The sequence below is a fragment of the Stenella coeruleoalba genome (assembly GCF_951394435.1).
Source record: "Stenella coeruleoalba genome assembly, chromosome: 17".
Classification (NCBI taxonomy): domain Eukaryota; kingdom Metazoa; phylum Chordata; class Mammalia; order Artiodactyla; family Delphinidae; genus Stenella; species Stenella coeruleoalba.
The window spans coordinates 58632633-58741391 of record NC_137163.1 but is presented as its reverse complement, the minus strand read 5'-3'; the positions used below and the strand labels follow the sequence as shown (position 1 = coordinate 58741391).

General features: G+C 36.1%; 1 protein-coding gene across 1 annotated transcript; it reads right to left on the bottom strand.

The window, feature by feature from the left end:
• Positions 1-2100: 2100 nt before the first annotated feature.
• Positions 2101-55801, bottom strand: IL7 (interleukin 7; the record flags this gene model as incomplete). The annotated part of the gene is made up of 6 exons (XM_079901700.1): positions 55650-55801; positions 47057-47190; positions 8132-8212; positions 6924-7055; positions 4252-4305; positions 2101-2220 (listed from the first exon to the last, which is right to left on the bottom strand). Exons 1-6 carry the CDS (start codon positions 55657-55659, stop codon positions 2101-2103), a joined length of 531 nt encoding a protein of 176 aa, XP_079757826.1. The 5' UTR covers positions 55660-55801.
• Positions 55802-108759: the final 52958 nt, after the last annotated feature.

Here is a 108759-nt window from a genome sequence, read left to right as displayed (position 1 = left end):
CCATGCTGAATAAAAAGTTTTGAGTGCAAATTTTCTGTAAAATTCAATTCTATCATAAACAAATGATAAAAATCAAGGTCAAAGGTTAAAATAAAATGGAAGAAAATTTTGATAATTTGTAATAAAGCACTTTAAAATATTGTTCCTTATTTTGCCACAATCACAGAATTTTTTCAACACTGTTGGGAACGTTATAAACAGCCTTCAAGGAAACATCTTAAAGAACAGTTTTAAGTTTCCCTTTAGAAATTTAAAATTTCACCATTTCATAGCTGATGGTTTACCAATAGCACCAGTTCATCAGGGTGGAAATGTACCACATAGTTGACCTGTTTAGTGGTGTAAGGAAGAATAGCCTACTTTGAAAAGTCCATCTGAAGAAAAAGCTTGCTGAAGAATCATTTGCTCCTACAAAGTGTTAGTAAACTCCCTTTTCTGGAGTTAATAATGAAGACCAAATAGAAAACATAGCTGAGTCAACACCTCATTAATGGGGTAATCAGTGAATTCTATACAACAGTCTGTACAATTCTATACAGCTACTTGCAGCAGTGAGGAAGAAACTCCATATAGGTTGGGGAGAGTGAGAAAGAGATGCAGAGAGACAGACACGAACTGAGAGGAAGGTCTTACCTCCACACATTGAGGGTGGCACCTGAGCATCGTCAGTAGATCAAATAAAGCCAGTCAGCTCTTAACCAGGTGGTGATGAGGCCGTGGTGGCTGTTTTAGAACTCTTGGCTTGCCTAGAATAGTGTTTTCAGTTCCCTTTATAAGTAAGTGAAGACTGTTGGCAAACCTTTCTAAGCTGCATCTGGTATATACAAAAGTTTCTTTAAAAAGACCAAAATTTAACATGGGAGGTAAAGCAGTGTTCCTGTTCTTGTATAGTTTGGCGGTCCAGGTCTCATGTACATTCTCAATAATAAGAGAATAAAGGTTATATTTCAGTGAAAGTGAGAAATCAAATAGTGGTGCAGTATTAAAAATCTTGATCTTAAAAAATTCTGTTGGGGGAATTCCTGGGCGGACCAGTGGTTAGGACTCTGCACTTCCACTGCAGGGGGCCCAGGTTCGATCCCTACTTGGGGACCTAAGATCCTGCAAGCCGCATGGTACAGCCAAAAAACAAACAAAACTCCTATTGGGATTCATTAAGTGAATCTGACAGTGTTAATACATAGGTCATTTATTATCAAAGGAGAAATGTTATCCAAAGTAAGCAATTGTAATACTGTATGAAAATATTTTTATATACAAATAGAGTGTCAAAATTAAATATATACATTCCATTAATTAAAAGGCCAACATATATTATTCTCTTAAAAATATAGTTCCCAAATTGCAAACTCATTTAGACAAATTTTATTACACATAAATGACAAAAGTAACTTAGTACTATGGTTTAGCATTCTTAGAACAGATGACTTTCTATTTTGTGAAATTATTCTTTATCTTCATTTTAAAACATCTGTTATATCATTTATTAAAGGCACTGTGTTATACATTCATGTTTAATTACATCTCTCAATTATCTTGGATTCCTTTATGCTACTGCTTCTTTAAGCTGTATGACTCTTGTTCTCATGGGCCTTATGCATATCTCACTGTAACTCTGAAACATTTCCAGCACAGATGACAATTTCCACTCTCATTGCAGTATGCTGATGCATAGTGGGCCATACAATTGGTAATAATGAAATGTTAATTTTTAATCCTTGTAAACTTTATACATTTCACAGAATTTATATGTCTTCTGAAAATTTTAAACAGGTTTAAAAAGTATTATTGCAACTAATATCTTACATAGATTATCTTACAAAAATCAGTTCAGAATTAATACCGATTGATATATGTCCTCATGCATGTGAAATAGTTTGTTGATTGCAGCGTTTCCACTGTTGGTTGCAGTGGTTTCCACTGTTTATGTCCATCTTCTAGCACTACAGTAAGGATTTCTCAATTGCCATAATCCGTTTTTACCAGGATGCATTCAGTAACTTCCAGAAGGCATTTTACCCTGGAAAATTGCATAAGCAGATAGATTCTTGGAGGATACAAATAAAGCTCTTAAGTTTTTATATTGCCACTCCGTATTTTTCAATGTTCTTTAGCGCCCCTCAAAATTTTATTCCAACAAGTTTTTATCTTTTGTAGTAGTATCTTTAGGAAACACAGGTCATTCTGTTTTTTCTGTTCCTTTAAAGACTTATTCTCTTCCTAGAGAAATACATAAAAAAAGTTTGTAAGTTCATATTTTTATAAAAATACACATTTTAAAATATTTAATCTTTAATATCCATTATGCTAGCTTATACTAAAAATTTGGTTTAATTAAAAAGAATCTTGAATGATATTTTTTAAAATATGGTTTCTAACTATAATTGTGATCATTGATGTGTAGGAAAGTCAAGGTTGTTGTGGTTTAAGATTTAGGATTAATTAAAGAGCTATGTTAGGTGGATGTCATTTTCACCACTGCAACAGTGGACATAAAGAATGCTATTTAAACTTTTGTGAGAAAGATTTGTACATTATTCAATTGAGTTTTTTACAATGGAAAAAATGTTTTTATGGAAGGAATAATTAATACTGAAAATATTCAGTTTATTTTGTCAAAGATGATTAATAAGGACATACCTGATAAAGCTTGTTCCCTAGTCTTCCCTAGAGTATGGAAGATGCCTGCCTCATAAGCTAGTTTTCAGTCCCTGACAAAAATCTAATAAGGGCTACCTGTACAACCTACAGAAAGTGGAGAAAGAGATACCTCACACGGAAAAGACATATAAGAGAGTAGCTGTGCATATATACTCAGTTATATTTCTGTGAGTCTCTGGGAAGTGGATTAGTACGGGGTTGAGTAATTTCTTCATTTAAATAACAACCAATTATTGGGAGTTTGCTAGGTCAGGTATTGTGATCAGTGCTATACATACATTATTTCATTTTATCTATTTAGTAATTATGAAATTGATGATTTCACCTTTCACGTTTGAGGAAACTGAGATGTAAAGAGGATAAATAAGCCGCCATTGTCACACATCAAGTAAATATAATGACTGGGTCTTAAGCTTGTTTGTCCTATTTTTAGTTTAGTCACATTCAGATCTCTTTTAGCTATATATTTAATAACAGTAACACATACCCTTTAAATAATGCATTTAAAAGATTAGAGGACAGATTTCAAAGATAAATATGAAGGAGAATTTCTCATATTCTTCTCTTTAATGAGGGTCCCAGGACATCTTTAAAAAGTACAAATTGAAGTTTATGTGACTAAGCAGGTTTGAAATACATAGATGTGAATATTTCATGACTTTTCTCAAAGATCAAGATTGAACATTCATTAAAAAGACAAAAAAACAAAGAACTGTGATTTTGCCTCTGTAATCCTGGGAACACAGATGTTATCTCCTTTTTCTAAACTTTCTTTCTAAATTCCCTTAGCCAGAGGCCCTCAATGTATTTATTTATATTGCTCAGTTATTCATTTCAACTATTCCACTTCAGGTGGAATTCCTAGAGTTTCCTGAGTCCCAGGGTGTGCAGACTCACACTGCTTCTCTAAGAGGAATAAGGAATTTCCGTATATATATATAGTGGTCAAATAACGGAAGTGTGAAAAAGGAATCTATCACTCTCATGAACCAGGTGTGTTCATTTTTCTGTCTCATCCTAGTTAATATTTATATCATTGTAATGTATAATCAGATTTAATTAAATATTCTGACTTTTTCATTCATATTTTCTACATTGGTATATAATTTTGTGTAATAATCTAATAGAATGTGTGCAAGTATATATAAATATAGAATATTCAAATACTATTATACATATACAGTATATACTGTACAGTCTATACTAATAAAATAGGTATAAAATGGGTTCTCATTTTTAGTATGTATTTCTGTACTAGAGTAACGTTTTTTCATTGTGTCTTGTTGTTTAGTTTATTTTCTCCTATATTGTTCATGTCCTTTGCTATTACCTACTGAGGTTTTAATTTTGTTTCTTTTTAAAAAATCAATGCTCTGACATTTTCCCTAGCTTCTTTAATTTTAAAATAGTGGTTTTTAAAAATTCAGTTTAAAGGGATCCAATTTCTAAGGGGTACCTCCCTTCTCCTTTTACCAACATTATAATGAATATTTTCAAAATCGAGCATATAAAAGGAAACAATTCAAAGAGAAATATTAAGGAATTAAGTTGAGTAAAAAGCTGATAAGAAAACTATACAATCACTCTTACCAAATTCTTAGTGGGTTGGGCTTCACCCAGGGAAGTTGATTTTCTTCCTTTACCCTTAAAAACCAAGTCATATTTATAATATTGATTATTAATCCTTTATTACTCCTTCCATTAATATAATTGCTAATTTTCATATTACTCTCAGCCCATCTAATCTATTTGAATATCTACTTTAAATTATTTATTGTTAGTGTGGCAGAATACTAATTTCATTTAGAAATTGAATAACAGGGAGAAGGGAGAAACAAGAGAGGTTAGTCTTCCGAATAACCTGGATGCATAATTTTGCAAATATGCCCAGCATTGTGTTAATTGCTGTGAGGTATGAAAAGCTAATATAGAAGGGTATACTAACAGAGACAAAAAATTAGAATTTTAATCAACATGAAAATAACATTAGCATTAAGTTGTTAAATCCTTATCATAAATTTTATTAAGCTTTACCCATCAGAAGCAAAATGAAATAACTATAAAAAGCTTGTAGCATGCCTAACTCACGAAGAAAATTCAATATAGCTGACCATCTTTAACATCTTGCCTTCTCATTTCAAGAAAAATTTGGATTGTAGCAGGTTAATTTTGTAACATAATTTTATTTAATTTCAAAATTTAAATTATTTGTGTATTTTCTTTTTCTACAATTAGTTGATTTTGGAATATGGTAATCAATGCAAAGCTCAACACATGAGAGAAAGAATTGCAAATATACAGCATACCTATAACCTTTAACCCTTTGATATCGCTAGTTTGCTCTGCATTCTTTTCAGTTAAGCCCTGACTTGAAGCTTATGCACAACATAAGCCATTACTAAGTAACTGGATGTGTAAGCAACATGAAACGAACTTGCTATTCCTGCATTAGATAGTACAGTAGTCTCTCTGTATTTGTGGGGGATTGGTTACAGGACCCCAGTGGGTACCAAAATCCAAGGATGGATGCTCAGGTCCCTTATATAAAATAGCGCTGAATTTGCATATAACCAGGCACATGCTCCTGTATACTTTAAATCATCTGTAGATTACTTACAATACTCAATACAATGTAAATGCTATGTAAATAGTTGTAAACACAAAATAAATGCTGTGTAAATAGTTGTTAATGTGTCTTGACAAATTCGAGTTTTGCTTTTTGGAACTTTCTAGAGATTTTTTTCTGAATATTTTTGATCCACGGTTGAATCTGAGGATGCAGAACCATGGATATGAAAGGCTGACTGTACTTTAAATCACTATAAATAAGGATTAAGAGATGGTAGGCTAGAATGTAAAGTCTTCATGATTCTTAAGCTTGGCCTTAAAGGATGCATAGAACAAGAGAGATCAGATTTCCAGAAAAGAGAACAGTAGAAATTCCATATAAGGGACTAACATTATAAGGGGACAAGATTGGAAATAAGCTTGGCAAATCCACAACACCAAGAGGAGACTGGCTTGCATCAAGTAGATAATGTAATGATAAATGAAGTGGTCCAGCTTATACGGTCCAATATGTATTTTCATCACTGTCAGTAGGGCTCAAGGACAATCTTACCATTTTACCTTCTATGGGCAACTACTAGTATTAAAAATTAAAAACACACACAATCCTTTTTCTATCATAAAAATGTTAAAATTTTCTTTTAAAAATTATAAGAAATATTTTTGGCTTTATGTGGCAGCTGGTAACATTCCTGAAGAGGGAGTAAAAATAACAATAGTAATTATAAAACATTTATTGAAACTTTTTAGTACTAAGCACTCTATATTATGTCATTTTCACATCCTATAATGTAGGTACTATATTTTTCTCCACTTTGCAGATGAAGAAACTGTTGTCTAGTCTCAAGATAATGTCTTCCAAATTTTGTTTTATTGTTTATATTTCATGACCACTAGCAGAGAAGTAGGAAAAAATTAGCGCTATACTTATCAAAATTATTGAGGCAAAAAACTTGAAAATTGTTGGACATAAATATGCCCAATTTTTATATACAAATATATTTGTTAAATACATTTGATTACCCGTTTTATTTGCTATGAGTTCTTATAAGTGTGTACATATATGGATTAAAATTATTAAGACATTTTAGAAATAAAAATTTACCATTCCTCACCCAACTTATAACACTAGCCTCCTTGACAGTTATTATGACAATAAAATTTATTATTTTCTTTATTTACTTTCCTTTTTTCTTTTCTTTTTTTTTCTTTTTTTTTTTTTTTTTTTTTTTTGCGGTATGCAGGCCTCTCACTGCTGTGGCCTCTCCCGTTGCGGAGCACAGGCTCTGGACGCACAGGCTCAGCGGCCATGGCTCATGGGCCTAACCGCTCCGCAGCACGTGGGATCTTCCCGGACCGGGGCACGAACCCGTGTCCCCTGCATCGGCAGACAGACTCTCAACCGCTGCGCCACCAGAGAAGCCCTATTTTCCTTTTTTAACTGAAGTGTAGTTGACTTACAATGTTGCTTTCATTTATTTTTAGTACCTTTTTAAAAACAATTTCTTTGCCCTAGCCAAGAGATGAATAGGTACTTTACAAGTTGAGGCTTTCCTCTTCTAGAATTGAGTAAATGTATTTCAATTTTCTTATAAGCACTTAGATTTCTATGCTAACGGATTTGATCATCAGAGAATGATAGTATCTTATCACTGGAGTTGTTTACATTTTTGTACAAACAGTCCTCAGCTTACCTTGTTGGTGCAGTTCAACAGTGTTAATGTGCCCTGTGAAACTGTTGATAGGTGAAGATTGAAATCGTCACTGATATTCATTTTAAGGAATTGCTTCAACTTTCGAGCAGCACGATATAAAAACGAAGCTTCCTATTACAGAAAAAACATCAGAAGGGCTGTTTCAAATAAAATATTAAGAAGTGATAAGCTTTCCTAAGGAGCCTAAGGCCAGAACTGTATTGCTAAATAACACCCCACCTCCACCCCAGTTTTCTTCTATTCCAGTTAATCGCATGACTGAAGAGCAACTAGACTGAAACTGTTTAGCTCCCAGGTGACAGCCTAAAGTGCCTAGAACCCAGTTTAATGATTATCTGACTTTTTAAAGTCTCTTTTCTTTGCTATGTGTGATCTTATCGCTTATGAGTGAACATATAACAAGTTTATTCAATTTTAAACAAGATAACTAAAGGAGAGGTCTTCTGGAAGCAATAATAGTAAAAGGTATGTGTGACTTTTCTTGTTGTTATTATTTTTGCCCTTTTTGAGCTATGGGCGAATAGCTGGCAATAAGAAAATAAAGGGCCTATTCACCTAAAACAAGTTTTTCAAATATTTAATGTAAGAAATTTAAAAAAAAACAGAATTTATGGATATACTCTTAAATGCCATGAAGTTAACTCAGCTATTGTGAGTTTTAAAAAAGTCTATTGAATAGCACACTAGTTTCTGCAGAAAGAGATGACACAAATTTTTGTTGGAAGTTCTGTAGATTGTAATATTGTACCAAATAGAAGTGGTAGTGGTTTGAAGATAAGCAAATATTGAAAGAAAAAATTTCAAAATGCCTACAACTAAATTACACCCATTACTTGTGTGTGTGTGTGTGTGTGTGTCTGTGCGTGTGTGTGACAAGCATTTTCCTGCATAAAAATTTTAGAAATAAGAGATATGTGTCTTTGAATTCAGCAGTTCTTCTAGTATTTTCAAGGTGAAAATGAAATGCTAAAATTAAAAGGACTATTTATCAAATAAGCAGAGGGCTATTTGTAAAATAAAAGTATAAAAGACCATAGTATAACTTAACATATCAATGGGAATTGTCGGGTTAGAGCCAAAAGACTGTGTTATTAATATAATCAATATAATTAACAGAGATATAAAAAATATAAGCTTCTATGAAATCAAGCTTGAATGACATATAAACTCCAAATAATTGTCATTACCTTATTATCATCACATGAATGTTTTTTAAAAAAGTTAGGTTCGTTATTCAGGCAATTGCTATCAAAGTCTATCATGCTGTCCTGTAATAAATAATATAAAATAATATGGTTAAACTGGGGACCTTTCTATCATGTAGTAATTATAAAAATAACAATGTTATAATACTTGGTATTTATATGTGCATTTTAAGGAAAATAACTTTAGTCTGACTTAGCTGACTAGGCAGGAAGAATAGTTATCTATAGTTGAAGAATAAACAAGTATATACACAAACCCTCACGTATTTAGAGCTTCCCCCAGACTCCATAGGTTAATCTCAGAAATCATTGAGAGAAACTGGCTTTTCTGGGGAAATAAAAGTACCTATTTTAGAAGTTATACTATATAGACAACGTACTATAAATTTTGAAATCATGAAGTTGAGATGCATTTAAGAGGTTATTTGGTCCAATTTCCTGCCACTATCAAACAGCAACAAAGGGAATTTACTTTAGAATGAAGGCAAAGCCTCTTGACAGTGAGTAAAGTTGAAATTCATTCTGCAGCATTTTAAATAATCCAGTTGGGGATGTTTGAGGTAGAATTTAGCTGAGAAAAAAGTGAGATTGAATATGTGCATTGTCATTGTCATGTAAGAGGCGGGGAAGGCAGACTGGCACATTCTCATTTTTCTTTCTAAGGAATGTAGTATTAGAAGGTGGGGATTAGCTGAATCAAGAATGTACTTGAGGGCTTCCCTGGTGGCGCAGTGGTTGAGAGTCCGCCTGCCGATGCAGGGGACATGGGTTCGTGCCCCAGTCCAGGAAGATCCCACATGCCGTGGAGCGGCTGGGCCCGTGAGCCATGGCTGCTGAGCCTGCACGTCCGGAGCCTGTGCTCCGCAACGGGAGAGGCCACAACAGTGAGAGGCCCACGTACCACAAAAAAAAAAAAAAAAAAAAGAATGTACTTGACATATTAGGAAGAATTTCCTAAGGATTCAGATTCTTTATGCACAGGATTGGACTAGCTCTGTCCAGCAAACTAGCCATTCCATGCTATCAGAGCTTCTAGAAGGACTTCAAGCAATTTTAGCCTATGTGTTGTCATCTAAGGAACAGATAAAAAGTGGAATAATGGCAGGATGTAATCATGGGCTTCTAATCTTCATCTGCCTCTCAGAAAAATATGCATTACTCTTCTCACCACTGAAAAACGTAAATGGTCTCTGGATTCATCCTGACTTTAAATGTATCTGTTTTATCTATAGGAATTACAGCCTGAACACGTAATCATTTATTTAACCATTCAACACTTACTACAGGCCAAAGTCCTCTGCCAAGCTTGATAGGGGAACAAAGACAAGAAAACACAGTCCCATTTTCTTATGCCATTTGATGTAAAGGGCAGATGCTGCATCCTTGGACACTTGTACATCACTTCTTATATTTGTAAAAGTATGCTTATGTAAACAGAAGATTTGTTAGTGCCAAACATCCCAGTCATACTGCAAATATCTCAAGTGCAAATAGATATATTTTTCTATAACTATCCTCATGTTGCCATTATACATATTCCTGAAAAGATAGTGGAAAATTAATGTTTGCCTGTTAAATCATTTTCCTATTGACTTGCATTTAACCCTAAGAAGGATAATAAATCATATATACATTTCTCTCTGATAAAACCTGCTTTTCATTTTTGCCATGCCATCCATCAAATAAAGAAGATAAACAAATGTGCAGCTAATCTGTATGATGTTTTCCAATTTACCAAAAATATTATATGAACGAGTACCTATTTCTTGGAGCATTTTAACCAATTGCATGACACACGAATATTTGAAAAGCCATATTGGTTAAGCCATTTCATTGCTCCAGGTATTTAACAAAACTCATTTTTGGCAGATACAGAAAGGGTGTTTTTATACCACGTAATTTGTTTGCCAGATGTGTACAGCAGTAGATAAAAGTCTCACTTAAAAGTTTGACTTAAAAGGTTGACTCCTATAAAAGTCACAATTATAGTTGACTAGTTGACTTTAGTGCATTTTATGAATAGATTTAACATAAGCATACATGAGTGCCAACTACAGTTGCTTTCTGAAATTGTTTCCATTTAAGCCCTGTGAGAAGGGTGGCTCAGACTAAGATATGTAGAATCGTGGAGTTGGAAAGAACCTTATATATCTATCTTTTGATTTAACAAATAGTAGAATTACTTTATCAGTAACAGTTTCTTACAGGCATCTTGACATATTTGAATATTTCTTCATATTTATTATGAATATGAAAGAAACAAGAGACAAGCCAAGATCACATTGACTGTGAACTCAGTATTTTCCAGTGTAAAACATTATGTTACATAAGTTGTTCCTAAAATATCTAATGTTCTTTCGATTTGTAGAATTGCATTTTCTTTCATTTTAGCATAGTTTTCTTCTATCTTTGAATTTTTTTCTAAGGCATGCACAGTAGCCCCTTCCCCAGAAACACTAATTACATACACAGTTGATTTTCTATTTCACTTTTTTCTTTTATATATTTATATTTGATTTTTTTAAGATTCAATTTTGTGTGGTTTTCTCCAACATGTCTTCCATATGCCTGTTCTAATGGGGAACTCATGGTTACATGTGTTCTAAGTGAACTAATGTCTATTTACTGCCCATAAATGATTCTCATTGGCAGCTACATAACTGATAGGTGTCTCCTTTCTATTCTCCTTCTATTTTGTAGGTCTGGGCCTGAGGATTGGGGTTTTGATATGAAGAAGAAAGATTCAGTCTCGTGTCTTACTATTCTTTGAAAATGAACTTGGTCCCTACAGAAATCTTTTTCATTTCTGATTATCACTATCACAGCACACTCACGGCCCAAAGTCTTATGGCATATAAAGACTCATTTGGAGGACCTTTTGAAAAGTGAAACTTATTTTTTTATTTTTTTTTTAATTTTTATTTATTTATTTATTGCGGTACGTGGGCCTCTCACTGTTGTGACCTCTCCCGTTGCGGAGCACAGGTTCCGGATGCGCAGGCTCAGCGGCCATGGCTCACGGGCCCAGCCGCTCCACGGCATGTGGGATCTTCCCGGACCGGGGCACAAACCCGTGTCCCCTGCACTGGCAGGCGGACTCTCAACCACTGCGCCACCAGGGAAGCCCCAGTGAAACTTATTTTTAATGAAATCTGTAGCCTGTATGAAAATTGAAAAAGTCTGTATTGTTCTTGGAATCCTATTTCAAATGTTACAAATTTTACCATTAGGTAGCTTACCAGATTATTGTAAGAATTGGTAGTTAATTCCTTGCTTAAATTAAAAGTCATTCATTTATTCTTCAATCAAATACTTGTCGAACATCTACCATGTGCCATATAGTAGTGAAGAGAGAATTGTGATCAAAATCACAGAGGGTTCCTTCCTTCAAGAAATTTACTGTCTGGTGGTAAAGACAGACATCAATCCAATAATCACAATCAAATCTCAAATTAATAATTGTTATGAATAAAAAGTATATGCTACCATAAAGCCTATAAAGAAGGATTTTACTTAGGAACCTCAGTAAAGCCTTCCCTAAGAAAGGAACACTTCAACTGAGATCTGAAGCATGAGTAAACTAGAGAAAAAGAAAATAGAGGAAGAGTAAAGATGTAGAAAACAGCATGTATGGCTTCAGTTAAGTGGGAGGGAATAATGGCAGATAGGCTGCTGGATGAAAGAGAGCAAGGGAAAACCGGTATATAGCTGAGAAAGCAAGAGAAATCACCGGTTTCATACGAAAGAGATCCGGAGGAAACTAAATTATGCTGGGGCTTAAGGACATGTTAAGGAGCTTTGTCTTGATCCTAAAATCAATAATTAATGACTAAATACCTTTTTCAAAGATCATATTAATAGCAGCATGGTAAATGGTTTGGAAAGGTTCAAGAAAGTATGTGTGTGAATCTTTAGGAGACAATTACATAGTGCTTGAAATAATGGTTTATTGGACTTGGTGGTGGGAAAGAATGTAGAGATAGGTGAAAAGACTTGAGAAATATTTAGAAAGCCAATATAACACTATTTGAGAATTAAAGTTATGGAAGATTGACAGACCAGGGCTGATCCCTGGGTTTCTGGTATGTGCAGCAGGATATACTGTGTTGCCATTCACTGAGATAGGGAATAGTAGTAGAGATGGTGTGAGTAAAATATGTTTGGTTTTAAACAGATGAAGCTTGAGTTTACATTCAGAGATCCAAGAACATACATAAAGAAGCCAGAAAGCTAGAAAACCTGGGGAATAGACTGTTTTAAGAAGGTGGTGATCCAAAATATACAATGCCAACTGAAAGGTCAAGTTGTCTTGTACAAAATCTATTCACATAAAGAAAGCGAGTCTAAATTAGAAAAACAGCTGATAATAGATGGTAAAATGAAGTATTAAGCAGATATGATATTTGTTTTGAGATAATATTTATAAGCAAGAACATATGCTTATAATAAAACATGCTTATAATAAAAATCTTTCAAAAGAAAAAGGTGTTCTATATAAGCATATATTCAAATGTATATGCATATGCACAAACATGAACATATGTCTAAGAATTGACTAATTAATCTTCATTTAACTTGCTGGGATAATCAATATTCTACTCCTTCTGTAAAATATATTGACTAATGCTCACAGTACACCAAAGACTCCCAACTCCAGTTTCTGATATACTCATGTGTTTTTGCATTCACAATTGGAGTTGCATATTTACTAAGTCAATTCCTTAACACTAAGTTATACTTCTTATTTAATTAGATCACTTAATTAAATACTATGTAAGTCAAAGAATATTAGAATGAAAATACAGTTGTGTGTAGGACTTCCAGTTTCCAGTCTGGGAGGTAAGGAGCTTAGAAGTCGCCATTCCATCATAACAACAAGTAAAATGCTGAACAAACTGAAGAATCAGCAACTCTTCTTATATCTGTCAGAGAAGTGAGGTCACAGGGTAAACTGCCTCCCCAAATATTGGAGAAACAGACAGCTGATGCAATAATTACAATTTAGAGAACCAGAAACCCAGGAGCGGAAACCTCCATGTGAACCAATGCTGGGATAGAAAAACCTGAACTGTAATTGATGAATTACTGGAAGCTCAGAATGGACAAGTCTTAGAGATAAAATTCCAAGGGGACCTACCACTGGAGGTCCCCCCTTTGCTCACACTTTTTCTGAGCTTTACTTACAGGAGTTCTATGAGGTCCTCACAGTGAATATGAGAAAAATCCCCATGTGCTTCTGGCAGAGAGAGGAAAAAAGCATTGATTTTGAAATATGCCAGAGTGTTATGTTATTCTTAACAAGGCCTCCCCTTACGAGAACCTAACCTGCTGGAATTTTATCAGAGCCTAACCTATCTGGGGTAAGGGAAATACCCAGCTCCAGTCCTTGCTAGACATCCTTTGTCACCTAAGTGGATAGGTATTGAGAAGCACTGGTAAAGTTTACAATCCAGGGGCACAGACTCATCAAAAGACTGAGACCTAATCAAAGGACTATAGAAAGCTTCCCGTCTCCCCACACCTTATCACTGTATTACTAAAAGCTCATTTACCACAGGTTTATTTATGCAGAACATCATGTCCACCTTCCAACAAAAAATTACAAAGCATACTAAAAGGCAAAAAACACAATTTGAAGAGACAGAACAAGCATCAGAACTAGAGATAGATATGGCAGTGATGTTGAAATTATCTGACTGGGAATTTTTTTTTTTTTTTTTTTTTTGCGGTACGCTGGCCTCTCACTGCCACGGCCCCTCCTGTTGCGGAGCACAGGCTCCAGACGCGCAGGCCTAGCGGCCATGGCTCACGGGCCCAGCCGCTCCGCGGCACGTGGGATCCTCCCGGACCGGGGCACGAACCCGTGTCCCCTGCATCGGCAGGCGGACTCCCAACCACTGCGCCACCAGGGAAGCCCCTGACTGGGAATTTTTTAAAAAAATTATTATTATGCTATGACCTTTAATGGGAAAATATGCAGAAAAAATGGATAATGTAAACAGAGAGACGGAAATTCTAAGAAAGAATCAAAAAGAAATGCTAGAGATAGAAAGCACTGTAATGGAATTATGGGCTCTTTATTAAATTAGACATGGCTGAAGAAAGAATCTCTGAGCTTGAGCATATGACAATAGAACTTCCAAAACTGAAAAGAAAAAATAAAAAAATACCAGGGGAAAAAATGGAACAGAATATCTAAGACTGTGGACAAGTACAAAATGTGTAACATATGCATAGCAAGAATATCAGAAGAAAGAGAGAAAGGAACAGAAGCAATATTTGAAGCAATACTGGCTGAGAATTTTTCCCAAGTCAATGCCAGACATCAAACCACACATCCAGAAAGCTCACAGAACACCAAGCAGGATAAATGCCCCAAGTCATATACCTAGGCATATCATATTCAAACTTTAGAAAATCAAAGATAAAGAAAACATCTTGAAAGAAGCCATGGGGGTCAGCGGGGGAAAATTACTTACAAAAAAGCAAAGATAAAAATTGCGTCCAATTTATCTTCTGAAATCATTCAAACAAGAAAAAAGTGAAGTGAAATATTTAAAATATTGAGAGAAAAACCCACCGACCTAGAGTTCTGTACTCTGAGAAATTAGCCTTCAAAGGGAAAAAAGAAATAAAGACTTTCTCAAACAAAAATTGAGGTAATTTGTTGCCAGTAGAACTGCCTTGAACAGAACGTTAAAAGTTCTTTAGAGAGAAGAAAAATGATACAGATCAGAAACTCAGAGCTACATAGAAAAAGAAAGAGCATCAGAGAATGAATAAATGAAGAAAAAAATAAAAACTTTTATCTTCTTATTCTGAATTGCTCTAACACTTTGATTAAAATAATAATGGCAACAGTGCATTTAACTATATATAATTTGATTACATATATACATATATATACACATATATATAAAATACATGCTTATATATAAGTGAAATCAATGAAGCAGTGATATGAGGGACAGGAGGAAAGAAAAGAATTATTAGCAATATTTTGTTATTTTAAGGTACTTGTACTACTTGTGAAGTGGCACAGAGTTATTTCAAAGTGGACTTGGATTAGTTGCAAATATATATACCAAACTCTAGGGCAACCAGTAATGAAAGTTTAAAAAGAAGTATAATTGTTATGCTAAGAAAGGACAGAAATGGAATCATAAAATGTCACAATCATAAAAGACAAATAAAGTGTGAAGACAAAAATAGTAACAAAGAATAAGAGCAAAAAATAGAAAACAGTAAAAAACATACGGTAGATATTGGTCCAACTATATCAATAATCACTTTAAAATGTCAACAGTCTAAATACACCAATTAAAAGACAGAGTTTGTCAGAGTGGGTCAAAAAAACACAACCTAATTATATACTGTCTATAAAAAACCTACTTTTAATATAAAGACACATATAGATTAAAAGTAAAATGAAGAAATATATACTATGCTAACATTAATGAAATGAAAGCAGGGTAGCTATGTTCATTTTAAACAAAGCCAACTTCAGAGCAAGGGAAGTTATCAGGATGAAATGGACCTAACATAATGATAATGGAGACAATTGTCCAAGAAGATATGATAATTCTTAATGTGTACGCGGCTAACAACAAAGAGTCTAAATACATGAGGGAAAACTGATAGAATACTAAGAGAAGTAGATGAATCCACTATTATAGTTGAAAACTTTAATATCTTTCTATCATAAATGGACAGATCCAGCAGGCAGAAAATCAGTAAGGACATAGTTGAACTTGACAGCACAATCAATTAACTCTATATAGTTGGCATGCATAGACAACTTCATACTTCATCCAACAGCAGCAGATTACATAGTTTTCTCAAGAACACATTGAATATTCTCCAAAGAGAGCAAATTATGGGCCATAAATTGAATCTTAACAAATTTAAAAGAATAGAAATCATATAATGTCTGCTATTAGATCACAATAGAATCAAACTAGAAATCAATAACAGAAAGACAACTGGGACATCCCAAAGTATTTGGAGATTAAACAATACACTTTGAAGTTATATGTGGATTGAAGAAGAAATTTCAAGAGAAATTTTAAAATATTTGAAATAAATAAAAATATAACATTGAAATCTGTAGGATGCAGTGAAAGCAGTGCTTAGAGGGAAATTTATAGTATTGACTGCATGTGTTAAATAAGGAAAGTATCTAAAATCAATAATCTAAACTTCCACTTTAGGAAACTACAAAAGGAGAGAAAATTAAATCCAAAGTAAGCAAAAGACAAAAAAAAAAAAAAAAGTAATAATAAAAGTTAAAGCAGAGATCAATTAAATTGAAAACAGGAAATCAATAAACTCAACAAAACAAAAAACTTCTCCTTTGGAAATATAAATAAAATTGATAAGCCTTAGCCAGATTAACTAAGAAAAAAAAAGACACAAATTTCCTAATATCAAAAATGAAAGAGGGGACATCATTACAGATCCCATGAACATTAACAGGGATAATAGATACTCTAGATGATAATTGATAATCTAGATGAAATTGACCAATTCCTTAAAAGACACAATCTGCCAAAATTTACCAAGAAATAGGCAATCTGAATAGGCCTATATCTATAAAAGCAGTTCAATCAATTGTCAATAAGCTTACAAAACAGAAGCACCAGGCCCAGATGGGTTCACTGATTACTTCTATCAAACTCTTAAGGAAGAAATCATAGCTATTGTCTATAATCTCTTCCAGAAGAAAGAAGCAGAGGGAATATTTCCTATCTTGTTATATGAGGCCGGGCTTACACTAATACTAAAACCAAATGAAGACAGTACAAGAAAAGAAAACCACAGATCAATATATCTTGTGAAAATAGATGCAAAAATCCTCAACAAAATATAAGAAATTGAATCCAACAATGTATAAAATAATTATACACCATAACCAAGTGATATTTACCCATATATGTAAGACTGGTTCAACATTCAAAAAAATCAAAGAATGTAATCTATCACTGTAAGAGGGTAAAGAAGAAAAATCACATGATCAAATTAATAGATGCAGAAAAAGCAGTTGACAAAATCCAACATCCATTCATTAAAAACAAAACAAACAAACCCCCCCCCAAAAAAAAACCTCTCTGTAAACAAGGACTAGAGGGGAACTTCCCCAGCTTGATAAAGAGCATCTTCAAAATCCTATAGCTAATAGCATACTTAATGGTGAGAAACTCAGAACTTTCCTATGATCAGAACAAGGCAAAGATGTCCCTCTCACCATTGCTTATCAACATTGTATTTTGAAAAAACCTAGGTGATTCAATATGACAAGAAAAGGAAAAAAAAGATATAAAAATTAGGAAGGATGAAATATAACTGTCTTTTTTACTAGATGACATTGTAATTTATGCAGACAATCCTAAAGAATAAACAGGAAAAAAAAAAAAAACCAAACCTCCTGGAACTAATAAATGATTATGCAAGGTTGCAGTATACAAAGTTAGACAAAAGTTAATAGTTTTCTCCTATACTAGCAATGAACAAATGGAATTTGAAATTAAAAACACAACACATTTAGAGTACTTAGGTATAAATGTAACAAAATATGTACACGATCTTTATGAGGAAAACTACACAACTCTGGTGAAAGATCAAAGGAGACCTAAATAAATGGGAAGATAGTCCATGTTCATGGATTGATGGATTGGAAGACTCAACGTTGTTAAGATGTTTGTTATCCCAGCTTGACCTATAGATTTATCATAATCTCAAAAATATCAGCAAGTTATTTTGTGATATCAAACAACCTGATTCTAAAACTTATATGGAGAGGCAAGGAGAGGACTTGTTTACTAAGGTTGTTCATACAGACAGGTGGGGAATCAACAGATTAACACTCTGTCATTTAATGACTGCATTTGTGATTAGCCTTACATCCACAGTGACTGATTTCTTAAGAACTTAAATGTTTTTAAATATCATTTAATATCAGCATTCTAGCCAGAGGTGATTTTACCTAGACAAGGTGAATACCGAGATAGAAGTGTAACATTCTCTTGCCACCTAGGGTCCCATAAAAGTGGCCCAGCGTATATTGAAACCATAGATTCCTGCCTTAGCTATATCAAACCTCAGACATTTTTAAAATTGAGACATAATTGACATATAAGCTTTGTTTCAGGTGTTCAACAATAATTTGATATTTTTATACATTGCAAAATGATCACCACAATCAGTCTAGTTCTATAAGTTTAGTTAACATCCATCACTACACATAGTTACAATTTTTATCTTGTGATGAGAACTTTTGAGGTTTACTCTATTAGCAATTTTCAAAGTATACAATACAGTATTATTAGCTGTAGTCACTGTGCTGTACATTACATCCCCAAGACATAATTCCCAGTTTTCTCGGATCATTCTGGATTATACCAGAATTACAACCTGTTTGGTTAGCTCCCCCTTGCATTCTTAAAAGTGTTTCAGTTTGGGCAATAACATATTTTCTCACCCTATTTGTACTATGGTGTTTTGATTTTGGTTTGCATGATATGGTTTTCCTATCTTTTAACTTTTTAAATTATTTTGAACATAAAAATATTTTAATGTCATATATATTACTTGCTTATCATTATTCGAACAATACTGAGATATATAATGAAAACCTTAAAATTTTTCTCCACTGCACCCACTAGAATCACCTACCTGAGGTGATTCATATTAGCAGTTTGATAAGAATACCCTTCTTGCTCAAAAAACCTATGCATATGTGTAATGTACATACATGCATACAAAAGTCACACATATACATGCATATATAGGGATTATGAAGGCACTTTCCTTTACCATTTAAAAATATAGGATCGTAATATATACATTACTCTTCGACTTGTTTTGTATTATTTTCACTTTATATTATAATCATCATTCTAAGTCAAACATATCTAGAACAGCTTTTTTAAAATAGCTACATAATATTCTACATTAAGTGTATTCCAATGTTTATTCAACACTTCTCTTATTGATGAAAAAAGTCAATATTTGCTCCAACAAACAATACTACAATAGACATCTTTGTATGTGTATGTGTGTTTATATATTTGTATGTGTATATTATCTCCTTTTATATTAATGTTTGCATTTTTGTAGAATTGGTTCCCATAACTGAGACTTGCTAAAGGAAATGGTATATTCATTTAAAAATCATTGTGTTCAGTAAAAATGATTCATGCTTCTACCAGCAAATAAGGGAGCCCGTTTTGTCACATCCTTGTCAGCACCAGATGTCATAAGCCTTTCACAATTTTACCAACCCTGATATGTGAAAATTTGTGCCTCATTATAGCTTAAATTTTCACTTCCATGACTACTAGAGAATGAGCATCATTTCATGTTAATTGACAGTTTGCATTTCCTTTTCTATGAATAGCCTGTTCTTAACAATTTTCTTAGGTTGTCTGTCTTTTACTGATCAGTTTCTACATTTTATATAAGGATTTTTTTTAAACTTTCTATGTTTTGTTTCAGGTGTATTTCTTACATAATGCATATTTTTTATACAATTGGTTTTAAGTTCAGAGATTAAAATAATTCATATTTATTATCAGATATTCTTTACTATTTCTTTATGCTCCTTTTCATTTGTTTTTTAATTTTGGTATATTGTTGGCTTTAGCATTTATTCTTTGTTATGAGTAACTATGCTCTGATATTCAAGAACTGGGGGAGATATTTAATAGCTAAAATGTTTCCTACTAAATTTTATGCTAAAATTCTAAGGTGAATATACAGTAGTATTAATTAACAACTATAAGTTAATTAATCAAAGCTCTGAGGCTACCAAAGTGTGATTATGTTATTTCCAGTCCTTCCTATGACCAAGAGTAGCCAAAGTAAAGCAATTCTAATGAAATTTATTGTCATTTTGCTTCTCATTTAACTTACATTCATAAAATAGTATGTTTTATATTGCGTGTCTCCATAGTACATAAACAATAGTGGAAATAGGAAGTTAAGTGATTTAACAATTAATATTGATGGTCATTCTGTAGAGAACAGGCCAGGAATAAAAGCAAAAAACACCAGTCCAAAAATAACATTGAAAATGACTCTATTATCAAATATAGTGTAACAAAATAATATAATAAAGGTACCCTCAATATGCTTTTTATGCAGAAAAGTTAGGAAAGAAAATTTGTTAATGTGAATTTCAACTTGTGAAAATACCTCTATAGAATTTCTTTGATGAGGCACAATTATAAAAAAGTCAATCATACAAAATGCTATATATAAAATAGATAACAAGATCCTACTATATAGCACAGAGAATATATTCAATATCTTGTAATAACCTGTAGTGAAAAAGAATATGAAAAAAATATATATATATGTATAATGGAATCACTTTGCTGTACACCAGAAACTAACACAACACTGTAAATCAACTGTCCTTCAATAAAAAAAAATTAAAAGTCAATCAGCCAGCAAAATTCATTAGAAACTCTTACAGTGTTATGAATACGAAACAAAGGGGGATACCACGAAAGGGTAATAAGTAAATCTTAGTTTTATTATTTATTTATTTATTTATTTTTTGCGGTACACGGGCCTCTCACTGTTGTGTCCTCTCCCGTTGCGGAGCACAGGTCCCGGACGCGCAGGCTCAGCGGCCATGGCTCACGAGCCCAGCCGCTCCGCGGCATGTGGGATCTTCCCGGACCGGGGCACGAACCCGTGTCCCCTGCATCGGCAGGCGGACTCTCAACCACTGCGCCACCAGGGAAGCCCTACATCTTAGTCTTAAACCCATTTTTTATCTTGTGTAAAATTGTATATGCCTTGCATGTCTTTTCTGGAAGTGAATATATTTGCTCTATTTATGGGATGCCTTTCCAGTGTTAGCAACACCCCTTAGATACATAACTTGATATTTTATTCCTTTGTGTTAATCAAGGTGTGGATAGGTAAGCTTGGGGATAAGAAACAGTGTTCCAGAACTGGTATTATTCAGCAATTGGCAGATTTCCCTAGATATCAATGTTCATGTCAAATAGAAACACGAAATAATTACTGAAACCTGGCAGCATATTCACCTATAGCTGGTGTAGTGCCACAGATCAAGAAGTTGTGCATATCTACTCTGGATGTGTAGGAATGTTATTATGAGACATATATAAAAGTTTCATACAGGGCATCCATTCTCTGTTTCTTCTAAATAGACTGTAGTCCTACATCAGTGCAAAGGGAAGAACACTGAAACTGAGGTGTGGATAACTGCATCTTAACATTTCCACTATTTGCATTAAATAATTTTTCAGCAGTAATGGACTTCAGAGATTATGCAAGCCAAATTTCTAATCTTATGAATTAGAAAAGTAAGGCACAACAGCAGTTAACTGACTTGTTCAAAGTCTCAAAGACAAAGTGGCAAAGCTGGGACTCTGACCCAAACATTTTCATTCCAGAACAGTAGACCTATAACACCATGCTGACATATGGTAGCCTCTCCTTGAATTTCTTCATCTGTAAAACTGAGTTCATTGAACTTGAGAAGTAGTTTTCATACAGGATTACCCCAGGTAATCCTGGGGTTCCACAGGATGACTTGGGGGGCCCTTATAAATAGGCATGAGATGATGCATAATAGTCAAGGTTCAGGGCCTCACTGGAGTTCTATGTAGGGGTCATTTGAAAAAAAAATTTCATGGATTAATAAATATTGAAATCACAGTTATTAATGATTTACTTCCAAGTTCTATAGATGCAAAATCATCATGCATAAGTTTGAAGTTCAATAGAATTTCACCCTGATAAATCAAGCAATTTATAGTCTCCTCTTTTTCTCTCCAGCTGCTGGGGGATATTTCAGTCCCACTACTCCTTTTGGGAAATTTGCTCTAAGAACTCCATCTACTCACTACTTTTTATTTACTTGTTTCTGGTGCAAGAACTACATTTCATCAGTTTTTAAGTTTTCCATTGTATCTTCATAAAATCAAAGAGTTACTGCTTGATTGACAGTATCAATAGTCACACATTCCCAAACTTTCAGAGGACATCCACTGTCATATGTAAACTCTGAATACTGAAATAACCATCTTTCTGAATGTTTTTCATCTCTAATTTATTTTATATGAGCCATATGAATTATCTTTCTAAATCCCAGATCTAATTCTATGAAGTTTATGAAGTTTAAAAAGCCATCAATGGCTCCCTATTACATAGTCCTAGAAAATCAAGTTCACATTCCTCAGGTTGCCACACAAGGTCTTCCAAGATCTGATCACAGCCTAACTTCCAAACTTTATACACTCACATCTCAACCAAAGCTCAAGCCACATAGGCCATTGACTGTTAAAGGCAACTCCCCAACTCCCATACCTTATAAGTTTCTGTCTCTAAATATTTTTATCTTTAATATCAGCATTATCCCATTGTGTTATAATTCTTTATTTAAAAGTTTGTCTCTCCTTCAAAACTGTGATCTTACAGGACTGGGACTTTGTCTCATAGACTGGTTTTCTTTTTTATACTCATGTTCAATATCTAACAGCTTACCAACAAGGGATTAATTTCCAAAATATACAAACAGCTCATATAGCTTAACATCAAAAAACAAACAACCCAATCAAAAAATGGGCAGAAGATCTAAAAAGAAATTTTTCTAAAGAAGACATACAGGTGGCCAACAGGCACATGAAAAGATGCTCAATTTCACTAATTATTAGAGAAATGCAAATCGAAACCACAATGAGGTATCACCTCACACCAGTCAGAATGGCCACCATTAAAAAGTCCACAAATAATAAATGCTGAAGAGAGTGTGGAGAAAAGGCAACCCTCCTATACTGTTGGTGGAAATGTAAATTGGTGTAGCCACTGAGGAGAACAGTATGGAGGCTTCTGAAAAAACTAAAAATAGAACTACCATACGATCCAGCCACTCCTGGGCATGTATCTGGAGAAAACTCTTAATTCGAAAAGTTACATGCACCCCAGTGTCCATAGTAGCACTATTTACAATAGCCAAGACATGGAAGCAACCTAAATGCCCATCAACAGATGAATGGATAAAGAAGATGTATATATATATATATATATATATATATATATATATAATGGAATATCATTCAGCCATAAAAGAGAATGAAATAATTCCACCTACAGCAACAGGGATGGACCTAGAGATTACCATATTAAGTGACTTCAGACAAGACAAATATCACATGATATCACTTATACGTGGAATCTTTAAAAATGATACAAATGAACTTATTTACAAAACAGAAATATACTCACAGATATAGAAAACAAACATGGTTACCAAAGGGGTTGGGGGGAGGGGAGGAGAGATAAATTAGGAGTTTGGTATTAACATATACACACTACTATATATAAAATAGATAACCAACAAGGACCTATTATATAACACCGGGAACTATTCTCAATATCTTGTAATAACCTATAATGGAAAAGAATCTGAAAAAGAATGTATATAGAGATATATATCCATATCTCTATCTATATATGTATAACTGAAAAAAATTAACAACTTGCAGGTAATGACTAGCAGACATTTTGTAGATGCATACAAAATTGCATTAAAACCTGGACTCCAATCTTACTTCCTTAAGACCTACCCATTTTTCAAAGTCCTATTAAAATTGTAATTCTCCAGTCACGAGAGTTCTTAGAGAGAGTGCATATCATACATCTTTGAATTGGCAGATTATAATCGGCAGATGCTTAATAAATGCTAAACTGAACTATTAAGGAACAGAAGTTAAGATTTTACAGAGATCTAGAAAAACTCATTGCAAGTCTGCCAACGTATGCACAATGATCATTTTAGGAGATTTTAATCACTCATCAATCTTAAGGTTAATATGCAGTAATGGTTACATATTATGTCATAAGCATGGCAATCAGCAATTAACAAATGTGCCAAATATAAAATTCTAATCACCGGTGCTTGTATACTCTATTCTCTAACTGCCTTACTACTTGCCTGAACTTTATATATCACTGTCCAACTATAGGACTCATAGGATTTTATGAATGAGAGAAAATGAGCGGCCAAGAACCAGACTGAATCTATTTAAAGATTCTGCTGAGCTGAGGTGCGATGGTCACGGGTAGAACAAAGATAGAGATTTACTGAAGAAAAATGTCAAGGAAAGCAATATAACCAAGCATGGTAGACCAAACTATCATGCAGAATCACAAGGGAGCGCTTTATTCTGAAAGCAAAACTGTAAACAATGCCTGGTCCAGCAACAATAAGCAAGACATTAGGTAAATTACATGTGCGTGTATTGGTAGCACATAAACCAAGCGTGGTAAGAAGTCATGAGTATAGCTAGTATGGTAAAACCTGTAAGTCATGTAATAAATTTTACAATGTCACACATGTACATTAACATCTTTATACTATAATTTAAAAATGACATTTCAAGTTTTTTATATAAATATAGTAAAGTGTGTGCATTCATTCATTCAGTCAATAACTGTTTTTGAGGGGTCTACTCTGTGCTAGGTAATATTCTAGATGCTGGGGGATAGTGATTAACAAGAGAGCCTCTGCCCTCACAAATAAGAAAATTTCAGATAGTAGAAAGAGGTATGAGGAAAATGAAAGAATATAAGACATTGCAGGGAGAGGAGAGGCCACTCTAATTCTAGAAGGAAGTGAATTTTATGCTCATCAATTCACTTTTCACCACAGAGTCTGCATTTTTCTTTTAGTTGGTTGGATTTTGTGGCTACTGTAGCAGATTTTTTCTTCTTCTTTAAGAAAAGGCTCATGAGTGCTCTGTCCCCTACATTTTGACATGGATGCATAATTTTCTACCCATGAACTTTATACTTAAACAATAACTTGGCTAGGTATAAAATTCTTCAAGTCACATTTTATTTCCCTTGGAATTTTGTGGTTATTATTCCATTATCTTTTGTATTTAGGTGTGGAAAATCTGAAGCCACTTTGATCACTGCCCCCTCCCGCCCCAGGATGATGTACCGTTCTACCTGAACGTTTAAATTATTCTTCTTTTATCTTGAAGTTCAGTCATGCTACCATGATATAATGTACTGGCAATCATTTTATATTAATTTTTAAATAGTATATGATATTCCCCTTTGTTAATTCCATTGTTTCAGTCATTTGGAGGAAAATTTTCCCCTGTCACAAATTATTTTACTTTTCCATTTGAGGGTTATCTTTTGTAGGAACATTTATCTATAAATTGCCTTATTACTGTCCCTGGTATTTCTATATAGTTGCCCTGTTATTTTCGTCTGAAATTTACTGTGGCCAACTCTGTTCTAATATTTATTCTCTACTCCTTATCCCATGACACTTTTATCACCTACCAGACAACATTGTCTTTTCTCAGCACTTCTAAATGAGGACATGGTATTGTCTCTTCTATCTGCTCTTATGAAGTCTGGGAACACAGGGTGGATGGATAGGGGTGTGTGAGGGTGGTAGTAAAGCAGGGGAATGCAAGAAGGCAAAGTTATGGTCAGTTGTATTGGTGAGCAAGGATGTGCTCCTTTTTTAACAATTTATTTTTTTAAGTTCATTGTGGGGTTGGATGAGCTGCCTTTCTTGGTGAGAGAGTGGTCACTTGGTCTTCAAGATTTCCTTCCAATTAAGAGTGAAGTGTTTTGCTTTTGACAGAGACTATGATATTCAGGGGTCATTTGCCCACTTCACTTGCCTTTCTCCAGCAGACATGTCCACTGCCTCTCTCCAAGGTGGAGTACTACTGAGATCTGTTTCAGAATTTTACCCACTTTTGTTACCATCTATATAAGTTTTCTATGACTGCCATAACAAATGTCCACAATCTGGGTGGCTTAAAACAATAGAAATTTATTCTCTCACAGCTCTGGAAGCCAAAGTTTGAAATCAGAGTGTTGACAGAATTCCATGCCGCTCTCCTAGCTTTAGGAGGCTGCTGGTGTTCCTTAGCTTGTAACTGCCTAACTCTGATTTCTGCCTCTGTCTTCACATGGCTTTTTCCTTTTTGTCTCTTTTCCCCCATTCTTCATTTGCAAGGATGCTTGTTATTGGATTTAGGACCCACCTAATCCAGGACTATCTCATCTGGAGATTCTTAAATTAATTATATCTGAACAGACACTTTTTCCACATCAGGTCACATCCACAGGTTCTAGGTGCACATATCATTTGGGGTGCCACCACTCAATTCACTACACTATCTATATTATTATTTTTGGAGGGGTGTCATTTTAGGAGATGCTGTTAGTCATGTGGGTTCTTGAAAGATTTTTCTCATTCTCGGGCTGCCAGCTTTCAATGACTTTTTTGCATAAAGTGTCTTTTACTTAGTTTGATTCTCTATTTTATACTTTCGTAAGGTTTTAGGTACCCAATTTTAGCTCATTTTAATGTGCTTCTATCTGTCATCTTACCTCACCAGTACATTTTACTTTATGAATGACAGGGATACATATACCTTTAGACTCTATTGTGTAATCATTAGATTAGTATGTTAAGTCCATCATGAAGGTCAGAATCTATGTTATATCATTTCTTTGCTGTAATGAGTAGTTTTAGAAAGAGTATGATATGCCATCAAAATAGGTATGACATACTTCAGCAGATTGAGAGTACTCATGATGTCATATCTTTTCAATTTTTCCAATTAAACTAGTTCTATCTCCACTTGCTAAATTTGTAGAAATCTCAAAATTTTGAGATTTCTTTTTGGTCTCCTGAATTGTCCAAGAATACAGAGTTTGTCCAGTGACAACAAACTAGGTTTCTTTCCAAATGCCATCTAGAGAAAACAAGATTATCTGATCCATTCACAGATTTTGGTTTATGCTTTTCCTGTTTTTTTTTTTTTTTTTTTTTTTTCAAATTTTTGTTGCAGCTAAAAGGTATCAACACAGAAAACCAGTGCAACATAGTTTGATGTTCTTGCTGGTCCAGATACCTGTACAAGCTCCAACGGTGCACAGGTCTGAGTCCCAAATTTATAATTATCTAATTCATACTTATATGCCCAGCATTGTCTCCAAAGAGATCTGCAATGTCAGGGTTCTTGGATCTGAAAGTGATGCCAATCCTTACACTCTTTTCCAGAGTAAACTTTTCTCAACAGATATCTTGAACCTGGCGTTGAGTCCAGGTGACCAGTCAGTATTCTTTTCTCTCATGATGAATTCACCCTGTCAGTGAATATCAGTCAGGAACAATTCACTCTTTCGTAAAGACTATCATGGGACCTCAAAAAAATAAGAGGTTGGGTTCTTAATCTCATTCTGCCCAGGAAACTACCTATGGAAATGTAATTATTTCCTCCTTAGCACCCAGTTGTGCATATTGGACCTGTAGAATTTAAGTCACCATAAAATAAGTATTACTAGTCTTCATTTATTTTTAATTAATTATTTTATTTTGCATCTTTTGGTAAAAAGAATATACTTTCTTTTTAAATTGAAGTATAGTTGATTTTCAATGCTGTGTTAGTTTCTGGTGTACAGTAAAGTGACACACACACACATATATATACCTTATACCTTTTCATACTCTTTTCCATTATAGTTTATTACAGGATATTGAATATAGTTCCCTGTGCTATGCAAAGGACCTTGTTTACCTAAAAAAAGGACAAAGTTCACATATATCCCCTCCCCTCCATCCACAGTTTCCTTTATTATTGATGTCTTGCATTAGTGGCGGCTTTGTTACAATTCATGAATCAATATTGTTACATTATTATTAAGTTCATTGTTTACATTTGGGTTCACTCTTTGTGCTGTAAAGTTCTGTGGGTGTTGACAGATGTATACCATGTGTCCACCATGAAAGTGTCATATTGAACAGTTTCACTGCTCTAAAATTCTCCTGTGCAGCACCTATTCTTTCCTCCCTCCCACCCTTCTCAATCCCTGGAACTGTTAATCTTTTTACTGTCTCCATATTTTTGTCATTTCTAGAATGTCATATAGTTGGAATCACACAACAGGTAGCCCTTTAACACTGGCTTCTTTTGTACAATATGCATTTGAGATACCTCCATGTCCTTCTGTGGCTTGATAGTTCATTTCTTTTTATCACTGATTATATTCCACTGAATGGATATACCACATTTGTTTATCCATTTACCTGTTGAAGGACATCTTGGTTGTTTCCATTTTTGACAATTATAAGTAAATAAAACCTCTATGAACATTGGCATGACAGTTGGGAAGAATTGACATCTTAACAATAGTGAGTTTTCCTATTGATAAATATGGAATATCTATTTACTTAGTTCTTTTTTATTTCTTTCATCAGAGTTTTATTGTTTTACTCATATATATATAGTACTTATTTTATTATTGTACTTATTTTTACCTGATTACTTCATTTTCATGCTAATGTAAATGGTGTTGTGCTTTTAATTTCAAATGACAATTGTTCATTACTGGTATATAGAAATCAATAGTCTTCTGTAATTAACCTTGTATCTTATAACTGTACCTTTCTATAATTGCTTATTAGTTCCAGGAGTTCTTTTGTTGATTCTTTTGGGGTTTTTTTATCAAGACAATCATGTCATCTAGAAACAGAACACTTTTTTATTTCTTCTGTATGTATTTTACTTCTTTTTCTCATTTAATTAGATTAGCTATATTTCTCAAATGATGTTGATACGAGTGGTGAGAGGATTACATCATCAACTTGTTCTTGGTCTTAAAGGAAAGCATCTAGTTTCTTACAATTAAGTATGGTGTTGGCTGTAGGTGTTTTGTAAATAAATTTTACCAGATTGTGTAAATTACTCTCTATTCCTAGTTTGCTGCAAGTGTTTATAATGAATCCCTGTTGGATTTTGTAAAATCCTTTTCTGCATTTATTGATATGATTTTTCTTTTTAGCCTGTTGATGTTATTGATTAATTGATTAAATTAACTGATTTTCAGTTATGGAACCAACCTTGCATACCTGGAATAAATTCCAGTTAGTCATGATGCATAATTAATACACTATTGGAATTAATTTGCTAATATTTTGTTGAATTTTTTTCCCACCTACGTTCATGGAAATATTCATCTGGAGGTTTCCTATCATGTAATGCCATCATCAGGTTTTGGTATTAGGGTGATGCTGGCCTCATAGAATGAGTGAGTAAATATTCTCTCTGTTTTTACTTCTACAAGAGTTTGTAGAGAGTTGGTATACTTTCTTCCCTAAATGTTTGGTAGAATTCACCGGTGAAACCATCTGAACCTGGAATTTTGTGTTTTGGAAAGTTATTAATTGTTGATTCAATTTCTTTAGTAAAGAAAATAGACCTATCCAGATCATCTATTTCTTCATGTGTGAGTTTTGGTCACTGTTTCTTTTAAGGAATTGGTTCTTTTATCTAAATTATCAAATTTGTGGGCATAGAATTGTTCATAATTCATTAGGCAAGGTTCTCCAGAAAAACAGAACCAATAGGGGGTATATACATATACATATACATATATATATATATATATATATATATATATATATATTTAAGTAATTAGCTCATGTGATTTTGGGGACTGGGAAGTTCAAAATTCGCAGGATACTCAGTAGGCTGGAGGTTCAGGGAAGTTGATGTTGGAATCTTGTATCTGAAGGCAATCTGGAGGCAGAATTCCTTCTTCCTTGGGAGAACACAGTCTTTACTCTTACAGTTTTCAAGAGACTGAATGATGTCTTAGTCTGCTCAGGTTGCTATAACAAAATACCACAGACTAGGTGGCTGAAACAACAGATATTTATTTCTCACAGTTCTGGAGGCTGGAGAGTCCAAGATCAAGGTGCCAGTCAAGTTGGTTCCTGGTGAGAATCTTCCTGGCTTTCAGAGGACCATCTTCTCACTATGTCCTCACATGATGGAGAGAGGAAGCTCTGGTGTCTCTTCCACTTCTTATAAGGGCACTAATCCCACCATGAGTACCCTACTTTCATGACTTCATCTAAAATTACCTCCTGAAGTCCCAACCTAATACCATCACAGTTGAATTTAGGGCTTCAATATATGAATTTTGGGAATAATACAGGCATTTAGTCCATAACAAACAAGGATCATCCACATCATGAAGGTAACTTAACCTGTTTTCTTCATAGCCTATAGATTTAAATGTTAATATCATCTAAAATATACCTTCACAGCAACATATGGACTGGTGTTTGACCAAGCAACTGATTACCATAGCCAAGCCAAGTTGACCCATAAAATTAAACATCACAGTAATATTCCTTTATTATTCTTTTAATATCTATGGAACTAGTAGTAATGACCCGTCTTATTTCTAACATTAGTAATTTGTCTTCTTTCTTATTTTCTTGGTGAGCCTGGCTGGAGAGCGGTTTACCAATTTTATTCATCTTTCAAAGAACCAGATATCAGTTTCAATGAGTTTCTCTATTAATTTTTTGTTTTCAATTTGTTCTCTAAATTTTGTTAATTCTTTTCTTCTGATTAATTTAGGGTTTTTTTTTAACATCTTTATTGGAGTATAATTGCCTTACAATGGTGTGTTAGTTTCTGCTTTATAACAAAGTGAATCAGGTATACTTATACATATATCCCCATATCTCTTCCCTCTTACATCTCCCTCCCTCCCACCCTCCCTACCCCACCCCTCTAGGTGGTCAAAAAGCACTGAGCTGATGTCCCTGTGCTATGCAGCTGCTTCCCACTAGCTATCTATTTTAAATTTGGTAGTCTATATATGTTCATGCCACTCTCTCACTTCGTCCCAGCTTACCCTTCCCCCTCCCCATATCCTCAAGTCCATTCTCTACATCTGTGTCTTTATTCCTGTCCTGTTCCTAGGTTCTTCAGAACCACTTTTTTTTTTTTTTTAGATTCCATATATATGTGTTAGCATATGGTGTTTGTTTTACTCTTTCTGACTTACTTCACTCTGTATGACAGACTCTAGGTCCATCCACCTCGCTATAAATAACTCAATTTCGTTTCTTTTTATGGCTGGGTAATATTCTATTGTATATATGTGCCACATCTTCTTTATCCATTCATCTGTCAATGGACACTTAGGTCGCTTCCATGTCCTGGCTATTGTAAATAGAGCTGCAATGAACATTGTGGTACATGACTCTTTTTGAATTATGGTTTTCTCAGGGTAGAAATTATGGTTTTCTCAGCATTTATTGTTTCTAGATTTTTTGATGATGCCCATTCTGACTGGTGTGAGGTGATACCTCATTGTAGTTTTGATTTGCATTTCTCTAATGATTAGTGATGTTGAGCATCCTTTCTTGTGTTTGTTGGCAATCTTCTTTGGAGAAATAGCTATTTAGGTCTTCTGCCCATTTTTGGATTGCATTGTTTGCTTTTTTTGATATTGAGCTGCATGAGCTGCTTGTAAATTTTGGAGATTAATCCTTTGTCAGTTGCTTCATTTGCAAATATTTTCTCCCATTTTGAGGGTTGCCTTTTTGTCTTGTTTATGGTTTCCTTTGCTGTGCAAAAGCTTTGAAGTTTCATTAGGTCCCATTTGTTTCTTTTTATTTCCATTTCTCTAGGAGGTGGGTCAAAAAGGATCTTGCTGTGATTTATGTCATAGAGTGTTCTTCCTATGTTTTCCTCTAAGAATTTTATAGTATCTGCCATTACATTTACGTCTTTAATCCATTTTGAGCTTATTTTTGTGTATGGTGTTAGGGAGTGTTCTAATTTCATTCTTTCACATGTAGCTGTACAGTTTTCCCAGCACCACTTATTGAAGCGGCTGTCTTTTCTTCATTGTATATTCTTGCCTCCTTTATCAAAAATAAGGTGATCATATGTGCGTAGGTTTATCTCTGGACTTTCTACCCTGTTCCATTGATCTATATTTCTGTTTCTGTGCCAGTACCATACTGTCTTGATTACTGTAGCTTTGTAGTATCGTCTGAAGTCAGGGAGACTGATTTCTGCAGCTCCGTTTTTCATTCTCAAGATTGCTTTGGCTATTCGGGGTCTTTTGTGTTTCCATACAAATTGTGAAAGTTTTTGTTCTAGTTCTGTAAAAATTGCCATTGGTAGTTTGATAGGGATTGCATTGAATCTGTAGATTGCTTTGGGTAGTAGAGTCATTTTCACAATGTTGATTCTTCTGATCCGAGAACATGGTATATCTCTCCATCTGTTTGTATCATCTTTAATTACTTTCATCAGTGTCGTATAGTTTTCTGCATACAGGTCTTTTGTCTCCCTTGATAAGTTTATTCCTAGGTATTTTATTCTTTTTGTTGCAGTGGTAAATGGGAGTGTTTCCTTAATTTCTCTTTCAGATTTTTCATCATTAGTGTATAGGAAAGCATGTGATTTCTGTGCATTTATTTTGTATCCTGCTACTTTACCAAATTCATTGATTAGCTCTAGTAGTTTTCTGGTAGCATCTTTAGGATTCTTTATGTATAGTATCATGCCATCTGCATGATTAATTTAGTTTTAATTTGTTCTCTTTTTTCTATTTTCCTAATATGGAATCTTAGAGAATTAACTTACCTCTTTCTTCTTTTTTAATATATGCATTCAATGTTCTAGGTACTGCTTTTACTGTGTTACACACATTTTGTTAATATGTATTTTATTTTCATTTAGTTCAAAATATTTTAAAATTTCTCTTGAGACTTCTTCTTTGATCCATATGTTATCTAAAAGTGTGTTTTTTAATCTCCAAATATTTTGGTATTTTCCATCTATTTTTCTGTTGTTGATTTCTAGTTTAATTACATTTTGGTTTGAGAGCATAGTTTGCATGACTTCTATTTTTTAAAAACTTGTTAAGGTATATTTCGTGACTCAGAATGTGTTCAACCCTATTGAAAATTCCATGTTAACTTGCACAAAGTGTGTATCGTGTAGTTGTTGGATTAATTATTTTACAAATGTCAATTAGGTCTAGTTAATTTACAGTGCTTTTTAGTTCAATTATATCCTTACTGATTTTCTGTCTGCTGAATCTGTCAATTACTGCTAGAGGAGTGTTGAAATCTCCAGTTATAACAGTGGTTTTATCTATTTCTTCTTGCATTTTATCAGTTTTTGCTCCCAAGGTTTCAATGCAGTTGTTAGGCACAATCACATTAAGAATTGTTATGTGGGCTTCCCTGGTGGCGCAGTGGTTGAGAGTCCACCTGCCGATGCAGGGGACACGGGTTCGTGCCCTGGTCTGGGAGGATCCCACATGCCGCGGAGCGGCTGGGCCAGTGAGCCATGGCCACTGAGCCTGCGCGTCCGGAGCCTGTGCTCCACAACGGGAGAGGCCACAGTGAGAGGCCCATGTACCACAAAAAAAAAAAATAATAAAAAAAGAATTTTTATGTTTTCTTAGAGAATTGACCCCTTTATTATTATGTAATTCCACTGTTTATTCCTGAGAGTTTTCCTTGCTCTGAAGTCAGCTTTGTCTGAAATGAATATAGCTACTTCAGCTTTCTTTTGATTAAGGTTAACATGACATATCATTCTCCATCTTTTCACTTTTAACCTTTATGTGTCTTTATATTTAAATTGGGTTTCGTGTAGACAACATAAAATTGGGTCTCATTTTTTTTTATCCACTCAGAGAGTCTCTGTCTTTTAACTGGTGTATTTTTATTTCATTTTTACAACTTTACAAAGTCATTAATTTTTAGTTTTTTAAGGAACCGCCATACTGTTCTCCATAGTGGCTGTATCAATTTACATTCCCATCAACAGTACAAGTGGGTTCCCTTTTCTCCACACCCTCTCCAGCATTCACTGTTTGTAGATTTTTTTTCTTTCAGATAAAAGGAGCATTTTTATTTATTTATTTATTTATTTCATGCAGTTTTTTTTTCTGAGAAGTTGATTAAGATATAATTCACATACCATACAAATCAGCCATGTAAAAGTGTACATTTTAATGACTTTTAATATAGTCACAGAGGTGTGCATCCTTCCCCATAAAATGTCAATGCTACTCTCTCACTTCATCCTACCTTCCCCTTCCCATGCCCCATGCTCTCAAGTCTGCTTTCTACGTCTGCATCTTTATTCCTGCCCTGCCACTAGATTCATCAGTACTGCTTTTTAAATCGCATATATATGCATTATGATACAGTATTTATTCTTCTCTTTCTGACTTACTTCACTCTGTCTGACAGACTCTAGGTCCATCCACGTCTCTACAAATAACTCAATTTTGTTTCTTTTTATGGCTGAGTAATATTCCATTGTATATATGTACCACATCTTCTTTATCCATTCATCTGTTGGTGGACACTTAGGTTGCTTCCATGTCCTGGCTATTGTAAATATTGCTGCCATGAACATTGTAGTATGTGACTCTATCTAAATTATGGTTTTTTCAGGGTATAGGCCCAGTAGTGGTATTGCTGGGTCATATGGTAGTTCTATTTTTAGTTTTTTAAAGAACCTCCATACTGTTCTCCATAGTGGCTGTATCAATTTACACTCCCACCAACAGTGCAAGAGGGTTCCTTTTTCTCCACACTCTCTTCAGCATTTATTGTTTGTAGATTTTTTTTTACATCTTTATTGGAGTATAATTGCTTTACAATGGTGTGTTAGTTTCTGCTTTATAACAAAGTGAATCAGTTATACATATACATATGTTCCCATATCTCTTCCCTCTTGCATCTCCCTCCCTCCCACCCTCCCTATCCCACCCCTCCAGGAGGTCACAAAGCACCGAGCTGATATCCCTGTGCTATATGGCTGCTTCCCACTGGCTATCTACCTTACGTTTGGTAGTGTATATATGTCCATGCCTCTCTCTCGCTTTGTCACAGCTTACCCTTCCCACTCCCCATATCCTCTAGTTTTTTGATGATGGCCATTCTGACCAGTGTGAGGTGATACCTCATTGTAGTTTTGATTTGCATTTCTCTAATGATTAGTGATGTTGAGCATCTTTTCATGTGTTTGTTGGCAATCTTTACATCTTCTCTGGAGAAATGTCTATTTAGGTCTTCTCCCCATTTTTGGATTGGGTTGTTTGTTTTTTTGGTATTGAGCTCCATGAGCTGCTTGTATATTTTGGAGATTAATCCTTTGTCAGTTGCTTCATTTGCCATTATTTTCTCCCATTCTGAGGGTTGTCTTTTCGTCTTGTTTATGGTTTCCTTTGCTGTGCAAATGCTTTTAAGTTACATTAGGTCCCATTTGTTTATTTTTGTTTTTATTTCCATTTCTCTAGGAGGTGGGTCAAAAAGGATCTTGCTGTGATTTATGTCATAGAGTGTTCTGCCTATGTTTTCCTTTAAGAGTTTTATAGTGTCTTGTCTTACATTTAGGTCTTTAATCCATTTTGAGTTTATTTTTTTGTATGGTATTAGGAAGTATTCTAATTTCATTCTTTTACATGTAGCTGTCCAGTTTTCCCAGTACCACTTATTGAAGATGCTGTCTTTTCTCCATTGTATATTCTTGCTTCCTTTATCAAAGATAGAACTACCATATGACCCAGCAATCCCACTACTGGGCATATACCCTGAGAAAACCATAATTCAAAAAGAGTCATGTACCACAATGTTCATTGCAGCTCTATTTACAGTAGCCAGGACATGGAAGCAACCTAAGTGTTCACCAACAGATGAATGGATAAAGAAGATGTGGTACATATATACAATGGAATATTAGCCATAAAAAGAAATTAATTTGAGTTATTTGTAGTGAGGTGGATGGACCTGGCATCTGTCATACAGAGTGAAGTAAGTCAGAAAGAGTAAAACAAACACCATATGCTAACACGTATATATGGAATCTAAAAAAAAAAAAAAAGGTTTTGAAGAACCTAGGGGCAGGACAGGAATAAAGACGCAGACATAGAGAATGGACTTGAGAACATTGGGAGGGGGAAGGGTAAGCTGAGACAAAATGAGAGGGTAACACTGACATATATACACTACCAAATTTAAAATAGATAGCTAATGGGAAGCAGCTGCATAGCACAGGGACATCAGCTTAGTGCTTTGTGACCACCTAGAAGGGTGGGATAGAGAGGGTGGTAGGGAGAAGCGAGAAGGAGGGGATATGGGGATATATGTATACATGTAGTTGATTCACTTTGTTATACAGAAGAAACTGACACACCATTGTAAAGCAATTATACTTCAATAAAGATGTTAAATAAATAAATAAATAGAATAGTTCCAAGAATTTCCAATATCATAAAAAGAAAAAAATCATTAATAGAATGAAAAGACTTACCTCCCCTGTTAGATTGTAACTGATTCAGTCATGCTGCTAAATTATATACACAGGAAATTTGGTTTATCTTCTAGCATAACTTGATTAATAGAGAACTAATTTAGTCTTTATTTAGTCAATTTAAATCTTTTCTCAGTTAATTACAGTTATTTAAACATAATATACTTAGACATATTTCTAAAGTAATATGCGACTAGAATTTGATCATTTATTTTCTTAGCTGCCTCTGTTAACATACCAATCAAATGCAAGATCAACAGATATTGGGGGAGAGAGACTTTAAAGAATTAAAAAGTTTTTGAAAAGGAGAGAGAAAGAGTATTAGATTTGATTTTGGAAAGATAACTCAAGTGCCAGTAAAGAGGACAGATGCACTCAGGTGACAGGGAGATCAGCTGGGGCTTACTGAAGGGTATAGAAGTGGTTCCAGTGAAATTTTTATGATTGCCTGAACTAAGACTAATCTAGTGGAAGTCAACAGAGTGAATGACTTATACAGATGTTAAGGAAATATACTACTCTGTAGGATTTGGTGATGGATGAGATGAAGGAGCAAATGTATTAAGAGGGAGTCCAGGCTTTGATGACTAAATGATTGGGCAAATGTTGCTCCCTAAGACAGAGAATGTAGAAGGAGGAACAGGCTAAAAGTGATGATAATCAGTCTTCCATTGTGCCACATACCTCTGGGTAGAGATTTCTAATTGATATTTGACTTGAATGGTTTTAAAGTTCACAAAAGAGGTATAGACTTGAGGGTATTTGAGAGCTATCTATGGAATTTAAATCTGTGAGGGCCCCTGGAATAGAGACAGAGACAGAATTAAAGATATTAGAAATGATAAAAACCAATTATAAACTATTAATCATTAGATTTTATAATTTAAAGGGCAGCCCTTTATATGCCTGCAATTAGACTGAGTCATTCCCAGAAAGTATTTGGCCATATTTATCAGTCTTTATTATTTTTACCAGACTCTGTTTTGGTGGCTAAGAATTACATCATTCAATCATATGAGTCATATTTAGACAAAACGATTTTTATGGATAAAATAATGTTGTATAACATCTAAAACTAGCTCATATTGGATATCAGAAAAGTACTTGACATTTGATTCATAACAAATTTCTAAACAAACAGATGTTCAACAAAAAGAGACTTCTTAGCCTATTTGAAACAAGTTCTGGATTTCCATCAAATTATGGTGTCAATTTACAATTCATAAGTTATTTATTATACATTATCACAATTCATATTATTATTTACATGAAAAACTACAATGTGCATCATATTGTGCTGAGCATTCTGTGGGATACAAAGATGAATCAGATGTAAACTGTCCTTAAGATACTTATAGACTTGTACGGGGAACTAAGACACAGACTTAGGTAAGTATACAAGGAGTACAGAGTTAAGAATCAGACAATTTTAAAATGAAATTAAGAGAACAATCCTATTTGCAATAGCATCAGAGCCACATAAAATATTTAGGAATAAATTTAACAAAATAAGTTCAAAGCTTACAGTCTGGAAACTACAAAACATTGTTGAAAGAAATTAAAGAAGATCTAAATAAATGGGAAAACATCCTATATTCATGGATAAGAAGCATTGTTATGCATTGTTAAAAAGGCAATACCCATCAAATTGATCTGTATGGGCAACAAAATCCTTAGCAGAATCCCAGCTGACTACTTCTGAGAAATTAAAGAGATGATTCTAAAAGTCTTATGGAATTGCAAGGGACTGAAACAGCCAAAACAATCTTGAAAAGAACAAACCAGAAGGATTCACACTTTCTGCTTTCAAAATTTAATCCAAAGCAATGGTAATAAAACTCTGGTAGTGGCACAGGATAAATATGTATATGAATGGAATAGAATTGAAGAGTCTAGAAGTAAACCCATACATCTACAGTTAACTGATTGATTTTTGACAAGGTGCTAGGACTAATCAATGGGGAAAAGAATAGTCTTTTCTTCTACAAATATGGTTTATTTGTTGCTTTATAAGATAATTATTTTTGAATAAATTTCACTCCAGTCCTTGATTATATATCTTTTGGCAACAGATAGCTTATTATTAATTATTATTATTATTAACTTAGAGGCATAATGTTTGACACAGAGCATTCCACATAGTAGAAGATTGATAAATATTTATAAAAGGAGGAAAATAATCAATTTAAGGCCAGTAATGAAGGAAGGGAGGAAGAGGAAGAAGAAAATAAAACATGATTTCTTTTCCCTGTCTCAAAAAATTTGAGCACTATGATAGACGCCAGAGATAATTCAATTTTCACATTTCATAGGGAATTTAAAAGTACTAAAGAGGTTAAGTGAGCTATCCAAGATCACAGTGCTTGCTAATAACAAAGCTAGTAACAAATTAGGTCTTCTGATCCTTCACTCAGTGTCCTTTACACTGCACTGCAATGCTTATTTCACTGAAAAGAAATCTAATCAAGGCTATCAATGAAAATATATTTTTCCATGCTGCAAAATATTGCTTTATTTATCCTTAAAATAGATGTTTAATCATGGATTCTAAAATAAAATACATAACTTTAAAATAATGGCTAATTGAATTTATTGTGTAGCTTTTCTTACTGTGGTTGAGCTAAATACTGAAAAAAAACAAAGAAGCCTCATAGCAGCTGATACCTGCAGAGTGTAATATATGGCTTTGCAGATTTGATGCAATAGAATTTAGGTATCAGATTAAAATAAGGGTACTATTCTAATTTTTCCTTTAACTTTATGAATTCTTTCCATACGCATCAAGGACATACGTGAAGTTATCCAGTGGAATTCCCAGATCGCCAAAATTCCTCAAAAATAGGAGCCTCTGGGAGTAGGGCCCAGAAATTTGTGTTTTAACAAGGCTTTCAGTTCATCTGAAAGATGCTAAAATTATGAATCACTGCCTTAGTCTACAACCATCAATGATTTACACCTAAATCACTGAAGTTGTTTCCCACTGTCTCCTTGCTTTCCATCCTAACACACAAGTTATCTACATGGTTGTCAGAAAACAGTTATAAGATAAAAATCTGATGATGTTATTTCATTCTTCACTCATTCATCAAATATTTATTGAGACGTCTAACCCTTCAGGGTACAGCAGTGAACACAAAGAACAAAGATTTCTATTCTTGTGGTGGTTATATTCAATGCCTTTTATTCCCCTCCAAATTCCTCAGTGACTTCCTAGTGCTTAGATAAAAAAATTCAAACTCCTTTGTATAATAGGCCCAGCACTCAGTGGTCCAGGCTTCCTCTGAGGATTTGGTTCTCTTCTTGTATCTTATAACCCAACCACACCATGCAGTTGCTTTCTTACCTACATTCATTTGCAAGGTGATCTATCCCCTTCCCGGGGGAGACCCCCAACCCTGTTCTGCTCCATTTTGCAAAACCTACATGCATTTTAAGATTCAAGAATTATTTGTGACCAAAATTCACAAGAAGAAATAGATGATCTGAATAGGCCTATATCTGTTGAAGAAATTGAATCAGTAATTAATAACCTTCCAAAACAGAAAGCACCAGGTCCAGATGGATTCACTGGTGAATTCTAACAAATATTTAAGAAAGAAATTAGACGAAATTTCTACAATCTCTTTCAGAGCATAGAAGTAGAGGGAACACTTTCTAACTCACTCTATGAGGCTACCATTACTTTAATAGCAAAATGAGATGAAGACATGACAAGAAAAGAAAACTACAGGCCAATATCTCTCATCAACATAGATGTAAAAATCCTCAATAAAATATTAGCATATCCAATCCAGTAAAATACAAACAAGAATTATACACCAAAACCAAGGGGGATTTATTCCCAGCATGCAAGGCTGATTCAACATTGGAAAATCAATTAATTTAATCCACCACATCAACATATATATTTTTTAAAATCACATGATCTTATCGTTTGATGCAGAAAAAGCATTTGACAAAATCTAACACCCATTCATGAAAAAAACTCTCAACAAACTAGGAAAATAGGGAACTTCCTCACCTTGATAAAGACTATGCAAAAAAACTACAGCTAATGTCTTACTTAATGGTGAGGAACTCGAAGTTTTCCCACTAAGATCAGGTAGAAAACAAGGATTTCCCCTCACACCACTCCTTTTCAAAACTGTACTGGAAGTACTTGCTAATGCAATAAGTCCTTGTTAATGCAATAAGTCAAGGAAATAAAAGGTATACAGATTGGAAAAGGAGGCATAAAGCTGGAAAAGGCAAAACAATGAGACAATATAAAGATCAGTGGTTGCCAGAGGTTGGGGGGAATGGAAAGATAAATAGGCAGAGCATAAAAGGACTTTTAGAGAAGTGAAAATACTCTGTATGCTAATACAATACAATGATGGATATATGCCATTATACTTTCTCCAAATCCACAGAATGTACAATACAAGAGTGAACCCTAAGGGAAAACTGTGGACTTTGGGTGATTATGATAAGTCAATGTAGGTGCATCCTTCATAAAAAATGTACTTCATAAAAAAGCGAGTGATGTTGATAATAGGGGTGGTTATGCATGCGTGGGAGCATGGGTACATAAGAAATATGTACCATTCTCTCAATTTTGTTGTAAACCTAAAACTGCTCTAAAAAGTTGTCTTTGAAAATAAGTCAAGACAAAAAAAATTCATGTGTTCTATGAAGTCTTGACTGACCTCCTCCCTAAAGAGGGAAATGGCAGCTCCCATTTTGATGCCTACATTGTGCCCTATTTTATATGTAAATCTATTTTATAGATGTGACTACATAAAATAAAATCTGTATATCAAAAAAAAAACAAGATAAAAAGTAAATGATAAACTGGAAAATGTTTTCATCAAATATGACGGTCATAAAGTTATCATACTTAATATATAATGAGCTCTGACCAAGTGATGGGAATATCAATAAAAGCCAATAGGAGAATGGCAAAGGATCTTGAGGGCTATAAGGGAGAAGATATCCTTAAGCTGGTCTCCGCCTTGTCCACTGTTATTGCCTCTGTCCATGCCACTGACTCGGCCATGATTACAGGTGTGTGGAGTTATGTGGTATAATTATTGCACAGAGGAATGGCATCACCAGAGTTTTGTACTGCATTTAAATTCTAAAGCTTTTAAACGACAGAATCCCTAAGTAGAATAAATATCAACAATTGATTTAATATAAGTGATGAGGAACCATAAGAGCCAAAACAATCTTAAAAAAAACATAGTTGGAAGACTCACACTTCCAATCTTAAAACTAACTACTGAGCTACAGTGATCAAGACTGTGTGGTACTGACAAAAGGATGGGTATATAGACAATGGAATGGAATTGGAAATCTAAAAATATACTCATACATTTTGGTACAATTTATTTTCAATAAAGGCACCAAGACAATTCAATGGGGGGAAATAGTCTGTTCAACAAAAGGTGCAGGAACAACTGGAAAAGAATGAACTTGGACCCCTATCTCATATCACGTACAAAGATTAACTAAAAATAGATCAAAGACCTAAATATGAACTAAAGCTATAAAACTCTTAGAAAAAATGTAAGTGTAAATCTTTGTGACCTTGGAATAGGCAATAGTTTCTTAAATATGACACCAAAAGCATTACCAAAAAAAGGAAGAATAAATAAATTGGACTTTATCAAAATCAACTTTTGTGCTTTAGAGGACACCATAAAGAAAGTGAAAAGAAACACAGAGAATGGGAAAAAATATTTGCAAATTGTACATCTGATAAAGGTCTAGTATCCAGAATACATAAAATGCTCTCACAACCAAACAATAAAAAGACAACCCAATTTAAAAGTGAGCAATGTATTTGAAAAAAAAAATCTTCAAAGAAGATACACAAATGGCCAGTAAGAATGGTCAATATTGAAAAGATGCTTGACATCATCAGTCATCAGGGAAATGTAAATCAAAGGAAAAGTGAGATACCACTTCACACCCACTAGGATGACTAGAGTAAAAAAGTCAGACAACAAGTTTCGGTGAGGATACGGGGGAATTGGAACCCTCCTCATACACTGATGGTGTGAGTGTAAAATGGTACAGTCACTTTGGGAATAGTTTGACATTTCCTCAAAAGTTAAAAATAGAGTTACCATATGACCCAGCAATTCCACTTGAAGGTGTATATCAAAGAATATTCCACAAAAACTTGTACAACTAACATTTGAAGAAGCATTACTTGTAATAACTAAAGAGTGGAAACAACTTATCCATTCAACAGATGAATGGATAAACAGAAATGTGGTATATACATTCAACAGATTATTGTTTTATAAGAAGAAATGAGGTACTGATTCATGCTATAATATGGGTGAATCTTGAAAACATTACGCTCAGTGAAAGAAGTCCAGTACAAAAGGCTGTGTATGGTATGATTCCATTTGTATGAATCACCTAGAAAAAGCAGATCCATAGAAACAGAAAGTAGATTAGTAGCTACCAGGGTCTGCTAATGAGGAATGGAAAACTAGAGCAAATGGTTTTATCAATCTTTGAGGTGATGCAAATGTTCTGGAAGTAGACAATGATGATGATTGCACAGCTTGTGAATACACTAAAAGCCACTAAATTGTACACTTTAGAGAGTACATTGAATTTTATCTCAATGCAAAATAAACACAGAAAACATAAACGATGGATACATGTTAAAAAAAAAACAGTCAATGTCACTAGCAGTCAAAGAAATGTAAATCAAAACAGAAGGTTATTTTTCCACTACCCTGGCAGATATTATCAAAAATAAAAATGCTGACAAAAATGATGATCTCATATATTGTTGTAAGAACTGTAAACTGATGGGTCCTTTCTGGAAAATAATTTGGTAATATGTATTAAGAAGCTTAAAGTGCTGATTCTATTTAACTTAGTCATCCCAGTTCTAGGAATCTGAATTCCTTATTTAGTAGACCATATAGAAGAAGGACCTTTGTTATTTATTATGAACCTCCCATTCCCTCTGAGCTAGGTGGAAAAATGTGTCTCACTCTTACCCTGGGCCCTATTTGGACTCTATGTAATAGTTCCCATCATTCTTATTTTCTTACTTCTACAACTCAATTCTACCTTATTGACCTGCTCTGGATGATTTTAACAGTATTCAGAATATCTGTGCAGCTCCCCGTCACCTTTCCCTACAATTCAACTGGTTCAGTCACCATCTAGTGTCCCTGATACTCTTCTTTCATTATGTTCTCATCATAACTATCTTGTGTTTTCCCTCAAAAAACAAAAAAAGAAACAAACAAAAAAACCAGGGCTATTATCTGCTTTGCCTCATAATAATGAGGGCTTTTTCTGGAACCAGATTGCTTGGGTTTAAATTCCAGCCTTGCCACTTGCCAGCTATGTGGTCCAGGTCTCAGTTTTCTCATTACCTGGAATTATCATAAGAATTATATAATTATTACATGGAAAGTAGTCAGAGCAGTTCTGGCACATAGTAAACCCTGAATTTGTGTTAGTTGTTATTATTATTATCACCTCATAGAGATATTATGGAGCTCAAATAAAGCAATGTGTATGAAACTGTTTTTTAATGCACTGCTATTATCATTTTGTATTATAGTGACATGTGTATACCTTATCCTCATAAATTATAGAAGAGCAAGGACTATCTTATTTTTAATGGCTCACATTGCACATAGTAAATGCTCAAAATTTGCATTGTAATTCAATGTTACTTTTATGATCAAATCACTATTGACTTTTGGTTGTCTAAATACCATCACATCAAGACCACTGACAATCTTGTTATAACATATATCCACTTGTGTCTTCCACTATCTCAGCAGTCTTTTCAAAGTGGAATCCACAATGAACAATCCACTGCAAGTATGGGAGGAAAATTTTTAGGAACTCTATCTACATTTTTTCCTCATCTTTTGTAAATTTTCATTATTTGGTATTTATCATTACTAATGTGTGCAAAATTACTATGAAAATGCTATGACATATAAATAAATGCTAATGTATATTGGAAGTGCAGGCTCAAGATAGTTTTACTAAAGGGTGTACCGTCTAAAAAGTCTGGAGATCAACACACTATCCCACAATATGGTTTCTCTCCTAGGATCAAGCTGATCTATTCAACTCCTCCTAGAACACAGTTTATATCTCTTTGTTTCCAAATCTGACTCACAACCAGTCTGTCTGAAATGAGAGTATGACAGCCACTCCTTTTCAAGCTGCAACTTGCATTCTTCACACCAAGACTTAACCATCACCAAACAAAAGCTTCTTAAAAGAAGGGTCTGTATCTGGTCCACCTTTGTGTCTACTGCCACAGCTCCACCACCCCACCACAAAAAAAGGGTTTCCATAATGACTGGCACATAATAGGCTCCACATAAATGTTTGCTGAATGAATAAACTGGCAGAGAGATTGTTATTGGAAGGCAGGAGAGTGTGCTGGTTAATAGCAGAGGCTCAGATCCTGGCTCTGCCACTTAACTGGGTGGCCCTGGGTCTCAGATTTTTCCTCTGTGAAATGAAGGTAATAAGAGTAAGTAACAAGTAAAAAACATTATCTTAACTCAAAATGATTAATTTAGTAGCATAATTTAATGCAAAAAAATGCCCCAATTAATGAAATATAAAATGGGGCAATTACCATGTAGTGAGCACTTTTTTTTTTGTCAGTGGACAAAAATCAGCATTTCTCTGTGATACAGTGTTCAATACATATCATCTTGAGTTTCCCATATCCCTCCAAGAGGTATAACACTGAATTTCCCAAGGTGTCATGCCACTTCTCTATGAGTATGCGGAAAAGACAGTAGAGTGGAAGGAGGGGAAAGGTTAGACAATTTCCTCCCATCTTATGAACATCTGAGATGGTTTTCCTTTGTCATTTGGGGTTTCAAGTACTGGTCACTGTTAAAACAACACATCCCATTATTTTAATACAGCTCTTAAACTGTAAAAAAATTAATTTTGGTAGATGACTTATTTGTCTATGTTGAAAACCCCAAAGAACCAATAACAACAACAACAACACCTCCTGGAACTAAAAAGCAATTATAGAAAGGTTTCAGGATACAAGGTTAATATACAAAAGTCAGTTGCTGTCCTATATACCTGCAATAAATAATTGGAATTTAAAATTCAAAACAGAACACCATTTACAAAAGTACCAAAAATACAAAATACTTAGATATAACTCTAACAAAATACTAACAAGATCAACACAAGGAAAAGTGCAAAATTCTGATGAAAGAAATTAAAAAATTAAATAAATAGAAAGATTTCCATGATCATGGATAGTAAGATTCAATATTGTTAAGATAGATAAGGTGTGAGTTCAGATACCTCACCAAAGAAGATATATAGATGGCAATAGTATATGAAAAGATGTTCAACATCATATGACGTTAGGGAATTGCTAATTAAGACTACAATTAGGTACCAAGGCACACCTATTAGAATGGCTAGAACTGAAAACACTGACAACACCAAATGTCAGGAGTTCTCATTCATTGCTGGTGAGAATGCAAAATGGTACACTTTGGAAGACAGTATGGCAGTTTAATACAAAGCTAAACATAGTCTTACCATATGATCCAGCAATCATTCTCCTAGGAATTTATCCAAATGAGTTGAAAATGTATGTCCACACAAAACCCTGCACATGAATGTTTATAGAAGCTTTATTCGTGACTGCCAAAAATTAGGAGCCACCAAGACATATCCTTTAATCAGTGAATGGATAAACAAACTGTAGTACATCCATTCAATGGAATTTTATTTAAAAATAAAAAGGAATGAGCCATCGAGCCACAAAAAGTCATGGAAGAACCTTAAATACACGTTGCTAAGTGAAAGAATCCAGTCTAAAAAAGCTACATACTGCATGACTCCAACTATATGACATTGTAGAAAGGCTAACCACAGAGACCATAACAGATCAGTGGTTGCCATGGGTTCAGAGGCAGGGAGGGAGGGAGGAATCAGTGGAGCACAGGTAAGTTTTAATGGCAGTGAAACTATTCTGTATTATACTGTAATGGTGGATCCACAACCTGATGCATTTGTCAAAACCCATAGAACTGTGCAGCACAAAAAGTAAACCCTAATGTCAACTACGGAATGTAGTTAATAACAATGTATCAATATTGGTTCATCAATTGTAACTAATGTAGCACACAAATGCCAGATGTTAATAACAGGGGAAATTGTGTAGAGGGAAAGTGGGTATATGGGAATTCTCTACTTTCTCCTCAACTTTTCTGTAAACCTAAAACTACTCTAAAGAATAATAGCTATTATTTTAAAAGTCCATAGTAAGTAAAAAAAAACAGCAAATTTTATATATATACACATATGTATAAAAATACCTAAGGATATTCATGTACACACTTTCAGATAAAATAAAATAACTATACAACTTTTTCACGATAATTTTTAAACATTATATTCCGGTATTTTCCTTCTCCTAATATAATATGTTTTTACAGGGACCATCAATGGGAGGTGAGGAAATGCAGATAATTATGCTAAGTTATGTTCAGAAAAATTTTGGTAGTGAAGGACAGCTGTGGGAGTCTGAGGTCTAGGAAAGAATTCTTTTTACAGGATATAATAATGCCAACTTAAAAAGAAATATTGTTAGCAGCCTATTTCAAGGAATATAAATAAATATTAGAACATAAAACTGCATACCAACAGTATATTTCAAATTTTCCCAGTGAGTTAAAACGTGAGGAAAACAAACACATACCAAATCATTGATGTTGACCATTAGAACATTCTGATAGGCTCCGCCGTCTTTACCTTCAATATCACAATCAGATGATGCTACTGGCAACAGAACAAGGATCAGGGGAGGAATTCCAAAGATATACCTAAAAGAAACTAAATTCAACAATAAGTAAGAATAAGCTAAATGTCATAAGTCATATTATATCATTTGATGGTGGTATTTCAATTGGCCTGACCACTTATTTCTAATAATTTTTAAAATATATCTTGGTTTTACATAGTGTAGGAAGAACTCTAAATTTCAATATTATGTAACTACCAAAGAAAGACAATATTTTAGAGTCTAGGTTTCTTTCAGTTTTTATTCAGATAAAACTCTTTGGGAATATGCAGAACAAGTGTGAAGACAGCAAAATCTCTTTGCCTCATCAACAGAAAAACAGGTAAACTACAGGTTAACAATTATACATTTTTGAAATTTTGTGATCTAAGGCACGTGATTGTATATTTATGTAAAACTTGATGGTTGTTCAAGTGTCCAGCTGCTTCCTGGAAACAACATTGCAGGAAGTTTATCTGCATGGTACTGCACGGTGATTATATTCTTTCTTTTTAATGATGGATCCTAGAAGGCTTACCCTCCTCAGAACTGTGACAAAGTTGATATTTATATTATGAGACTCCTTATCTTTTCAGTATCTTCTTTTTCTAAATGCCCAGAGACCGACATTCTCTTCAAACACAGCCCTGTTTAGCTTCTTGACATGTTAGGAAAACCCAACAAATAAATTCATACCCTGTAAACTAATGATTTATATCTATTTTTAAATAAGTCTTCTCATTTAGGGGCAACTGTTAATCAAAAGGAATGAAATTATAAATGGTATCATTTTGGGCAGTAGTAATACACTGCTAGAAAGCCAGTGATTCCCTGAGGCATTAAAATCTGGTTTTATAGGGACTGATTTTATTTCTTCATAAGCCTGCTGGAGTGTCTTGTTTGCATCTTTCTGTAAACCGTCAAGTATTGTTGACAATATATTTCCTGTGATTTTCCCCAGTGAACTTTAACTGTTCTTGTTGAGTGCAAGATATTTCACATGTATGCCTTCTCCTGATTAAGATTACAAACAATACTCCTTGGAATCCAAGGAACTAATATTGTGAAAACAACCTAAAGGCTGTCCAATATATCATAAATTTCCCATAACATTCTCATCTATTACATCATTCCCTGTCATATAAAAATTAGTAGCTCTCCCCAGTAAGTTATGTGCCATTAGTGACCTATATTTTTACAATAGAGAATGTAGGCTGGGCAGCAGATAGGGGAACAAACATGAATCCTACATCTAATCTTAATATGTCACTGACACCTAACAAGGTAAGAGAAACAAGATGAGATGTGGAGTCTATTCATAGCTCTGCCACTAAATTTCTATATGCATGATGAGCAAGAATTCGCTTTGGAGATTAATAATGATGATGAGGCTAGTTACCTTTAATTGAGTACCTGTCATGTACCAAGCACTGTTCAGTGCCTTATACTTACTATCTAAGGAGCAAAAGGGTCCTACATGCTAGTTAATCTTTTTATAAAACATAAATAGTAAGGTGCCAGGTCTGGATTCTAACCTGAGCTGGTTACTTCACCAGGATTTGATCAGAAATGCCCATTATCTTCTGATAACATGTCATCACTTTGGTCTTCTGAATGAAAACCACTTCCATGTACTATTATACAGCCCTACCTCTCTTTCTTCTACCACAGTCCCTTCATCCTGAATATTCTCAAACAATGATCAATTGCTAATTATTTACTGAGTCCTAGCTTTGTATAGATTGCACAGAGCCAAACTTTTTACTTTCTCTGTCATCATACAGATGTCCAGCAGGGATACTTTGCGAGAAGTAGATGGTAAGGAAAATTTATACAGCATATAACTTGAAATGAGCTTTAAAAAAAATATAACAAAATAATTAAATACTAGAATGCAAAAGAGGCATTTTTACTATTTACTATACATAAACGTCATTTCAAAGGTCCACATTTTATGTTTTAATAAAGGAGGTGGTTTTATTTTCTATGAGCACTAGTTGTGCCCTCTTCACTCCAAATTTCAGTAATTAGTGCTCCCAAAATTCACATCGACCCATTTACTCATTGGATGGCATTTTGTCAATGCTTTCAAATGATGGCTTAGTGGAAAATTCAGTCTTTTTTGAGTAACTAGTTTCTCAATTCTAAAACAATATTTGCCTTATCTGGAAAGCAAGTCTTTGGTTGCCATCTTTGTTGTTAAATAGGCTAGCCCCAGATAGACTAGGGCAATGCAAAGTACAGAGGGAGACGCAGGGTTTTGTGTTGGTATGCCAATGAGTTGTGTGACTGACTGAAGGACAGAGTCTCATAAAAACTTCACTTTAGACTAAATGATCTCTTAATGTGGCTTTCAACTCTCAAGCACCTTAATTCTAAGAATCTACCCAGCCATCCAAATACAATAACTCTTTAGATTTGAAATCGCCTGACCAACAAGTTGCAAACACACCCAGGGCTTCAAATCCACATCTCAGAGGTTCCCAGGTTTCTCATTAATGACTTACAGTTTGGTCTGCAACTGAAGTCTTTTCTCCACACCACATAGACAGTAACATATTAATATTGCCTAGTTTGAGCCCCCTTTTGACATTGTTGTCACAATAGAAAAGGACTCTGCTTTTATTTTTGTTTTAGATTATACATAGATACCCATTCCTTCCCTCCACCTTGAACTTTCCCTTAGGTTACAAAAAAGACAAACCATAAAGAATAATGCAAGGCAATCTTGGGCTTGTGGAATTTTCTTTAGATTTCCGGAAGGGATTGAAACTGGAGAATTTGTTTTCAGTAGGGAATTTGGTTAAACCAGAATGATGGCTGTCTAAAAAAATCTTGTTGGTTTTTAAATTAAGCCAAATAATACATTTAATCCTCAGATGCTTAAGTTATGGGGTCAAAGTGAACATGAACAAATTAGTTTCAACAGTCCTTCAAATCCAATCTTTCCTTAGTGTTTAAGACCAATCATTGTTTATTGATTGTCTATTATAGACATTATATAGACCTATTTTCACTGGGATTTTAAAGAAATGGTCAAAAGACATTTAAGATGGAATTAAAGACATTATCTGAATATATAAGACTTGGCTTTAATATGAACAATTGGCACAAGTGAGTAAAAAAGAAAACGTTAATAAACAGTAGGCAATAACCATATGTTATATGAAAATCAGCTTTTTAAGATTACAAAAATGAATGTGATTATGCTCACATAAAGAATTCTAATACATTCCACAAACATATTAAGATTGGATTATAAATTCTATCCACAAGTCCCATGATAAACAACAGTTAAAGACATTTCTGAAGCTATCCTAGAATACTGCATACAATATTTCATTTAATCCCATAACCATTTCTTGAGGTAAGTACTACCAATCACTAACATTTTTGCTGATGGAGAATCTGGGACCCAAACATTTTTCCCCATATAAAATATGTCTTGTAAGAGGCATGATTCAAATCCAAGAGTCTAGAAACTAAGCTGTTAGCCGCTGAGCTGCACTGCTTCCTATAAAAATAACTGCATGTGTGTAGTCAAGGGAAATGTACAAAAGTCCATCTTCCTCCAGAAGAATCTCACTACAGCGTTTCCTTGGCCAATTCCTGAAACACAGCATCACGTACTCCTATTTCAGGAAAAAAGACACTGATTATTTGCTTTATTGCATTAGGTTATGTGTCAGAGATGAGGCCAGAAAAGCAATCTCACATCACATGTGTGACATCAACATGTAAGCTGGTCCTACAAAATAACATTTTCCATTTTTGTTTAAGGTATTGCAACACTGATGTGGTACCCTGTGTAACCCTCCTTTATACTTGTTCAGGCTTTTTAATCTTTCTCAGTTCTCTGTTTTTATTGCTATTCCATTTTTGGGTCCTCAAATATGATTAAATTATCTAAACTAGATAGCACAATTGAGGACCACATAGTACGTCCTCAACTACTTCAACTCCCAAAAGAAGTGGCAAAGTAAAAGGATAAAAAGTAACCCACAATAGAATTAGGAATGAAAAAGGAGAAGTAACAACTGACACTGCAGAAATACAAAAGATCATGAGAGATTACTACAAGCAACTCTATGCCAATAAAGTGGACAACCTGGAAGAAATGGACAAATTCTTAGAAATGCACAAACTGCAAAGACTGAATCAGGAAGAAATAGAAAATATGAACAGACCAATCACAAGCACTGAAATTGAAACTGTGATTAAAAATCTTCCAACAAACAGAAGCCCAGGACCAGATGGCTTCACAGGCGAATTCTATCAAACATTTAGAGAAGAGCTAACACCTATCCTTCTCAAAATCTTCCAAAACATAGCAGAGGGAGGAACACTCCCAAATTCCTTCTACAAGGCCACCATCACCTTGATACCAAAACCAGACAAGGATGTCACAAAGAAAGAAAACTACAGGCCAATATCACAGATGAACATAGATGCAAAAATCCTCAACAAAATACTAGCAAACAGAATCCAACAGCACATTAAAAGGGTCATACACCATGATCAAGTGGGGTTTGTTCCAGGAATGCAAGGATTCTTCAATATATGTAAATCTATTAATGTGATAAACCATATTAACAAATTGAAGGAGAAAAACCATATGATCATCCCAATAGATGCAGAGAAAGCTTTTGACAAAATTCAACACCCATTTACGATAAAAACTCTTCAGAAAGTAGGCATAGAGGGAACTTTCCTCAACATAATAAAGGCCATATATGACAAGCCCACAGCCAACATCATCCTCAATGGTGAAAAACTGAAAGCATTTCCACTAACATCAGGAACAAGACAAGGTTGCCCACTCTTATTCAACATAATTTTGGAAGTTTTAGCCACAGCAATCAGAGAAGAAAAGGAAATAAAAGGAATCCAAATTGGAAAAGAAGAAGTAAGGCTGTCACTGTTTGCAGATGACATGATACTATACATAGAGAATCCTAAAGACGCTACCAGAAAACTACTAGAGCTAATCAATGAATTTGGTAAAGTAGCAGGATACAAAATTAATGCACAGAAATCTCTGGCATTCCTATACACTAATGATGAAAAATCTGAAAGTGAAATCAAGAAAACACTCTCACTTACCATTGCAACAAAAAGAATAAAATATCTAGGAATAAACCTACCTAAGGAGACAAAAGACCTGTATGCAGAAAATTATAAGACACTGATGAAAGAAATTAAAGATGATACAAATAGATGGAGAGATATACCATGTTCTTGGATTGGAAGAATCAACATTGTGAAAATGACTCTACTACCCAAAGCAATCTATAGATTCAATGCAATCCCTATCAAACTACCACTGACATTTTTCACAGAACTAGAACAAAAAATTTCACAATTTGTATGGAAACACAAAAGACCCCGAATAGCCAAAGCAATCTTGAGAATGAAAAACGGAGCTGGAGGAATCAGGCTCCCTGACTTCAGACTATACTACAAAGCTACAGTAATCAAGACAGTATGGTACTGGCACAAAAACAGAAATATAGATCAGTGGAACAGGATAGAAAGCCCAGAGATAAACCCACGCACATATAGTCACCTTATCTTTGATAAAGGAGGCAAGAATGTACAGTGGAGAAAGGACAGCCTCTTCATAAGTGGTGCTGGGAAAACTGGACAGGTACATGTAAAAGTATGAGATTAGATCACTCCCTAACACCATACACAAAAATAAGCTCAAAATGGATTAAAGACCTAAATGTAAGGCCAGAAACTATCAAACTCTTAGAGGAAAACCTAGGCAGAACACTCTATGACATAAATCACAGCAAGATCCTTTTTGACCCACCTCCTAGAGAAATGGAAATAAAAACAAAAATAAACAAATGGGACCTAATGAAACTTCAAAGCTTTTGCACAGCCAAGGAAACCATAAACAAGACGAAAAGGCAACCCTCAAAATGGGAGAAAATATTTGCACATGAAGCAACTGACAAAGGATTAATCTCCAAAATTTACAAGCATCTCGTGCAGCTCAATAACAAAAAAACAAACAACCCAATCCAAAAATGGGCAGAAGACCTAAACAGACATTTCTCTAAAGAAGATATACAGTCTGCCAACAAACACATGAAAGAATGCTCAACATCACTAATCATTAGAGAAATGCAAATCAAAACTACAGTGAGATATCATCTCACACCAGTCAGAATGGCCATCATCAAAAAATCTAGAAACAATAAATGCTGGAGAGGGTGTGGAGAAAAGGGAATACTCTTGCACTGCTGGTGGGAATGTGAATTGGTACAGCCACTATGGAGAACAGTATGGAGGTTCCTTAAAAAACTACAAATAGAACTACCATATGACCCAGCAATCCCACTACTGGGCATATACCCTGAGAAAACCAAAATTCAAAAAGAGTCATGTAGCAAAATGTTCATTACAGCTCTATTTACAATAGCCCGGAGATGGAAACAACCTAAGTGCCCATCATCAGATGAATGGATAAAGAAGATGTGGCACATATATACAATGAATATTACTCAGCCATAAAAAGAAACGAAATTGAGCTATTTGTAATGAGGTGGATAGACATAGAGTCTGTCAAACAGAGTGAAGTAAGTCAGAAAGAGAAAGACAAATACCGTATGCTAACACATATATATGGAATTTAAGAGAAAAAAATGTCATGAAGAACCTAGGGGTAAGACAGGAATAAAGACACAGACCTACTGGAGAATGGACTTGAGGATATGGGGAGGGGGAAGGGTGAGCTGTGACAGGGCGAGAGAGAGGAATGGACATATATACACTAACAAACGTAAGGTAGATAGCTAGTGGGAAGCAGCCGCATGGCACAGGGATATTGGCTCGGTGCTTTGTGACCGCCTGGAGGGGTGGGATAGGGAGGGTGGGAGGGAGGGAGACGCAAGAGGGAAGAGATATGGGAACATATGTATATGTGTAACTGATTCACTTTGTTATAAAGCAGAAACTAAGACACCATTGTAAAGCAATTATACCCCATTAAAGATGTTAAAAAAAAAAAAAAAGGTAACCCTATCCTTAAGCTTCTAGTGAACTTTACTGGAAAAAAATCATTATCAAAGTCACTCATAATTATTATTATTAGGAGTTTAGAATTCTAATATTTTGGTTGCTGATAACTTATGATGCACGATTGGTTTAGATATACTTCAGGAAATAGAGGTTCCTTGTTAGTAATGGGTACCTTAGCTTCCTTTTCTTGTTTTACCTCTCCACTCCAGATCAGAGGTGATGGAAAGATTAGATCTGGGAGTGGTTCAGAAAAAAGCAATTGCAGGAGATCCATGGGCATTGTAAGGAAAACAGGAATATACCTAATTTCTAATTCTATATTAAAGTTCTGGAGGATGCCCATTACAAATCTTCTATACGCTAAACCCGCTCCCCACCCCCCTTTACTTTGCTACTGATCAGGTACTTCTAGACTATGTCAATTATTGATGCTTTAATACCTGTGAGTAGGGATAGGTCTCTTGATCTAACGGTGCCGCCAGGAAAAGGCACAGACCAGGCATCAAACACAAGAACAATCTGCTCCCCATTCTGGCACCCTCCCGCACCCGTCTCCTTTTGCTTAAGGAAGTATTTACTATAAAAAAGTAGAATTTCCCTCAGCAAATCCTCTCCACTCACATCTCTTTTCCCCCTTTTTTCTTCCCGTCAGCTTTTGGACCCGTTACCTTGGCCATATGGCTGCCAACGGGAATCCAGCTCGCCTCACCTCTGCCCTTGTCCATTTTAAGTCCGTATTTCGCACAGATAAAATAGACTAAATCTCGGCAAGGGTCTAGAATTTAGAATTATGCCTGTTAATCCTGCCTCCGTCCATGAGTACCCATATAGGAAAGAAACCAAAACCCGAAAGTGGCCTTGTGCCAGCCCGAGCACTTGGGTTCCCAGCAAAAGACACAAGGTACAGCCCCAGTTGGAAACTCCCAGCCTCAATGAGGAAAAACGGGGTTTTCCAGAGACCTGTCCCCTTGAGGTTTAAAAGCGTGTCCCGTGGGAGCTTCGCTTTCGCTTCTCTAAGGGGTTGGAGCTGCAAGAGCCCAGATCCTCGCCGATCCCGGGGCACCTGTGAGTACCGTGGCGCGACCAGGAGCCCGGGGAGGGTGGGTTGGGCGCCGGGTTGACAGCGGACAGCGTTGGCGAGGGGAGACTGACGGAGAGCATTGGGATCTGGGCGCGGGCTGCCACCGCTGAGCGGCTCGGAGGCTGCAGCGCCCGGTCTCGGGACAGAGAGCAGGCGTCGGGGACTGCTTCTCCCACGCAGCCCGCCAGGCTCAGCAGCCCCAGGTGCAAGTGGTGATGGGCCAGAGTACTCGGGTGAGGCTGCCGGCTGCCCAAGGGCAGAGCAGCCAGGGCTCTCCGCAGATCCAAAGTGCAACGCCGGGCTCTTCCCGGACGCGCCTGGGCGTGGGGCCCCGCAGCATGTCCCAGAGTACCCTGGCGTGCCGCGCGAGCGAATTTATGCGCCCGGGAGAGGAGCGCTTACCATGGAACATGGTCTGCGGGAGGCGGGCGTGGTCATGATGACCGCAACTGCAGCAGGAGCAAGCTCTCACCGCCCATAGTCACTCCCAGGACCCTGGTCTTCCGCGGAGTTGCCGGGAGTCCGTGCCGGCTAGGGCAGTCTCTGCAGCTGGTTCCTCCTACCCACGCCGCGCCTGCTGTTTCATCCATCCCAGGGGGGGCGTCACACACCACGGTCCGGCTCTGCGCTTTGCCTTTCCCATAACTTCCGTAGGATCAGCCGACAGTGTACTTTCAGTTTCTACTTTGCGCTTGGTCTGCAGGTTCGATCTCTGAGTTAATCACTGGGGCACCTTCACCTCCCCGCACACCTGCTTCTCCTGGTCACCTGCGTCCTCCCCTAGCGCTTCCTGTGCACCTGGACCAGGACCAGAGGAGGGCGCGGAGTCCCAAAGCACCGCAGAAGGAATGAGTTAGCCTGAATCGGGGCGATTCGAGGCAAAGACTTTCCAGATGACCTCTAAACCGCCTTGGCAAAGGCGGGCGACTAGGATCTAAAAGCATCGGTTGCTAATGTGTCCACAGAAGCCACAGATGTGTAGGGCGAAAACTGGGCTATTGCAAGCGGACGCCAGGGAGGAGGCGTCGCAGCTCTTGCCGCAGATGTGGTGGTGGACGATGCCAAGTCAGTCGTCTTGTTTAAAAAAAAAAAAAAAGGAAGTAAAGAATGATTAAGAGGGCCACGGGCCACGCCCTCAGCCTCTTTAACCTCTCTAGTCTCCTTCCTCTCTGTCTTTTGTACATGCACCTGCCCAGGTGAGACCTCAAAGAAAAATAACTCGGTGTGTCCACCTAATCTGGTAAGTGCTATCTTTGGACCTGATAATCAAAGCCCAAATTAGGTGGAGAAAGTGGAGACTGACAATAGATGGTAACAATGACTGCCTCGTGTGCATTTATCTGAATTGGCTAATAAATCAACTTATCCATCTTGACTGTCTGTTACAGAAGGGTTAATTTTTTTTTCTAGGTCTGAATTATTTAGGTATTTTCTGTTTTCATTTGATTTCTGATATTCTGCAGAAATCCTGCTTAAATGAAGGTGGGTAATGTAAAGTAATCACAGTGATAATAGTGTTATGGCTATCATTTATCTAGCATTTGCTCTGTACCAGTATTGTGCTAAGTCTTTTATGTATGTCATCTCAAGCAAAATTTTCTGTGTGGTAGACAGTTTTGTTATCTGCGCTTCACAGACGTAGGAACTGAGACTTCCTTAAGTATCTGCCAGATTCACTCTGCTGGTTAGTAACAGGGTTGGGACACAAACCTACTGTAAACCAGCTCTAGAGTCCGCACTTGGACCCCTGTGTTAGAAGTCCTGTGAACAATGTAGACATTGATGCCAGGAGAGAGACAGGGTCACATATCATGTGAATGTGCCTTTGCCCCAGTATGGGGACCTCAGGGAAAATTTCTGGAGTTTGTGAATTCTGAATTGAGACCCGAGCAGGTCAATTAACTTGGCCATGTGAACATTCCAGCTGCTATAGTGTGAATGAAGAAAAGAGGAAAAGAAAGAAGGGAGAAAAACAATGAAATAGAGAGTGAGGCGGTGTTGCTTAAGCCTGAAACTTGGATTCCTATTTCTCTTTTAGTCTCACTTCTCACGTCCAACCCACAGGCAAGTCCTGTCAACTGTACCTCTAAAATAAATCCCGAATCTATTCTGTGAATTGCCTAAGGGTAAACCATTAAAACCCTGCTGTCTAGGGGATCTTCCAGCTTTCACTCTTGCCCACAACCCTTTCATTCTCTTCATAGCAGCAGCGTATTTATTTACATTTGCCACCCTCTGTGACCACTCTCTGGCCACTTCCCACTGCACACTGGGCTTTCAAGGCCCTGTGTGATCTGGGCCCCACTGTCCTCTGTGACTCCCTCTGGTACCCATGGCCTTTGTCCTCCCTGCATTCAGCCAAGCTGACTTCCACTTAGAACAACATCTAGCACACAGCCATGCAGAAAGTAACGGAATGAGAGGGGACAACTGAGTGAGATGCATGAGCGAGAACATGTGTGGAAGGGAAAGTATGTGAAGGCAGGAGGGGAATAGGAGGAAAGGGGAAGAGAACAAGGGAAACAAATGAGCACAGGAGGCAGAATGTGGTGGGGAAAGCCAAGTATTTCCATCTGACTGGAACCTAGCCTGGAGGTGGGGAGCAGAGAAACAGGAGGCCAGAGTAACTGGTAAAAATGAATGCTGTAACTAAACACAACTAGCTTGGCTATTGATTTATTTAAAATCCCTGACAGCAGCATTGAGGTATGTAATTGCACACAGCCTGCAGGTTTTTAAAATTGTTTTAACACTTCAGGGACAGATAAAAGAGCATCCACCAATAACTTGCTCAACAGGAAATCCATCTTCCTTTTTCATGCAATCATCATAAAACCTGGTTGAACAAGAGCTTGTGCATAACTGAACTTTTGGGGAGCATGATTGGAAATTATTCAGAGCTCCAGGAGAGAAGATGTAAATTCCATACTGGACTCTGACCCCAAACGTGAAGAATCACTCTGAAGACAATATTCGTAAAGCGTTTGGCATTTTTATTGTTATATGAAAATTGGCACATTCTAACTACATCAAGTTATTTTCTTCTATGACAGAATTAATACCATTTGAAAAAAAATCCAAATGTAGTCTTAAATGCGTGTTTGCTATTTTGATAAACTGAACATTATTTTTCATAAGACAGATAGATAAGGAAAAAAGAAATGTTTTATGAATTTTTATATGCCAATGTTTTATAATAGAGAAATGGAGTGGTTACCTTTATGTTCACTCGTAGACACAAGAATTGTGCAGGAAAGCCAATATGTAAACAAAGTAGTATATAGTTTATGAATTATAACCAATAAACATTAAGAAGGAAGACATTTTCAGAATGATTAGTACAATGTACTGAAAAAAATGGAAACAAAGCAATATGAACATCAACTTAAAGAGAGAATTGTTAAAGATTAACTAATGTCTTTTTAAATGTTCTACAATCTTCAATCTAAATAGTTTATTATGGGTAACCTAAAAATCTTTTCTTGATAATTATCTGTAGTATTTTTACCCAACTTAATACAACCATTCTTTGTAGTCTGAGATCTGAATGCTAGATATCATTCTGTCTATAGATATTTTCTGAAGTTCCTGTAACTTAATTTTCCAGGCATAATATTCAACATATTTCAAACACACACACACACACACACACACACACGAAGGACTTCTTCATGGGCATGTGTTCTGTATAGAACACATGGGGCCTGTGCTTAGAAAGGGCTCTGGGTTTGATTTAATGCTCTGCAGTCACTGTCTTGAAATTCTTAATTATTTTTGGACAAGGAGACTCTCATTTTCACTTTGCATTGGATCCCACAAATTCTATAATTGGTCATGCATACTCACACATATTAAGCTACATATGGTGAATAGCAAGGCATGTCTTCAGGTGGTTTCCGTCTGGTGGAGAAAACAGATGTTAAACATGTAATTTCAAGGATAAAGAATATTATGTAAAGGAAAGTTTGAGATGTATTTCAAATCAGAGGATTAAAGCAGTCTAGACTAATTTTAAAAATTAGTGGAACTAGCCTCCAGAATAGGTTAATTTACATCCAATGGAAAGATAGCTATAAGTGAATAACCTATAATTCTAAATCAGATATGTTTGATTTTCAAGCCTGAGCTTGAGGATGAATTTTAAGTTTTGTCAAATGACTGCCTAGCATCTATTTACATGGTAATGTTTTTTTGTTGTTGCATTCCTGAATAAACCACAAATTTACCATAATGCTTAATTCAAGTTGTTAATATTTTACTTAGAAGTTTGCAATTATATTCATAATTGGAGTGTTTGTTCTTCATATTATATTCGACTGAGCCAGGGCCATTTTTGTCCAATTTTCTTAGCTTCATAAAAGGATTTGGGCATTCTGTTGTTTTCTAGAAACTGTAATGTTTAAGCATTCATTATATGACTGATTTGAGTTCAACAATGAAACATATTTAATTTCATGGGATGAAGCCCAGGGATAGGATGTGACTACAAGCTTCAAACATTTCAAGAGTGAAAATAAAAAGGTTTCTTCTGAAGGCTGAATCAAAATGGCCCCATCAAAATATCAGGAACTGCTGGAAATGTGTATGTCAGCATTATCAATGATTGCTTGAGCCATGGAAATGAATGAAATCATTCAACCTGCAACTTCAAAGAGAGAAGAGAGAGACAGTCAGTGCAAGGAGAAACCTTGAGACATGGGCATTAAGGGTAGATGGAGAATTAGGTGCCAACAAACTGACAAATAATAGGCCATGAAGTAGGAGAGGTATTAGCATCCCAGAAAGCAAAGGGAGATAGAATTTCAAAACAGATTAAGTAGTCAGTACTTCCAAATGTCACAAAGAGATTGAACAAAATGAAGTTTGAAAAGTGTGCCCACTGAGTTTGGCATAGTAGAGATTGTCTATGGTCCTCACGACAACAGTTTGAGAAGAGCAGTGTAGTTAGATGCAATATTCCAGTTTCTGAGACGTTAAGGGAAGATGCAAAGAAAGTGAGAGGAGACAACTCTTTAAGATGTCTGGTGAAGATAAAAGGAATCAGATAATGGTTTGAAAGGCATGTAAAGCGTAATGGAAGTTTCTGTTTTCATGTATGAGAGGTACTAGAACATATTTATATATTAATGGCTAAAATTGGGTTTTTCTGTAGAAGTAGGAAAGGTTGGAACCAAGAAACCCAAGACAGCAGATTTATTTTTTTTCCCTTGTTTCCCCTCCGCTTTCATTTCACTCCTTAAATTCTGTAATTCTAAATAATCAGAATCCACTATAAATCCACTATGCCTAATTTTATGTTCCTTATTGAAACGTTCTCTAGGGCACTCACTTGTCTACTTCTGGATTGAGTATTGGCTAGTCTAAGAGAAAAATACTGCCCAAATTGCCTTTCAGAAGGAGCAGCTGTAGCTTATGTAGTTTGCATTATCCACTCTGTTTGTACACTAATGGATGTGTTGTTGGCAATCGGAGGTCCAGTCAATTCCATTTACTGAAATAGTATATTGAATTAGCTGCACCTACACAACAGGAAAAGTACCGAAAGAGAACTGCCAAGGAGATTTACTTGCAAAAACAGGTTTGCCTTTAGATTAATTTCCTTTTACAGTTTAATATTTGATAAAGATTTATCAGGAGAAAGAAAAGAAGGAATTGTATTAAGTCAAATTTACGTCACCAAAACAAATATTTCTCAAGGGCCTCAAAAGACCTAGATAAAACTAAAGTCATAAAGATCATAGTCTCAATCAGGATTAACACAAACCAACTATAACAATGACAACACCAACAAAGTATGAATTTGATCAACTCCATCACTTTTCTAGATTCAACTCCCCAAAATTTCTTTGGGCCTCTAATCTTTTTTTTTTTCTTTCTGATAGTGATCTTTGTGGCTATTGAAAATCCTCAATTTTTTTTGTTTTGTTTTGATTGTTTTTAGATTTTACTTTAAAGTCACTGATTTAAATCTGGCGGTTATTGGAGAATGCCTGCAAAAACTGCTAGTTTCAGAGGATCATTCTTAAATGACCAATGTACCAGTACACACAACAGCCATTTTTTTGTCCTATTTTTTAATTAGATCTCATTGTAGGCCACTTAGAGCATGTATTACAAAATGAAAATATATATACTGAAAACTTAAAAAATAAATTGAAATAGCTTAATACATTAAGGACATATTTGTATTTGGTAAACAGCAAATTTTAAAATTTGCTATTTTAAATTAAAATAAGCTAATCTCAAAAGCTTACTTTAGGATAAAGAAAAATTATAGTATGGGTTAGTTTGGAGTTAGATTCAAAGGAGCCTTCCTTTTCTAATCTGAATAGAAGTTTAGAAATCTCAGAGAATGAAAATGACACAGAATATCATTTTGAAAGGAGGGAAAAAACAAGAATTAGAAAATATTACATTTCACTGGCAAAAACAATGTCTTAGTCAAGACAGATCAGCCAAAAAAAAAAAAGAATCTAATGAGGAAGACATTGTTAGAAAACCTGTTAAACATTAGGGAGAATTGCTAGCATAGTAAAACAAACAAGCAAATCAAAACATAGAGCTGCCATTTCATAGGACATGTTACTCAAGAAATATATAATACTCCACTTCATTGTTTGAAGAAATCATTGTATCTTCCTAGAAATAGTCAAGGTCAGCACATAAATGTGCTCAAGTCTCTCCCAACCCTAAATAATACTTAAAAAAACAAATTCAGCACATACTTATCAAGTAATACTATGTGCCAATCACTGTTCTAGTTGTGTGGGATATTTCAGTGCACAAAACAGACAAAAATAATTCCTGTTAAGTTGAGATTACATTCTAGTGGAGGAGGTAAACAATAGACAATAAAAAAGTAAAAATTATATTAAATGTTAGAAATTTATTAAGGTCTATGGAAACCAAGGGTAGGATCAAGATAGAGAATGTGTGTTGTGGAGGGGAGTGTGCGTGGGGAAGAGTGTTGTGATTCTAAATGGGCTTCAGTGGGAAAGTGACATTTAAACAAAGACTGAAAGGTGATTGAGTGAGTCACATGGATGTCTGTAAGAAGGATCTTCTGACTCAGTTCTTTTGAACACTTGATTTGCAGTCTCAGCATACTCTATGTAATCTCGTCTTAAAGTTTTCATGAATTCAACTTTCTGCATGCCAACTGTTTTCCTCTCTAATTAACAGTAATATTATGGCAAAGAGTGAGAGTAGAGAAGAAATATATGATGGTCTTTTATCCGTGAGGTCTTCCCCCTTATAAAATAGCAATTCCCCTTACCATATTCCCATATATTTTTCTCCATGTCATTTAGCAACATTTGACAGATTGCATGTTTACTTGTTTGTTCATCTTTTTCTCCTCACTATAACATAAGCTCCATGAAGACATTTTTGTGGTTCACTGATGTATACTTAGTTCCTAGAACCTTTCCCAGCAAATAGTAAGTTCTTAATAAATATCCATTGAATGAATGAATATTCCACAGATAATTGACTACATCAGGGAAATAACTAAAGAATTAGGCATATTTAACCTTGACAAGAAAAGACATAATCAGGAGTACAATCAGGAGTACGATCAAGAATGTTCCAGTACTGGCTCCTACTGGCCTGGGAGAGCTGATGACAAGCATCTCTTCTCAGCTCTGCATTCAGTGACGTCCCATTGGTTGCTTGAAGCAAGCCATGGTGAGAGTACTTCTGCCACAGAAACCAGCAAATACTAAAAATGTATCATTTACCAGTACACCATTGGGCACAAGTTGTCAGATAATGGCTTAGCAAAAGAAAGCACTTTTTAACATTTAGAGCTATCCAACAATGGAATGGTCTCACAGGTGGTATTTAGGTCTATTTTAGAGATCTGCTTATTGAGGATATACATTGGAAAACTTATTCAGGCGTGCAGAGTTGCTGGTCATAGGATACATTGCTATTCTGAAAATAATCTGTCCCTTTCCCTATGACTCTAAAAATTTTGCCTATTGGTGTTAACTTTTGTAAAGTTTTACTACAGTGTCTCCAGATATGGATTTCTTTTTATTTACCCTGTTTTAGATTTTTGAAGCTTCTTGATTGTGGGCTGCTATCTTTTATCAGTTCTAGAAAATCTTAGATCTTATTTCTTCAAATATTTTCTCTGCCATGTTCTCTATATTCTACTTCTCAGATGTTATACTTTATCATTTTACTCTCAAAATCTCTTACCATTTCCTCCATATTGTTCATCCCTTTGTCTTTCAGTGCTTCACACTGTTTAGTTTCTTCAAATCTTTCTTCTAGTTTACTAATTTTTTCTTTAATATTGTCTAATCAAATGATAAATCCCATAGAAATTTTTTCCAAATTTATTATGTTCTTCTGTTCTTGATTTTATATTTGGTTCTTTTTTAATGTGCTGTGCCACTTTTCATAGCTTATAGTGCCTGCTGAAATATTTAAGCTGGGTCCTTTATTTTTTATTGAATAAAGTAAGCACGTATGCTTTGTAGTCTTCTTATACCTCCACTACTCATTTATGATAAGGGTAGAGTATCAAGTATTTGTGGGTATGTTTCTATCTCCTGTTTTTCTGCTTATTTTCGCTCATGGGGTCTTATTTCTTTGTGTGTCTGGCTATGGCACATCACATTGTGTGCTAGACATTGTTTAGAAACCTCATTTGTAAGAATAATTTGAAGTCCAGAATGATGAGTATCATCCCCTAGAAGGGACTTTTGTTTTCTTTTGTCAGGTAACTGAAGGCATTTCCAGTCTGGGATCTTCTTAATCTGAGTTCCAGGTATGAGATTTCTTGGACCATCCAGATGACAAAAAGCTTGACTATATAAGTCTATCAAAGGTTGTGTTACTTACAGTGCCTGTTTACAATAAGGGTACACTTTTTTGGTGTCTTAGTTTAAAGTAGTGAGTGGCTAATTAGAGCCTCCATTTTGAGTTCTTATTCTCTGATTCTCCCTTTTTTTTTTTTTTTTTTTTGTATAGTAGCCTAGTCTTGATTTGTGGTTGCAATATTTTCTTTTATGTTATGAGACAGGGAGAGAGATTTAAATGTCCGTTTTTTACCTGCATTATTTACACTTGAGGGATTTTTTCCCTCTTTTTTTGTTTTGTTTTGTTTTGTTCATGGTGTCTCTTGCTAAAAGCAAAGAAAAGTCTTCTTATCTCTTAGAAGAGGGTAGTTAGTATAAAGCTATCTACAAATGCTAAGGTGGAAAGGAGGGCTCTGGAGATCTACTCTTTTAAGCATGCAGATTTCTTCTTAACCTTCTTTGTCGCTTCTCTTTACCATAGTACCTCCTTCTACTTTGCTTATTGTTCAAAGTTCAGTCCCTTAGGTCCTGTTCCCCAAGAAAATTATCTTCCCTCCTATGAGGGGCTGGGGAGATGGGTGGAAATAGTAATAGTCTTCCTTTGCTTGGTAGGGTTGTGGGACTGGAATCAAACTAAGTTGCATAGACACTTGTCTCCAATGTTTCTTTGTTAGCCACACTTACTGCTGCCTTCCATGCATAGAATCTGATGAAAGAATTTTTGCTAAGGAGAACCTGTTCTCTTCTAATTGATATAACTTTTTTCATCTGCTAACCTCTTGTTCTCATTGTCTTTATGGAATTTTACAATTTTTTATTCCTTTAATTTGGGGAATGTTTCTAGACTTAGCAAAAATAAATGCACGTTTCAATCTACCAAGTTTTAAAAAGCAAATGAAATTAGGTTTTTAAATGCTTTCTATGAGCCCCATCTATTGTCATGTTTTCTGTAGCCACCTTTATTCTTGTTATTAGATCTGTCTTTCCAATCCAAGTCCCATTTCTCTACTACTACTACAAATAATAATAAAATCAAAATTTGTATAAGACTTACTAAATGTCAACCATTGTTTTAAATATTTGACATGTATCAACTCATTTAAACCTCAACACTATGAGATAGCGTATCAGTTATCTATTGCAACAATAACATTGTATGACAAACCACTCAAAAACTTAAAAATGTAAAACAATTTACAACAATAGCAACACATTGTTTTTTTACAAGTCACTGTTTCTGCTGATCTGGGCTGAGCTCAAAAGACCTTGGCTTTGTTTGCTCATTTGTCTGCAGTCAGCTGTCAAGTTGTTATGGGATGGGTCTAGGATGGCCTTAGATAGGACAACCTGGCTCTTTTGTATGTGGTCTCTGATTTTTCAAAAGGCTAACCTAGGAGTATTCCCATGGCCACACCAAGATTCCAAGAAAAAGAGTGGATGCATGCAATGCTTCTTGTAACCTAAGTTTACACTGCACACAATCACTTTCTAATGTTCTATTAGACAAGGCAAATCAAAACACTAGTCCAAGTTCAAAAGGTGAGGAATAGACTCTGCTTCTTACTGAGAAAAACTACAAAGTCAAAGTGCTAAGTGAAAAAACAAAAGTGCTAAGTGTATGGATCCACAAATAGGCATTATTATTATCCTCATTTTAGAAGGAACTGAGGCTATATGGAGAGGCTAAGTAGCCAGCTCAAGTTCATGGAGGAATTAGATGGTGGCCCTAGTATTTGAATTCAGGCCGTCTGACTTTAGTCTGTGTCCTTAATTCCTACGATTTACTCTCTCGCAAGTGGCATATTGAATCAGTTGAAGAGATGATAGAGAAAGAAAGGCAAAAGATATCAAAGGGAATTTGGAGTAATTCTATAGGGAGAAAAAATGAGCATGCCCCATAGAAGAAAAAAGGTTACTGCAAAAAGATGACACTAAGAACCCCTTTGTGAAATTAGAGAAAAGTTTGCATGTAGCCTCTGGGTTTTGGAAGGAGAGAAGGCATACTGTTGAAGGTAGCTGGCTTTCTGGAGTCTGGAGCTTATTAGAACCCATTTCATTACAGTAACCAGAAGGAGGGCACAGTATCCAAAATAATTCGCAATGATAAGATCTTGGTGGTATGAATAGTTGGGGAAAGGATTTTGCAACTTCTTGTATCAGCTGCAATATTAACTGTAAATCTTGTAGCTTGGTTAATTAAGTTGGTTTATAATGCATAGGTATCCTCAAATGTGTTATATAGTGGACATTCTTAATCTTTAATTTATACTTTATTAGTCTCTGCCACAGTGTCTTCCTTGATCTCAGTCTCTAGTTTTTCCACCTCCATTTTTTTTACAGCAACCAGAGCAATTTTTCAAAATGCATATTTGATCATAGCACTTTCTGCTTAAAAATCATCAGTAATCCCTTCAGAGTGAAGCCTAAATTTTGTAAGGTGCTTTATCACGTGGCCTCTCTTTACCGCCCAACCTATTTCTTGCTGTCCTTTCTCTCCCAGCTAAAGACCTTGCAGAATTCCAAATATGTCATAGACTTTCATGTCTCGTTCCCTTTGCTCACACTGCTCTTTTGGCAAGAAATACCTTGATCAACACAGATTCCTTCTTTCTTTTTTCCTGTCTTTCTTTTTCTTGCCTTCCTTCCTTCCTTTCTTCCCTCTTCTTTTTTCTTAATCTTTGCCAATTTGAGAGGTTGCCAGAGAGAGCAATGCTGGAATTGGAAAGGCACATTATTAGTACTAGCTAAGGAAGTTGGGAGCAAAAGTGACCTGTGTTATTTCTGGACCAAGGCAGAGAAAAGATTACAGGTGATTCTCTTCCCTCTTCTCATACTTCTTTGTTGGCTAAGAAGGGCACAGGTTTCAAATGGAACAGCTGTAAATTGGTGGGACCTTCTTTAGGCTAGATCCCTAAGTGACTATGTGAAACAGAGCTCCCCCACAATTTGTGATAAACTTGTCACACGAATGAGAAATCAATTTTCTTGTGCTAAATTCCTGAGATTTGGAGATTAATAAAGTGCCACATTATAACCTAGTATTTATTTAGTTCTTTGGTAAAATTCCTCTTCATGTCCTTTGCCTATTTTTCTACTAGGCTATTCACTTTGATTTATAAGACATCTTTATATGTTATACATTAACATAGACATCAACCTTTTTATGTCATTTATACTGAAATAATTTTGCCAGTTTATTAATTGCCTTTTGACTTTATGATGTATTTTCATCTTCAAAAGTGTTAAAATATTTATAGAGTAATCTATAAATCTTTGAAAATTTCTTTTCCTCATTTTAAGATGAGAAAGGCTATCTGAAATTTGATAGATTGATTTTTCTTCAGTTTTATTTATTTTTAATTGAGCTATAATTGACATATAACAGTATATTAGTTTTAGGTGTACTGATCTGATACACGTACATATTGAAAAATAATTACCACAGTAAATTTAGTCCATTACTACACATAGTTACAAATATTTTTCTTTTGATGAGAACTTTCTTTTAATTGAAGTATGGCTGATTTACAATATTTGTTAGTTTCAGGTGTACAGCAAAGTGATTGAGTTTTATATATATAATATCTATATTCTTTTTCAGATTCCTTTCCATCATAGGTTATTACAAGATATCAAATATAGTTGCCCATACTATACAGTAGTTCCTTATTGTTTATCTATTTTATATGCAATAGTGTGTAACTGTTAATCCCAAACTCCTAATTAATCCCTCCCCCCACCTCTCCCCTTTGGCAACCACAAGTCTGTTCTCTATGTCCGTGAGTCTGTTTCTGTTTCGTAGATAAGTTCATTTGTGTCATATTTTAGATTCCACATATAAGTGATATCATGTGATATTTATCTTTCTCTTTCTGACTTACTACATTTAGTATGACAATCTCTACGTCCATCCACGTTGCTGCAAATGGCATTATTTCATTCTCTTTTATGGATGAGTACTATTCCATTGTGTGTATATATATATATATATATATATATATATATATATATATAAACTATATCTTCTTTATCCATTCATCTGTCGATGGACACTTAGGTTGCTTCCATGTCTTGGCTATTGTAAATAGTGCTGCTATAAACATTGGGGTGCATGTATATTTTTGAATTAGAGTTTTCATCTTTTGATGAGAACTTTTAAGATCTACTCTCTTAGTAACTTTCAAACATACAAAACAGTATTGTTAGCTATAGTCACCATGCAGTACATTACATACCCAGGAATTATTTATTTTATAACTGGAAGTTTGTACTTTCTAACCACCTTCACCCATTTCTCTAGTTTAATTAATTCCTATTTTTAAAACATGAAATGTAATTTACTGTAATTTTGTTTTGTTTTGTTTTGTTTTTTGCGGTACGCGGGCCTCTCGCTGTTGTGGCCTTTCCCGTTGCGGAGCACAGGCTCCGGACGTGCAGGCTCAGCGGCCATGGCTCACGGGCCCCGCCGCTCTGCGGCATGTGGGATCTTCCCGGACCATGGCACGAACCCGTGTCCCCTGCATCGGCAGGCGGACTCTCAACCACTGCACCACCAGGGAAGCCCCTACTGTAATTTTTGTTTATGCATGGTATTGGGTAGGGATATAGCTTTGTAATAAATACATGCATCTTAAAACACTTTGCTCTCCTTTCTAAATTAAAAAGACAGTTTGAGGGTGTGCTTTTGAATTATTTCTTAACATCCTCATGACATTAAATATCCATTCAGTACATTCAGGGCGACTTGGTCATTTAACACTTCGCTGAAGGTCTGTCTACTCCAGGGATGCAGAGCACATCAAAGGAGGACAGGCAGGAAGCAGAGACATTTCCCGTCATGAGGGGAAATGCCTGATTCAGTGATGCAAGCAGTCTGGAACTAGACAGGAAGCAACTCTCTTCCTCGGTACCTGTGTAGTTTGCACTTTACTTTTTCACTTAGTAATTCAGTCTTCTACGCGATAGTAAAATATAGATTGAGGGCTGAGAAGCATTTTGCCAGGCTAATGGGAAACACCCTTGTTTTTTTTTTCTCAGTTGTGTAGGCAAAACAGTCTAGTAATTTACAATCGTGGGGACTTTCACTATACTTGGAGATAATCACAGTATAGAGAGTGAAAAATTATCTCACTGTTTTTTTTTTGCAGTTGCATGTCATGTGTTCTAAGATTTATACTAGGCTGGAGTAATACTCAGTTCTCTAACCAAGAACCTGTAGATGCTCCTCCCTTAAAACAAAGTTCTGATCAGAACCATGAGATCTGTAAGAGCCTACAAGACCGAGATTTTACAAATTGCATTCAGAAATGTGTCTGAGTGATAGTGGTGGGATAAAGGTGTGTGTGTGTGTGTGTGTGTGTGTGAAAGAGAGAGAGAAAGTACCTAACCAGATGCAGCCAGGCCAGAGTCAGGTTATTTACCAGGTTGGTCTACAGTCTTTTGCTTTAGTAGTGGGTCTTACCTTTCATAAGATGGATCCCCTACCCTGTCTTAATCTGACACCTTGCAAAGAATTTTTGGTAGCTCTGGTTTACAATGGTTCTAAGAGAAAAAGAAGACAAATCTGTTTAGTACCACCAACACAGAGAGCTGATAATAGCAGTCATGTTACCAGTTTTCTGCTTTTGTAGAAACATCAGGTCCTACAGTGCCAGGTTAAAATACTTCTGTCCATTATAATTCCCCAGGAAATTGCAGTTCGAACTCTCCATAGAACTGGTCTTTTGGTTTAATATTAGAGAGAACTGAAAAATATTGGCATTAGTTTTATAGTTATTGTTCTTTTGAAATCCCTTGTCTTTTAACATCTGGAAGAGGGGAAAACAAACCAAAACTAAACACATGCATCAGTGATATTTTTGTGCATTAAAAACAGGTCTTCCAAATATTGACAGGGTCAAATTTCTAAGCTTCTCAAGACACAGATCAGTTCTTTTAATAATCTGGTCTCGTTTCTCCAATTTGAAATGTTTGAAGGCAGGTTTGTATATTCCACCAATCAGAAATGATTATCATCTTTTAGCACAGATTGATACTTGTTTTAACATAAAAATTTAGTTGCAACATGTCTACCCAAAGTCAGCAGACGGTCTAAATACTTCCAGTGTTCTGTGGGAAATTACCTTGGGGCAATTTATACTTGTAGCCTCCAAGTACATCTCCAGGTGAGTTATCTGTACCAGAGGTCACAGAGCAGGTGGGCTAACAGATTAAATTATGATACCTTGAGCTACATGTTTTATTAAATAAATTTAAAATATACTCTGACAATCAAAAGGAAAGAATGGGATCAGTTAACAATCTGAGGATCTGAGGAAAGTCGGGTGGAAATATCATAGCTCCCGAATCCTGGGGTATCACAAACCAAGCTCGGGTTTCAACAATGATTCAGCTATTTGGAAATATCTTGTTGATTGTGTCAGCCTTAAATTCAGTACTGATTTCTCTAGAAAACCATTTTGCTAACTGTAAGAGTATAAAGACCTATGGTACAAAAACTTTATACAAACAATAAATAAAATGCTAAACAAATGTAAGATATTATTTTTGATATTAGTAACAGGGTATTCTGACAGCACAAATCCTTCTTGTAATTCCCATTGTGGTAATGAGCTACTCAATTAGATTCATTCATTCACTCATTTAATTGTCTTTTTGTTTACTATGTGCCAGGTATAGTTCTGAATAGTATGAATAGAGTGGGAAAATGTATAACTGAATCACTTTGCTGTATGCCTGAAACTATCACAACATTGTTAACCAATTATACTCCAACATAAAATAAAAAGTTAAAAAAATAAATAAATAGAGCAGTGAACAAAACAACAAATATCCTACCCTTACAGAGCTTTCATTCTGGTAAGTGGGGAGAGAAAATAAAATATAAGAAGTTGCATGCTATGTAAAAAGATTCTAAGTACAATGAAAAATATAAAGAAAATAATAGGGTTTGGGAAAATCTGAAGGGTTAGGGGTTGCAATGAGGGTAGGCCTAATTTTGAGCAGAGTGAGCCCTATAGATACTTGGGGGGAATATGTGAGAACACTTTTGTGTTAAGAAGAGATCAGCTTCTAGAGTTAATTTGAATGTAGAGTTATCAGGATTTGTTAACAGATTGTATATGTAGGCTGTGAGAACAGCAGGTGCAAAGGCCCTGAGGTAAAAGTGTTCCTCATTTCTTCCAGGAACACCGGGGAATCTATTGTAGCTGAAGCAGAAGGACAAAGGGGAAGCAATGAGGAGGACAGAGAGGCAATGGTGGGACCAGATGTGTGGGGCATTGTAGGCAATATTAAGAATTTAGCTTTTGCTCTTAAGTGGGGAGATATTTATTTTATATGCAGGGTTTTAAGAAGAAGAGTGATATGATACGACTTACATTTTAAAATGATACTCTGGCTGCCTTATTGAGAAACGGACTGGACTGGGTTAAACATGAAAGCAGGGAAACCGGTTTAGAAGATGTTGTAACAGTCAGGTGCAAGAAGTTAGTGACAGTCCAGGCTGACAATAGTGAGAGTTTTAGGGAGAGGTTAGGTCCTATATATAATTTGAAGGTTGAGTCATCAGAATTTGTTAACGGATTGGATGTAGGGTTTGAAGCAAAGAGATGAATCAAGATAAGCCTAAAGATTTTGATCTGAGCACCTGAATAAGTGGCAATTCCATTAACTGGGTTGGAAAGCGGGAGCATCATTTGGGAGAGAAGAAAGGCTCTGTGTGGATATGCTAATCTCAATTCTGAATGTCACTTTAGAACCTTAGATATATGAATATGTAGTTCAGGGGAAAATTGTGAGCTGCAGATATAGATTTGAGTGTTGCCCATGACAGGGTGTTACTGAAAGCCATGAATGAGGATAAAATCACCAAGGCAGTGAGGTTAAAGGACTGAGTGTGAGGCTCTTAAGAATTAAAAGGTCTGAGAGAAGAGGAAGGGCTGTAAAAGAAACAGAGTAGGAATAACCATTGAGGGTGGAAGAAAATCAGGAGCATGTCTTCTTTTTTTTTTTTTTTTTTTGAAGTATAGGTGATTTACTATGTTATGTTAGTTTCTGGTGTACAGCAAAGTGATTCAGTTATATATATATATATATATATATATATATAATTTTTCGTATTCTTTTCTATTAAGGTTTATTACAGGATATTGAATATAATTCCCTGTGCTATACAGTAGGACCTTGTTTATCCATCCTATATATAATAGTTTGCATCTGCTTGTCCCAAACTCCCAATCTAACTCTCCACCAATCCCCTCTCCCCCTTGGCAACCACAAGTTTGTTCTCTATGTCTGTGAGTCTGTTTCTGTTTCTTAGATAAGTTCACTGGAGTCATATTTTAGACTCTACATATAAGTGATATCATATGTTATTTGTCTTTCTCTTTCTGACTTTGCTTAGTATGATAATCTCTAGGTCCATCCATGTAGCTGCAAATGGCATTATTTCATTCTTTTTTATGGCTGAGTAATACATCAAATCTTCTTTATCTGTTCATCTGTTGATAGACATTTTGGTCACTTCCATGTCTTGGCTATTGTAAATAGTGCTGCTGTAAACATAGAGGTATATACATCTTTTCGAATTATAGTTTTGTCCGGATACATGCCCAGGAGTGGGAGTTGTCTGGATCATATGGCAACTCTATTTTTAGTTTTTTGAGGAATCTCCACACTGTTCTATGTAGTGGTGGAACCAATTTACATTCCCACCAACTGTGTAGGAGGGTACCCTTTTCTCAAGAGCATGTCTTGAAAGCCAAGTAAAGAACCACTTTAAATGCTTCTAATTGATCAAATAAGATGAAAATTGAGAGTTGATCAGGGGATTTAGTAACATGGGGGTCAGTGGAAACCCTGATCTGAATGTCATTCCGTGGAGTGGAAAAGGCCAGAGAAGGAAAGGAACAGGGGCTGGATAGCATACACAAGGAGCAGAGTGGTGGGGTAGAATCTGAATGGAGAGATGTGGTCAAGTTTAGTATGGAAGAAATAACAAAGTGCTTGAACGCTGAGGGAAATGATTTGGTATAGAGTGGGAAATTGATGATGCAAGTAGAAGAGAGATTTGAGGTGCTGTATCCTTGAATAGCTGCACTGGATGTGATCTAGTGGCTAACTAAGAGGTTGTCTTAGATAAGGATGCAGGCAGTTCATCTATAAAAATAGGAAAACAGAGTATAGGAGGGTAGTTACTACGGCAAATATGATGGTGGGAGCCTGTGAGGGTGCCTTCTGATTGTTTCAGTCTTTTCAGCAAAGGAGGAAGCACAGCCATCAGTTGAGAGTGATGACAGGAGAAGAGTTTTGGGTGCATATGTAGGGAGATATTTATGAATAAAGTCATATAGAAGAGTGTATTAGATAATCATAATGCAGAAGTACAGGTAGGTGGGAGGTGTCTTTCTCATCATATAAGCACAGAGCAATTTGGTACATACTGTAAAGTTAGTCAGAAACTGCTGGATCCCTATCCTCTCTCTTCATCTGCCTCTGCTTCCTGATTATTAGACCTGTAATTACTCATCCTTTCCTAGTCTAACCCATACTGCCTGCACTCTTGTGATTTACTTATGGTCCTAGGTACTAATGATTTGCAACTTGTAACTTATTACCCGATTTTATTAATAATTAATGTTGACCATGGTGGCTATGTTTAGCTATGCTAGGATTTAAGACTAGATTTACAAGAAGGATATGTTTCTGAATCAAGTCTGTGGATTGGAATCATGAAAACATGATTATAAATTAGTACAACCACTTTGTTAATAAAACAATATCTAGCATCTGGCCACAAAACCTTTAATTCTGTTTAAAGAGTTTTCACAAATGGGCAAGGAGGACATGTATTTTTGTGAATAGATATGTCACCTTTATCTGTTTCTGTTCTTAGATGGGTAGAAAGGAGAGCAGGGGGCAGAGAAGCCACTGGAAAGGTGAACATTTTCCCATTTTTAGTTCTTATGGACAGCAGAAAATAAATATCTCATGGCTGTGGCAGAATGGTCAGTGTCAAATGAGAAAACACACCTGCAAGAATTTTTGATAACAGGCTAGACTGAATCTCTAAATTTCCACTGATAAATTTTGGCTCCAAGCTCAAAGTATCAGTGTGAGTTGAAAGAAGTGTTTTATTAATACTCTAAAATCTAAATCAAATTCAACAAAGACCATTAATAGCCAAGGCATTATTCTTAATATAATGTGAGTGAAATGGATAAGAGAAATTAGGTAAAAGTAAAGGAAATATGGACTCGAAACCAGAAGTCTTGGGTTTTAATCCTGCCTTTGTCATTGACTAGAAACCTGAAACAAACCTCGTAAACTGTGAGTCCCTAAATTTCCAGTTTGAAAATGAGAGCTTGAGTTAGACACTTTCTAAAAATTCTTCTAGTTCTAAAACATAATTCTACAAAGTGAGTCTTCATTAAAGACTCCTTTTAAAAGTATCATCTATTAAAATACAAAGGTAAAATTTGTTGATGTGTTTTTTCAATTTTTAAAGAAAATAGATCTTTAGTTTTTTGATGATAAAATTAATACATTTCTTTTTTAAAAGCAGCATAGAAAACTAACAAAGGAGTGGAAAAAAAGCACATGTAATCCCATCTCTCACTATTAACATTTGATGTCTATAAGGCTATTGAATAACAATAGCTATTTTGATTGGAATATATTTATTTTCTTTAAAGTAGTTATTTACTGATATAGGAAAGCTGCATTTAAAAATATTAATTTTGTAACTGGATGCCTTTGTGAAACTCTCTTAAGTCATTTTAGTCAATATTTTGTTTTCTTCATGTAGAAACTTTTTTTTTTTAATTGGGGTATAGTTGTTTTACAACGTTGTGTTAGTTTCTGCTGTACAACGAAGTGAATCAGCTATATGTATACATATATTCCCTCTCTCTTGGACAGCTCTCCCCCGCAACCCCATCCATCTAGGTCACCACAGAACACCGAGCTGAGTGAGCTCCCAGCGTTATCTAGCAGTTTCCCACTAGGTATCTGTTTTACACATGGCAGTGCACATATGTCAAGTTTTTATCTGCAAATAAAACTATTTAACAAATTTTGAGCCCCTACTATGTAAGGAGTCCTTTCAATTATTATGACATTATATTTCATATTCTTAGAAAACATTTTAAACAATTCCTTTGCTATTTCTAGAACACTATGTCATTTCTAGAACAGTATTAATAGCAGTGTTGAGAGTAAAAAGTTCTTAGTGAGTTTTTTTTTAATCATGTTAAAGATCTTTATTAAGAATTTTAAAAAGTGTAAAATAAGAGTTTGATGACTTTTTGGCACCTATTGTGATTACAGAGTGTTTTTCCCTTCATCATTTGTTTTTTTTAGAGAGAAATTATATTAACAAGACTTCTAGTATTAAATCATTCTTATATTCTGGGAATAAGAAGAGTAGAATTCTCATTCTGGTCCTATAATAGTAGAATTTCAATCAGCAATGGATTACAAATATTAACATTTTATTAACAATTTTTGCTGTTGAATTTTTATTGACTGTGATTTTATTATCGCTGTTTTGGTCAGGTTTTGTTTCAGGGTTAAATTAACTTTACATAAAGTAAAGCTTTCCTTCTTTCTTGGTGCTCATAGAAGTAAACTTTTCCGTGAAATCTGAAAGAATTCTCTTGTAGTACATTCTTTGTTGTTGTATAATAGCTTCATCAGTGCTTTATTTTGTTCTTGATTTGTTTTGAGACAATTTACTTCACTTGTTTTCTGTGAAGAATTTCTTTCAAATAGATTTTCAAACTTATAATCATAGGGTTGAATACCTATGCCTATATAAATTTAATAACTTCTCTGGGAACTTGAAAAGGTGGGGAATTACCTGTAGACAATAGTTTATATTATTTCGTATATTTATAATTCTCTTAAGACTATAGTTCCTCTTTAAAAACTCATCTCGTTTCTGGAGTAAATCTGTTTGCAAAGAATATGTTAGTCTATGTTTTGCATGCTGTGTTTTCTTCACATTTTAATTAATTAATTTATTTATTTATTTTTGCGGTACGCGGGCCTCTCACTGTTGTGGCCTCTCCCGTTGCGGAGCACAGGCTCCGGACGCGCAGGCTCAGCGGCTATGGCTCACGGGCCCAGCTGCTCCGCGGCACGTGGGATCTTCCTGGACCGGGGCACGAACCCGTGTCCCCTGCATGGGCAGGCGGACTCTCAACCACTGCGCCACCAGGGAAGCCATCTGTCACATTTTTAAACTATTTTATTGTAAAATAAACCACAAAGAAAGCAAAAAAGGAATGCAGAGATTAATGAATTATTGTAAACAGAATAATTTTTAAAGCCACTTTATTAAAGTATTGTTGACATATAAAAAATCTGTACATAATTAATGCATACAATTTAATGAGTTTGGGGATAAGTAGACACTCGTGAAACTATCACCACCTTCAAGGCCATAAATATATCCATTACCTATCAAAGTTTCCTCCTACCTCTTTTATTATTATAAGTTTATTTAATTATTTATCTGTGATAAGAGCACTTAACATAAGATCTACCCTCTTAGCAAGGTTTATGTATACAAAACTAATATGAATATGAAATTAGCTATAGGCACTATGCAGTAAAGATCTCAAGAACTTACCTATCTTACATAACTGAAATAAAATGAATTATAACAATTACTTAGGTCAAGAAATAGAATTTTAGTAGCCATCCCAGAAGCCCCTTCATTTTCCTATTTTCTTTTTGTTGATTTTGAATCTTATTTTTTATTGAGATATAACTGACATATAACATTGTATTAGTTTTAGGTGTACAACAAATTGATTTGATATATGTATATATTGTAAAGTAATTACGATGATAAGTTTAGGTAACATCCATCACCTCGTATAGTTACATTTTTTTTTTTTTATTCTTGTGATGAGAACTTTTAAGATCTACCCTCTTAGCAACTTTCAAATATACAATACAGTATTATTACCTGTAGTCGCCATCCTGTACATTACATCCCAGGACTTATTTATCTTATTGTCCCATCTTAATCATGGCTCTTCTCCTTCCAAAAGTACCCACTATCCTAACTTTTAAAAGAAGTACTTCCTTGCTTTTCTTTATGATTTTATCATCCAAGAGTGTAGACCCACTTTTTAAAACTTTATGTTACTTTTAAAGTGTTTTTTTAATCTACACATTCTCTCTCTTTCCCTTTTGTTCCATCATAATAAATATCTTGAAGAACCTGAGGAACTGGATGTATAAAGTTTTTCACAGATCATCATATTTCTTTATCTTCTGAATTTCCTGTAAGTTGACAACTGGATTCACATGCTTGATAAAACTGTTTTGATTTCCATGGCAAGACCGTTGTTGTGATGTGTTCTTTTGTTAGAAATCTTTATTTCTGAATGTTTTGCTCTTTATATGTGATGGGGAAAAATGCAACATACTTCACTTCTAGTGCGTTGTGTGAGCTCCAGCATGTATGGATTGGTGGTGGGGGGTTGGGGGTGGATTTTGTGTGTGTTTTACATTAAGGGTATGACAGAGTACTTCTTTGACTTTGGATTGTTCACCTATGGTAGCTGGGCAAGTGTTATGGACTGAATTCTTGTATTACCTCAAAATTCATATGTTGAACTCCCAATGTGGGTCGTATTTGGAGGTGGGTTTTGGGGAGGTGATTAGGTTTCGATGTGGTCATGAGGGTGGGACCCTCATGATGAAATTAGTGCCCCTATGAGAAGAGGAGGAGAAGGCATACACACCAAGGAAAGGCCATGTGAACACACAGTGAGAAGGGGACCATCAGTGAGGCAGGAAGAGAACATTTGTGATACCCACTATGCCAGCACCCTGATCTTAGATTTCCAGCTTCCAGACTCTGAGAAAATAAATGTCTGTTGTTTAAGTCATTCAGTCTGTAGTATTTTGTTCCAGGAGCCCAAGAAAATGTAAGAAGTCAGGATGGAGAAAAGTTACAGGGCCTAAGGACTTTTAGTTTGGTGAGGCCATGTTTTTTTTTTTTCCTGTTTCTTGCACAACCCCATTTGCATCTGTAAAAATTACTCACCCTTGCTTCTAGAGTCTGTAGATGATGAGAATCCCTTCCCCATTGCCATGTTGGAGAAATATGTTACTTTTAAAAAGAGTGTTATCATTAAATAAACCATAACAATATGCTAAGGAGTGGCTGTTCATTTTTCTGCATTTGCTTAGTCTTGGGGCAGGGACATTCTAGGGCAGAAATCTGTTTCTTGCAAGGTCTCCTCTGTTTCCAGTCCTGTTCTCCATTTACTCTCTATTAGTGAGAACTGGCAGAATTTGCTTTAGTTACTTCTCTGAAAACTGCACATTTTCAGGAAGAGAAGTTGCTCATCAACCTTTGATGCTTTTCTTCACACTGATTAAAATTTACTGTACTTGGTAGTAATTCCTGCCAAAGATTTGTGAAACTATATCATTGGCAGTATTTACTGTTTTCAGAGATGATAAACATTTTCTTTCTCATTTTTATTTCTTTTTGGTTATATCTGTCAGTTTCCAAGAGGAGGCCTTTATAAGAGTTTCTCCTAAGGAATCGTCCATTTTTTCTTTCAAATAAAAATGAGTGAGTAAAACATGTATAAAGCACTTGGTTATTTGAACCATGAGACAATTAACTCCTCATGCAGCAGTTCTCAAATTGTGTTCTTTGGAACCCAGTTCTACGTCATGTTAATAGGAGTTACAGGAGAAAAGTTTTTCATGATAGAATAAATGTTAATAACACAAGTGAAACAAAATTTAAAAATTAAAAATTTTTTACTGAAGGACTTTTAACACCTTTAACATGCAAAAGGGCATTGTGAGTGTATAAGACAGACATAATACACAGTGTTTCCCAGAACTTATCTGAATTCAGTACCTTTTTTTCTATAAATCATCACAGAGGAAAAATAAATTTGAAGAATAGATTACGTAAAACACTGGTATAACAGCATCTTTTCCTAATTACAGGTGAAGAAGTTAAGAATAAAGGAAAAGTCTTTCATATGCAAGCCTTGACAACTTCATCATAAAACACCCTTCATTCCCCCTCCTTCTCTGCTCCCTCCCTCCCTCTGTTAATGCAGCAAATGCTTAAAAGCCCCTGATACGCACCACAGAACTGCATACTTGACTCATGCTCTCTAGTATGTATATAAAAGGAACTTTTAATATGAAGGAAATAATATGTTCACCTCCCAGTTTACAGTAATATTGTGAAAACTGAATGAAGCAATGCATGTAAAGTGCTATAAAAATCCAATTGCTCGACAATGAAATCTACGGACCAGCACTTTTCAAACATGCTGTTGTAATACACGGACGTGTTGAGCTTCATTGTGAAATATGTTGCAAGTTCTTAATATATCCAAGTGTGTGATATTATACGGTTTTTTGTTTTTGTTTTTGTTTTTTTTTTCGGTACGCGGGCCTCTCACTGTTGCGGCCTCTCCCGTTGTGGAGCACAGGCTCCGGACGCGCAGGCTCAGCGGCCATGGCTCACAGGCCCAGGCGCTCCGCGGCATGTGGGATCTTCCCGGACCGGGGCACCAACCCGTGTCCCCTGCATGGGCAGGCGGACTCTCAACCACTGCGCCACCAGGGAAGCCTACAGTTTTCTTTTTAAAGACAAAATATACTGTCCTCCAGGTTATACTTAAAATAACATCATTGTCATTCATTTGGTTTCTGACATGATTTATCAAGTGCGAGAAAAAGGGCAAGTGTTCTAGCCAATCTTTTGGGAATTGCCCTGGGGATGGATTGTCTCTGCCGTTGTTATGTAGCATGTGGAGAGAGCACATAAAGATTGCGAACTGAAACAGAAGACCCTGGGCCTTGGCATAGTGGACATTCATCATTTTGGTAAATTAAGAACAGTTTCCAAAGTGCATGATGTGGTGACTTGAAATGTTGTTGAGACATGGATTTAATCACATGAGGCTGGATAGTAGAGAATGAATCACTTGGTACTGACTGAGTTTAAGAGCTCTTGAAAGAAATATGATTTGAGAGAAAGTCCAAAGTTTATTCAAATATTTCTGTGAACAGCATGGGATGAAGGCACCTGCTTGGCTACCACCATTTTGCTGTGAGTGAAGCATGAATATTTTAAGGAGAATTTTTATGTGCATAAGGTGATGTTAACAGAAACCATGACAGCACTTTACCATCCTAGATTTTTCTTTTTGGGTTAAAGAATTTTATATAGGGGAAGAGTTATAAACTGACTGGAACTAATGGTCAGAGCAGATGAAATCAAAATTTATTGGAACATAGTGGCTGAGCACATATATCCTGTGAGGAGAAGCCATCCTCAGCACTTAAAGGGAAAGGGCACAGTGACTTTTCTACTTGGTTGCAATGCAACAGGTTTTATGATTAAGGGCAGACTGATTCTGCCCGTCTACTAACCTAAGGGCATCTAGCATCAAGAATAAGTGCGCTGTGCCTGCATATTGGTGCTGCAGTATATAAAATTGTGACACAGCATGACGCTTTTTGGGCAGATTTCATTAGGGCACACCGTCCTGCAGACAGGGCCAGAAATACAAAGCCAGATAGACTTTTATGTGCCAGTTCTCCACACTGAATTACCCTTTATTATCTTAACTGGCATGTATTCTTTTAGATACAGTAAAAATATGTGTCTTATTATTCAAGATTCCTTTTGGAAACTGCCAGCAAAGCACATTTTACCTATGTCTACCAAGGGCTACTGATTTTGGGGAGACAAATATGCCAATGGATGCTTTTGAATTCAATGCATGTTGTTCATAGAAACAACCCTCATCATGGCATTCAGCATCTCAAAAGACTCCCAGATCCTATTTAATACAAAGTGTCTCTGACATTACTACTCTATTAACGGAAATGCAAAGCTAATTGGTGTTAATACGTAATGTGCATGGGGTTTTGCGGTTTACAGAATGTTTTTCTTACACTTGCTCTCAATGTTTTTGGGGTAGAGAGGTTAAACTCATATGCCTGGATGCAGATATATACTAAAAGGTGTTAGGCCTGTTGAGGTTTTGTTGAGAGCTGCAAAGTGAGACAGAGCTGTGTTCAGGGACACTTACCTTGCTATTAGGGTTAGCTCAGTGGAGGGCAGTGAGATGGTGATGAATCTATCTCAGTTCTAACTCTGGAGGTATGTATACCAAGCTCTACAGTCCTATGGAAAGGTGGAGACCTCATGGAATGTGCCTTTCCTAGAGAACCAAGCCTTGGTTTGGGCACACAAAGGAAGGGTCTGAGAAGAATTACAGAGGTCACAGGACTCTGCAACATGACCAGGAGTCCAGAAAAGTCTTCAAGTCCCAGAGGGAAAGCAAGAAAATTAGGTAGAAGAACAGGCCAGACTAGGGAATAAGTATTTCAGGAGACAGTTGGGTCCTATGCTTGGGGAGATCAAAGACCAAGGCTACAAATGCTTCCAGGCATCACTGTTTGGAACCCACAATCCCCAAGTCCAGAAGTCATGGTGGAGCCGCTATAGAAATGGGTCTTGAAGACAAGACCTGGTCAAACTGAAGGACAGAGGCTGTTAGTTTTCTAATGTACCTGTGTATGTTAGGCTCTTCCCAGGGGATTTCAGGGTTAAGAAATGCATCACTGGGGTACCTTATTCTGCTTACTCTAAGGACTGACCAAGAAACTGAAGTTGCATATAAGAATTATGGGAGGACTCACCTGAGGGCTTAGAACCATGGCAATGTGGGAAGGAGGTTAGTCTAGAAGAGCAGGTGGGTCCCTCCTGCTTCTCCTTGTTTTTACTTCTTTTGTCACCACTACTCTTGCCCCTTTGAACCAGCTCTTAGTAAAGGAGGGAAATGGTGATGTTTCCTCAAAAACAACATTGGGCAAGAAGAGGAAGGAGGATGGGAAGAAAATCAAGGAGCTGTAACCAAAAGGAAAGGAGGTGTCTTTTGACTGTTTATGTTGGGTTTGCAGCTTGACTATCTGGGTACTTCTAAATATATTAGTCATCCTGGAACATTATTACCAGAGTCACTAGGTAATTTCTGTTTTTAATTACCTAGTGGTTTTTTAAAAGCTCCCCAGGTGATTATGATATGCAGCCAGGGTTAAGATCTAGTAACCTCTATGAATAGGCAATTTGAAAGACATATAAGAATTATAAATTGGGTACAAGAACCTGGATAGTAAAACTTTGGGGAAATCTATCTATCTATCTATCTATCTATCTATCTATCTATCTATCTAATATACATAATATATACATAATCATCTTATTAGTTTTTCACTTATCTATGACATTTTTATGATCCTGTTGTGAAGTTTTCCCCAAAGTATGCTCTGTAGGATACTAGTTCCATGCAATGTTTATAGGCTGGTGTTGACAGTGGGGAACACCATGCTTTCATACTGTGGCCATGGTACTTCCTGTGTCTACCCATTTCACCCACATACATTTGTAGGAAAGTGGAATGTAAAAGAATCCTCCTAGCCCCAAGCCTCTTTTTCTCTCTTTCATTCTCTCTCTCTCTTTTTTAGATTCAGTAAAAAAAAAAAAATTATATATTATATGTATTTTACTTCCTGAATACTTCTTTCCCCCCTTTCCTTGCTCTGCTTAATCTTCTTCTTCTTATTATTCATTCCAATAATATAATATGAAACATTCCCCAACTCAATTGATTTTGAATGTATTTTTTCTCCCTCAGAACATTGCTCTACAAGTGTCCTGGGGCATCATACTTGGGAATGTAACACTACAGTTAGAGGCTGAGAGAAGGGATGAAAATATCCATTTGGAGGGTGGTCTTTGCTGCCTGTGGCTGCCTCCTTAAATGTTTGCCAGTTTTCCATCTCAGGAGTGGTTCAGCCTCAGTTTAGCTCTTAAATTCATGAATAGCTCCTAAGATTCTTCTCATATTGCTCGTTTATAACTCAGTAAATTTCTCCAGGGCAGGAGGGATCCGGGGTAATGTGAACTGGTCAGACAGATATTCTTTCTTCCCTGTTTGCTGTGTTTGCCCTAGAAGTGATCTGGGCTACATAAAGATGGATGTACAGATATACTTATGTAAATATATACGAACTCAGAAATGAGGGGCAAATATGGTTTGCTCCCATGGGAGTGTTTGATGATTTCTGAGAATGCTCAAAATTTTAAAGCTGATCTTTTCTTTTTTTTTTAAGAAGATGTTGGGGGTATGAGTTTATTAATTAATTAATTTATTTTTGCTGTGTTGGGTCTTCGTTTCTGTGCGAGGGCTTTCTCTAGTTGCGGCAAGCGGGGACCACTCTTCATCGCTGTGCGTGGGCCTCTCACTATTGCGTCCTCTCTTGTGGCAGAGCACAGGCTCCAGACACGCAGGCTCAGTAGTTGTGGCTCACGGGCCTAGTTGCTCCGCGGCATGTGGGACCCTCTCAGACCAGGGCTCGAACCCGTGTCCCCTGCATTGGCAGGCAGATTCTCAACCACTGCGCCACCAGGGAAGCCCTAAAGCTGATCTTATAAACCTGAAAAAATGAGTTTCTTCTTCTATATTTGAGACCACTTCTCTCTGAAAAAATTGCTTTTAGTTCTTAAAGTACAATAATAAAAATTCATTTCAATCAGGTACAAAGGAGGAGGAGGTTAATGGAACTTGTTCTTTTTATGGTGTCCCTTAGCAAGCCATTTGAAAAAATAAGCGTGAAGAATTTGGTGAAGATTGTGATAATTGGGAAGAGGAGGCGTTCTTTATATTCTTGGAAAATTTTCCAGAAATAAGACCCACTGTCTCATTTCCATCTCTACTTCCAGAACACCCACATGCCACCATATTAAGTGCTATTTATGCCATCAGCCAAGAAAATGTATTTGATAAAGAACTTGACAATGGTAGGAAATTGATGCTCCCTATAACTTCAGCAGAAGGGAATTTTTAACTTTACTGCCCCATGATCCTGCAAGCAGTTAGGGAGCTCACTCCACTTTCTAAAGGACACTGACAACAGTAATAATATTCCATCCTTGATCAGAGGAAATGAGAGAGGAGCTAAGGAAAAGCTGAAAACCAAATTCTGTTATTTTAATCATTTTTTTTAGATGTTGGGGGTAAGAGTTTATTAATTAATTAATGTATTTTTGCTGTGTTGGGTCTTCATTTCTGTGCGAGGGCTTTCTCTAGTTGTGGCAAGCGGGGGCCACTCTTCATCACAGTGCACGGGCCTCTCACTATCGCGGCCTCTCTTGTTGCGGAGCACAGGCTCCAGATGCACAGGCTCAGTAGTTGTGGCTCATGGGCCTATTTGCTCCGCGGCATGTGGGATCCTCCCAGACGAGGGCTCGAACCCGTGTCCCCTGCATTAGCATGCAGATTCTCAACCACTGTGCCACCAGGGAAGCCCCCAAATCCTGTTCTTTTATGAGGACTAGTAAAGAATGAGAGAGAAATAAATCCATCTGGCAAACAGACTTTCAAATGATGACTTCATTAGTAAAGCAATTATTTGTTTTACTCTGGGACAAAACAAAATTGGGGACAGAAAAAATGGGACAAAATAATAAAGTTGTAGAGACAACATTTTGGCTATAACAATGAAAATGTTATTAGTATTTTTATTGTTGTTGATGCTGCAGTTGTTGACATTTAACCACTTTGGAATTTTTGGTACTGTTTGTGAACCCCAGAATGTTTTAATGTTTTTTTCAATTTCCATATTGCTTTCTAGAATTTTGTTCATTTCTGAATTTTACGCATCTTTAAAAATTTATAATTTGCTTTGCCTTTTCTGCTGGTTTTTGCCAGGTTTTTTTTTTTTTTTTTGCGGTACGCAGGCCTCTCACTGCTGTGGCCTCTCCCGTTGCGGAGCACAGGCTCCGCATGCGCAGGCTCAGCGGCCATGGCTCATGGGCCCAGCCGCTCTGCGGCATGTGGGATCTTCCCGGACCGGGGCACGAACCCGTGTCCCCTGCATCGGCAGGCGGACTCTCAACGACTGCGCCACCAGGGAAGCCCTGCCACGTTGTTTTTGTCTGTGATTGTGGCAATCAACCCAAATCAGAGTTGAATAAATTCCTCCTCTTTATGATCATCACCATACCTTAATGGGTGTCATATCTTAAAAATCAAAGAACTTTCATATTCTACAGGAAGGTATTTTATGTAGATGCTACCTTTTTTGTTGTTGTTGTTTAGCTTTACTAACATAAAAATAATATTTTATTTAACCACCAGAGGGAGTCCCCAAATCTACTTAAAATAAATAAGTAGTAAATTTTATATCTTTTATGGTTGAAAATAAACAATTCAAACAGCTGTGTGCTATGGCATGTGGGCTCACTTATTGGGTCTTTGGTACATCAAGAGCCTAAAACCTTGTTCTACTAGAGATACCACATCGTTTTAATTAACAGTTATTAAATAATAGGCTATGGATATTTTTCCCTAGGAGAATCAAGTGTTTCCATAGATATTATGCGGGTGTGGATTGGGAGAGGAAATTATGCAAATGTTTCCTGCAGGCAGAGCAGGGCTACCACACTGGTTCTCTCCAGGAATGAAGGGTCTTGGATCTCCCAGAAAACCTCTCTTTCAAATGTCAATCATCTTCTAAGCAAGCCTCTGAGTCACATTCCCTGCCGCTTGCCAGGTATCTTGTAGGACAATTCTTGGGAGGGGCACTTCCTGGGAGCACCGTGATGTTTCTCTACTGCCTCTGTACCTGACTTTAAAGCTTCTCAGAGTTTTCTCACATATTAACTCCATCAGCCCTACTTCATGGCCACAGCAATTGTTGTGCACAGAGGTTAAGCAAATTACTTGAGGCCATGGAGCAGATGAGTGAGAGACTTGGGGTTGCATCCAGTACTCTTAGCTGCGTTGGTTGGTATATTGCCTTCCATTGCTTCACAAAGCTGCAGGCTGGCCTGCTTCATCCCATCGTGCTCAATTAGAATCAGGTATTTTAATTCCCATTTCTGAGTTGAAGTCAAAGATATTTCACCACCGTAACTAGAATGTTGTCTCAATAAAAAAAAAAAAAGTTACAAACACTGAATAGCGGTGAAATATATTCATTCAGAGTCAGCATTGATATATTCTTCCTTCCTCATGTCCTTTAACCTCTTATTCTCTCCAGGCTGCTTACAAATACATTCAATGTATCAACAAGTGTTAACAAAGACACTGTCTCAATATTAGCATTTTGGACAAAAAAGATATTCTACTTGATGTTAGCATAACTCCGCCTTTGAACTAGGTAATTAAAACACTATTTGAGAGTAAAGTATTAAATGCATAAGGTCTCCTGGACTCCCGAGAAAGTAATAAGCTCTTTCACCCACAATGATTATTCCCTGGGCCAGTGTTTTCACAGCTGTAGTCACAGGTGCCCAGGAAATATGCCCCAGTCAGGCCCTGCAATATTCTAGCTCCCTCAGAAGCATGGGGCATCCTGAGTGCTGTGTTCGCCTCCCCTTGCCCTCCACTGGCTCTGCCACAGCTTAAAAAGCCACAGGGCTGATTTTGCGCTGAAGTACTGGGGTCCTCAATGACACACATTCTGTAACCTAAACTGAAATAAACTTAAGGCTGCTGTCTCCTCGGCTTACCGCAGGGGGCAGACGCCGACAGATCAAGTGTTTAAAGAAACAAATTCCCAAGGACAAGCAGGGAGCTACAAAAATGTAGAAAAATGAAAAGAATAAATTTTCAAATGTGTTTTCTGGTGCCACCTTTAATAGTACATTACATGAGATGGCATTTATTTTACTTATTTAAAAATAAACAACTCTTCATTAATGCTAAAGATGTATGAACTTAAGGTTTGAAGCTAGGTTGATAAAATTTTTCTGCAGAAAAATACTTCTGGATAGTGTGCCCTTTTTTACACTTTGCATTTGAAATTTAATAATTCTATGAATATGTTTACTCAGATGTTCTAATCCCCCAAATAATACATTCTTAGAAAATATTCTTCCCAAGGGAGAAAGGCCATGAACATTTTAACTTCCCTGGCCAGTCATTGATTTTTATCCTTTACTAGACTTTCTAAAAACCTGAGCAAAGGTCATAAAGCATTGTTATTTGCAATGAGATAAACTATATGCAAAAGTAAAAATAAACCTCCAATCTGTGGAAAGCATTATGAAAAAGTATAGCATTACTGGTTATTGCTCTATACAGACTTGCCTATGCTGTCTTAACTTTACTTTTTAGCATGATGGTGATGAGCATGGACACTGAAGCCTGACTGCTAGGATCTGAAATTTTGTGTCACTACTTACTGAGTTATCTTAAACATGTAATAATTTTTCTGTGCCTCAGTTTTCTCATCTGTAAAATGGAGATAATAACAGTACTTATCATGCTGTTCTGAGGATTAAATGAGTTGATATTTGTCCATTATGGATATTTATTTTAAAATAGAACAGTGCCTGGCAGTGGAATTTGTTTAAATAAAACACATATGTGTTTTTTCATAGCATCACTCTGCGCTAGGTCAACACTTTCATATTAACGATTGGGTCTCTTTTTCCCTGTCCACCCAGAATGCTTGTATTAGAAGTTCATTGGACATGAAATACATTCTGGAGCTGTCTGGTCTCAGTTTTCTTATCTATGAAATGGTGATGATGATCTTGTCTTGGAGGTCTGATATGAGATGTAGTGAGACAGCACATGTGAAATGCTTGGGAAGAGTTAGGCTATAATAGGCACGTAATAAATTCTCACTGATAAATAGAAATAACTATGTGCAAAGTCATCAGAAAAGCTCAGACAACCCACATAAAGATTCAAGGAGATAAAATGAGTATCACAGAAACGAAACACTTGTCTGTTAAAAGGTTTAGTCAGTTTTGTTGTTTGATTTATCAGATTCAAATTAGAACTTCTCAATCCATACTTTCCAAAGAGATTATTGAGACAGAATTTCTGAAAAATTTCTTCCTCTAGATTTCTTTTCTTCTTATTATTAGTCTTAATATTTTAGTATCAAAACCTTTTCCAGGAAAAAAGTTGAATGCACATATTATAAAACCTCTTCCTCTGGCTTTTGTAGCCATTTCTTGACTTAAACAATAAAAATTGCCAATATATTGATAATGAATTTCTACTTATTGGAAAGCCTTTTAGAAATACTTTTAAGCTTTACTTAGATGCATGCAAAACAAAAGGAGATACTTGTGTGTTTCTCTCTTCTTTGTGCTACTCAGTGGTGGAGGAATAACTACTCATGGTTTCCTTTGTGAGGATGATTAGAGAAAAAATGAAAACCATGCCAAGGACACATGAATTATTTACATGCAAAAAAGGGGTAAAACTATGTGGTGTGGAGGAGACTCCATCTTACTCTGAAAGAACTGAATTTCAGTATCAGATGACTAGGAATGTGTCCTACAAACCTCCACTCATACATTATGGCATGTTCAGTAAGTCACAGTGCAAATATTTATTGCCTTCACAGAAGACTTTGACATCTATGGGCAATTCCAGATAAAGCCTTGAGAACTGACTTAGTTCTGGTGAAAAAGAATTATTATGCTAAAACTGGGGGCTTGGTGGATGGTAGGACAGATTGAATTTAGGAATGTAGGTTCTTAGGACCACATAGGCCCACTGAGGTGTGGCAGAGTTTTTTGGAAAGCCTCTAAAGTAGGCAATTGGAAGGCAATGAGAAGGCTCTGAGGAAATGTGTGATCAATGGCCAAGAGTTGCATGGAGAATAGTCGGCTGAGAACTATGTGTTGAAAGAGTTTATGTCAGGGCAGTCCATCTAGCACCTAGACTTCATCCTATCACAGGGAGTGGAGTTTCATCCTATCACAGGGAGTGGAGTTTCAGGGCAGTGCTCTAATACTTAGGCAGACTGATAAAGAGAAGGCGGCACAAAGACCTGGTAGAAAAAATACAGCCTTACTAGGGCAGAATAAAGTTACTGAAACTGAGCTACAAGACAAAAGCTTAATTTTAGAGGTGAAGATATACCATGAGAGCAAGATTAGAAATGTCTCTGCTTAAGGAAAGGGTATGTTTTAAAACCTAGGTTTAGGCTGAATTTACAGATGACAGCCTTACTGTGCAATGTAATGAACACTATTTCACCAATATCTTACAGTGAGTACACTTACAAGTTTCATAAGTTGATTTCCTTTAATATCCTTTACAAAGGCAGATGGCATAGGAAATCAAGTGCAGTTCCGTGAAAGTCAAAGCAGGGCCATTCAGCATGTATTCCATGGATATATATGATCTACTTTTATGCCAAGGAGTTTTTGTTTTGTGTTGGTGATATCAAGAATTAAGAGGTTGGTCCATATATCTCTTCTTATGAAGAGCAATTGTTGGACAGAAATACATGAATATGGAAAGATGGGGATAGGAAGTAAAATAATTTTTATTATCTAAATCAGGAGGTGAATGATGGAGGCAAAGTAGACTTGTAGCGTTACACTTGAATTACTTTTCTCTTTTTCAAACATATGGTTTTGGTTTCCACCAGTAGAATTAGAGAGCTGCAGAATTTGCTCCTGGAATGGACAGCTCAAACCAAGCAAAGAGTTGACAGCATGGAGGTTGGCTCCTGACATAGATAGACCCCAGTGTGGCCAGACCTCTCTTATGTGAGCAGCTAGGCAAATGGTAAGCTGTATCCTGTCAGGGCTTGTTTCTTTTGCAGGCAAAGACAGCAGGGAAGAATGGTAGAGAGGCAAAGGCCCTGCTTGAATTATGCAGGGAGCTGATTATCTCGCTTTTTCTCTAAGGACAACTGGATCTGTGACCTAATATATAATTTTAAAAGATCAAAATAAAAACCCATCAGGACATAAGAATTAACCTTCCATTGCTAAATGCCTGGGAAAAAAAAGGAGGAATAGTTTTTTTGAGGGACAAAGTTGCCACTGAAAAATCCTGTACTCAGCCAGATTATTGGTCATGTGCTTTGGCAACAGAAAGTTCTTTTCTCGTATGCAAACTCTCAGAAAATAGGCTGCCAACGTTCACTTCTGAAAAAAAAAGAAATTCACCAGTCAAACAAGAGATTAATTAAAATAGAGATCACAAAAATGAGGAAGTTGTGGTATAAACTGTCAGCCAGTAAGCTTTGAAACTATTCAAACATTGCTTTTTTTTTTTTAAATCAACAGCTGTAAAAATTCATGTAAATATAAAAAAAAATTAAGGGAAGATACATATCATGCATTAATACCAAACTGAACCTCAGAATCCAGATTATCTTTTACTAAAACTAGGCAGTGAGGTGGGGTTGATGGAAGGAGGAGGGGAAGTAAAGCCTGCTGGGTTTCTTATCTTTCTTAGGAGGAAGCCAGTGGATGGCACTTCTACAATAATATAGAAAAATTAAAAAATATATATATATATATTACAGTACATTTTTTTAAATGTTAATTTTTAAGTAATTAGTAGAAACATAAAAATAGGGTGGTTTCTAAATCACTACAGAAACTAAACAAAGAAAATATCTGTATAGAGAAAGACAAGTGAAAAGGAAACAGCAAGAAAGCCCAAAATAAACAGAGCACGAAACGCAGTGATGCACATATGACAATATTTCCTATACAACCATAAATGAAAAAAAGGTTAAACTCACTATTAAAACACAAAGATTAAAATTTGGCCACTCCAAAATATATAAATATGCAGAAAAGAGAACCTAAAACAAAATAGTAGAAAAAGTAAACAATAAAAGGATGGGCAAAGGTATATTCAGCAAACAAAATCTGTTATTTATTATGAGTGAGACTATGAATAGCCACTGAGACATAATTCCAAAACCAAAACAGTAAATGGAAGAAAGATAAAAGCTACTATTCACAGTGAAGATAGGTTAGAATCAAAATCTAAGCAGGAAATAACATGGTATTAACATATACAAAGCAGAAACTGCTAGAGGAAATGGGAAGAAAATAAGACAGTGCAATGGCTTTGGGACATCTTATGGCCAGTTTCAATTTTTGACAAGTGATAAGACATAAAATAAAGACATAGAACTGTCTAATTAGTAGATTTAATTATTAGACTGATAACTGACATTTCTTCCTTTAAAGATATTTCATCCTTTTCATTTTCCTTACAACATTTATCAAACTGATGATACACTAAACCACACAAAAAAATCCCAATAAATTCCCCAGTTGGGTAATATTTTAGATCAGTGGCCCCCAACATTTTTGGCACCAGGGATCAGTTTCGTGGAAGACAATTTTTCCACGGACCGGGGGCAGGGGGAGGGGGATGGTCCAGGCGGTAATGCGAGCGATGGGGAGCGATGGGGAGCGGCAGATGAAGCTTTGCCTGCTCGCCCTCTGCTCACCTCCTGCTCTGCGGCCCAGTTCCTAACAGGCCGCAGACCAGTACCAGTCCGCGGCCTGGGGGTTGGGGACCACTGTTTAAGAATAATCCTTCAATAAATCTCAAAATTAAACAACAATATTCACTACTATGTAGAAATTAAAAATTATCCTTTAAGGAGCTCTTTATTAAAGAGGAAGTTAAAAAGAAAATTTCAGGACTTGTATTTTTGTCAATAATGCAAAATACATACCCTGAAAAGCTTCACTATAGTGTACATTTTATATGGATGAAATGTAACAAATCATTTTTAATGTGTTCACTATAATGGAAGGAAATCCCTAGAGGTAAAAAAAATAAAGAGTTAGAAAACTGATTAGGAAATAAAACTGAAATCCATAACTTTCCTGCAGAAGAGTTCCAGAAAACCAAGAAGCTGTCTCAGGAGACAAAGCCTTGAACCTAAACTGAGAAAAGAGTTTGGGATTGACATGTACATACTGCTATATTTAAAGCAGATATCCAACAAGGACCTAATGTATAGCACAAGGAACTCTGCTCAATATTCTGTAATAACCTAAATGGGAAAAGAATTTGAAAAAGAATAGATACATGTATATGTATAACAGAATCACTTTGATGTACAACTGAAACTAACACTACATTGTTAATCAACTATACTCCAATATAAAATAAAAAATTAAATAAATAAAAATGCAAAGAAAGGGTTAAAGTATTATTAGGAAAAGATTAGATGGAAAAAAATAAAACAAAACAAACAAACTAAAAACAACAAAAAAGAAATGTTTCTTGCGAACAAAGGCAGAAGACAAGATTATTTGTTTTGGCGATTACTTTCAGTGGGCAAAAAATGAGCAAAAATGTCTCCACTGAGAATGCGTGACCACATTGGTTTGGAGTTCAAATTTACACAACTCCTGTGTTTTAGGGAACAACAAACTGAGAACTGAATTTAAGTTGATTCAAAAGCAAACAAAACATAACATACATAGCAAAAGACAAGTAAAATAAAACAGAAAAATGGACAAAATAAACAGCATGAAATAAGATGTTGCACATATGTTGTATGAAAAAACATTTGTCCTCTGAAGAAGGATGGCTTATCCCAGGCCAGGTGAAAATTCCACAGAAAAAGTCCACTGAATATAAATTCACAATTAAAATTAAAACACAAGGAAATTAGCCATGGTGAATGAGAAAAACTGCAACATAGAAAGTGTGAGAAAGAAGCACAAATAATAAAAAGAACAAACATATTTTAGAAGGAAACAAAAAAATATAAAACTTGTAATGAAAAAGCTAATCAAACATATTTGTCATGAAACATTTACTCAAACCAATAGGAATTTTAGAAGAGAATTGAACCAATGAAGGAAAGGATCTATTTACAGAGATAAAGCTTAAGATTTTCTATAATTGATTAAAGACATGAATCTTTGTATTCAAGAAGCATAAATGAACCTTAAGCAGGTAAAAGGAAGATGGTATCAATACCTATATGCATCAGAGTTTCCTCAGAGATCACCAAAGGTAAAGGGATCTTTACAAATGAAAGGACAACCCACTGAATGGAAGAAAATAGTTGCAAATTATATGACCGATAAGGGGTTAATAGTCACATATTTAAACAGGTTATAGAACTCAACATCAAAAAAAAAAGATTAAAAAAAATGGTCATGAAGAACCTAGGGGCAGGATGGGAATAGAGAGCAGAGCTACTAGAGAATGGACTTGAGGACACGGGGAGGGGGAAGGGTAAGCTGGGACAAAGTGAGAGAGTGGCAAGGACATATATATGCTACCAAACGTTATATAGTTAGCTAGTGAGAAGCAGCCGCGTGGCACAGGGAGATCATCTTGCTGCTTTGTGACCACCTAGAGGTGAGTGGTCACAAAGAGAGGGTGGGAGGGAGAGAGACGCAAGAGGGAGGAGATATGGGGATAAATGTATATGTATAACTGATTCACTTTGTTATAAAGCAGAAACTAACACACCATTGTAAGGCAATTATACTCCAATAAAGATGTTTAAAAAAAAAAAAAAGAAGAACCAAATAGACATTTTTCCAAAGAGGAAATGCAGTGGCCAACAGGCACATGAAAAGATGCTCAACATTGCCAATCATCAGGGAAATGCAAATCAAAACTACAATAAGCTAGCACCTCACACCTGTCAGAATGGCTATCATCAAAAAGAACACAAATAAGAAATTCTGGAGAGGATGTGGAGAAAAGGGAACCCTTTTACACTGTTGGTGGGAATGTAAATTTGTGCAGCCACTGGGGAAAATAGTAAGGAGGTTTCTCAAAAAACTAAAAATAGAACTACCATATGACCCAGTAATTCGATTTCTGGGTATATATCCAAAAAAACCAAAAACACTAATTTGAAAAAATACATGCATCCCAGTGTTCATAATTTACAATTGCCAAGATATGGAAGCAAACTAACTGTCCATCAACAGATGAATGGATAAAAAGGATGTGCTATACACACACACACACACACACACACACAATGGACTACTCAGCATAAAAAAGAATGAAATTTTGCCATTTGCAACAACATGGATGGATTTGGAGAGTATTATTATGCTAAGTCAAATAAGTCAGACAAAGAAAGACAAATACTGTATGACAGTGGTCCCCAACCTTTTTGGAACCAGAGACTGGTTTCGTGGAAGATGATTCTTCCACAGACTGGGGGCAGGGAGGATGGTTTCGGGATGATTCAAGCACACTACATTTACTGTGCACTTTATTTCTATTATGATTACATTGTAATATATAATGAAATAATTATACAACTCACCATAATGCAGAATCAGTGAGAGCCCTGAGCTTGTTTTCCTGCAACTAGATGGTTCCATCTAGGGGTGATGGGAGGCAGTGATACCCGAAGTGTGTTGCTTATGTCGAGTCTTCTCCCTGATCTTGTTTTGGTTGCTGTCACTGCAGAAAACCCTGCTTCACAAAGATAGGATGTTGGAAATGGAAACAGGCTTTTCAGTACTTTTGTGGCAATCTCAGGATATTCCACCTTTTCTTTAATCCAGAAGGTATGGAGATCTGAAGTTGTCTCAGACATACTTTTAAGGTCACCGTCATTTGCGATCTCAAGCAATTGATCCTCTTCTAGCATGGACAAAGTCGATTCACCTGGCTTATTCACAAATGGGTCGTGGATCCATTCCTTCCCAGTTCAGGGGTCTTTTGTGGACGGGAAATAATGCTCAATCTCTTTTGAAAGCTGAGATAGGTGATCATGCACCAATGTGCTGCCAGTGGTGACTGTTTTTCTAAAAGAAATCTCTGGCCCCATTCTCGTAACTCAAAAACTCTGGCCAGTGATCTACCTTTAGAAAACCATCTCATTTCTGTGTATCAGAGAAGACGTGTGTGCTCTGCGTCCATCTCCTCACAGAGCTGCGTGAGCAGATGTGAGTTAAGAGCATGTACTTTAATGTGGTTGATAGTTTTGATCACATCCTGCAAAACGTTTTTAAGTTCAGGTGACTTTTTTCGACTAGCCAGCATTTCTCTATGGATGACACAGGTGCGTAGAATCATATTCAGAAGCGACCTCTTTGACCTGAGTAGTGAAACCAGAAAGCTGTCCAGTCATGGCAGCCACTCCATCCATGCATATGCCGATGCAAAATGACCAATTCAGATTTCCTGATATGTAATCATTCAAAGACTTGAATAGTTCTGCAGCTGTGGTGTTGGTTGACAACAAAAGTGCACATAACATATCCTCATGCACATCCTCCTGAAAAATATATCACACAAAAACAAGCATTGTTGCTTTGTTGCCCACATTGGTAGACTTGTCAACCTGGATTGCATACCATGGTGACTCATTAATCCTCTCTAACAATTGTGCCTCAATATCCTCTGCTGTTTCATCAATTCATCTAGTTATGGTGCTAGCTGAAAGAGAAACATGTGCCCCCTTTTGAACTGCAGCCTCTCCTAAAAGTTCATGACAAATGTCCTTAGAAGCAGGCAGTATCAACTCTTCCCCAATAGGAAAGGGCTTCTTAGCTTTAGCAATGCGGGTAGCCACTAAGAATGATGCTCTCAGTGCAGACACATTTGATGATGTGGTGGCCTTCAATAATTGCTTCTGTTCTTCGTGTTCACATTTTTTTCTTTTGAAAAATTCCAAAGGCTGTCTTTTAACGTAGGATGTTTGGTCTCCATGTGGTGAAGCAGTTTTGAAGGTTTCATGGCTTCACTGGATAGCAGATCACCACATATTATACAAAGCAGGACTGGGGAATGTGAAACACCTGTTGCAATGAACCCATAATTTAAGTAGCACTCTTTGTATTTTCTTTTAAATGCAGCTTTCTTTTTGTTGGCAGTTTTAGAGTCTTCTGCTGTCTCATCACTGGGTCTTTCCCCATTTTCAAAGAAGCTCTCCAGCGATGATTGTTTTTTTACTCATTTTGGCTAGGGTTAGCTTGTGGGCTTACCAAAACTGTGACTGAGACAAGTATGTGGGAAAGAGGCGTGGATGGAAATGGTAAATAAAATAATGGGTGGGCCATGCATGGACTAAAATAAGTGTCGGATTCTGACTTAAAGCCTGCCACCAGATGCAGCTGTACAATTGAAATACATCAACTCACTTGCCACTATAACGCCTGCCACCAGATGCAACGTAATTATCACTTGCCACTCACTGATAGGGTCTTGATATGAGTCTGCAAGCAATTGATTTATTATGGTCTCTGTGCAGTCAAACCTCTCTGCTAATGATAATCTGTATTTGCAGCCGCTCCCCAATGCTAGCATCACTGCCTCAGCTCCAACTCAGATCATCAGGCATTAGATTCTAATACGGAGTACGCAACCTAGATCCCTTGCATGTGCAGTTCACAGTAGGGTTCATGCTCCTATGAGAATCTAATGCCACTGCTGATCTGACATGAGGCAGAGCTCAGACGGTAATGCAAGCGATGGGGAGCGGCTGTAAATACAGATGAAACTTCACTTACTTGCCCTCTGCTCACCTCCTGCTATGCAGGCTGGTTCCTAACAGGAACGGTAGCGGTCCATGGCCCAGGGGTTAGGGACCCCTGCTTTAGGGCTTGGTTCAGTTTTCTCTTTGAACTAACTTTGAATTTAGTGCTGAGATCCTTGCCAAAAGGAAATGGGATCCAAATAATTCATGGCATCTAGCGACATCATGACTGACAAACTTATCATTTATAGTTGATTTGTGATAAAGTATCCAGGGAAGCACATGTTTGGAGAACTGAAGTGGCTGCTGCTTCTACCTGTTATGGCTCCTGTGATAACCAAAAATGCTTGGAGTGAGATGGCTGCTCCTCGGTGCAATGAGGCGCTTTCAGAAAAAAAAATGATGTCTCTCAGATCTTTAAAATCTCAAGACATGTGGCTTTCAGCCAAGTCACATTTGGAGAGCCAAAGAATCTCTATAGTGAACCTAAACATTATATCTTCCTTCCTAAAGTTCTATGATAATCCCTCTGAAAAATCAGAAAGAAAATTTAATTGTATGGGTTACAGAAGGTAAATTCACAGCCTCATCAAGTCTCTCATATGAAAGTCAGGGCATCAATAGGGAAGGAATAGACCCTAAAACTTGGAACAGAACATTTGAGAAGACTTGGTTAATGTTAAGAATGTTGAACATCTGAACACTCTGAAGTTTCTTTGCTAGTGGAAGCAGCCCTCCCTTCGGTGTTTGAGGAAATTAGCCTTCTCTTATTAAAGATTCTTTAATAAATTTTCCTGGTACAGTTATCTTATACGGAACACCTCTTTTTTTCTCAAGATTTACCTCAACCATCTTGTAACTAGGGTCAATTCTCATTATGGTCCAAGGGGTTATGCTCAAAGTGACATGGGAGGAAATATTTTGTACTCCAAAATGAATTACAAAATGTTTATGAATGGATAAAGTCAAATTATGGTGCACCTACAAGTGAGTTTGAATGTAATGTGTTGGTTGTGGCAGGTGGAAGGGGCTCTAACATTTTACACTGGTTGGTTGAGTAAAAATTTGACTCAGAGGTTACTCAGTGAGGTTGAAATATATGCACTTCCTTGGTATAATATAGAGAAAAAAATCCAAGGGCTTAGGGAAATAGGCAAGTTGGAATGGATTTATCATGTGCAACCAGTCCTTCCCACATTGCTTTTTCTGAAAGGGCCCAAAAGGCACTCCCTTCACTAAGTCACTGAGAAATTACATAGGTGAGTAGAACATCCATATCATTAAAATATGGGAATGTCTTTCATAGACCAGGTATAATGTTGGAAGATGGCATCATTGAGTTGTGTTCCTCATGAGAATAATGCAACATTTAACTGCCAGAGACTAAGTGGGCATATTAGTGTAATATACATATGCTCTGAAGTTTTAATCCACAGAAATATTTTGCAGGGGATAATTAATTTCATGTCCCTAAAAACAATGTAAATGCAGACCAACAAAACATTACTTGATGTAGAACAAGAACAATTCCAAGTAGTGTGCCAAATTTATGATTTGACTCACTACAGTGGAAAAATCACGTGTTCTCCCTTAATTCCAGACTGAAGGCAGTTCACAGACCAAGCTCTTCTTGATTGAAGGAGAGTTTTGGGTCCCCTGAAACACTACCAGTAGAAACCTACCACTTATCTTTCATCCAACCTTGTCAAAAGAGATCTGAGACCAATTACTACAGTAATTGTGCATTAGAGAAAGTGAAATATCTAAACTCTTGGGGATTGACACTAATCCTTGGGGACTCAGAATACGAAAGTGGGCTTTATAAATAATCAGGTAATAAATGATGTTCCACGTTTGAATCACCAAGTGCCCAATAAAGTCCACAGACTCACCCGGTGGTTATTTCTCCCATTCCTAAACACGTAATTGACCTCTATCAGACACACTTGGCATCTGGCAGAATCTCTGCAGTGGGCCTCTGATCCAGGAAGTGAGTGTTATTATGGTAGAAAGGGTAAGTGGAAGCCTCTGAACTTTCCCTCCCTGCCAGGTTATTTAACTGAAAGCAGCACCGCATCCCTGCAGGGAATTGCAGAAGTGAGTGCCAAGGTGAAAGGCTTGAAAGATGCAGGGTGGTGATGCTGTTCACATTCCCATTTATCTCTTCCTGCTACCTTGTACAGAAGGTAATGGATCTTTGGAAATAATTGCATTATTTAAACTTCATCAGGTATAAATGCAATTGCAGCTACTCTTCCAGATGTGGAGGTTTTTTCTAAGTTTTTTTTCCTCAGATATTTTGACCGGCCATCATTTTGAAGAATCTGTTACAGGATGGAGTGAACTTAATTGTGTGTTGCGAGTAGACCTGAGAAGGGCAAGGCTGGGACCAAAGTGGACAATTTTGGTACTTTGCCAATATCTTCTTGGATCCTCTTTTTACTGTTTTTAGGTGCCATGGCCTTAGTGTGATTTTGTTTCCAACAGCCAGCGTTGGTGAACATTATATAGTATTTGTATAATTGCCTTAAGGCTACTTGTGCCTTACATTGCCTGAGTGAACACGAAGAAGTGTCTGAGAATGTATATGCCGTGTGTGTGTCCAATTACCATACACTGACATGTCTGGGCATATGAAAACCATAGCTTCCTTGCCATGGGTCTTTGCTTACACATCACAGTCCCCTGTGGGATCAACTTGAAGGTACTTTATTCAGGACTTAATCTGAATAAAGATTTGCTGGGCTTTTACCCCTTGCTGGACTTTTACCCCTTCCCTATCTCCTTCTCCCCACTCCCTGGCTAGTTTTCCATGGGAACACTTTCTTAATAAATTACCTGCCTATTAACCCTTGTTTCAGCATCTGCTTTTGGGGGAGCCAACCTAGACATCAGCGATTACCTGCTGGAAAATATGATGAAAAACTATAATTCCATTCATAATAAATCACAACAAAAATGTAAAATGCTTATAAATAACAATATGAATTAAACTATAAAAATGTTAGTGAGTATTATTTAAAAGAAGGCTTTAAAATAGAGAGACAGGCTATGGACTTCTGTAGGAAGATTAAATATCATATAAATATTTTATCCTAAATTTATATAAAAATTAAAGCTATTACAAAGTTATTGTAAAACAAATGGAAGAATTAATACATAATAATACTATTCACCACACTGAGATTACCATGTCAAAATTTTTATTGAAATGGTTATAGTAAATGTATTTCTAGTAAATCTTGCAGTATTTTGAAAATATACTTGACATGGTTAAAGGTATTATTTACAAAGTGGAAAGTGAAATAACTTCAGAGAAAACTTCTTACCGAAAAAATAAAATATCAAGAGAAGGATGTTCTTTAATTATTTAATAATAATAATAATAGTAGTAGTAGTAGCAAATACTTATTTAGCCTGTCATATATGCATGTCTATGGTATGCACACATATTCACATGTATATGTATAATCGTTTAATCCTCACAATCTCTCAATAAATTATGTGTAGAGTTAGAGATAAGGAAATCTATGTATAGATGGGTTAAGTAACTTGTTCAAAATCTTACAGGTAGGAATTGGTAGGGTTGGGATTTAAACCCAGGTGTTTTTAATTCAGATTCCATGCTCGTAACCATTTTGCTATTCATGCGTATATGCTAACAATCTATATACCAAAGACAGTGAAAAAATTAGGGCCCATCACAAGCAAGTCATTCTGTCATATGGAAGATACATATCTCTGCCAAAAGAGGTATTTCAGAACTGTTTTGAACAATAGCAGTTATGGAGAATATTGTGGATCTGTTCAAAATGATTATCCTGAGGACCAGCAGTCAATGGATATGGGAACAGGACTCAGTTGGATTATAGTCCTAAAGTTTATTAACTGTCTCATGAGCCAGTTATCTGTGTATCTTCAACAGCCATTCCTGTATGATCAGTCCTCAAAATGCCTTTAAAAATTGAAACGACAGTTATTCTTTGCTCTTCTTCATCTTTTTCATCTGTACTATTTACTAGCATTGAACAGAGATGTATTGATTTGTTCAAACTTAGGGTAATGATTACAGATATCTTCCTGAAAAATCTCACTGCTAGTCTCATCCAGATACAGAAGCAGAATCACCATAAAATACCTCCATCTGTTCTGTAAGCTGTATGACATTGTGACTGTGGGTAGTTGAATGACCTACAGAATGATCAGGGACATTTGACCTGTACCTAACATTTAGATCATCAGTTGACAAAATAAAACAGGTCTTGGTCCCAATGTGAGATTAGATTTAGTAATAAAAATTTAACTCCTTTTTTGATAGCTTTTTCAATCACATCTCCTAAAAGGCAGTACTGAAAATAAGCATGCTCTTATTCAAGAGACATGCACTATGATTGTAGTCCTATATTATTTTTCTTTAAAATATATTTTGATATCAGATATTATTTATATTTTGGTTATTATTATTTCCTTTAATATCCATTTTGTCCTAAATGTTAAAAATTAATCATCATTAAGCACATCATTTTTTTTTTTTTTTTTTTTCGGTACGCGGGCCTCTCACTGTTGTGGCCTCTCCCATTGCGGAGCACAGGCTCTGGACGCACAGGCAGCGGCCATGGCTCACAGGACTAGTTGTTCCACGGCATGTGGGATCTTCCCAGACTGGGGCACGAACCCGTGTTCCCTGCATGGGCAGGTGGACTTTCAACCACTGCGCCCCCAGGGAAGCCCTAAGCACATAATTTTTTTAAATAATAGAAACACTAACAATTTTAGTTCTATCAGTTAACTATAAGTATTATACTTATGAGAGGTACTACAGTCGTTTAAGTTTATTGAGATCAAGTGTATTTCAATATCAAACTATTTTTATTCCATATAATTCATCAAAAATAAATTGGCAGTTAATAGCTAATTATTCTCCTTTCTGAAGGTGATTCTGTTATAATCTGTGAATAGGAAGACCAGAGAATAAACATTCCATAACTGTTCTCTTAATCTGGTCATCTTAATCTTAAAGCCAGATTCACAGAAAAGTGAAAAGAGATGGGGTTAAATACAGGAACAAAAATAAATACGTTTTTCATTTGGTATAGTGAGAGGATTACCAATGAGGGTGATGACTGTGTGTCTCTACTGATGAAAAGTGGCTGACTGGTGAGGAGTGAACACTCTGGCAGGAAACAGAAAGCAGACACATAATTCACAAACCAGACAGTGAGAGAGAAGCCTCAGAATAAAAATAAGTGTAGACATATGTGTCGATGGCAGAGCGGAACGATGGAGGCTGTCGTCCCTGTGGGAAGGGCAGTGGCATCGAGGCTCTAAGCACATTTCATTTGTAGATACTAAAAAGCAAACTAAAATGTGGAAGAATGTTTGGTCATAGAAAAGTGATGGAAGAATTATTCCTCCAGGAAGGATAATTAAGAGAAGCAGCTTAAAATAGGGAAATAGTAGCTTCAGTTTCTCCTCATGCATCCTGAATAAAATTTGGACTCAGTTTGGTATTCAATAGGAACGAACTTTGAAAACTTATCCTCCATGTGTATATATATATAGCATTATGCATAGAAGGAAACTGAGGCCCAGAGAAGTTATGTAACTTTCCAAGTTCCTGAAGCTGGATAGTGGCAAAGCTGAGACTAATGCCAACACTTTTCAGATGTCAGATTATATACAACTGTTTCTACTTTGGATACTAATTGTCCACCTTCAATTTTTAATACAAATTGGAAATGTTTCAGTTCAGAGATGAGCTTATAATAATTACTCGACTATGATGATTCTTAATTCAGTTCAACTCAGAACATTTATCGCACACCCAATATATGTAAGCTCTAAGTTAAGAAACAAAGTTAAAAGAGGCACTGTCCTTGCATTGAAAAAGAGATTAATAATATAAATTATTAAGAGACTCTAATATAGAAGTACATCTAACATACCAATAGCTTGTTTCCATACCTGCCTGATAATGAGATTTACCTATGACACATTAAAAATAAAGAGTCCTGTGTCTCTGCCTTGGAGATTCAGATTCTTAGATCTGGAATGGAGGCTCTTTTACTTTCTAAATTAATATTCCAGATGATTCTTATGATCAGGCAGATTGAGTAGACACTAGTGCCATATTTCCCAAGTTTGTCTGCACATTGGAATCACCTAGTAAACTTCAAAAACTAAAAATTCTTCTTTCCCACCCCGAGGGACTGTCCTTTGACTAATTGTTCTGAGGCACAGCCAGCGATTTGGATTTTAAAAATCCTCCAGATGATTCTACGGAACAAAAAATCATGGGAACTACTTCACTATACTATAGGGACATGGTGCTCAAGGAAGGTATCATGGAGGAAATAACAAAGAAGAACTTTTTAAATTAATATCTAGCGAAAAACTACCACATGATAGGCATTTTTCATATATTAGGTCTTTTAATTTTTAAAATAAACCTATCAGGTTAATACGATTATTATCTGTATTTCATAGATAAAAAAACAACCTTTAGAAAACTTGATCAAGCTCATAGTGTCTAAAAGTGGCTGAGCAGGTATCTATTTAAAACTTGATTTGTCTGAATCTGGAGCCTGAGCCTTTGTCACTTTGCCAGACCGACTTTCTGAGGCAGCTTGAAGAATGGAAAGGTTTGCAAATGGCAGAAATTGGGATGGAAGGCATCCCAAAGGAGGCACCGATGTCAGCAGAGGGAGGAAGAAACGTGATAAGTCAAGTCAGGAAGTTTGTCCCCAGATAATGGAGGGTCTTGAATTCATTGACTGCTTGGCCAATCATCAGGACACTTATTGGCCCATTGATTCATTCACTCATTCAGTTAGCATATTGTCATTTTAAAATGACATTACAAGCATTACATTTAAAACCTAAAAAAAAAAATCTTTTAGATTGAACACATAAATTAAACATTCACCTGGAATTTTGAAAATAAACTTGTTTCAATTTTTATTTTGTTTCTTTCTGTTAATATGTTATACCAACTTATAACGAACGTATTGAGAACCATGACATCATTGCCAGCAGAGTGCTGAAAATTCACTTTTGCTGGGCCTTTAAAAGACCAGAGAAGCAGGATTAGGAACAAACAAATTGTCATATTCTTATACAAAAGGTTATTGTACTGAAGTTAAAAGAACGAGAGTTACATATACTAATCTGGATCAATTTTAAAGACAAAATTGAGAAAAAAAAACCCACAGATAGCTTGAAATATAATATTTTCATTTCTGCATGCATATATACTAAAATTTTGAAAATATATGAAAATGGTAAACACCAAAGTCAGAGTAGTGATACTGTGACAGATTGTATTTTCCAGTAATGACCACAGAAATATTCCCATCCCAAACGTTCTTCTTATAATATAACCTTGTCATTTCTTTCATTTAGCATTAGGTTTATGCTCACTTACCATGAACCCAGGTGGACCTGTGTGACTATCTCAACCAGCAGAGTATAGTAGAAGTGACTCTTTATGACTTCTGAGGCTAGATTATAAAAGTGCTATGCTTTCTGCCTTGTGCTTTGAGGATACCTGCTCTTGCAACTCATGCTGTCACTATGCTATAAATAAACCCACACAGTTACTTGGAGAGACCTCCGGTAATCTAGAGCCCCAGCTGAGGTCTCAGCTGACAACTAACATTAACCACAAGACATAAGAATGAACGAGCCTTCAAATGATTCCAGCCACATATAGTCACCCCCAGGCTTTGAGTCTTCCCAGTTGAGGCTCCAGACATCGTGGAACAGAGTGACGGCATCCCCACTGAGCCCTTTCCCAATTTCTGATATACAGAATCCACAAACATTATAAAATGATTATTAAAATAAAAAGACCAGAGATACATGATTAAAAAAATATAATGTGTGGGTAATGTTTGTCCTTCCCAGGAAATAGGACCCCCGAGGTTTCTAGACTACACAAATTGTGTTAGCATCTAACCCTAAGGAAAATGCTTCCTATATGATGCTATTTTCTATTGAGTCCTTTTTTTTTGCAGTACAATTTGAGTTCTTTTCATTAGCAAAGAGAAAATGCATTTGGGTGTTGGTTGTCTAAAACAGCTAATCTCTCTTTTTACAGGAAGAGTTTTTCTGTATACGAACAGATGTGAGTTAAGAGCATGTACTTTAACGTGGTTGATAATTCTGATCACATCCTGCAAAACGTTGTTAAGTTCAGGTGACATTTTTCGGTTAGCCAGCATTTCTCTATGGATGACACAGTGCGTAGACTCACATTCAGAAGCAACCTCTTTGACCTGAGTAGTAGAGAATGTTTGGGAGCAACAGGAAGCAGATTTTAGAAGCTCTGAATATTGAATCATTCTGGGAAAATGATTCCTGGATACAGAATTGTATTTTCTCTGTTGATTATGAAGTTGTTGTCGTTTTCATCAGTTGTATGCATATGCAGGGTCATATGATGCATACTGTATCAATACCAACAAACCAGCACTAAAATAGATGATACAGCAAAGTGACTCTATAAAATTATGTTGGCCAATTAGTTTTTCCACGTGAAGGAATGAAATGTCAATGGGATGATGATTCTAATGTTTGGTATCACATTTAGAATTTAGAGTTTAGGAATATGTACCTGAATCAAACTTTTGTTTACTCGTCAAACATGTTTTTAACATGTATTCCTGTAAATTCCCAATTTAGAGGAATATATTAGTAAACTTAAGAATATGTATAAGGGAAGTCAAATTACCTGTTTATATAAGGAAACATGAAGGGTTAACTTTTCAGCACATTGCATAGCAGCTGTGTGGAGGGTCTATGAGTATGAGGAAAGTTATAACAAATCAACTGTTCTGACAAGTCTGCCAACAATGCTATTAGATATTTGGTTCAATTATCTAACAGAGAAATAATAAGGAGAAAATACAAGAAGAGCTATTTTTATAATGCTGTATATAGATTATTTTTTAAATGCTACTAGTGAACTTAATACTAAATGGATTTATTATTTAGAAAGAACTGGAAATAGTTTGATCATTCTAAGGATGTATGTTAGGTTTGTAGTTTGTTTTTAAATTAATTAAAAAATGAAATTGAACTTATCTCTTTAACTTAAAAAGCACAGTGAACATAGTTATAATAAAAACCTCCTCAAAAAAGGCCATATTTGAACAATACTTGGAATCCTGTTAAGTTTAACTTATTGAACAGTGAAACTGTGTTTTATTTATCTGAGGCTTTGCAAAGATGTAGCAGAAAGCTCCTTTCCAAGCTCAAGTTTCACTGTGGATTTTTAGGGAGTTGCCACAAAGCAATCTCCCACAAAAATCTCTCAGGCAAGTTCCACAAAGTCAAGTGTAACAGACTCAGTAATTGAATCTTTATCCAGCATGAAGATGAGATGCCTTCTGATCTAGTATTACACCAGTAAAAACATGTCACTGGTCAGTAAGAACAGTTAAATTAGATCAAGAACATGACCCAAAAGAGAGAAAGCGTGTGTACACGCATCAGTTTTATGAAGCTGAAATCCAATCTATGGTGTTCATAGTTATTGAAATTTACAATAAAAAGCTCCAAGCTAGAGGTGATGTGGAGGGATATTTCTATCTTGAAAGTGTTATAATGTATTTAGATATAAGTTAATGTAACAGGGTACTTCCAGGTTCTTTAAATGTTGATTCTCATTAATCACTGGATTATTCAACTCTTACTAGGTAAAATGGAAAAGTTTTAGGAAATAGGGGGTCAGTAATCATAACAGATCAGAAGAAAATGACTAAACATTAAAGCAAGTGGTATTATAAACTTAGGTCTTCTTGCCATTGTGAATTGAAGACTTCCTACATTTCCTTCCACTTTTTAAATGTACAATCATGAAAGTAATAATGCTTAAAATAACTCTATTCTAAATTTTCCCATTATCTGATTAATATGTTTGTATTAAACTGCTAGAGTAAAATAGATGCAACTTTGTCTATTTTTTTTATAGCAGAAAAATGTATTCTTGTCAGATTGTTTCACATTCTTTAGAGAACTTTTGAATACAATGTCTTCATTCATCCTCAAAACTTCACAACAAATTGTAGGTAGTTGAGGCATCACGGCTCCTCTGAGGATGAAGAAATTGGTGCTCCAAAAATTGAAGTGGCTTTCCTGAAATCATATAGTAATCTAAGTGGCCTGACTCTTCAAACTGTTCCTTTCTTTGGGGTGAATTTATGCAACCTGCAGAAAGAGAGACTATCTCTTAAAATGACTGTGTTAGTTTGCTAGGGCTTCCATAACAAAGTACTACAAACCGGGTGGCTTAAATGACAGAAGTGAATTGTCTCACTGTTCCAAAGGCAAAAAGTCTAAAATCAAGGTGTTTGTAGGGTTGGTTCCTCCGAAAGCTATGAAGAACGGATCTGTTCTAGGACTCCTTCCTTGGTTTGTAGATGGCTATCTTCATGTTCACATGGTGCTCTCCCTATAACTTCACATCTCTCTGTGCATATATGTGTCCAAGTTTCTCCTTTTAATAAAAACACCAGTCATATTTAATTAGGACATATCCGAATGACCTCATTTTAACTTTATTACTTCTGTAAAGACCCTATTTCCAAATAAGATCACCTTCTGAGGTACTGGGGGTTAGAACTTCAAGAGACAAATTTTATTGGGACAAAATACAACCCATAGCAATGACCTTTAGACCTTTAACGTGATATGGTTGGTCTCCTAACTGCTAGCAACTTATGTGCTGGGATTGAAGGGGGGATGTCTGCAAAGCCCACCTTTCTTCTAGGAGACCTGCTCTTCTATAAAGGTCAAGCCTCAGCAGTCACTTTGGTGCCATGTGAACCTGCCCCCTTGACCAGAGTTGAATGTTCCTCCATGGATATGTGATTTAGCTGAGGTAATCAGATTCTCCTGGGAATATTGAATTGACCAAGAACATCAGGTCTGTCTGGGCTGGATTACTGAATTGAAGGCACATAAGTTCAGGAATTCTGAGGGCAGCTCTTCAGTTTCTGGTCTTTGCCCTACCCAGTTCATTGTTCTCCTTAGGATTCTATGAAAACTCTGTTACATTTTCAATAAATTCTTCTCGTTCTCTCCTGCCCCCCCTCCCTCCCTCCCTCCCTCTTTCCTTCCCTTCCCTTCCTTCCTTCCTTCTTTCCTTCTTTCCTTCTTTTTTCCTTCCTTCCGCCCTCCCTCCCTCCCTCGCTCCCTCCCTCCCTTTTTGGTTATTTGTGTGTGTGTCTTGAACAACTTTAAAGTTCACTTCTCTCTCTTTCAACAATAACAACAGCAACAAAAATACTTGGTTAAGAAAGGGGCAGCTTACTAGACTTGTGCTGTCAAATATTGTTTTTAATTAAAGGCTTTCCTCTGAACCCTAATACACAGAACAAATAAGCAGAGTCCACTATGAAGAAGAAGGATCTGGGTGTCTCCCCTGGCACCCCCCTCTGACTTTTGTCTTACTCCTTACTTCCCTTTCTTCCACCGCCACAGTCATCCTGCCATCGAAGGATCCCTCTGGAACTCTGAGTCTTTATAAACGATGGCTTGAAAACCATGACAGTAGCTTCATTCCTCCCTCATTCCTAGGAATTCTTTTTTTGGTATTCTTCTCTCTGTAGCAAACAATTCATTGATTTCATTAGAAAGTAACTTAGTTTGAGAAAATTATTTTCTAATCTGTGAATAACCATTATCAAAAATATGGCCCTGGGCTTTCCTGGTGGTGCAGTGGTTGAGAGTCCGCCTGCCGATGCAAGGGACATGGGTTCGTGCCCCGGTCCGGGAAGACCCCACCTGCCGCAGAGCGGCTGGGCCCTTGAGCCATGGCCGCTGAGCCTGCGCGTCCGGAGCCTGTGCTCTACAATGAGAGAGGCCACAACAGTGAGAGGCCCACGTACCACCAAAAAAAAAAGAAAAAAAAATATATATAGCCCTAAAAAGAAGTCAGGGAGAGCCTATGTGTTTCCAAATAGATGAAAACATGCTTTGAGGTGAGCTGTACTTAGAAATCCAAGAGCACAATTTCGCCTAAAGTCCTTAAGAGACAAGGGTTTTCATATTTCTGACTGTACTCCTTGTTTTTTCAAATTTCTAGGGGCTATTTGTCATTTTCAGTGATGTGGAATTTGATAAATGAAGGAAAGTAGAATCTAATTACAAGTAATTGATCACTATTATGAGAACAGGTTTTTTTAAATATGTGAAAGGAATTGTTATTAACTGAGCAAGGTATGTTAATAACTGTTAGTATCTTTATTTTTGTGAGAAACAATTTACTGAAGCCTATACTGAAACACTTAGGACAGGCAGGGGATGTAAAGAATAAAATGATCTCATTAATGGGGTCTTGTTTTAATTCTAAAATTTTGAACATTTGTATTCAATAAGGATCTTCTTCCTCCTGAATGAAATGTGCATGTGGGGTT